Raw genomic sequence first — 124084 nt, 5'->3', positions numbered from 1 at the left:
GTTACAGGAAGATATCAATTATATTGCCTAATACAAATTTCATCCTCATTTTTCTTAGGGCGTGTAAACCCTTGATTCTGTCACACAGTATCTGATATAGATATTTAGGATCTCATCTTAAGTCTCATTTTGTCTGCAGTCTGAACAGACATTCCTGTCTTTCATGCCATGCATTTTGTATGAGGACCTTTCTTAGTTTTTCCAAGTCCTCCTCATCCCTCTGCTTGGGGGGGAAACTTCCTTTTAAGGAAATCTATGTGGTTTCTAGTAATATGACTCAGTCAGGGGAAGGAATAGATATTTGAGGATGGATCTGCCACTAGAGGGAAAACTGGGAATAGACTATAATTCAGCTTTTACCTGCCTGAGGAGCAGCAGAATCACTCATTTTTAAATCACTTCTTCAAACTTATTTTATAGACTTGATTTTATATGATGGCTTTTATTTTCTAATTTTTTACTATTCATTTTACCATATTCTTGTATCTGATGGTGCCTTCAGGTTTTTACTTGTTGAAATATTTTTTATGAGTTTTTTGTTTGCTTTTATTTGATTATTACAGATCTTTGTAGACTTTGCTTTTACAAAGTACTATACAAAAAAACTGTAGCCTCTTATTAGCAGTAGTAGTATAGACTAATCTTTTCCCCCCAGATTTGTCATTACTCTGTATGTGGGTAGTGTCTAGTACATAGGAAAATCCCACCGTGGAAGCTCTTCACTGGTGTGGGATGGGTTTCTTCACGGCACCCACCCGCCATGTTGAGCTCTCCCTGTTCAGTTTCCAGTAGCCAGAGAAGGAAAAGTCCCCAGACATCCCATCAATGCTGAACTGATGCTCCATATCTAAATAACAGAAGTTATGGTAGATACAGCTACAGTAACCTGCATCAGTTTCGTAACATATTCATGGTCAATCTGTTGATACAATTACACATCTTAGACCGAGTTCCCAGGGCGGGTCTTATCCTGTCTGGGAGTAAAAGCTAAGTTGTATTTCCACAGAACAGCCTGCTGACTGAGCGAGGAGCTGCGTCAAGTTACCACAGATAGACAGAATATTACCGGTACACAGGCGAGTTGGACTTCAAAATAAAAGCACAGGGCAGCACGGTGGCTCAGTGGTTAATCTGCAATTAAATTTGATCTACTTTGCATATTTGTTTATTTATTTATTTGTTCACTGATGGTTTTTTTTGTAATTAAATTCTTAATTTAAAGGCACTCATATATCCCAGAGTTCCCCCTACCATTGAATAGGTGGGGTGGGTCACCCTGTTCTGAGGAGCTGCCAACCCTCGATCAGATTTATTAGTGTTGAAATGATCAGTTCCCAGTCAAAACAGTGCAGAAACTAACCACTGTCTCACAGCTAGTGTTGCCAATAGAACCTCCTTGGTTGCCAAGAGCTGTGGGGCTCCAATATGGCCGGCAGAGGGCGCGTTACGTCACCTGAAAGCCCTCTATTGGTCTTCAAATACATGTAGCTTTGCAACAGATGTTGGTCAATAAGGATTTTATTTTGAAAATTGTGACCGGACGTTTACATGGTTTATTGGGAGCATGATGGCGGTTGTGAACCGAGGCGAGGCTGCTTCACCAATCGCCATTCTGCCCGCTGTGGACAGCCAATACTAACTACATCCCAGACACTACAACATCTGGATATCTGCATCTGGAGACGGAAATCCTCAGTCTGGTTCGAGAGAGAGGAGGGATGCTCGGCATTACAGAAATGACCAACGGGTAAGTTAGCAAGTTATTTTTTTTTTTATTTTCCTCAGAGTTGGGAAGCTGACAGTTTTTCGCATGAAAAACCGCAGCCCCGGTACGTTCCGTTCTCTCTATGGAGAGAACCGTACGAGAAACCCATTACAAATCTGACGGTTTAATGTTTTCTTGCTAATAGCTAAACTTGCATACATCATAGAACATGACTTGTGACTTTTTTAGGAAATATTAGTATCCACTGGTAAATTCGGCATATACGTGATCTACCAAGCAGCACTTTCTTTCACTAAAATCTCAACTTTTAGAATTGGCTCACACTGTTCGCTACCGCCCTCCACTCTGATTTTGGTGGAAGACCGTGGGAATGACGGGCGAACCATTTCGAGAAGTTTAAATGTTATTTAAACATGTGCTGCTTGCTGTGTTGGACGCATGCCGAAGTGAAGAGGACCCTAACGAGTCGTAAAAAGTCCTCAGTCTGTCCTCCCAGTTTGTCGATCAGCAAGGCAGCACTAAACTGACAGATTTTCGGAATGGAGTTTGGCATGAAAAGCGTTGGCTTGTAACGTTAATGAACGATTTCCTCGTTTGTCTGTGTTGTTGTCTCGGAGCTCAGAAAGCAGCAATGCGTGATTTACATTATTGTTGTGACAAAGTAACAAACTCCATATGAAGGGCTGTTATGGAATGGAGTAATGTTAGTTAAATAAGGATGCAGAGTCACAAAGTTATGCAACGAGAACAGACAATGAATGAAGTACAGGATACCACTAACAGCTTAGGTCTAGAGAAAAACACTAATTTTGTGCAAATAAGAACTTACACAGCATCAGAAGACAATGTGAAACTTTAATGAAATCACCCTCAAAATGTCCACTTACTGCAGCATTATATGGATCATATTTTATGAGAAGAATTGAATAAGCAACAGTCCAGTCCAAACTTCCAAGGACTAATGAGTTGTCAGTGGGGGCAGGAAGTTACTTGAATATATAATGAGAGTTAATAGTTGACTGAGCTCCATGCTCTTTTCCACCAACACTCTGCTTCACATATGGTATCACACATTTATGCTGGTAGCTGCCCAGTAAAACCACAGTCCTCCACTGTTGGCCATTGGGAGCTGCACAAAACCACAGTCTACTCTTAGACACTGAGTGGTTCCACTGGAGCAGCTGGGGGTTAAGTGGAACATATAGTACATAGCAGCCCGGCTGGTCTGGGGATTCAAACTGGCAACCCTGCAGCCAGAAGCCTGTTTGTCTAACCTCCAGGCCAAAGGGGCATTGTAGTGATTGAAGCAGTGGAGAGGCATGGGGTTATAGTGGGGTTGTACTGGGGACCATTTGTGCCTTCAGACACGTCACAACAAGGCAAGTTGTAGCTTGTGCAGAGCGATGCTCATTGTCAGCATACTCTTGTTTCCATTGCTAATTGGCAGTATTGTCTGAAAACCGCTTACTGACTTTACTACCATGACGTCCATGTACCATTTATCCACATACCAAGATGAGGGTATATGGATACTGATAAACAGCAATACAGCTATGTTTAAAAGTTCAAACACTTTCAGAATTGTCGAGGACAGCCTAATTGAAACTTGTGAACACGTACATGTCTCTCCCAGAGCTAGAAACCAGAGAAGCAGGACTCTAAATCTGTGGTTATACAGATGTGCAGCCTTATGAATAGTTTACCTGTTGACAATGAGTAGGGGACTGACTTTGTGGGCTCATTAAATATTTGTCTGAACTTTTATATCCAATTAGCATTTATATTCCATCAGTGATGTCAGCTGTAAACCAGAAAATGGAAAAAAAAAGGAAAATTATCCTGGGTGCGGTCAAGTATCACTTAGAATTGTATTCTTGTCAGGGTGGAAAAGCCTCTAAAGCAGCGTTATTCAGTGGGTAGGGCTGCGTGATACGGACACAATTAATATCACAATAATCATAAGATGTTATTTTGATATTGATATACAACAATATATATCACATTGAACTGCATGGTAACATAAAATATGATACAAAACCTGTCGTTTTCATATAATATTCCCTAATTTGATCTCATTTTGTGAGAGATTTTTTTGTATTTGCTTTTATTATTAATTTAGACAGCAGAATTGTGTGACATGATAACTCTGCATCATTATTTAATCACGATATGATTGTACTGAAAGACAATAAACAATCATATTGGATTATTACCTAGCTGTAGCACTGGGATACATTCAGCTTTTAAGTGAAGAATTCATTTGCAGAAAGGATTATTGAACAATTACATGAATAAATAAAATATGCAAAGAAAATCAAATTACAGCTGACACTGACTGGCTGATATCCGATATTTAATAAAAGGCCAATATCAGCCAGATACATTGGTCTAACCCAAGTTCAAACTCTGCTGTTCTGTAGCTGACCCTGACCTCTGACCTTTGACCTCCCTGTGGAGGGGGCAAGAGACAAGAGTTTCCCTACAGAGAGTAATAGAGGTTCAGTCTACAAGTCCCTTATGAATAGGTATCATCCTCTTTTGTCAATAGGCTTTAATCACAGCAGGCAGTAGACATCTGAAATATAATCCTGCTTTTCCAGTCTCTAGTTGTTCCCTTGAGCTCCATCCCACTGGACCTGCTTCCTGCCATAATTATTGTGTGTGTGTGTGTGTGTGTGTGTGTGTGTGTGTGTGTGTGTGTGCTGCTTATGAGCTGTTAGACTTTTGAGGCTATCAGCACAGAAATCACTGTTCTTGTCAGGAAGGAAACTGCTTTTTATAGCTAATGGTGCTAACTAGGCCACAGACACACACACACCTACACACACACACACATGCACACGTTCTGTAAAAATACTGTAGGTGTATCAGCAGATATAATAATATGATCTTGCTTTAGTGAGGCTTTGGCCTGGTAACAGCAATGTGTGAGAGTTTTCTAGAGACAGACGTCCCACACAAAAGGCTGATGGAAAAGAAACTGATAGAGGAGTGATGACCTGCGGTGCTCTCCCAGACATTTTGATGTGTAGATCCAATGACAATTAAAGAAAAGCAGTCCACACTCAAAACAGTGGAGACTATAAAATACATGCAGGGGACAAAATCTTATATTCTGCACTGATGAAGGAATCAAAAATAAAACATGGAAATACAGTCAACCATGACATTGTGTACAGAACAACTGGAGATGCAAACTGTCATTTAACAAGTTAAAGTTGTAAGTTATATATTCGGTGACTTATGTCATACTGCCGTGCAATAGAGAACCCTGATGCCAGTACGAATCATAATTCAGAATAGACAGTGGGAAATATATTGTTTAGTCCTAAGGGAGCTCGGCCCATTGTTTAGGCTGCAGCCTTCAGCCAGAATGTCTGGGAGGATTTCAGTTTTCCAAACTTTAAACATCTTTACCTGCTAAAACCCAGTAGTTAGGGACGGAAACTGGGCGGCCTGAGAGAGGAAATGAGGTTGGATGATGATAATGATTATGATGATGAAGATGATGAGTAGCCTGCCTTCCATCCCAGAAACTTTGGGGTTTTTGAGGGCCCATACCAATATTTTTGGATTGAAGTTGCTGATGGACAATATTTTCTTTTGCTGATATTCACTATCTTTAAATTTGACCATTTTCATAAACAATCATGTGTTTCTTCAGAATTTTCTGCTTGTCAGGGTGGAAAAGCCTCTGAAACAGCATTCGGACCATCATGGGACACTAAAAACCAGACTAATGAAATTCTTTTAGGTGGGTTAGCAGCTCCTTGAGGCAGGGTGAGGCAGGTTTCACTGCAGGTTTTACTGCAGGTTTTACAGACAGAGTTTAAAAAAAAAAAAGAGGAGCCTCCATCATATCAGAGGTGGATGACACTGACTGGCAAATATCTGATTTTAATAAAAGACCAAAATCGGTCTCATATATAGGAAAGCTAATATATCACTCTAACCCTACACGCACACATGCAAAACAGATATGAAGGATGGACAGATTTAACAGAAAAACAGCCTAAAGGAAGGTTTAAAGCAGGAAAGTGGATGCCCCTCCAGTCTCCAGAGACCGAGCTCCTCCCTGACCAGGAATGTCCACCCAAACACACAACCACACTGGACAGTAGCTGCTGCTCTCTAAACCGTTTCCTGACCGTTCATTACCGAGGGACCGCTATTCAGAGCTGGTGTTTTTCCCCACCAGGGTGAATGCTACTGTGTGTTCAGTGTGCTCAGTTTATGTGAAGCTCTCAGCAGTTAATTATGGCCTGGGATGAATCTGGTTTGTATAAAGCACTCTGGACCCTGCAACCTGGCACGGAGTGCACGTCTTTTAATGGCCTGAGGATCACTGCATTCCCAGCGCATTACATTTTTATCTGTGTCCACACTGTGTTGATACAACTAGAGCTTTAGAGGGATGGCCCAGTCTCCATGCTGAGGAATTGTCCTTGTTTGGGATTGTACTGAACTTATATGATGTGGGATCTGTACTGTTTGTGTACTGACAGAATGCATGTGATGTATGGACAGCTATGACATGCCATATGTTGTAGTGCTAATTGTGAGATGTACCCAAACAATAAGTGACTCATAATATGGCAATATAGTGTTGAATTGTGGACTTTAAACACGAGGGACCAGTTTCTACAGTAGTTTGAGTTGTATTTGGGTTTCAGTGGAGAGTTTTAGTGTCCCATGATGGTCTAAAAGCTGTTTCAGAGGCTTTTCCGCCCTGACAAGAAGAAAATTCTGGGGAAAACATTGAATATTTGTAATTTCATGTCTCTTTTTTTTGGCATGACAATGGTCAAATTTAAACATATTGAATATTGGCGTAAAATATCGGCTTGGCAGCTTCAATCCAGAAATATCAGCATCTGTATCGGCCTTCAAAAACCCGTATCGGTTGAAGCCCAGTGTGTGGTTTCTCTCCTGAGGTGTTGCCAAATATGGCTTTGTAGCCTGTGCACTGTGGAAAAGTTCTTCTCAGTCAGCAGAGTGAAAATCACATGTAATATGATGTTTTTCTGTTTCCATGTAGCGTTTCTGCAGGGTTGGTTGTGATGGTGGCGATCAGAAAAATAGAGTCAGTGTTTCTGCTTCAGTGTCTCTCTGTGCTGGTACAGTACAGAAACAAGTCTGTCTGCCCGTCACAGAGGGAAGTACAAAGCAACAGGATGTGCAATGGCCTTCCTCTGCCCACAGCTGTTCCTCCATGGAAGTGTAGTGTGTGTGTGTGTGTGTGTGTGTGTGTGTGTGTGTGTGTATACATGCATGGTTACTTTGAAACTCTGTATAGTGCTATATGTACTCCCATTTCAAGCCTATCAATGACATAATGCACATATTAAAAACATATTGCACATCATGCATATCATATTGCACACCTTCTTAATGCTATAATCCATACTTTTTCAAAATCTCATCCATGCATTCCTACTCCATATGCTCTAGTGTGGAAGTATGAATTGAGTATGTTTACATTTGCGCTATTCTTATTTATATTCTATTTTTTTTTGCTGTATCCTTACTATTTTGCTGCTGCAACGGCCCAATTTCATTAAAGTCTCATCTACTCTTATTTATCTTACTTCAGCTGTTAAAATAAGGTAACGCTACAAAATGGTTGCAAAACAGCTTTTTTTAGTGCAGTGAGACAGACAGGCAGGCCCATGATAATGGCTGACTTTCCATACAAACACTATAATGTGTGGTCAGTGTGGCGGGGTTAACCCTCCACCTCCCTCTACCTCCTTACTCCTTCCTACACCTCCATACAACTCCTTCCATCCTAATGCCAGCCTGGGAGTAAACAGCCTGAGCCACAAACACACACACACACACACACACACACAGGACTAGAACTTGGTGTTTTGGCTTTACATACACTCGTCTATCACAAACACACATTGGCACATAGGCACAAGTGGACACAAACATTCACACTCTCACACCACACACACACGCACACACACACACACACACACACACACCACAGCACACAGGAAGTGATGTGGCCATGCAGACAGAGATAGCAGCAGTAGGAGTGTTTGCAGTGACAGCAAAGGGACTGGAGTCACACCAGTAACTGCCTCGCTACAGTTTGACCCAACGGTTTGGTGAGCTGGGTTTATATTATTTCTGTTAGTATTGCTGCTGTTGTAACTGGCTGTATTGTGGCATCAGCTGTAGGGCCTTTTCATGGCAGCAGCTAGGCTCCTGCACTGGCTCCTTGTCAGATATACAATCCACTGTAACAGATTGATGTTTGTTAAGACTTGCATGGTCTTGCACCTCAGTATGTTTCTGAACTAAATAGGTCCCATAGGTTCTCTGATCAAGGGTGATCATATTTTTGTTATTGGCACAACTAGACTGTGGAACTAGGTTTAAAAAAAAAAAAAAAAGATTGAAGGCACAGTTTTACTCTTTTACTCTTTTTGTTATGTGCTTGGTCTTTTTTGTCTGCTGAACTTGTTTCTTGTTCTGATATGTTTTTATTTTAAACTTGGGAAGCACTTTGTCACAAGGTGTTTTGTGTTTAAAGTAATACTGTGTGACATTTTCCTATAGATGAATGTACATTTTGCCACTCACTATTACCGGTTGATACAGCACAATAGTGATTGAACCTATGCCCAGTTCATGAAAGATTTACATTTGCTGTTCTAAATGTTGGGTAGCACTTTCCTGGGAAAAATCCTCTGGCGCACAGGAAGTGATGCGGTTTATGTTTTCGGTTTGTTTGTAAAAAAATAGAAGAAGAACTGGGTAGTTATCATGAGCAGTGATAGCCACCATGGCTGAACAGATAAAGAAAAGAGCGCCACCTACAGAAACTCAAGCTTCATCAACAGAAAATTCAAGCTCCGCCCACACTGTTTGATTGACAGGTGATCTCTGGGAAGTGCAGTGCAGAAACACCACAGCAATGAGCGCTTAGCACCAAAGATGAAGACAAAATCAAAAACAAATGAGGATCTCACAGATTATCACTTTACAGAAATACTCTTGACTTGACTATACTCCACCTATTAGATTGTGGAGGTATTTTTTCTTTTTGGATGATTTCCACTCAACATGATGACCTTTTGCTGCCTGACAGTGTAGCTGACATTAGGACTGAAGCTTAATCTCTATGATACTGTTGGGTAAATAGATCTGGTCTGGACTGTGGCTCAGTATTAGGGCAGCTGTCTCACATGAAACAAGGACGCAAATCATACTGAACAGCTCAGTAATTCATGTGAGGTCTTTTTGTATGTTTATAGATACTTCCTCTTTTATATTTTGAGAGAGAGCTTCCTGTGAAGTAGATCAAATGAAACTTAAATTATTCCTGTGGGAAAACTTGGGCCATTGCAGCAGCAAAATAGGATACTTCAAATTAAAGTAGAAGATAAATAAGAATAGAGCAAATGAGGGTTAAGACAACACAACTCTAACACTAGAATGTGTTAAGCAGAAGTAATGAATGTTGACTTCCTTGTGAATCACATTGTTTTGAAAATGTTGGGGAAGTATTTCCAGGTATCCAAGAAACAGCAATTCAACAACCAAATATTCATTATGCGCCCTAAATTTCAAACCATTTACAATTAATGCAGGGTGTTTGCAATGACTGAGTTGCAGACTGCAGTTGACAGACTAGCTGTTGTACCTGTGTTGTCCACAAAGTGGCAGTGTATTCATGTGGCATAGAAGTTGGTACTGGATTGAGTAGGATCAGTGGGAAATGTTTTCTGCTCGGTTTCAGTTGGATGGAAGTGTGTGTGCGTGTGTGTGCATGCACATATGCGCCCTTTTGAGTGTTTACAACCAGACAGATCTCTCTGCCTCAGCTGCTCAGCACATTCCTGCATTCTGCACTGAAAAATAAACACAAATAGCAATCTGATGAGATCAGACAGACATATCATTTTGTAATATGGGTTTCAGCGGAGAGTTTTAGTGTCCCATAATTTTCTAAATGCTGTTTCAGATGCTTTTCCACCCTGACAAGAACAAAATAATGTGGGAAAAGTTGAATCATTTAAAAGTTTGTGAAAACTTTTGGCATGAAAATGGTCACATTTAAAGACATCAACACAAAACTTTGGCTATTGGAAACTTCAGTCCCAAACTTGGTATCGGCCTTCAGCAACCCACATTGGTTGAACCCTAGTGCTATCATCGCACACATTGCACAAACTCACAGTGTAATATAGATCAGCGTCAGGGGTTAATCACTTTCAATCCTCTCAATTCAATACATAAGGTAAAACACACATTGTGATACAGGCCTAGCCTTCATTCTCAGTCATTTCAGTCTAGATTTGAACTGTTGTATGACAAAGGATTTCCATTTTTTGAATTTTGAGAGAAATGTACATCCTGAATGGATTGAATTGAAATTGAGTTGAGCTCAAAGGGGGTAAAGATGCTTCGGGAGTCTACAAATCAAAGCTGTTATGAAGAAGCAGCCTTGCATGAGACATGAAAAATCTAAAACTCTCTCTCTCATTCTTGTCATGACAAGAAATATTGGCCTGTCTAGGAATATATTTCATGCCTCTGCTGCTGTTGTGAAAGCTGTGTGAATCACTGTGTCCCTGTGGCAGGTGCTCCGCAGTATAAGTTGAAGTGTGTTTGAACAAGAATTTGGTGTTGAAGTTGTAGTTCAGCATTCGTGTGTGTGTGTGTGTGTGTGTGTGTGTGTTAGTCAAACTGATGTGGAATGCTGAACAGGTTAAGGCAAGCAATTGAAGATGAAGATGAACGGTGTGTGTGTGTGTACTCAGAGCAGAATGAACTGTTCATCAGGCATGTATAATATGCCTGATTAATATGAGACACACACACATACATGCATACAAATTATTTATTCAGACATTTTTTTAACTTTATTATGGTAATTTTTTTTTGTTTGCATTAATCAAGTTGAAACAAGACAGAAATAAGCCAAATTGTTCAGCTCTGTTCACATCTGTTTCTTCTTCAGCTGCTTGTTGACTTTGTTTGTCTCCAGTCTTCTAACCAATCCCGCGTGTCTGCTTTGATGACATCACAGGTTCTCATCTTTTATCATTTAGGTCTGGAAGAGACAAGTGTGCATCTGCTGTGTTGTATGTGTGTGTGTGGGGGGGTGTGGTGGTGTGTGTGTGTGTGTGTGTGTGTGTGTGTGGGGGGGGGGGTGGGGGGTGGGGGGACTGGATTCTTCAGAAGTCCCTTTCTCAGTAAAACACAGTGCGGATCTCTTGTTCCCACGAAACATTGTGAAGCAATGCATTATTCATATATTCACATTTTGCTGTTTCTCAGTAGCTTGTTGTGGGGCTATTGGTGGTGGAGAGGGAGACTGGAGACGCTGTCTTTCAAGTTTAAAATGCACTGAATAGGCATGTGTGTATTTCTGGTATTTCTGCGTGTGTATATACATATATTGCAAAGTCATGTGATATGGGCTTTTTTTCAGTTGCACATGCAATCAGTGACTGAAGTAGTGAGTGGGCTGTCTGACAGTAGTGAATCAACGCAGAACCAGTTAATTTGCTTCACCTTTGTAAAAATGACAGTGAAATGGACTAGAGCTAAAAGGACTAGAGCTAAATGGACTAGAGCTAAATGGACTAGGGCTACAGGGACTAGAGCTAAATGGACTAGGCTAAATGGACTAGGGCTACAGGGACTAGGGCTACAGGGACTAGAGCTAAATGGACTAGGCTAAATGGACTAGGGTTTATGGGACTAGGACTAAATGGACTAGGGCTACAGGGACTAGAGCTAAATGGACTAGAGCTAAATGGACTAGGGCTACAGGGACTAGAGCTAAATGGACTAGGCTAAATGGACTAGGGTTTATGGGACTAGGACTAAATGGACTAGGGCTACAGGGACTAGAGCTAAATGGACTAGAGCTAAATGGACTAGGGTTTATGGGACTAGGACTAAATGGACTAGGGCTACAGGGACTAGAGCTAAATGGACTAGGCTAAATGGACTAGGGTTTATGGGACTAGGACTAAATGGACTAGGGCTACAGGGACTAGAGCTAAATGGACTAGGCTAAATGGACTAGGGTTTATGGGACTAGGACTAAATGGACTAGGGCTACAGGGACTAGAGCTAAATGGACTAGGGCTACAGGGATCTTAAATTGAAAGAATAAATGTGGCCCCGTTCCGGTGTCAGTGTAGCACTGTGTTTACTGTGTTTAACAGATTGTTCTAATGGCTGCATGACCTTGGTGCCTGACCATGTGGAAATAAAAAAATGTATCCAAACATTGTTATCATATGTTATTGTGTGCTTGATGCCTCCAGTAGGGCATGAAAAAAGTTTTCACTGAAGCAGAACTCCAATGCATTATGATTATCATATATTAGAAGCATGTTTAGTATTTTTTCATAGGTGCAGTGGTACTTGGCTGATCACTGATGGCCTGTTTAGAACATCTAACAGCCAATTTATGATTGGTGGCTGACTGATCGGTACATCTGTACTCCTTTAGCTCTATATCTTTATCTCTATCTATCTATATCTCTTTCTGGAAAAGGGGGAAAAGCCTTTCTCCTTCTCTTTCTATCACTCTCTTTCTCACACTTGTTTGTGCTCTCACTTTTCTTTCTCATGCTGTCTTTGTAAACAGCAAAGGAATGAGCCAGAGAGAAGTAGGTGGTAAATAGAGACAGAGAGGGGGAGGTAAAGGACAAAAAGGGCAATGTATTGCTTCTCTCTCTCTTTCTCTCTGAGGCATTCTCTCTCTACCTGCCTGGGGAGAGGGAGGAGGAGGAGCGAGATGCAGCTGATAGGTGTGCTGACTGTGAAACCACACCTTTGCGTGTGTGTGTGTGTATGTGTGTGTGTCCTTCCTCTGGGGTGTGTGCCCTGGAGGTGTATTAGAGTGAGAGAGAGAGAGAGAGAGAGAGAGAGAGAGATAGTCAAAGAGAGGCACTCGACTAAACTTTCATTTGGATCGAACGTTCACAGACAGACTCTCTTTGGATTATTTCTGCTACTGTGCACTGAGTTCTTTCAGCAGAGAGGAGGAAGGAAGGAAGGAAGGGAGGGAGGGAGGGAGGTAAAGAAGGAGAGAGGAGAAGGAGAGATGAACTCTCTGAGGCTGAAGGAGTTGTCAAACTCAGACCTGTACAGACGAAGACAGGAGAGACCAGACAGCTATGGAAGTCTGGCTAGGGACAGCCTCAGGTAAGTCTGTCTCTATGACTCTACCTCTCTCTCTCTCTACCTCTCTCTCTCTCTCTCTGGAGATATACATTAGTCTTATTTTGTCAATTTGTACCAGACATGTAGAGCAAAAAGGGTTCTATATAGTACCAGAAAATACCAGAAAAACCTTTTTAGAAAGGTTCTCTGTTGCACTGTGCTCAAATGGTTCTACCTTTACAACCTTTATGGCGCTGTAAAGAAACATTTAAGAATGTATAAAATGTTCCAAATCAACAGCATTAAAATAACTTGAACTGCACTTGGTTCTTTATTGTGATTTGCCAGTTTTTAATGCCTGTCAGAGGGGCCAGCATGTCCATGTGCTGATGTGTCTAAGAGCCTGTAGGATTTTCATTAGGTCCTTGTTGAAATGCCTGTGGTAGTAACCTTTATAGACCAGCTGATGGCCTGGAAGTTACTGATCCTGCTGTCGCTAGTTTTCACTGTTTGCACTAGAAAGTTGATTTGTTTTTCCAATTTCATATTTCTCCACAATTCAAATTGCTTGAAGTGTTTAGCTAGGTGGTAGATGATTCATTTCAAGTTCCCTGGTTTCCTGATAAGGTGAGATTTTGCATATTGTTTGCTGGACTTCTTTGTTGAAAGTGGGCTTAATCCTTTGTTGAGGATGGAACATTAATGCAGTATGCCTCGCTAAGTTGTTAAGTTGTAATAGTGGGCTATTATTGGTGATTTTATTGTATTTTTCATTGTTACATTTTCAGGTTTTCAGGCTATTCAAGACTTGAAAATGTGGCGACTGTTGCTTTATGTGTTTTTGTTTGTTAGTGTTCAGCTGCAGCTGTAGCCGGTCACCATTGTTGGCTGTCTTTGCTTTGTAGCAATCGGGACCGCTTGTTAGCCAAGGCGCTAACAGCTGGTAACCATGGAACTAGCACTAAGCTAGGTTTCATTTGTGTATTTTAACAAATCACAGGAGGGTTGTTTGAGTCATTACAGAACCATTATCCTAACCAAAGAACGCTCCTTTCTCTGGGTGTAGTGTAGAGACAAGGAGAGATAAGGAGAGATGTGGTGGAGTATTTGCTCAGCAAATATTTCAGCAGTTGATGCTGAATTTCTCTCCGTCGCATGGCCTGCGGCAATAGAATTGTACAAGATGTACAGTGTTTTGCAATATGGCTTTCACAACACGTAACATCATTGAGTTTTGGAGTGTCTTTTCCTGCCTTTCCCAAACTCATACAAACACACTGTCCTGTGTGTGTGTGTGTGTGTGTGCGTGTGTGAGAGATCCTGCAGTGATTACAGGGCTGTGTAATGTGAGGAATGCAGACAAAGAGAGGGAGCTCTCTCTTTAGAGGTGACCCCGACCAAACCAGAGAAACTGTCGCAGAGTGGAGGATACACACTGCTCCCTCCCCTTCCTCTCTCTCTCTCTCACACACACACACACACACACACACACACACACACATACCTTTCCCTCATCAACTCTAATTCTCTCATCAGTGAAATGCATGTTCTCCCACACTGGGCTGTCCAGCGCTGGAAAGAATACCACAGTATCCTACTAAAATACAAGTAGTGTTACTCTGCTGACATTTTACTGACTAAGTAAAAAGTAGCTCATGTACAATTTTCTCAGAGTAAAAGTTACAGAGTTACTTTAAAAAAACACATATTGTTACATATGACCTTTCCCAAGCAATGCTAAAAGAATCAGACGGCAAATGTCAAACCAGGTTCTTTGATTCAGTGCACTCTGTAACAGATGAAATTCAAAATGTAGTGACGTACTTCAGTCAAAACATACTTAAAGCCACACTCAGCAACTTTGCCTGTTGGCGACCCCAAATGGCAGTGAGTGGTAACTGATTTTAGATTAGAATAGATGCACTTTATTAATCCCCCTTGGGGGAAATTGAAATAGTTATACTGTACACAAAGAAGAGGAATACAGAGGACAGCAATAAATGCTACATGCACACTGAAGCTGCTTCTTACAGTGGATGACCATCATATTGCAACATAGATTGCACCCTCTTCCTGGTCCACTGCTCTATGAAGACCTGCAGGGTTTTAATCAGTTTGCAGATCCTGTCCCTGTCCCCTCGGTTGTGATACAGCTCCCGCAAAAGACAACAGCTTAAAACAAAACACTAGCTAATATACTCTACCAGGTATTTATAGTGGGGGACTATCTCTACCTGCTTCCCTTTGAAAGAAAAAAAGGTCTTTCTTTAGATTTAGGTTGATGAGACAGGTGTATTTTTACATACAACTCTTGCCTAATGAGCTTTAAGTAAAAGTTAAATTACTGACTTCATAAAAATCATACAAAACACAGAACAGCTACTCAATTACAGCAATAAGAGTAATTATAATGTGTTACCCATATAGGTCTCTGTGGTCTGGTGGGTCCAGTAGTGATCAGTGGGACTAGACCTCTGATAGCCGTCACATCCTCCAGCAGCAGGAAGTGGAACATGAGGTCAGGGCGTTTGTAAAGGGCGAAGGGGGCGTAGGGAACAAAAAGAGCAAAACAAAGGAAATGTTAGTCATGAATTATGTTTGCACACTCATTTAGTCATTTAAGTGTGCGTTGCATGTGTGCGCGTGTGCGTGTGTTAGTGCGTACACACTCCCTGCCTTTCCAAAGGAAAGATGTTTTGGCCCAAGCAGCCCTCATGTCTGTGTTGCCATGGTTGCTGTTGACACAGTGTGTGTGTGTGTCTGTATGTGTGTGTGTGGGTGTGGGCGAGCGGGGTGTGTTTGGTTCGTTTGCTCGGCCCGAGTCTGGTTGTCTAGCACCGGCTGAGAGTTAACATCGGGGTTATTGCTTGTGTCTCCTCTGTTTACTCTGAAAAATACAAATGAGGCCTGCATGCAAAGAATGATTGCATTTTACTAAGATCTGATTTAACGATCCCAAGTGCATTTTCAAATGTTTTCAACCAGTTTAATTGCTACTACATCTTCTAATCTGATTTAACTATTCCCTCTGCTATTTAAGCATGTTGAAACCTGGCTTTGATTTTAGAGGAAAAATTAGGGTAAGACTGGATGGACTTGGTTTGTCTTTGAGGTAATAGAGATGTCCACTCCCATCCCAGATCAGTCTTTAACAGTCCTTAACTGTGAGTGTACATAACACTCAAATACTGTCTTCTCTAGCGAAAAAGTCACTGCAAAAAGCCTATAATATTCCTATATTTCATTATCGTCTTATCCTTTCCTCAATAATGAGTTTATGACCTTATGGTACATAATGGTGTTGTATTACCTATAGTATCAATGTGATCATAATAATCCTATAATATTGCCAGTGGAACTGATAGTTTTTCTGTGACTTTTGTTTAGGATTCTTGTATGATTTGTTAGAGGATTACCATGTTTTTTTTCCATTAGTGTGAGAATAGTGGGATTTGAAATTCTTGCTGATCTGAAAACTTGAAACTTATTCAAATTGGCACAGCTAAAAAAAAATGGTTGTGTTTTGGAATAAGCACCAATCGTCTGTGTGTAGCTGTAAATTTGTCCATATTAATAGTGATTTCTATTGTTTGTTTCATGCATGCCTGGCATTGCTTGTAGCAGCTTGATGTTTTCAAGTTAAAGTACAATGCCGCTATTGTCTCCTGCAAATTATGCAACTCTGATATACTTCAGGTGTTTTTCTGGTTTTTATTTACTTGACCTATAAGAGTTTAGATGGCAGTTCAAGAGCAGAATAAGCATCACAGGACCATAAAACCCATTGCAAACCCACTGTATATTTTTCATAAACATTTTGTTGTGAAAATCAGCCAGTTTTTCTCAAATGCTGAAATGCAGTTTTATATGAAGCGTGTCTTCTTGCGACAGTCTCAGATGTACAGTATATAGTCTTCTATAGTAGTGTTACATGATGTGAGACATCTGTATATATGTTTATAATCAACCAACACACCACCAAAAGAACAACTCTCCAAGCACTTCTTCCATACACGGTACTGGAATGACCACAAGAGAGTTGAAGTCGAAGCTTTACTTTGGCACTCAGCTGACTGACAACGCATAACTCTGTCTCCCCTCACATGTCAGTGCTGGTGCAAAGCTGTTAAACATCTCCTAATCACAAACTAAACTAGAAGGGCACTCGGAGAGCGCAGGCCTCCGCCAAGGTTCGTGCTATTATTGCTTGTTCGTGAGTCGGATCCGGATCCGCTCCAAAATTTAATGGGTTCTTCCTTGGCCCATGCTACACCCTTCCACGAAGTTTAATGAAAATCGGGCCAGTAGTTTTTCCCTAATCCTGCTAACAGACAAACAAACAGACAAACAAACGGCACCGAAATCATAACCTCCTTGGCGGAGGTAATAATAAATGCTGCATGCTTGGGTTGATTGCTCATGCACTTAGATGCTGTCCAACATGATTTCGCCATATCTCAACATTAGCCCTATCTGAGGGTTTGCTCTTTTGTCAGTAAATCATCTCGGAGCCTGTCTCTTCAGTGTGCTGGTTCAAATACTGGATAGCAGTGTGAGTCAGTAGGTGGACTACTCTGGAGATGGCTTAGGACATACTCAAACCCAATAGGCCATTTGCTTTGTCCGACTCAGGACGAGTTGTTTGCTGCATTTACTCTTTGGTTCGACTATGTTTCACATGGCAAAATTTCCAGCAAGCTATAATTTATCAACAAAAGCCACATGGCAGCAGTTGTTTCCTTCATTGGTCAGACGTTTGGTTCAGGAAAGGACTTAAACCCATAATGTACAGTGCTCCCTGTAGCTGGGTGGTTCTCCCTCTAAACTAAGCTCCAGGGTTGGTTTGGAAACGGACCGAGAAACTTCCCTCTCAATATCATCTCAGTCCAACTGCTGTGTTCTCATGTGGACCAACTAAGTGAACTGAGGGGGAAAACCACTTCAGGGTTGGAAACGACTGCTCTACAGCAACTAGGTGTGAACATGCCCTGAGGGTAGAGCAGTTGTATGGAGCCGAATAGTCTCTGCACAAATCCTTCTCTGTCCTGAGGCAGGCCTATGCAATATTAAGAGATGGAATGTTAAACGATGGAATCACTAAAGGTCTCAAAAGCAGCAGCATTTAGATTGGCATCAGAGGAAAGCCAAAAACAACAGAGAAAATATTCTGATTCTGAACCGCTGATTATAATTTGTATATCATCAGTGTCTGGCAGAACCTTGTTCTTCCAAATTGCCAACTTCATAGGAATTGAGGAAATCTAGTTGATTCTTCCTCTTTTGGCCCCGATTTTTACATTTATTAATACATACTCAATGGTGTGGGTAGTCCCCAAGGTCATGAAAGGTTAACGTCAGCTATCTATGATATAAAAAAGAAGATAAGTTTAGTAGAGTATATGCAGTTTCATTAACAATTTGCCTTCTGTAAAAGATCTAATGGCTTTGGCTCCCATAGAACAAGTGTGTTCATTGGTATGTTATACTTCCTACTTCTTTTTCCAAGTCTTTGGTATGTGTGACCTGACCTCTGACCTCACTAGTGACCTTTAATGACCCCATGAGGAAGTCCCACCATCCTATCCAGCAAAGGGAACACACCACAGACACTCTGTCGACTGCTGACAGCTGTGGCCATTTTTACGCTAAGATTGACATTCATGTTGGCACTCACATTCTCTCTCTCTCTCTCTCTCTCTCTCTCTCTCTCTCTCCCTTCTCTCTCTCTCTCTTGCTCTCTCTCAGTGTGTGTTGGGCATTGGAAACCTCAGCTTTCTTTGCCAAAATCTCTTTGTCACTATGGCAACCAGCAGTCTGTCCCCTGTTTTCGCTCTGAACTGTTTGGATATTTTCAATCAGCTCTGTGCCATCTTATGGTTCTTTACACTTTACTGTTTTAATACATTTAAAGGGGCATTAAGAAATATATAAACTCTGTTGACCTCTGTAGGCCACCAGCAGGAATTGCAACAACATTAATAGAATGTCTCCTCCTACACAAGTCTCTGGCACAGCCAACAGCCCAACCCCTCCTGTCCCTTTGAATTATAGTGACTTGTATTTGACTATATAGTAATACGTGGGGCAGTAAAAATCTTACATTTTTCCCCTTAAAATGTATTTTGTGTGGGGTTTGAATGACACTGAAGCTCTTCTGGGTTTTTTTTAAATTTTATTTTGTTTGGTAATTATTAACAGGCTTTGTCAATACAAGCTGTTAATAAATGACACAGTCAAGCAGCCTATTACAGTTCATCTTTTATTGTGTGATTATATTAGGGAAGGAAGTGAAAATCATAAATCATAAAGGTACAGCCCTAGCCAACGTAACACTACAACTACATCTAGAACAAACATTTTCCCTAGACTGTAAAGCCCAGTTAAAACTGTGATTTTTACCATCTTTAAGTTGTCCCAGACAAATTTTCACATCGTGGACAAATTCTTTCAAGCGGGCAGCCTCCTTTGGCCTCCAGCTCTGCTGCAAGTCAAGTCAAGTTTATTTCTACAGCCCTTCATCACAAGCATGTCTCAAAGGACTTGACAGAGAATGACCCTAGATCTAACTAATCAACAGTCAACCACAGAACAAAATGATTTAATACAATAAGCAACAAAATGAAACACAAGGAAACAAAACAAAGCACAACACACAAAATAGCATGTTGAAAAGAGACAACAGGCCTATCTAACCCACCTATAGCTGAGCCTTAGACCCTCAGTGAAGACAAGGAAAAACTCCCAAGAAAACCTTATAAGGAAAATAAATTAAAGAAGCCTTGGGTGGGCCGAGTCAAAGAGGGATCCCACACCGGGACGGCTGAGCGTGCAGTAGGTGCCGGAACAAACAATGAAATGGACAATAATATGGAAAACTCAATGAGATAAGAAAAAAATAAGACAAAGAGGAACATGATCAGGCAGAAAGATGGGACCTCAGTCGGCTGGGGTCACTGCCAGGTAAAATCACTGCGTGCGACAGCTGTCTGAAAGAGAGGAAAGATAAACACACACACACTCAGCCGTACTAAGCACGCCCTACACATTCGAAGCAGACATGTTCAGCCACATACACAGTCATACAGACAGCAGACAGGCAGTGAGTGTAATGATGCAGACAGACCACCATATTGAAGGGTGATTTTGGTGTATGTGTTTAGATCTTTGCTCTCTTTCAGGTAGGGTTTCCCTCCATAGTTTGATGTAAGTCTTGTATGAACAAAACAAATTGGCTCCTGGGTCACAGTGGAGTCTGGACATCAGGGAACTGAGTAGTTCCTGAGCAGGGAGTCGAGCTCTGGGTGGAACACTCTGGAATATGGCAATCAGCAGACTATAATCAGGAGGAAAGGCTTGTGTGTGTTTCCTGTTTAGCTCCCGCCCTCTGCCCATTGTCCCCCTGTCACTCAACACTTGTTCTCAGTAGATGAGATTCCCTATAGACTGCCAGCTAAGGAGCGGTGACGGGTGTGCAGATATTGTTCAGTGTTGGGTCACCAGAAAGCTCTGAGAGCTTTAGGTGGAGCCCGGCGACAGGGTTTGACTCATTATGTCAGCCATTTTAGAATCCAGGGCCTGCCTTGTTAGAGATAGAATTGAAATGTGAGGGTATTTGGAGTGAGAAAGTCCTTCCCCAGTGTGATGCTGCAGTGCAAAAAACATCTTAACACTTCATTACCTCCGTCAAGGAGGTTATGTTTTCGGTGCCGTTTGTTTGTTTGTCTGTTAGCAGGATTACGGAAAAACTGGCCCGATTTTCATGAAACTTCGTGGAAGGGTGTAGCATGGGCCAAGGAAGAACCCATTAAATTTTGGAGCGGATCCGGATCCGACTCACGAACAAGCAATAATAGCACGAACCTTGGCGGAGGTCTGCGCTCTCCGAGTGCCCTTCTAGTTTAGTTTGTTTCCAGGGCAAATCAGCTTGTATCAAGAATTTTCTTAACTAACATTTTCTTGATACTAGTGGAGTGATCTCCCTTATTTTGAGCTATACTTGATTCTGAAATCTACATTGGAAAACACGTTGAATTATCTCACACCCATTGGCAGTATTTAGATTAGGATTAGGATTTTGATTAGGATTTTGTGGGGAAAAAAAGTCTAAGAGTTTGTGACCTAATATGAGACTAAATGATTGTTAATGTGGCCTTTTTTTGCAGTGTGGCAGGAGATAGAGTTGGCCCCTACCCTGTATACACACACACGCGCACGCACACACACACACACAGACACACACACACACACACACACACACACACACGTAAACACACAGGCACAGCAGCTGCCAGCACCTAGTTTGGAGTTGAGGCTCTGCTGGGCGTCTATTTGTGGAATGATGGAGTCATGTAGAAGACTGTTACACTGAAGGACTGGGAGATATATTCCAACCTGGCACACACACACACACACACACACACACGCACACACACACACAGCACTAGAACACTGTGTTTTGGTCTCTATATAGACTTGAACACTCGTCTCTCCTATCTCACTTCTAAAGCATATGAAAGATCAACATTGCAGGATGAACTCAGCAGCTAGGTAACTACGTTCTCCAAGGCAGCATCAGACATGTTTTTCTCACAGAAGTGTATTTCCGGATCTGGCTTGATCTCGCTGCTTTTGATGGTTTGGGAAGCGGTCATTAATTTAAGAGGCTGGCTGAGTTCAGGCACATAAACAGCTATCATTTACCCGGATGGGACGCAGCTTCATGGGTTTATAGTAATCGCTAGGGTTAGACCCATGTGGGATTTTGAAGGGCGATACGGATATTTTTGTATTGATGCTGCAGATAGCTATAGATTTTTAATGATGATATTCAGTTTCTTTAAATTTGACCGTTTTCAGGGCGTCCTGGAGGCTCAGTTGGCGACGGCGCTTTCCATGTACACACAACAAGTTGGAATCCAGCCTGGGACCTTTATCACTTCATCTCCCTCTCTCTCTCCACCAGTCTTTCCTGTCTCTCTCTACTGCCAAATAAAAGCAAAATTGACATTCTTTTTTTAAATTTTTTTTAATGAATTTTTAATTACAATTGAATGTGTTTCCCCTAGGATTTTATTCTTGCCAGGGTGGAAAAGCTTCTGAAACAGCATTTAGACCTTGGACACTAAAGACACTAAAACTCTCCATTAAAACCCAGGACAATGCTACTACTATTACTACTAATAACACTAACACTAATAATACTACTACTAATAATAATAATAACAATAAAAGTAACATATTCATACATACTTGTGTGGAATCCGTTCAAAATGTCACATTAGAATCAGTTCAGGTTAAGGACTTCCCATAGACAACCAGTGTCATATTGACAATAAATATGTAATCATACAAACTGCATCATATCCATCATATCAGAGGTGGACGACACTGACTGGACGATAGCTGATTTTTAATAAAAGTCCAATATTGGCTCCCGTATATCAGTCTAACCCCAGTAACCCGCTGTTTGACTTGTTCCTCCACTTTGTTTATTCAACGATGTCGGACATGAAGGGATGAGATTGCTCCATTGAGATAAACATTTATTATTTGCTCTGTTTCCATTGTACTGATGTCTCACTGTTTAGCTCCTCTTCTCTCCAGTGCAACATTCCCAGTTTGCGCAATACTGAGTTGGAGCCACGCTGTTATATCTCCCAGAAAGCTGAGAGCTCCAGCTGTTTCACATACACACACACACGCTCACACACACACACACTCGTATATGCAGATTGGTGTGATGGCCAAGTTCTAGATCTCCGGGAATCACAACATCAAGTTAAAAGGAAAAACCTTACAAGTTCTCGTAAGGGTTGTGTGTGTGTGTGTGTGTGTGTGTGTGTGTGTGTGTGTGTGTGTGTGTGTGTGTGTGTGTGTGTGTGTGTGTGTGTGTGTGTGTGTGTGTGTGTGTGTGTGTGTGTCATGGCACAGTGACCTCTGTCTGGACAGGCGTCAGGGTGGGCTCTTTAATTTCAGTAACCCACCCAAGAATAGACAGCGAGTGTGACAGGAGGGGAGATGGAGTGTGTGTGTGTGTGAGAGACGAGAGAGAGAGTGGATAATGTGAGTGCGAGAGGAAGGGGGAGTGTGTGTGTGAGGGAGAGGGTGTGTGTGTGTGAGAGAGAGAGAGAGGCAGAGAGTGTACACCCAGTGAAGTCAGATCAGTGTTTCGCTCTCCTGCTTGCTGTTTGGATTACAGCTCCCCGTCCCATACTGGAATCCCACTCTCAGTTCTGGGCAGACTGGCTGGAAATCACTGGAAATCACTGGAAAATAACTGGAAATCACCAACTAGATGACACATTAGACTGGAACAGAGGATTTTTTTGGTGGACGGTGACTATCTGAGTATTTGGACAGCAGCTATTTTAAGACAGGTGGTAGTTGGGGCTTTCGCAGTTCATTTGGACCATCGTGGATTAGCATGGAGATGAACGGTCGCGCCCTGCCTCCGTCAATACCTGAGAACGGGGAGGCCCCGGACTTTCCTCACGGGGAGATGAACGGGTGCCACCGGTTTCCCCGGGGTGGGGACGGGGGGGAGGCCGAGGTGCCCGTCTCCAAGTCCCAGAGGCGGAAGAGCGACGTCAAAGTCTATAAGGAGTTCTGTGATTTTTACGCCCGCTTGTAAGTACACAGATCAGAGGAATGGAGCATCGTGGTTAGTTTTAGAGCAGTATACAGGTTTGATATAAAATTATATTATCAGCCAGTCAGTGTCATCCTGCACCAACATTGATGGAGCTGGGGGTTCCTCCTTGACCACAGCTAGTGAATACCTTTTATTATTTTTATATCGGATGACCAGAGAAATCATTGAGGATTTTACTCCATAGCTTCAGTCTGTAAAACCTGCAGTGAAACCAGGTTTTTCCTGAATCCTTGGAGTTTCAATGCCTTATAATCACAGATAATAATAATACACTTTGGTAACTGACATAGCAAACTAACTAATGACACTGCAGGAAAAAATGGTGTGTGTGTGTGTTAGATAGAAAGATAGAATGTACTCCACACCACTGACTTAGACTGAACTCGCTTTGATTGAGATCAAATGCAGACAAAGTAGATCAGGCTTTCTCTCGAGGCGAAGTCAGACGTTTGGCCCATTCAAAGGCTTTTCAACGCCGACGTCCTCTTGGTCTGTATTCTCTGGGCTTACTGTAGTGTTACAGAATGTGAAGAATTCTGTCTATTCCAGTAGCTGGGGCTTACCAGCCAGTTTGATTTGCTTAAGCTGTCCTTGGTGCCATGTTTATGCAGGGATAGCTCCTATAGCCCGGCAGGAGGGAGGACACAGGGAGGGCTATTTTAGTTTGTTATGCAAAGTAGAATATGCCAACTGGCATGCCAAGTATGTGTACATGAGAGACAGGAAGGCTAAATATACATACCTCCGATCGATCTGGCTCCTGGCTGAGCGATCACGTGATCAAATGTTGAATGTATCATGACAACATTGTTCGCCTCAAGCGCAGATTTTGCATTTTACGTGTTGGGATATGGGTGATATAGTGGCTCCGAAGTGTCAAATGAAATTTTTGGCTCACCTACCAAGGGCTGGCAAACTAAAAACAAAAATACCTGCCAAGAATAGTTTTTAGCCTTCATTTTTCATAGAAATATGTCACCCTACCCGTTCTCAATGCTATTTTGTGTACAGAATCAGGTGCTGCTTGAGTAAAGTTTCTAACGCAACTACAATATAATGTAACCAGGCAGGCAACAGAGAAACAGAAGTTTAGACGCTACCAGTGTGTGTAGAGCAGCGTAACAGGCAGCCAATCAGCAGCCTGTTTGACACACTGCCATTGTTTTTCTTTAGTTTGATTGGCTCCCAATCAGAGAGAGTGCACAATGACCAGCTGGGACAAGGTTTGAGAGCAGGCCCAAAGCTATAACTGAGCCATTCAAATGAAATTGTTAAGGGTCAGTGTAGCTAGTGACCCTTTTATCTGCCATAGACAAATTTTACCAGCATTTGGCGCTTCACAGGTGTTAATTTTATTGTATAATTGAAAGTCTTCTGAGTTGTAGAAAACACAACTGTACTGTGTTAACATGTTTGTCCAAGTTTAGATTGGAGTCAAAAATGTCAGTTGTAAGAAATCAAAAGACATCAGGCTTTGAATATTCAGAAAAGAGTCATGTAAAGTGGCCAACTTTATGGTCAGCATAAGAGTGGAAACTAATGTTCGGTTTGCGAATTGCGAAAGACAGCGTATAAATTAATCTTTTTGATGGATTATTAGACTGCATGTAAATATAGTCAATGACTGCAGAGGTTTGCAGAACCCAGAGAGTAGAGGAAGAGAGGAGAAAGTAGAAGAGATGCAAAAGAGAAGAGTTGAAGACGACGGACGAGAGGAGGAAGGATGGAGGGAACAGAAGGTATTCGTAACAGAAGTGAGGGTCTGCAGTGCTGACAACCGGCCTCCATTTATAGTCACAGACCAGTGTGGTGGGATGGACGGGGTGGGAGGAGGGTCATACCTGCACTTCTCAGAAACCTGTCCTCCAGCCTACTTATGCCACTTGTTCATTTTGCTCAATTCATAAGCCTGATGTTTGGTTACAGTACTTGTTTTTGAAGGTATTTTTTGGGGGGTGTTTTGTGCTTTTGCGAATTGCTTGCAGGACATGCAAATGATAAAAAGGTTTTGTCTCCGGCTCACAGAGGGTGACAGGGGCAGATAGGAGGGTGGAAATGCCTAAGGGATGTATCACTTCCTCCCACAAATCCTTGAGACAGGGCAGGGCTGTCAGTGTGTGTGATATCAGGCCAGACTGGGTATATAGAACAATATGCATTTGATAAGAATAGGGCCTGAATAGTGGATCCAGATGGAAGCTGTGCATTGATCCTACATCTTGGTTCCATGTGGTCAGTGTGTTTGAAAGGGTCATCGTGGCCAACTACGCTTTTTTTTGTCGTGCAGATTCTTAAAAGATATGCAAAACTGAGATGTGAACTGGAAGAATTAGGAAGAATTAGGCCTGAAAGAATGAGCAGTGATGAGGAGAGAGTGGAGGAGAGAGAGATGAGGAGGAGTCTCGGTAGTTCATGTTCATTCCCGAGGTGATGTAACCAAGTTAGTATGGGCGGATGGCATCGCTCCAAGAAGACCTTACATGGTCTGTGGTGTGTGTGTGTGTGTGTGTGTGTGTGTGTGTGTGTGTGTGTGTGTGTCATAGTTGCCTGGACACACTTTGGTATTCTGACCTTTTAAACAAAGCAGACAAACCAGGATACCTTCCACCCTTCCATTTCTTTCCTCTCTCTCTCTCTCTCTCGCTCTCTCTCCCTCTCTCTCTCTCTCTCTCTCTCCCTCTCTCTCTCTCTCTCTAACCACCTGGCATTTTGGTCATTTCATTCAGTAAATCATTTACGTCTCATTTGCCACTTACTGTGAACGTTTCACAAGTTGTAGTTATTAAGTTCCATCAATCAGCTTTTCATTTGGGCAACTGGAGTGTCTCATTCAAGAATTTATTGGATTGGGTTCATGAATAAACTTTGGTTTGGCAGATTTGAAGTTCTTTAACTGGTAAACACTCTACACTAAACAGAGAAGGTGCAAATTTCCATTCGCGCTCACAAGAAACTCTTCTGTCCATGCACATAAAGCTCTTTATTGGATTTCCAGTACTTTACCAAATTGTTGTCACTCTCATGGCAGGTATGTAAATGTAAGACTTATAGGCCCACTGTGTGCTCATGTTTTTACGAACCCATGTCCTTTTTTGAACTCAATTTCTACTATACTGCACACAGACATAGACAGTGTTTACCACATGAATTCATTAATTTCACATTCAATATCTTTCTTTTTCCATGCCAAAAATGTATTCAGTGTTTCCACTAGGATTATATTCTTATTTATTCTTGTTTATTCTTTTTGCATTTAGACAATGGGACACTAAAACTCTCCATGGAAACCCAAGCTACTACTAATCCTACTACTAATAATAATAATTCATTCATATTTGTGTATAATCAAAATGTCACGTTAGAATCAGTTCAGGTTAAGGTCTTCTCATAGTCGACCAGTGCAGTATTGATCAATTCTACTATAAATATGTAATCAAACAAACTGCATCATATCATCATATGAGACACTGACTGGACCGTATATGATTTTTAATAAAAAGTGGTTCCATATATTGTTCTAGCCCTACTTCTCACTACTGTGATTTGTTCACAAGTTCTTGTTGAAAGAGTTATTGGACTACAGTGTTCTTTGGCAGGTTGTCATAGGATATTGGCCCATATGCACATACACACACACACACACACACACACACACACAGCTGATACAGAGGTAGTAATTCAGCGCAGATGGGTGGAAACTCCAGCCTGTTTCTCAAAAGACAACATCTAGGTTTCCCACCTCTCTCAACCCAACGCCCTGATAAGCCGAGCCAAAGTGAATTGCCGTGGGAACCAAAAATCCTGATATTGTGTGTGTGTGTGTGTGTGTGTGTGTGTGTGTGTGTGTGTGTGTGTGTGTGTGTGTGTGTGATAATCACCTCTCACCTCACATTTTCCACACCCTATCGTGAATACATCTTCCAGCTGTTTTCTTGACAAGGGAAAACATGTGATAGACGTTAAAATATTGGTGTTAGGTGTGTCATGGCATGACTCTGGTTAATGTCTTGCCCAAAAGCTTCCACAGTGTATGCATTGGGATTCATTGACATTGGAAATAAAGATAAATTCCTAAAAGTATATACAATCAAATTCATAAAAAAATAAAAAATAAAACCAGATATACTTGAAATTTGCTGGAAGAAATCAAAATAACTTACTGACTTGGCAATTGAAAAAGGTTGTCATAAAAATGCATGGCATGAAAGACATGAATGTTGAATGAGATTGAAGATGAGATCCTAAGTATCTTCCTATCAGAGATGTTGTGTTGTTGTGTGAGTTGTTTTATTGTAATTGTTTCTGATTCATTCTGTTCCGTTTAAGTATATCTGTAAATATAGTATCCATGTAGAAGCCTCGTTTCTGTTCTGTACATTTTGTATAAATTCTTATTACCATCCATGAGCGCTTTGGCAACACAAGTATACTGCTCACGCTAATAAAGACACTAATTCTGAACACGACATTCTCTCTCTCCTCAGCAACATGGCCAATGCTCTGGCCAATGCCATGTGCGAGCGCTGTAAGAGCGGCTTCGCCCCGGCTGAGAAGATTGTGAACAGCAATGGAGAACTTTACCATGAGCAGTGCTTCGTCTGCGCCCAGTGCTTCCAGCAGTTCCCCGAGGGACTCTTCTACGAGGTACCACTCTCTTCTTCTACACTACCTCAGTCTGTCTGTCTGTCCATGTCCTGTCTGTCTGGTTACTTGCTTGCTATCACCATCTACTGTGGTGACATGAAGTGACATTAACTTTCATGTTTTAAGGGCAGTTAGAGCACTTATTAATGTTGGACTGAATACAAATAACCAGCATTCCCCTTGAACAGGGAATTTAAACACTTGGTCCTGTTGAGGTAAATAAAGAGAGGCTGCCTTAATGCATTATCGGACTATTAGAGGCCTGGTTCCAGTAAGTTGTTGCCGATCAACAGCCAGCGGCCCAGACACAAAGCCAGGCGCCTCTCCAGCAGGCCCCTGGGAACCTGACGCTCTTCTGTCCGTCGGTGTATCAAAGGCAAGGTGCCTCTATAGCTCTGATCAAAGCTAGAACACACACCATACACACACACGGATCAAAGCCAAGTGAAGTGAGACGGGGAAATCTCTCATGCATCACTGGCTATGTTTCCAGTAGCCTGGCTATTGGCCATACACAGGTCAAAGTCTCATTTAGGTTATGCTGTTTACATGAACCTTTGATACACTGTGATTGGCTTACTTTTAATAAAGGAGAAAGAAATGATGATCCCAATCTGTGTGATCTTCTTGACGTCTAAATGACCCGATGTTACAGGCCATGATGTTACAGGCTCTTAGTTGCTTCTGGAAATGCACTCACCCCAGAAATGTACTGATGATGTCAGCAGGGAATACCCAACAAATGCGGATGGAAGTTGAGAGTCAGGACTGGTGGGAGAGGGTGGTTATACTGGACTTCACAGATGTAGAATGGAAAGAAAACGTTCACATCACAGGCCTCATTTGTCAAGTTGCGGGACATTACGGAGCTCATAATGAAACTCAGTGTGAGTCTGAGTTTGTGCAGACAGCAAAAAACAAAAATGAAAGGAGTATGGTGGCATTTCCATGACAAAACTCATAAGTGAGAACTTGCAAGCAAGAGAACTGATTACAGATTAAGAAGAAGACGAAGAAGAGACGGGTAGAAGCAGGCATTTTTCTTCTTTATTGTAAACAGTGGGTCTGCTGCTAGAAAGGCGCAGCCATGTCTTCTGCTTCAGAGGGTAACAGACAGCCAATCACAACACAGTTTTGGACAAGGGTGGGGACTTTACAGTCAGTAATGAAATTTATGGACACAATGGCCCAGTACTGACCCCGCCCCCAACTGTCAAAACTAAATTAAATGTGAGCACAGATAAAATGCTTGTTAAAAGGCTATAGTGGCTCCTATAAAGGAGTAAGATAGTTAATATGGGAGTAAGCAAGGCATCTTAACCAGGTTTCTCATAACTGGAGTATGATCTTAACCAGGTTATTCTAACCCAGTTATGACGTTTACATGTGTCAACACAAAACCAGCATACTGGAGTAATCGAGTTAAGAAGGGAATTCTCCCTGCATGTAGTGATTAAAGATGATAACTGGTCTGTAGGAATATATATGTTGACTCTTTGGACATTATTATTGCATTTGAGGGTATGGAATGTACTGTATTGTACTGTTATTAATTGTGTAAAATTTGTTCTAATCCTATTGACTTCTTCTGCAGTTTGAAGGCAGGAAGTACTGTGAGCATGACTTCCAGATGCTGTTCGCTCCCTGCTGCCACCAGTGTGGTGAGTACAGGAACTGCAGGACATGAATACCCTGTTGATACTATACTATTATACTATACTATACTATACTATACTATCACCCTCAACACAAACCAAGATCCAAAGTTTGTACTTCTGACATAGGCCATTTTTCTCTTGACAAGCCTTTGAGAAGACCTCATATTTCACACTGAACCAAAGACATCATTTTGTGTTTTGTTCCCATATTAAGTCTCAGATTTCACACATGTTCTCCTCAAGAAATGATATGAAATAAATATATTGGCACATAATATCATCAGCAGCTTAAAAATATCACAGATATCAGTATCGGCCTTCAAAAGCCCATACAGGTTGAACCCTATGATTCACCATATCCATCTGAACGATGAGTTTGCATGTGACAGTTTGGTCATAAACTGCTGTCCCTCTCCCAGGTGAGTTCATCATTGGCCGTGTGATCAAGGCCATGAACAACAGTTGGCATCCAGACTGCTTCTGCTGTGATATCTGCCAGGCCGTGCTGGCCGACGTGGGATTTGTTAAGAATGCTGGCAGGTCAGACTTTTTTCCATGTTGACTAACCAACCAACCTAATTCTACTGGTGATTATTGCCAAATGGTAGCAATTAGTTTGTTCTACTAGGCAGGAAAACATTTCATTGTGTGCTTGTAAATATCATTGATTATGAATGTTTCAACCTCCATTTTGAGAAATTCGCATTTTCACCGCCAGATACCGACGTTTCCATAACAACTACAATACACTTAGCCTATAGCTAGCTGAAGACCTAGACCTAGACCTCCTCCTAGTGTCCTACTGCAAGGATGATGAAAAGGATTAGCTGAGGTGAAAATCATTAACAAATCTGGACATGGAGAGCAGCATAGGTTGCCATGCTATATTATATGCTGTGTAGAGTCTAGATAACGAACAAACTAGCCCGGCTTGTCGGGTCAAGCCAAAAATAACTTCAGAACTTGCAGTCCCGTACAAAACATTCACCGCAGTAACTGAGCTGTGGCTTAATAAGTTAAGGAACTTGTAGTCCACTTCTGGGACCTCAGACCTTTGACTTTTTCACATTTTTCTTAAATTTCAAAATGCAGATGAATTTCGTTTAGCCATTTCTCTTGCCTGGTACATTCTGGGACCGATTCACTGAGCCACATAGGAACCAGCTATTTAGAAATCTCTATGCTACAAATGAATGGCCACACTACTTCCTGAACCTTTGGTGATGTTAGGAATCTTAGAGCGTGTGGTTGTGGTTTCTGGAGGATACTCTTTACTGGTCATCTCCCTTTTGCGCACTCGTTGACAATCTATGCATACTGTATATCTTACAGTTTCTCTGTATATCTCTATATCTTATCAAGTAACTCTCTTCTCCATCTGTCTCTCTCTCTCTGTCATCATTTCTTTCTCTTGTCTCTCCGTCTCTCCCTCCCATCAGGCACCTGTGCCGTCCATGCCATAACCGAGAGAAGGCTCGAGGCCTCGGCAAGTACATCTGTCAGAAGTGTCACGCCATCATCGAGGAGCAGCCTCTGCTGTTCAAGAACGACCCCTACCACCCCGACCACTTCAACTGCAACAACTGCGGGTACAAACACACTCACTCACACACACACACACACACACACACACACAAACAAAGTAGGTCAGCTAAGGTAAAGATAAAACCGATCAGATGTGATTATCAAGTATAATAGTACAACATAATGCAAAACATGCAAAAGTAGAATAAATCCAACACATCGTACACAATCGTAACAACACATGCAACGCCTTCATCGCAATGCCATGCGTCTGTGGCTATTGGCAAGTTTCCAAGCAAAACACACACACACACACACACATGCACACACACATACACACATACAAATGCGCACGCACAAACACTGTGCAATAGCAAAACGAAGTATTGCAGCATGGAACCTTGAAAGAATGGAACAACACACACCCATGCAAACGCACACACACACACGCACACACACACACACACACACACACACACACACACACACACACACACCAGTCATGATCTGACTCAGTTTTGTCTCATGACTGGTCATATGATAAGTGTGAAATAAGGGTGTGGTCAGTAATTCCATTCTAACCACAACTTCAACCCTGCTCAGCATTTACCTGCTTTACGCTCTATCCACTGGTATTGTAATGAGTGTTGTAAAACACAGCAGAACACAAAGTAGAATAAGTGGAGTATGCTGTTATGATTTTAACAATAGCCATCGTTTTGTGTCTGCTGAGAGAGCTACTAGTAGTCTCTGTCATGAGATCTCTCTTGATCCTCTCACCCCCACTTACATTTTATTATTTTACAATATCTACCCAAAACTGCTGTTCAATAAAACTCTTGTTACTCCAGTTTTTGTACCATTTACCATGGCGAATACCATGCAAACACTGTTTTTCTTTTTTCTTCTCTGCACTTGGGCCCATGAAGGTTAAATTTAACTTGAAACTTGTTTATGTCCATTAACTGTTCCACGCTTTGAAAAATCCCTATGGAATTTCTACTCTTAATGTGTGTCTCCTGAGTCCATATCCTTTCCAGTAGTAGTTATGTTTCTGTCTGTCTCTCTCTCTCTAGTAAGGAGCTGACTGCTGATGCCAGGGAGCTGAAGGGGGAGCTCTACTGCCTGCCCTGCCATGACAAGATGGGTGTCCCGATCTGCGGGGCCTGCAGGAGACCCATCGAGGGCCGTGTGGTCAACGCCATGGGCAAGCAGTGGCATGTGGAGGTACGATGTTATACTGTACACCTTTTGGAATAAATGTATTATTTATTACCTTAAGCTGGGGAGACACCACATGACTGAAAAGACTGGACATCACACTCTTAATGGCTGGCATTCACAGATTATTTAATTATCTGTTCAATTTTGATACCAAATCGTGGCTAAAGGTGGCCTAGAAGTCGTGTAGTGTGTCCCCAGCTTACTATCATTTACAGTGCTTTGTTATCATGACTGATAAACATATACAAATGTAATGTAGCCTATGTGTCATTCTTGGAGTAAAGAGCTATAATAATTTAGCATGATTTTTTTTTAAAGAATTTCCTGCTGGAAGGCAAGCGACGTGAAATCATATATATTTGAGAAGCTAAAAAAAACTCTTTTCATATTTTAAAGAGTGTGTGTCTGGATGTGGCCATTGTTGTGTTATATCTGCAGTTATTTTCTGTTCATTTTATTCCAATGATCCACTTAGTGTGTATGTAATATTTGCGTCTCATCCTGTCGCCAGCCTCATCTCCACAGCTATGTTCAGTCGACTCTATCTCCCAGTCATCATTTCTCCATTGATATCTGCACTCTTTCTCCTTCCTGTTTCCTCCCCAGCATCATTCCACCTGTCTTCTCTAATTTCTCCTCGTCTTTCTTGTGTGTCTTTACTCTTCTGTGGCCATTTTCCTGTCCCCCCCCCCCCCCCCCCCCCCACAGCATCATGTGTGCGCTGTGTGCGAGCGCCCATTTCAGGGCCACCCGTACTTTGAGCGAGGTGGTCATGCCTACTGTGAGAGACACTTTGACATGGTGAGGGGTCAAGGCTCAGCCTGACCCTGACTGCTGCCCCAAGTCCCCCCCATTCCCGCCTGGCTACAGTCTGCTGGCCCTCCATGATAGGGTTACACCGATATATTCGCTTGCCGATTGGTCTTTTATTAAAGATCGGATACTGGCTGGTCGTTGTTGTCCTCCTGTGATGCGATGGAGGAGCTAGCGAATACAGTATGTTTTAACTATTATTATTATATCAGATGTTTTAGTGTCCCATGATGGTCTAAATGCTGTTTCAGAGGCTTTTCCACCCTGACAAGAATACAATTCTGGGGGGAAACACTAAATACTTGGAATCTTTTGGAATTTCTTGGGCATCAAAATTGTCAAATTTCAAGGCTTTGAATATCGGCACAAAATATCGGCTAGCAACAGCTTCCATCAAAAGTATCAGTATTGGTATCGGCCTTCAAAAACCCATATCGGTCTAACCCTACTCCATGGTACTCATGTTATCCTGCACAGACAGACACATGAGCTCCCCAGTACCAGAAATGATGTATTTGTGAAGGCTCTAAAAAACATTTCTGGGCCTTATCAGTTTATCCTCTATTTGAGTCATAGGAATGTCTCTGCAGAATCACATTTTCACATACATCACATACTCATTTTTTCCCATATCATAATATAAATACCTCACGTGTCTGTTTGGAGAGGATGAGTACACCCTCCAGGGCTCGCGATTCTGTCCAGCTTCCCTACTCGGTGTATCCAGTTCAGACACTAATAGCACAGAGCTGGACTGAACTGAACTGATCTGGTTTTGGTCTGACCTGAGAGTGTCTAAACCGGACTGTGCCGCTGTAGCGCGGTCTGGATCTGATCACAGACTGACCGTGATGGCTGTGCTAACCATTTGTGCTTGGCCTTGGGTTTGTTTGCAGCATTTTGTGTGTGCTAAGTGTGAGAAACCGTTCCTGGGACACCGTCACTACGAACGCAAGGGCCTGGCCTACTGCGAAACCCACTACAACCAGGTAACACTCAACTACTGCATGACTGACAGGTCCAACGTCTCTGACAGGTAATGTAGTAAGCTTGTAAAACGCACCAAAACACAAGGCAGTGAAAGTAAGTGAAGTATGCTGCTGTCATGCTAGTTTTAACTTCTACCCATCACTGCTGTTAGGTGTCTTTTTCTTACTTGAAATGCAATTTTACCTGTTAAGTGAGTTTCATTACTCTTTGGCCCATGAAACCCATTGTATAGTTTCCAAAACTTTCAGAGTACCAATGAGAAAATCAGGCATTTTTGTAGTTCATTGCTGCAAAACATAGTTGACATGGACATGGACGGTTTTGAAAGATCCCTGTGTAATTTGACAGGTAATATAGTAGGGCTCTGAGGCTGATCTAGGATGAATAGTAGCTTTCAGATTATGGTGAATGGGAGGGTAAGGCTGTTCTGATATCTTGGTTCAGCACTACACTCTTGGGGTCCAGAGAGCTATCAGACATGAGTAGAATAAAAATCATACTGATCTTATGGTTGATATTTTTTCACATGCTGTATTATTTTGAATCCTCAATAAGTACCTAATAAAGCTAACAGAAGTATTATTTCTATGACTTGTATGAGACTGAATGAGTCTGCTCTGGACAGCTCTGAATCTGAACTGATCTGGATCTGAAAGACCACGGTGTATAGCCGGTGCAATGACTCCACCTAGTGTTGGAATTTGACATGCACATGGTCCTGATGCTGTGTAGATTCTTTCAGAGAAATAGTAAAAAGCCTTTGTAGCCTGTACTTGTTTGCATGGCCCCTGAACGCAGCATGTTAAGACTGCCAGTACTGCATTATGTTTTACAACTCATAAAAGGTCTGACCTCATTGCTAACAACCTTCTCCGTCTCTCTTCCACACACACAGCTGTTTGGAGATGTTTGCTACCACTGCAACCGTGTGATTGAAGGCGATGGTGAGATAGCTTGTCATGAATTCAAATATATGTTAATTTCATAGTGTTTTATGGATTTAAAGTTGAAATAGCTGCCATCTCATGGTGAGTTTAAGCTGATAATGAAGGATCTTGTGACAGAGTCAATACTTAGGTGCTGTTGCTTTCTTTAGTCAACATTGAAATGGGGTTTGACCCCGTGAACCTGTTGGTTTGATATCGGACTCTTTTGGAACATTGTGACTTTTTGTATTATATGCAACTTTTCTGTTTGTCTTGATGCTGCCTTTTTGGTCAGTTCTTCCATGAAAATGAGAATCTGAATCTCAGTGGGACTAACCTGGTTAAATAAAACAAAATAAAATGAACACGTGTTAGTGACATAATGGTAATCTGGGACGTTGCTTAATCTGACTGTTTCTTCCATGTATTTCAGTGGTGTCTGCCCTAAACAAGGCCTGGTGTGTCAACTGCTTTGCCTGCTCTACCTGCAACACCAAGCTCACCCTCAAGTAAGTAATGCAAGACTCTGAGGAGCATCAAATAAGATCTTTCTGTGGAATTGGATAAATCCCCAAAATTATTGATGTCAATAACCTTGATGTCAATATATTCATTGAAATTTTAGTATTTCTTTGATATTGCGCATTCTATCTCGGAAGAGAACTTTAGGACTAAGTGTAAATTGGTCAAGTTCTTCCTGCTCTCTCCGTCATTTTTCTCTCATACATCTATCCTGCATCTGCGACTGTCTGCTTATCTACTGCACATCTGACTGTCTGATTTTTATTTCACCCTTCTCGCTGCGCTTTCTCTCATAACCCTGTGTCTCTATTGGCTTGTTTCTCCACCTCCGCTCCCTTTCGTCTTCCCTCTCGTCTGCATCTCTTTCTCCGCATTCCCTCATCTCACCCTCCGCCTTCCTTTCTGTTTCCCTCCTTGTCTGTCTACATCTCCTCCCTCTCTCCTCCCACCATGCTCCCGCCATCCCGCCCCCCCTGCTCTGTCAGGGACAAGTTTGTGGAGGTGGATCTGAAGCCGGTGTGTAAGCACTGCTACGAACGGCTGCCGGACGACATGAAGCGCCGGCTGGCCAGGCGCGAGCGCGACTTGAAGGAGAAGAAGAAGAAAATATTGATACCCATGTGTCTGTAATCCTCTCTTCCTCCTTTCTCCTCGCTTCCACTGTCCTTCCTTTGGTTAGTTTCCATCTTCCTTCTTTTCTGATTTCTGCTCTTTTGCCGTTTCATTGCCGTCCGTCCGTCCATTCATTGCTGGTGATATATTTCATGTTTCAACCATGCTCCATACCATTTGATTTATTTGTCATATCACATTTATACCTCACCATGTTAGTTTGTAGACCAAAGCCACACATCGGAAGCAGAGATTAGGCAGGTAAATATACAGTAGAGTTTTCTGGAGGCATTTGAATGACCTAAAGCGGGTGTTACATCACCGCTGTTGCGCATGTTTACCGGAAATGTTTTAGCACATGACCATTTCTGAGCCAGACGCACTAGTAGGGATTTGGCCTGTTACTGTTGGTTACCTCTAGTATACTCTGTATGTAGACAGGCTGGTGTTTCTTCACATCAGTCAGCCGCATGGTGAAGGGAGGGCTTTGTTTCCCCGGCCTCTCGCTCCGTCTGGGTGTGCGGGGTAAAGCCCTAATCGCTTCCGGCAGGGAGCTGCGGAGGTCCCACTGGGTGCCACACGTGCGCTGGCCCGCTGATCCACTAGCAGCTTTAATCTGCTTTGGGATGGAATGCTGTCCAGGAGCAGCTGGGGGGGGGGTGGGGGATGGGGGGGGTGGGGGTGGGGGGTTGAGGTTCGGGGAGCTGGCCTGTGTTAGTGGAGTGAAAGGTGTTTTATACAGAAAACAGAGGACTAACTTACTACGGTGGTAACTTACTAAGGTCATATGCAGGGGAGCGGTGGGGTGTCACCAAAATATTGTACTCAAGTAGAAAGAAAGAAGCGTGTTTAAAATCCATCACAATAAAATATACTCACTGACTTAAAAAAAATCCACTGTTCCATATGATCTTTCCCATGCACTGCAAGATATTGCACATTGTTACAGACTATGTTGAGCATTACAACAATAAAAATGTAAGCTATGAGGATAGGGTGTATACTGGTAGTTATTTGCCCACTGACTGGAGGTTAGAGTTCACCCACCTTTTCATTTAACGACACATCACCAGTGCTAGTGCATGTTGCACGGGTGGCAGACCTTGACCTGCAGTTTGCTGTTCCTCTCCTCTCCACAGGAACAAGTTTGTGGAGTTTGACATGAAGCCAGTGTGCAAGAAGTGCTACGAGAAATTCCCCCTGGAGCTGAAGAAGAGGCTGAAGAAGCTGTCCGAGACTGTGGCACGGAAGTAAAACACGCAGCGGAGCGGACGGAGAGTCAGTTCATGAGCCTGAAACGGACCCACAGACAGACAGACAGTCAGTCGGTCGGTCAGTCGGTCAACAGCCGTCACGTTGCTCGCTGCTCAACATTAACCTGTCCAGTGCCTTTTTGCCGAAATACTGTATATCTCTCAGACGCTTGCCTTATTTCACCGCCGTGCTTATTGAAGCCGAACACACATTGTGATGGTCCTGTATTTCAAGAAATATAAGATTTAAAGAAAGCAAAAAGATGGGAATGATATGGCTGTTCAGTCGTTTACCAACTCTTCTGTCATTTTGATGCCAAACAATCAGTCCGCTGCCTGAGTTATGTTACTGATGCTCTTATGTAATAGAGCAAAGCCAAAGAAAGCTGACAAATATGCAATAAAAATGATAGATCTTATTGAATGTGTATGTAATATCACCCGTATGCCCTGTGTTACGACCATTTTGTTTTGCTTTGATGTAATATTCACTTTTGTTTGCTTTAATATTCTACAAAGTCCGTTTATATTCAGCTTTATGACGTGTACTGAATTATTTTTTGCGTAGGGCTTTTGTTGACGATATATCTTCTCTTCTGCTACAGTAATGGAATCAACCAAGTCTTGGCAGCATGGTGGGTTGTCTTGCTATGTGCCATCCATTGTATGTGTGAAACAAGCCCTGTGCAAACTGGTACTCATGTTATAACGTAATGTCTTGTGGCATGTGCAGAGGGCGGATGTGGGAGTGCTGTTAGATGGGGGAACATGTGTCTCCCCGGTTTGTAATCCAAGCAAAGCAATCCTCTTAGGGAGGTGTGCTGACTTCCTCTGGGCTCAGACCCTCTTAGGAACGAAACCCAGTTCATTTCCGCCCTGGAACCATTTCACTTGAGTAGTATTTGACCGCAGAAAGCTTATGTTTTACGTAGTAGTTTAATAGAACGACACATTCCACTGTTGTATGGAATCGCAGAGCCTGTGTGGCTCTTCTGAGTTAACTGTGCCACTACACTTCTCATATACTGTAACTTCACCATGCTTGACGAAAGGAAGTACTTATTCATGTAAACACACCAAAATGCATGTTTTAGGCTTGAATGGAAAGTTGTTTTTTTTTCACCGTATCTAATAAAATTCAGTAGATTTCTCTGAAGAAATACGTATCTGTTGATGCCACCACTCTGCATGTGTCAATGTCCTTCATTTAACACGTCTTGTGTCTTCATTTAAGTAACATGACACCACCAGCAGGTTTAGGATTCAGAAGCATCAATTCACTAAGCCTGAAGATATGGCAAATTCCAGCGCTTTAATATAATTTGCCACCGAAATTTAACTGACAAGATATTATTTGGTCAGTGTGATAAATGATTAGACATAGTTCACCAGACTATCAGCTTAGAGGGAACACTGGTCCTGAATACTCTCCTTTTTATTTTTAATTTCTTATATATTTTTTTATACTTTTTCTAAAGATATGGCTTACAAATAGTTTTCTGACAATTTTGGCTTGATCTTTGCTCTCTGTTCTAATGATAGAAACTGTTTGGACTTAGCCTACTTAAACTTCACACACTAACAAGGTGCGTGGGGTGGACAGGTAACACTGGTAAAGAGGGAATTCCAGCAACACTTACAGTACTTCAAACTGAGATTTATTAGTAAAACCAATAAATAAATGTTTTTATTGTTTGTTCTTGTTTGAAGTGCCTTAAAGCAATATTCCACTTAGTTTTAACATGGGGGTTATTCGGCACTTGACTGCCATGAAAACCAGAATATAAACTACTCACCAAGATCAGATGCAGCTGGACGAGTTTGTAGAGTTCAGATTGTTACTTCCCATTCAGTTGAATGAGCCATGAAAATAGACTGAAAACTGACATTTAACACGTTTGTGAACAGATTCAACAACAGATTCTGCTGCTGTGATTTTCAATTGACTGTTGGTCCAGTGTTTTAGAACATAATTTCGTTAAATAGCATTTTTATTGATAGAAGAAATGGCAAACTTATCTGTATTATATAATGCTGTATTATATCATTTCATTCCAAATAATAATTCATGTTTTTCTCTTGTGGCTGCAAGGTTTGCACTTCACCCATGTCAAACAAACTGATTTGTTTGTGTGAACGGAAAAGTCGCTGGGCCGCATTGTACTGCACTGTTTGCACACTAATTAGTCAGACACAGCAAACAGCACAATACTGTGTGTGTGTGTGTGTGTGTGTTCTTCGCCCCAAAAAATAGTCTAACCTCCAGTTGACAAGGTAACTCTGCAGGAACCTGGCTGCCCTTCATTAGTGGCTTTTCTTTCATTCGTTTCTACAGAAATGGAACATTTCTAACATTAAAACCTCAACGTTTACCATTTTTGCTGCAGTTTTGACAGAATTTGGATCTTTTTCAGTGGATTTTGATAGCACGGTTTGGCTTGTGGGGCCCTTTGGAGGTGAATTTAAAAGCACCAACCAACCTGGACGTGAGAAGTCCACATGCTGCAGGTGGACGTTTGGTTTTATTGAAGGGAAATAAAACTTCAGCATCTGTCAACAGGATACCCTGCTCCTGCTGCTGTGTGGCTCCGGCCACCGAAACTCACTTTACCCACATTTCAATGGAGTTCACCACCTGTTTCAATCTATTTGAGGCAACATCAGAATTTGCACTGCTACTCTCCGAATGATGTGAACTAAATGATAATGGAGTCTTTTCACTTAAGTTTATATGTGTGAAAATGGAGCTGTTTTACTGATCATTGTTCCCTTATGAATAAGCCTTCCATGCTCAGAAGATTCGTAAAGCTCCTGACCCCAAAAGAGGAAGCAGAAGAAACAGGAGAAGATGGAGTCGTCTTACAACAATGACTTCAACATTTGACTTTTCCTGAATTACTTCAAACCATGAACCTGAGCACATTGACACTTGTGCTCTCCCCCCCACACACACACATACACACAAACTTACAAACTTTTGTAAATGTGCACACACACCTGTAAATGTGCACATTTATCATTTTCCAACATTTTCCCTTACACACCCTTACCCTACACTCTAACACCCGTTTACAACCCACCCACACACACACCCTGCCCTCCTTTACCTTCCTCAATAGAAGATAGTGGCACTGCAGTCAACATTGTATGCAGAGCATTTAAGACAGCTGGACAGAGACAGTGCTGTAGAGAAGATATAAAAGCTGTGTTGGAGCTATAGTTGTCTTTATGTTTTTAATGTATGCATTGTTTGTGTGGTTCTGCAAGGTAAATGCTGTTGTCAAACTCAGAAATGGAAGTGGCGCTGCTACACTACTCTACATTTACCTCATCCTGGAGTCACATCATGACCTTAATTGGAAAAAGTCAAAAATAAGTTAGTCAACAATACATTTTTATATGCTATATAAATATATATATATTTCCTATAATTCCTATATTCATCTACATTGTACCTTATTTTATCCTGTACTATTGAAATATGCCTTGGCAACACTCAATACTGTGTGGTTTCTGCCAATAACGCTTTTTCTGAATCTGAATCTAATGCTGCTCCAATGTTGCATTCCAAGTCCTCAATTACTTTTTAGTCCAGTCCTAGTTTCACTCTAACCACAAACATTGTTCCAGCTAAAAAGCTGGTCTGTCAGTGTTAGTATTACATGTTATTCATGGTACCAAGGACCTCTGCTATCCATTAAGAAGTGTCCTGTAACTGCCAGTATAGGTTGGTAATTCAACATCACAATCTTGTTTTAACATCCTGAGATTTGTCCCTCGTACGGCGCCATACTCGTAAAACAAGAAGTCTTTCCAGTACAACCGAAGATCGTCTATATTGCCGAAGATACGATCCTCAATAGTACGCAAACGTGAGAGCAGGCTCTGGTTTACTTGGGTTTTTTGGACCAGACATCTTCACACCGCCCCTTCTTCAAAATAAAAGTGCGTCAGTTGTGCGTCAAGACTGAATTCTCAATTGTCATTGGATAAGGAGTCTTGGTTGTCTCACACAAGCCACTCACAGTACGTTATTCAAGAACGCTTGGACCCACGTGACCAACACTGCCATTTGATGTTATGAGACTGCGCACTGTCACCATGGCAGAGCCACAGAGCAACTGACGAGCCGATACTAACGTCAGTTTGTAAATTTTAGTAAATTTCTTGTATTCTATGCAACTACCGTTTATAAATTTTAGAAACACTCGCATTTTGAAGCTATGCGGCGAAGTAAGGCCGAAGTGGATCGCTACATTTCCTCAGTGCAGAGTTCGTCTCCTTCACTCAAAGAGGTAAGTTGAGACGGCGGCTAACGTTAGCCTGCTGCCATCATGTCAGACCAGCATGTGTCAGCCGGTGTGAATGAGGGAACCTGAACACTATGACCAGATGACCCGTTAGATTTAGTTAAGCCGATATGTGTAACGTTGGCTTGAATCTTGCGCTCTGTGAAACCCCTGTTCATCATCCAGGCTGGCTATGCTAACATTAGCTAGCCGGCATGATGACACTTCGTCGTGTCCTCCCCCTATGCTGGGAAAATGCGCGGCAGCGACATGTTAAGGCAGCGCCAGCGTATTTTAGCCGTGCTAGCAGGCTAACACCCACACTGCTAGTTAGCTTAGCCAACTTCCAAAGCTAACGCTGGTTTTACACATTTGAATTTGAACGTTATCCCAGAGATGGAAGTGGAACGTTGTTCCACTCTGGGCTAAGTTATCCTAGCCTAGGTACGTCCGGTTCACTTGTATAGAGAGAACGTCACGCAGACTCCATTCAACAATCTGGTAGTTTAATGTTAACTTGTTTTTCAGCAAACGTTCACACCTGGTAGAATATGACTTTACACGTTTTCTGAATTGTTAGAATCTACTGGTAAGTTCGGCATCCATTGGTTCCAACAAGACGCTCTTTATTGCAAATAAATTCAAATTTTATAATTTGTTCACACTGCCGCCACCACGGTGGAACTATTTAGTTGGAAGAAGACTGTGGGAATAAGCGGTCTGTCGTTTCTAAAAGTTGAAATTCTGTAGACATAAGTGCCGCTTGGTGTATGGGAAGTATGCAGAATTGAAGAGTGGCTTCTAAGGGTTCATAAAAGGTCTTAATTCATGTTGTACCAGTTATGTATTAGACGATAAGTAAGGCAGCATTAACTTGGCCAAAGTTTGAAAGTTTTGGTGTGCTGTACTGTTCTCTTCATACAAGACTGTGCTGGTGGTGTGTTAATATTTTGGGCACATCAACACACCAGGACTGTGGGATCATTTGTATTGGTGCTAACATTATCCTTACCCAGTCAGTAAATCGTCTCATTAACTAATCGCATCCAACGTTTAGCAACATTATACTGTCAGATCCTCCTGATGAGCATCTGCCATTATCGAAATTAATGTTGGTCAGCCAGTCCAAAGCTTAAAATGTCTAAAAAGGTAGAAGCACTCTCTGGTTAATCACCCTGTACTGTCAATATTCTCTTTCCACAGAAGCCAATCAAAGGATTTTTATTTGCTAAACTGTACTTTGAAGCAAAGGAGTATGAACTTGCAAAAAGGTAAGTTCAGGAGCTTCCACATCGTCGACATAAAATTTTGCTTCTCAGAACATCTCCATTATATTAACAGTACTCATGCACAACATGCTTTGTATCCTGCTCTTTCTAGACATGTATCAGAATATCTCAAAGTCCAGGAGAGGGATCCCAAAGCACACAAATTCCTTGGCCAGCTCTATGAGAGAGAGGGGGAAATCAACAAGGCAGTAGGATGTTATAAGGTAGGAAGTGAATGTGGCTTCTGAAAGAGATGGAAACGAAAGCCTTTGTACCTGAAAGAGTGCATGGTATGGTGAGGTTGGGTTTTTCAAGACATCAAGGAGAAGATAGGGAAATCTGTGAGTCTTATTTAAAGTAAAGTCAAATGAAATGTGGGGATGTGCCCTGATGAAGGCCAAGAAGGCTGAATCACATCAGTGTTTTTGTTTACCCACACTTGATTTGACTTTTCTTTGACATTACACTCTGTCATGGACTTCTCCCATCTTACAAGGGAGTGCGTTGTAGCTGTGCCAAAAGCCCGTCTTCGCCATACTACCATTGTTTCAGCTACAGTGGCTTTCTTTTCTACCTTTTTCATTTTTTGGATTCCCTGTCAAAGAGCACCATTTCTGCATCCCTGCTTAGACACATTACGTCACACATACAGATCATACAAGGCTCTTGTCTTTTGATCACCTGTCTGGAGGTTGACAGCAGTGTCTCTCTGTGTGTGTGTGTGTGTAGCGGTCGGTGGACTTGAACCCAGCCCAGAGGGACCTGGTGCTGAAGGTGGCTGAGTTGCTGGTCAGTAAGGAGGAAAGTGACAGCAGGGCAGACTTCTGGGTGGAGAAGGCTGCCAAGCTGCTGCCTGGAAACCCAGCGGTCTTCAACCTTAAGGTCAGACTGACTCCTTTGGAATCTCCATTGTTAAGACCCCTGTTTTCTCATGCCTCTTTCTTGACTTTTGCCCCCAAAACCAAAATGGGATATAGTTTTGGATAATTCAACTTCAATCTGATATTTAGACGGGGTGATAACAAAACTAACAACTTATTTTTGTATATGTAACTAATATTATTACTTCAATTTAAATAGTAATTTGTAATAATGTTTCTGTAATACATTGCCACCCAACACTGTAGACTAGCCAGCGTGGTGCTTATCAGGGTTCAAGAGTGTTTACATACCGCATGTGTACACTTACCCCCACACCCCCCACCTCATAACAACACATGCTACTTTACCATGTGTTGAACCAACAGCTGCCTGGATCACAGCCCACCCTGTCCCTCCCACTATCTCTGTCTCCACAGTCCATTTGATTCTCCGGCTCTCATTGGCTTTATCTGTTGTACATAACTTCAGTTTTCTCCTCTGTTCATCTCTCACTAGCTGGGTTCCCAACCAAGAATTTTAATGCAAATTACAGTGTATTGAATTATATAAGCTAGATGGAAACATAAAATATTGATAATATGTTCTCAATATTGCAAAAGTTGTTATGCCTGCTTAAGGAGGAAGTGTTTTTTGTTGATTTAAGAAAGTATGTCGTTTGTTGAATAAATAATGACGTAAGTTTGTTCAATCTCATTGCAAAACAGTTAAAAAATGACTTTGGGTATTCTGCAAGCAGGGGTTTTCCTGGCTCAAAAAGAGGCTTAGGTGGTGCCTCAACATGGCCAATCAGGCTTTGTCATTGTGGCCAGTTGAACACCAAAATCCCTTCTATTCCAATTTTACGCTTTTATAGACACCCGTTTTCGGCATAGACTTGCATAACACTGTCCTAGTTGAGGCATTCTTCAGCTTTAGAAATCCAATTTTATTAATATTTCTATGGTTAATAGGACAACAGGCAACAGATGCGTAAGTTTGTCAGTATTAATTAATCACTCCATTTGTTCCTAACAGGGATCTTTATAAGTGGCTGCAATCTCATACTTTGATTCCATGAAAAATTATTGTTATTGCCTTCACAATTTCAAGCATTTACTATGTTATGACAAGATTAGTCCAATTTTTTATTATGATTAATAGGCCTACAACTTTTAAAATTGAATCAGATCTTATTATGCTATGATAAATCAGACTTGTAGAAAATCCTTTTTACAAATTTTTTTCTTTTTCTTTTGACCCATTTGGGAAACAATGAATGCATAATAGAAATTCTTCAGCGTCTAATTATTTACTCAGGTGTACTGGGACACATGTAGCCTATATGGAGCAGTGAAAAGTGACTCCTCAATGTCGTTGTGATAAACAGAAATACAGAAAGTAATGGAATCAATTATTTTCAGGAAACCTTGTGCCCGATGTGCGCAAGTAAGATCGTAACCTTGCTCATCCAAAGAGCTAAGCTGATGGCGTAGCTGCTGTTGTGTTTTGGTCAGTGTGTTTTCTCCTGACTGTGTAGTGGGAGCTTGTTACAGCAGACACAGGATGATGTCTGCCTGTAACCTTACAAATGTTATCTTGGCACTTCCAACATTACCTTGGCTTTTCACTGTCATTCACCACTCGTTTTTTCAAAGGTTGAAATAGGTTGTAAATCGTACACTTCTTGTTATCCATAACGCAATTTCTTCTACACACGCTTGACTTGGACTCACTCCACCAGCCACCTGTCGCTCCAACTGGCTTCCTCTCTTGTCAGTACTGATAGAATGGCATGTGCCCTCTGTCAGTGGATGACTTCACATCATAATTCACCCTTGCGCCCCTCTTAAATGGGCTTTTATTCAAATGCGACTTCTGATCCGATTTAAATTCAAAAATTTCCTTAGGCGGCCCGCTCAAGATTATACAATGCAGGACAAACCCTGTAAAATATTTGTCTATCGCAACCTTCCAGAAATGTCATATGTGCTGTCTTTCCCATATATAAGCTGCCCTGTCGTGCTTGTATAACCATTAGATGATACATTAGAATATTGCCATTTCATTTTCAATGACATTAGCTGACACTAAAGAACAGCTTACCCAATACTAAAAAATTCTTGAAAGACCCTTTCCATTTCTGTGGTAATTGTAATCCAGCTAAATCATATCTAAACACAATCCAGACAGGAGATGCATGTTGATGTCAGGTGGAAAGGCCATACTGACACTTCCTTGTCCATCTCTGCCCCCCCCCCCATCCAGGAGCGTTTGTTGAGTCGTCAGGGTCAGCAGGGTTGGAACCGGCTGTTTGATCTCCTCCAGGCCGAGCTGGTAGCGAGGCCGGCCGACGCCCATGTCAATGTGAAGCTGGTACAGCTATACTCTCAGGATGGCCGGCTGGATGAGGCTGTCAAACACTGTCTGGCCGCAGAGCGAAGGGGCATGCTGCGCCACAGCCTGGACTGGTACACCGTGGTGGTGCACACCCTGCAGGTCAGCATGGATTCTGTAGAAGGGCAGTAGTGTATACTTTGTAGGGATTCTCTATAAAGTTTTTGTTCTACGATCAACCTGACCAGTGTCCACCCCAGAGTCCAGTTTTGTGAACCAGTCCTGTATAAAGTTGTCTGTTGACCCCTGGCTGTCTTGTGTTTCAGGAGTACCTGGCCCAGCCCAGCGTCTCCAGCAATGAGAAGATGTGTCGACGTCTGCAGAGAGAGCTGCTATTGGCCCACTGCAGCCTGCTGAGAATCACTCTGTCTGGGAGTGGAGTGCAGCCCAGCCTTGATGCCCTTAGAAGGTAGGGTGGTAGGGTGGTAGGGTGGGTGAGTGTGGTGTTGGGGTTATGTGTAAGACTGTAACAAGGCCCCAAATTGAATCCCAAATTCCGGTTTATTTTTTTCTCATGTTTGGATTTGGATTTTCCCCCTGATTCAGTGTTTTATATTTTTATTTTTATACTTGATAATTCCCATAATCCCAATTTTGTTGTCTGTTGTAAATTGAAAGATTGAGCAAAAATCTAGGTGTGTTAACTGGGTTATCCTTACTCTGATTATGACCGTACTCTTATTAAGGCAATTGGATAAAGGTGTTTTACATGGCAATTTCAATATTCAGAGTATTGCCATCGGGTTAAGATCAAATTATTTGTGTGCATGTAAATGCACTCCTTGAGTAAATAAAAGTAGAAGTTGTGCACAGCGGTGCTGTTCTCCTGGGTGCCAACCAGTGCAGGAGGACTCTCAGTCAAATAATTAGTACTCTAGCACACACCAGAATTACTTAGATTGACACTTTTATTGATCGGCTACATAATAATTGTAGGTCATAAAAACCAGGGAGCAAGCGATGGGTTTCACATGCCGTTGCTTCGTCAGGTTCACTACAGTGACCGACATGCTCAATTTGAAAAAGCTAAAAGAAATCTAAGGTATTTACATGGCCCAATACATCAAAAGATGGAGCAGAAGTCTAGGTGTGTTAACTGAGTTATGCTTACTCTGATTATGGTAATGACATAGGCGTTTACATGACAATTTCGATAGTCAGAGTATTGCCTTAATTGGGTTAAGATCGAATTATAAGTGTTCATGTAAACAAACTTGATGTTTATTCACCATGTAGGACTGCAACGATTAGTAAGCTAACGGCTTCCCAACAAAAATTTTCTTTTAGATTTGTTTTGTGCACAGCACCCAAAACAAGTGACTTTATTCTTTTTGTCAGTTACAGGCTGCCATAGCTCAAGGGGATGAGAGGGGCGGGGGGGCTGTATGTGAGACTTGTGTTGGAGGAGATTAGTTCTATCGATGGTCGCCTATAGTGGTCGATACAGGTCATAGATTACTTGATGCCCCTTGAGTGCTGTCAAGCACTGTAAGCATGTTACTGAACTACAATGGCCATAATTCATTGCACCTATAATGCAGTGCATGGTTTTCTTAATGTTGTATGTTGTTCAATAATTTGAACAGAAGAATAAAGAACATTTTGCACAGAGCACCCCCTACCTGTCAAAGCAACCTGCCAACCTGTGGGAAACTGTATGTTTAACTTCACTTGTGTGTGTGTGTGTGTGTGTGTGTGTGTACATAGTTTTGACCAGGCTATGCAGGCGCTGAGCAGCGTGGCGGGCAGCCAGACAGACGATCTGTGTGAGGTGTTTGTGGAGCTGCGAGGTCACCTCTACCTGCATACCGCCGCCCTGCTGTTAAAGCTGGCCCAGGAACACCAACAGACCTGGAGGGCCATCATCGACCTGGCTGCACTCTGCTACCTGCTGGCATACCAGGTACTTGCACACCAACTGACACAAACATAACCAGTACCTGTTCAGTCCCACCATGACATGTAGACCTGATGAATTCATTTTATAAATTAGTGATCAGCTCTCTGGCTCCCTCGTTGGACAGCTGCCTTCATCTCTTCTATGGAGCATACAGTGACATCAAGAACCATAGCTTGGAACATATTACAGCCCTCCAGGATTTCACAGAGCAGAATTGATTTATAGAAAATGATTGTTATCACACAGTGCTGTAATTTTTGTACAGGGGTGAGGTAGTTTTTGCAGGTATCATCTATGTCTTCTATCATTAATGTGTCCTCAGTGCTTCTCGATTAAAAATGTAGGGATTCAGCTTTAACGTCACATAGCGAGAAATGTGCAATTCATTGTCTTCCCCTTTTTATACTTTTTGCTAGTATCATCTATGTAGAATAAGTTCTGTCATTGAAATCATCAAGGTTCCTGGCATTCTCAGTGCTTACTTATGAATTGATATTGTCAGACAGCAAATACAATTTCAGCCAATAAGCAGGAGTTTTGGATAAAATTGCTTTGTAACGATATCATTCTAGGAATTAAAAACGGAATCAGTAGTAGAGGCATTAAAAAAAATCCCATGATCATTCAATTTTACAGCTTGTTAAATTGTATATGTATTGTTTTGTCCTTCCACCAGGTCCCCAGACCAAAGGCTAAGGTGACCAAAGGAGACCAGTCGGCCCCCCAGCTGCTAGAGCTGTTGGCCAACGACCGGCAGAGCCAGGCCGGCCACATGCTGCTCAACCTCAGCACCGACACACACACCTTCATCAGAGAGGTCCGTCCATGCAGTCTGAATGGACTTACTGTTGTTCTCTAGGAGTTGATAGAGGTTTGCCGATTTGACCCTAGAATCAAAATTGCACAAAGTCTTAGGTAGTTTGTCAGTGGGTTGACCGATGGGCCCATTTTTGAAGTCCAACCACCAATAGCTTTTTTTTTTTTGCCTATATTCAAAGCTATTCATAACTTTTAGACCATGGGACACTAAAACTCTATTAAAGCCCAAGACTAACAATAAAACCTTTTCATGCATACTCACAATAAATATGTAATCAAAGAAACTGCATCATGTCCATCATATCAGATATTAGATTTTTTGTAAAAGGTCAATATTGGACCCATATGTCAACAAAGTGATTATACTGGTCTAACCTTCATTTTGTGGATGTGTGTAGGTGGTGGAGGCGTTTGGGAACCGTAGCGGTCAGGGCTCTCTGTTTGAACTCCTGTTTGGACCGCGGGCCTCCACTGGAGCCTCCTTCATTGCCAATGACGACATTCGCTCCATCAACACACTGGCTCCAGAGCTCTCCCACCTGGCCAAGTGGGACAATGGTATGAAACCAATGAGTCCTAAAGTTGGCTTGCAGAGTATGGCCATTAAGCTGCTGACTGCCATTTGTTAGGTCCATGTGTTAAATGGGCATTCACATCCTGGTCTTATGCCTTCCAGGGCTGCACCATTAATGGAATTTATATTGAAAATATGATATCAACATGGACAATATTGATCAAGTGCAAAAAAACGGTAAAATCGTTATCCAGCCTCATCTTCAGCTCCATACAATACCCTGTAAAAATAGCACCTCAACATTTTTAAAAGTGCCTTATAAATGGTAATTATACTAATATTGCATTTATTAGAGGTATAGCTGTTCTAAATACCAGATACGTTTTTTTTGTTGTTGTTTGTGTTATGTGACGGCTGTATTTTTCAGCAGTTGAGTTAAAAATAGCCTAAATGGTCTTAGTTGATACTGGTAGATTAATTCTAATGATTGATTTCTAGTAGACCACTGCAAGTCTGTTTAGCAACTAGACAATGAGAGATGTTAACTCATATTTATGATACTGCAATTGAAGTTGCAGTGTTTTTCCCTCATATCCCAACCAAAGTGTGATCCTTCATTGTTGTCTTGTGCGATGGCTCTTTTTGTCTGCTTTCTATGTGAAGTCCAAACACGAGTGGTAGCCTACTAGCCACCCCCTTTTAAAAAAAAAAAAGAAAAGAAAAAAAGCGCACGATTTGTGATAAGCTGCAACCAGCTTGCCGCTTTGAGAAGGCGTGGCAGTCACGTCACATTTTTTCATTTCAATCAGTGGCCTCAGTGGCGGGGATGACAGACTGATTTTACACTAGCTACCTGTCGCAGCTAAAAACAAAAACATTAACGGCTTTTGTGCATCCTCTGCAGGCTCCATCCTGCTGCATGGAGGCGACCTGCAGCATCTGAGCTGGCTGGGGCTGCAGTGGGCCCTGCTGGCCCAGAAGCCGGCCCTGCGGGACTGGCTGAAGCAGCTCTTCCCCAGGCTCACCCTGGAAACATCCAAGCTGGACACCAACGCACCTGAGTCCATCTGCCTGCTGGACATGGAGGTAGGTGGGACCGTCTGGGCTGGTGGGTAGATAAGAGAAGATGGAAGTTTAAAGGAAAAATGCACCCACCGAAATCAGTCCTAATAGATTATTGGCAGAGGTGCGCTAATGGTATCTGTGGTGTCAGGACTGGCACGAATCCAGTTCTCAAATACTAAATTGTGCTTGGATTGACAAATGAAGCTGTCCTAATATGCGTACTCTAATGACAATGCACTTTGATGCAACATAAAAAATTTCCAGCAGGTTGAAAAATGACTGCTAAAGTGAAAATGCTGAAATGGTGCTATTTGTGAAGTTCATAGGCAAACACATATTGTTTAGAAGAGGAGCCTAGGCTATGCAGGATGAATGCCCTTCTGCTTTATTAGGCCTAACCTACCACACTGTTCTTTCTGTTACTCTATTCTGAACAAGATGGTTTTATCTGTTAAACAATTTTGAATGAGCTGTTAGAACAAGAGAAGCTATAGCTTCCAGCCTGTCTTATGTAGCCTATTTTCTATTTTTCATATTATTCATTTATTTGATTGAGAGTTGTTTTACAATGGTCAGTGCATAATTTGCTAAAACGAATAAACGCAATTCTCGCACATATACTTATTCTTGAAATGATTTTATACTAGGCCAATACTAGGTGTGTGAATGACTAAATTAAGTAGTGCTTGGATTGGTACTCGTATCAGTCCATCTACTTAATAAACAACACACTCACTACTCAGTACTTGCTTCTAAATATTGGTATTGTTGCACCTCTGATTTTCAGCCCATATGTAAACATATCTGTTTCTTGTCTTGTTCACTCCCTCCAGGTGTTTGTATGTGGTGTGGTGTTCTGCAGCCACAGTCAGCTCCAGGAGACAGCGAGGATCAGCAGTGGAGTCCAGCAGCAGCAACAACAGCAGCAGCTCTATGAGCCTCGCTGCCTCCCCCTTCCCCTCCTGCGCCTCCTGTCCACCGACAGACAGAGGGAGTGGTGGGACGCCATCTACAGCCTCATCCACAAACGAGCTGCGTGAGTCCGGGGACAACCGTTGGGATCCAGATAGAAGATGATGGCGCCTTAGTAGTCAAAAACGCCTTCAGGAATCCCATAGCAAAACTAGCGTTAGGCCAATATATGGGTTTGCTGATATTGGCCTTTAATTAAAAATCAGATGTGATGCAGTTTGATTACATATTTATTATCTCTGCCAAGGAGATTATGTTTTCGCCCTAGTTTGTCTGTCTTTCAGCAGGATATCTCAAAAACTAATGACGCTGCAGACTTTATTCCAAATCCTAAGGATATGTTTGCAGGGTCAATAAATTAATTTAAGTGATAGGAATGATGATAGGTGTAACAGTAAGTTGGAGAATTGTTGGAGGTCTGTGCCTTCTCTTTCTTTTATAAATTACTGAGTCACTAGACTTAACTATTTAACTTTACTACTCAACCTTAGTCTTCTTTTCATTGTCTGTCTGTTGTCCTGTTCTGTGGTATGAGCAGGCCGATACGGAGTCCTCCACAGTCAGTTTTGTGTTGGCAGCATTCGGCATGTGTTTTTAAGGTGCATGATTAAATATTAAATGTTACTCTGTATTTGGTGTATGTCTGTTTGCAGGCCTGGCATGTCTGCCAAACTGCGGATGATTGTGCAGCATGGACTGAATACTCTGAGAGCTGGAGAGAAACATGGTCTCCAGCCAGCACTGCCCATCCACTGGGCTCAATATCTCAGCCAGACGGTACACACACACACACACACACACACACACACACACAGACAGTGTTTTCCACAAGCTCAGTGAGCCAACCAAAGAGAAAAAGTAGCCAGCTGAGTCCAAGGAAAAAGGTTCTTTACAATGAACAAGCTTTATTTTGATGTCTTTAAATGCATTGTGACACCAAAATTGTACGGTTTTCGTTCCAGTTTAACTAGGAATTGTGGTGAGGAGCATTGAGCATTGGTATATAGTAAGAGACTCTGTCAGATTGAATGAGATGTAGCAAGATCAGAAGCTCCATTCTCCAACACTGGCACAGCACTAAACCAAAGTGAAGCCAAGTGTGGCGATAGATAGATCCATCTGATGCGTGACCAGCAATATGACAGTCAAACTCAAGAGAATATCCCGCATTAAAAACAAAAATTACCGTTACTAAGGTAGCCGGCTGGAAAAGAGTAAGTAATCCCCTATCTGGCCGGTGGTCGTGTGCACACACATGCATGCAGGCCTAGATTATTAAGTGTACAGATAGGCAGCACTTACTCAGCACCTTAGCCAGACACTGTGTAGACACACATGCCTTTACACCTGCCCCTTTCTGTCACTCACTTCACAACTGCTAAATATGATAGGGTCAAGGTCTGATATAATTGCCCGCCCCTACACACTGACAGTTTTAGTGTACGACAATTATAACTCCAATTTTCTGTGATATCAATATTAGTGTCAGCTCCAAAACAGCCATATGTCAAAGTTGTTCATCTGTTTTTTGATAGCTGTCATATTCAAATCATTAACGATTTGAACTGAAGTGATTATTGCTGTCTTTCAAAAGAGTATATACAGGGTGTATGTCATCCCTGCCCTAAACTAATGTGGCACACCTATTCTCCTTGACATTCAGCTGTGTTTGTATGTTGAATAATTCAGGGGGTTGGAGTGAACTCATACTATGACCAGAAGGAGTACATCGGCCGCAGCGTCCACTACTGGAAAGTTGCCCTTCCGCTTTTGGACAAGATCAAAAACAGGCGCAGTATCCCCGAGCCCCTTGACCCCCTCTTCATGCACTTCCCCTCCAAAGATATCCAGGTCAATACTGTTGTCAGAATTTCTTTGTTATCAGTGAAAGTTAAGACTTCAGTGGTATTCAATGTTCTTCTGTTAGTGTGCAGCCTTAGATCCTCAGGCAGTCCTAAGACTGTAGGTGACCAAGCTTTTGGTTCTGGAATGACCTGCCTGAGGAGGGTAGACTAGGGGAATCACTATCATCTTTGAAATCACCTCTTAAAACCTATTTTTTATAGATTTGCTGTCATGTCATATTTACTTTACCTTTACTACCGTTTAGACTCTCTATTGTTATCCTTTTATCTTGTGGTGTTGTCTTTTTAATTCATTTTACAACTATGATGTTTTACTTTATTTGATTGTTAAATAACTTCTAAAACGTGCTTCGCACTAGTATGTATATTGTGTGCTTCTGTAGCTCAAAGGGTAGAGCATGGCATCTGCATGCCACTGCCAGGGTTAGGGGTTTGATTCCCACAGGGGCCACCCATGCAAAACATGTGTGTTTTGGATGAAAGCATTCTCCAAATTGCAGATGTACGTTGCACCGTGTAGGCTTATGATGTACTTAAATGTGTGTGTGTGTGTGTGTGTGTGTGTGTGTGTGTCCATTTTCAGATCTCAGCAGTGAAGGGCTATGAAGAGGAAGCCATGATAGTGTTTGCTGATCTCCTTGACATCGAAGGCAAGACGGAGGAGGCCATTGCTACTCTCGAAACTATCAATAACATGTCATCCATTTGGCATCTGGCCCGGGTAGGTCAGGGGCTGGGATGGGATTCACAACACGTTCCTCTTTGAACATCTGACTTCGACAATGGCTGTCTATTTTTATCATCTTCATAGAAATGCACCAGTGCCATTTTTTTCTGTACCAACACAAGTACCAGTCTAAGTACTACTTAATAAACTGTCATTCATGCCACCTAGTATTGGCCCATTATAAAATAATTAAAGGAACAAGTGTCTTTGTTTACTATTTTAATCAATTTATGCACTGACCATTTTAACAATCCTTAATCAAATAAAAGAAAAAAATAATACTAAATGATAACAAAGAAAATAGGTAATAATAGATTATGCTATTGGTAGATGTTCCAATGCATGTAATTATTGTTGGTGGTGGTGGTTTGCTATAATGGATTTTCATGGCAGATCTACCAGCGGCTGTCTGAGGAGGCAGGCAACGGGGTTGAGGAGACCCAGGACAGGTGCATCATGTTCCTCAGGAAGTTCAGGACCTACCTGTCCAAGATCTACAATGCCAATGCAGACGATATAGAGAAGGTGAGTCCTGTTTCTCATAGCTCTAAGCCAGCTGACTTCCAAAACATCCAAAGCAAAACAAGTTGCTTATTTCACTCTTTTTAATGACAGTGACACGTGACAACCAACATGAGGTATCATGGGGGGAGATGACAGTTTACTACTCTAGAACCCTTAATAAATCTGTTTTGCACATTTGCATCCCTTACTATTCAATCAATCAATCAGACTTTATTTGTATAGCACTTTTCATACAAACAAATGTAACACAAAGTGCTTCACAGACAAACTTGATAAGACACAATAAAACTAAGGAAACTTCACAGATGAGACAACAGGACCCTCTGGGCTCAGAGAAAACATGTTCTTATTTGTTTGTAAATGTTAATGACTTCATAACTGTCAAACCATTGACTGTATTTTCTGCCGTAGCTGCCTGTGTCCATGGAGGAGGTTATGGACCTCCTGAATGAGGTGAACCAGCAGCTGGGGGAGAGCGGCGAGGCCATGGATGAGGAGGAGGAGGAGGGCCGAGGAGGACCAGCCCAGTCCAGCCCTGCTCGTCTCACTGAAACTGCCGCCACCATATCCCACATCAAGTTCTCCACTCCCTCCCCTAACAAAAGCATTGTCTCTCCTTCCAAAAGACACTTGGTAGGTTGGTTATTCAGAAGGCCAATTGACATGGTTTTATGGCTGCAGAAGTGTATTTGATTATATTTATCACAAAAATTGTTATTTCCATCATAAGTGATTGACTTTTTCCCATTTTTTTTCTCCTGTCATCCAGATTTCTCCCAAGACACCACCCCATTGGGTGGAGGACCAAAAAACCCTCCTCCAGATGCTCTGCCAGCAAGTAGAGGCCCTCAAGGTCAGGCTTAGAGTTCAAACTACTCCAAATAAAATCTTGTTTATTCTTTACGTTTGCACATTTTGGGTATACTGAACTGTATAGTTAAATCACTGTTATGTGTATTTTTAGAATCTGATAAAATGCTCTATATGGTCGTAGTAACTGGAGTTAGTTCTCACTAAGCTTTGTTTTTTAGAATGAGGTCCATGATCTGAGACACAACTCCACTGGGAACACAGGCTCTCCTCACCACAGGATGTATGGGGAGAGCTATGGGGCGGAGGGCCTACAGGAGCCCTTCACCCCAGTCCAGTCCTTCCATGGGGCCCCCCTAACAGGTCAGCATACCACATAGAACCCTATGACTGTTAGTTCTACCAAAAAATATGTAGTGCCAGATTTTGTTAAAAGATCTTATGAATGGAAATATAATTTATAAATTAACAGTTTTTATATTTTTACTTTCAGTTTCCACCACAGGTCCATCTGTATACTACAACCAATCTCCTGCTTATAACTCTCAATATCTCCTTCGCACAGCAGCAAATGTAACCCCTACCAAGGTAATTATTACTTCTAAGAGATTTTTAAAGGATATTTTTGTCAACAGGCCTTAATGTTAATGAGTGAATCTTGATTTGTTTCATTTTTTACAGGGCCCAATGTATGGCATGAACCGTATGCCACCACAGCAGCATATGTATGCCTACCAGCAGCCCACTCATACACCTCCCTTGCAGACGGCTCCAGCCTGCATCTATCCTCCTCAAGAGCAAGTCTTTGGTACCCCTCTCCGCTTTGAGTCACCAGCCACTAGCCTCCTTTCCCCATACAGTGAGGAATATTATGGACATAGCGTCACTCAACCAACCACCAACCCTCCCCTGCCCGAGCCTGGCTATTTCACCAAGCCATCTGTAGTCCCTGTTCAGCCACCAAAGAGCATTGAGGGGAAGCCCATGGACTTTGGGAAGATCTCTTTTGGCCAGCAGGCACCTGCCGAAGTCCCCAAAGTGCCTAGTTTTGGAGCAGGGACAGTTGCCCAGCCCACACCTTCAGCTGCTTTTAAATTCAACTCCAACTTCAAATCAAACGATGGAGACTTCACCTTCCCGGCCTCTCAGGCCAAGCATAGCGAGAACCTGCTTGGTCTTTTGACGTCAGACATTCCCACTAAAACAGATATAGTTCCCGAGCAGGAGCAGCCCCCCGGCCAAACGGGCATCTTTACCTTTGGCAGTAAAAATGTCACTGGCTTCTCTTTTGCTGACGCTGCACAGAGCACAGGCACTGGAGGCCTGTTTGGAAAAGTGGAGCAGCCTTTTAAATTTGGAGATGTTACCAAGCCTGCATTTGGGATGGCCAAGTCTGCAGAAGAAGAAAGGGCAGTGGAGAGTGACAATGACAGCACTCATGTGGAGGAAGATGAGGATGGCCCTCACTTTGAACCCATTGTACCCCTTCCTGATAAAGTAGATGTGAAAACAGGTGAGGAGGAGGAGGAGGAGATGTTCTGCAACAGGTCGAAGCTGTTCCGATTTGACTCGGAGACAAAAGAATGGAAGGAGCGGGGCATCGGCAATGTTAAAATCCTAAAACACAGCACTTCAGGGAAGGTCCGCCTCTTGATGAGGAGGGAACAGGTCCTTAAGATCTGTGCCAACCACTACATCACTGCTGATATGTTACTGAAACCAAATGCTGGCTCAGACAAGTCCTGGGTCTGGAATGCCATTGACTATGCAGATGAACAGCCTAGGCCGGAGCAGCTGGCCATCCGCTTCAAAACGGCAGATGAGGCATCACTTTTCAGAACCAAGTTTGAGGAAGCCCAGAAAATTGTGCCCAAGTCACCAGAGAAGCATGACCAGCAGGAGAAGAAAGAAGCAAGTCTAAAACCCTCTGAACCTCTTGCAATGTTTGGAGCCCAGTTTGCAATTAAAGAAGGGGAATGGGACTGCAGTGTGTGTGTTGTAAGAAATAAGGCCACGGCTGTGCAGTGTGTCGCTTGTCAGAGTGCCAATCCAAATTCTTCATCACAGCCAGATTCTACGGATGGTAGTGAAACCAAAGGCCTTGCTGGAGGGCCAACTTCAGCAGGTGGCTTTACCTTCAAATTTGGGACAGATTCATCAAAACCCAGTAATGAAGGCTCTACATTTACAGGATTTGGGGCTTTTGGAGCTTCTATACCATCTTCATTTACATTTGGCACAAGCACTTCAACAACACCTGCTAACACAGCAACCAGTGCATTTGGTTCTGGCTTTGGAACTCAGTTTGGCAAGAAACCAGGGCAGTGGGACTGTGACACATGTTCTGTGAGAAATGAGGCTTCTGCAAACAGTTGTGTTTCTTGTCAAGCTCTTAATCCCTCAGCTAAAACAACTGCCACCGCAGCAGCTGTACCAGCAGCAAAGCCCTCAACCTCTGCTTTTGGCTCTGGGTTTGGTGCACAGTTTAGCAAGAAGTCAGGGCAGTGGGACTGTGACACATGTTCTGTGAGAAATGAGGTCTCTGCAACAAGTTGTGTTTCGTGTCAAGCTCTTAACCCCTCAGCTAATACAACTGCCACCGCAGCAGCTGCACCAGCAGCGAAGCCCTCAACCTCTGCTTTTGCCTCTGGGTTTGGTGCCCAGTTCAGTAAGAAGCCAGGGCAGTGGGACTGTGACACATGTTCTGTGAGAAATGAGGCCTCTGCAAACAGTTGTGTTTCTTGTCAAACTCTTAACCCCTCAGCTAAAACAACTGCCACAGCAGCTGCACCAGCAGCGAAGCCCTCAAATTCTGCTTTTGGCTCTGGGTTTGGTGCCCAGTTTAGCAAGAAGCCAGGACAGTGGGACTGTGACATGTGTTGTGTAAGAAATGAAGCTGCTGCTAACAGTTGTCTCTCCTGTCAAAATCCCAACCCTGCAGCTAAATCAACAGTGGAGGCTCCAGCAGCATCAAAACAATCAACTATGTCAATTGGGTCAGGTTTTGGGGTTGCTTTTGCAAAGAAAGATGGGCAGTGGGACTGCAATACATGCCTAGTCAGAAACGATGCATCAGCCTCTAAATGTGTTTCCTGTCAGACCCCGTGCCCCAACCCCTCCTTAGGAGCCATGTTTGCCAAGAAGGATGGACAATGGGACTGTGACACTTGTCTGGTGAGGAACGATGCCTCTGCCAGTCACTGTGTGTCCTGTCAGATGCCTAACCCCAGTGCTAAAACCACAACCAGCAATGCTCCCTCAGCCTCCACCTTCAGCTTTAGCTTCGGAAGTAAGAGTTCATCGAGCGAACCTACTGAAACTGGATTTACAACAGCCCTCGGAACTGACAGTGCTTTTCAGTTTGGTCAAAACAAAGACAAAGGCTCTGCTGCTTCCTTCAAGTTTGAGGTTCCCCAATCTGAATGTAGTACCGCAAGTTCTTCAGGCTTCTCATTCTCAATGCCCATTCCAGCTGGTGGCTTCAAGTTTGGCATTCAGGACACTGCAAAAGAAACTCCTTCTACTGACACTCAAACACCTGCATCAGGGTCTGCCTCCATGTTCCTGAAAAGCATAGCTGACCAACACAGAGAGAAAGAAAATGAGTCTACACCATCAGTGGGTGAGACAGAGCAAGATCAAAATCCACTATTTACTGGAAAACCCGATACGTTCAGTTTTGCAGACTTGGCCCAGTCCTCTGGAGGCGACTACCAGTTTGGCCAGAAAGACCCCAATTTCAAAGGTTTTTCTCGGGCTGGTGAGCAGCTGTTCTTATCATTACACGCAACCCCCAACAAGGCAGATGGCTTAGCTGAACAGGAGGAAGAGGATATGTACAAGACGGAGGAGAACGATGACATCCAGTTTGAGCCAGTGGTCCAGATGCCTGAGAAGGTGGACTTGGTGACAGGGGAGGAGGATGAACAGGTTCTTTACTCCCAGCGTGTGAAGCTGTTCAGATTTGACCCCAGCACCAGTCAGTGGAAAGAGCGTGGGGTGGGAATCCTCAAATTCCTGAAAAACAGTACCAATGGCAGGCTGAGGGTGCTGATGAGAAGAGAGCAGGTTCTAAAGGTATGCGCCAACCACTGGATCACCACCACCATGAACCTTAAGCCCCTAGCAGGCTCTGACAAGGCATGGATGTGGTTGGCCAATGATTTCTCTGATGGAGATGCCAAACTGGAACAGCTAGCTGCCAAGTTCAAAACCCCAGAGCTGGCAGAGGAGTTTAAGCAGAAATTTGAGGAGTGTCAGAGGCTTCTTTTGGATATCCCACTGCAAACCCCCCACAAACTTGTTGACACGGGCAGAACAGCGCACCTCATTCAGAAAGCTGAAGAAATGAAGTCTGGTTTGAAAGACCTGAAATTTTTCCTGACAGACGAGAAAACAAAGATCAAGGATAATGATAGCCAGGCAGACATCACAGCATCCAGCAATGTTTCGGGCCTGGTAATCAAGCCTCATGCTGAGAGCACCGGCCCCACCTTGGAGTGGGACAACTATGACCTTAGAGAGGAGGCCTTAGATGATACTGCTGACACATCTGTCTATGCCTCTCCCATTGCCAGCAGTCCCATTAGAAAGAACCTTTTCCGTTTTGGGGAACCCACTGTTGGCTTCAGCTTCAGTTTCCAGCCTGGCATCAGTCCGTCCAAGTCTCCTGCTAAGCTTAACCAGAGCAGAGCCTCAGTGGGTACTGATGACGAGCAGGATGTGACTCAGGATGAGGAAAGGGATGGCCAGTACTTTGAACCTGTGGTCCCCTTGCCTGACCTGGTGGAGATTTCCACGGGGGAGGAAAACGAGCAGGTAGTCTTCAGTCACAGGGCCAAACTGTATCGCTACGATAAAGACCTGAGTCAGTGGAAGGAGAGGGGCATCGGAGACCTCAAGATCCTGCAGAATTACGACACCAAACGGGTGAGGTTGATTATGAGGAGAGACCAGGTACTCAAGATCTGTGCAAACCAATGGATCACAACAGCCATGAAGTTGGAACCTATGAAGGGTGCCGAGAAGGCCTGGGTCTGGAGTGCCTGGGACTTTGCTGAAGGGAGAGAGGGTAAAGTTGAACAATTGGCTGTGAGGTTCAAGCTGCAGGACGTAGCTAACACATTCAAAGAGGTCTTTGAAGAGGCCAAGAACGCACAAGAAAAAGGGGTACTATTGACCCCTGTAACATCTAGAGTGGTTACTCCTCAAGACGCTGTATCCACAGGATCTGCAGCAACCACAGCCACCACAGTGTGTGGGACAGAAGCCATCGCTGTTCTGGAGGAGACCACCAGGGAACGCACAGAGCTTTCCCCTGACAGTAAGACCTCTGCAGCTGGGTCACACAGCCCAGCCAACCCCTCCAAGGCAGTGGTGTCACCTCCTAAGTTTGTCTTTGGCACCGATAGCCTTCAGAAGATCTTTGGCACTCCCAAATCTTCCTCTGAGGTTGAGGATTCTGCATCCAGCTTCAAAGCCAAAGATGGTGGACGGCCTGCCCAGGCTTCATCTGCAACACCTGCATTCAGAATCCCAGAGAAAGGTAAGACTATCTCTTCAAGTAGACCACATTTGTCTGATTCTGTTGACACGATTTGTTTTCAAATGCTTGTTTTTGATTGACAACATCATGACAATGTTTTTCTCCATCAATTGATGTTTACCCCATTGTCTTGTCCCATCTGCATCTCATTAGTCCATCGTCTACTTAGGTCGTTTTCACACTTGGTAGATTTGCTTGAGTCCGAACCCGAGTTCGATTGCTCCCAGGCCCCCCGGCGTCACTGGTCTGGTTTCACACTATTATAATTCTGCCGAAACACAGTACATTTGCATAAAACATTCGTCATCACGTGAGTCCGTCAGATGCACTTTATTGGTGGAAATGCCACAAATGAAGAAAAATATGCGCTTCACGTAGGTGACCTCAACACGACAGCCTCACTACTGGCCAGACTTTACAGATTATTTTCCATCACATTGCAGCAGAAGCGCATGTGCTCATTGTTTTTATTTCCTGAATGAGTATGGACTGCGTTCCCACTGATGCAAACCGTACCACTGTTCTCGTGGAACCGTACTCAGACCACCTCGCGCTGGTGAACTCTGGTGCGGTTCCTGGGTCCGGACCCGAGTTCGAAAAAAGCTTTCTCATTACCAACTTTTGACACGAACCGTACCCAAATTCTGACTAAAAGGCCAGTGTGAAAGCGCCCTTAGTTGACCCAGCCTATGCACAGTTTTTTGACAGGACAGAAATGGTATTGAAGTCATTGCAGCACTCCTTGCAGCACTTAAGATTATGTTTCATCATACTTAACGTATACATTGAGTAACAATGCAAATAATAAATAAGCCACACTGGGTTTTAAAGGATAATTCTGGTTATTTTCAACCTGGGCCTTATTTTTCTAGTTTTTGCCATCATGAAGATTTATTGATCATGAAAATTTCATCACTTCAGTGATTCAGTTCTTCATAGCTTCAGTTCGCGGGGAGCACTGCTGTCCAACACACAAATACAGGGCCAAAGGTTGAACCAAAAAAGCGATTAAAACACGTCCTTTCAACATATCACACTGCAGTTGAACATATCTTTAAATAGGCTAGCTGCAATTGAACCCTTACCACAACATGTCAGTTATGATAGCGCATTTGATACTTTTTTTAGCGTTGCTCACACACTTCCTTATTTACTTTACTAGCTGCCGGTTTTCTGTTGCGTTCAGGTTATATTGGAAGAAGTGGAAGAACGGGCTTTCATTACTTCAGCTTAGTAGCTTTCTTGCCGTGTTTTACTCATTGTAATGGCCACATCCAAAATTTCATCATTTGTCTTTAAGAATTTAAAAGCAACCATAAAAGAACTACAGTAGAGATTTCTCGCTTTTCTTAGGTACGGGTGATTGTATTAGGAAGTGAATATAACTGATGATTTTGATATTTAATCTGGACTGCTGACTTTGGTGGATTCCCTGCTATGTTTACTACTTGTGTTGACACACTTCTTAATTATGTGATGCCAGGTTGGAGAATTCACAGAGCATCCGATATGCACTGAATGCAGCATCAGAGTACTTTTGTGGTCTAACTCATACTAGTTAAAATAACATGTTTAATATCTCAAGATATGCAAATTTCAGGCAATAGATAATCAGAAATTGGATATAGGCAGGTGCCATTGCAGTGTGAGTGTTACTGTGTTGAAAGGATGTGTTACAATCGCTAACTGAAGCTACATCAAGCTCTACAGTGAAGTGACAAAATTTTAACCAATCGTAGGGCTGGGCGATAAATCGATTTTATCAATTAATTCAAATTTATGGTTCAGGACGATGTGTAAAAATGAAAATCGAGTTTCACTCTAACCTGGGTAAATACGGCACGGAACTGCTCTCTGTCAATCAAGCCCCACCGCTTCCCTGAGCTTCCGCAGTTGACAAGAACGCCCACCGAGATTTCACCTCAGACACAAGCACAGTATCAAGACGGCAGCACACGCTTCTACAAGTGAGGAGCTCGTTTCCAAAAAAGGCAGTGTCTCCTCAGTCGTTTGGAAGCGGTTTCGTTTCGACATCGAGCGAACCACTGTCCGTTGTAAAGTTTGTCTAAAGTCTGTGGCAACTACAGGTAGCAGCGCGACAAATTTATTCCAGCATCTCCGACAGAGGCACGCAGCCGAGTGGGCACTGTGACATGCACAAGCTAGCAGCAGCCCCCAAATGCCTGCTAAAAAGCAGGTAACATTAGTGGCATCATTATTTTATTTTTAAAATTTGTTATTTGTTTACACTTTATTGAAATTCATCCTTTGCACTTTTACCCATACTAACTATTAGGAGCAGTGGGCAGCCACTGAGCAGCACTCGGGGAACAATTCCAGTTGTAAAGCCACTTCCTACATGTCTTTTTGCACAAAAGAGCCTTCAAAAGAGTTTGTTTGCTATTCTTAAACATCTTGTTTGTAGATATTGTTAAAATAAAAACAAAACTTATTTGAATAATGCCTTTGTCTTTTTTAGTTTTTAAGAAAAAGAAAATCGATTAAAATCCGGTGTAGGTGTGAAAAAATCTGAGATTTTATTTTTAGGCCATATCGCCCAGCCCTACACAATCGTCATGATAGCAAAAACCAGGAAAATAATGCCCAGGTTCAAAATAACCGGAATTGCCCTTTAATGACCATTCAAATGATGCATACCCTCAAAGAGATTGTCTGATTACATTATAAACACATTTTTACATAATTATGACGCATCTACTCACATTAGTATAGTATCTCACATTCTTATTTTAACAATTTTAGCCTTCTTGTTTGTGTGATTATAATCCCAGCCTCACAATTAGTTTCTTTTCACCCAACAACCCATTATCTTTTAGGGTTGGATTTTAGGCTTTTCAAAGATAACCCAATGGCTTTTTGGACCAGCACATCAACCACCCAATTTGAGCCCCCAGGTACTCTTATCACTGCAATGTGTGTTGTCACCTTCTCAGCTGTCACCTGGCTGGCCCTCACCACCAGAAAGACATAACCTGGCTGCACGGAGTGGAAAATACAAACCAAGAAGCTAACGTGTTGCATGTCCAGTGTGTGTTACCAAATGGAGGTGGCAATTTTGACTTGTACCAAGAGTTGTAATAATAGTCAACTTATAGCTTATAGCACGTATCTCAAAAAAGTTGAGCACGTGCTTCATCTAAAAAAGAGAAAATGGTACAAGCTATAGAATTAAAAATAAAACAAGGAACCAAAAGAAAAAAAAAAAAAAAAGATAAAAACAAATAAAAAGAAAACAAAATAAATAAATCATTACAGGAAAGCCAGTGTATGAAAATTTGTTTAAAGCAGAGATTTAAAAAACTATATAGATTTAGCCCAAGTACCTCAAGCAGGTCCAGTTCCACAAAGTAGGCACCCAGATGGCGGATGCCTGATCATCTTAAGTCTTGAGTCTAGATTGAGGGACAGTCAAAAGTGCCTTGCTAGAGGATCTCAAGCTATGGTCAAAATTGTGGTGTGGGGATTTGGTAATGCAGTGATGACAACTGCAGTGATGTTTGCTAACCTTGAATGGGCAATTGACCTGTGAATTGATAGAGGAAAGATAAAACTATGTTCTGGATAGCAACAAGGGGCACATTGGCCACAGCCAATGTTCTCCTCCCTCTTTTGAAAGCTGAGCTGAGGAGATTCCACTGAGAGCATTCCCTCTGAGAGGAATGCACTGTGCAAACGTCACATACGCCATTTTTAGTGCAGGATGTGTAGCAACAGCATGAAATGCAATTCCCTGTCCAATCTGGTCCTCACCAGTGATTTATACCTCAGTGAAACGAAATTGGGGTTCAAGCTCGGGTACAATGCTCCTCTGTTGCAAATGGAAAATGTGGGTTGTCAGTGGACTGCAGTCTATCAATTGGATTACAAAGCACCAGGAAATCTGAATTCTGAATTAAATATTCTCTTAATGCATATTACCTTACAGACTATGTATTTGAATTAATACTTGATTGCGTGATTGAGGTTTTTCGGTGAACATCCTAAGTAGTTTCGCAGTAATTTACACTAGGAGAAATGCATGCCATTCGTTTGTGCAATGCATGATGTGTTTTTTTTTTTTGTGTGGAACTAACACCTTTGGATATACAGGGAACTCCATTGGTATAAAGAAAGCAACTTCATTTCTGCTATTCTGCCTTCTTTAAGCAGTCCCTTCCCAGCCTGACTGTTTTTAATCCACATGTCTGTGTTGTAGCGCCCCCCCAGGCAGAAGAAGGCAGTGCATGCTCGGACTCGGACTCTGAGGTGGAGGTTGTGTATGTCAGGGAGCCCACCGCCGAACAGGCTGCTTTAGCCAGGAAACTGCTGCTGCCCCTGACCTTCTTCTGCTACCAGAATGAACCCGGCTACACCAGCGATGACCAAACTGACGGTGAGACCAGAAAGATGAGAAACAACCCTCTAGTTTCCCTCTTCTGTTTTTAAGATAAGATGAAGTTTAAATGAACCCATGGGGAAATTGTATTGTTGGATTGGAGCAAGTTGTCACTGGCTAGCACAATTTGGCCCTGTCATGGTAACTGGAATCCATACTAACTAGCCTATCCCTTTAGAATTGTTCTTAGCTGAAAAATGGTAAACATAGCAGCAAGGAATTTTCCAGGGTGTCTGCAGGTCCTGAAGAAGTCTTAAAATATAATTAATTCTATTGTCTAAGCTCAAGGCCTTAAGGTCTTGAATAAAGCTGAATGTAGAATTTTAAGTAACTTCAGTTTCAGAGGTCTTGAAAAATTTGCCCTTTCTGTTTTGTTTTGTTTGTTTTTTTTCATTGAGAAATCAGCCCAATCACACAGATCCATATTCTGATAAGTCTATAGTTGTTTTCATTTTCATGTTTATTTAATTTCATTCATTCTCACTGGCATCAACAAGGTCTTACAAATTGTTTAATTTACCTGAGGTCAGCTTTTCTGGTGCCCGAGATAGAAACCATGCAATCAACATATCTTCCTTAATCAAAGCAATGTCATTTAGGCAAAGAAGACAAGTTGAATTTGATGTGAATTTTCAGATGAGGACTTTGAGTCAGCGGTGAAAGCCTTGAATGGAAAGCTCTACCCTGATCTTCCTGAGAGAAAGGCTGCAGCATGTGGTGATGGTACGTCACACACTGCTATTCCATTATAACAAATACCTCAGCGTCTCCCTTATCCTTTGACAGTTACCATATTGGTTTGATTTATTTCCTTGATATTTTGAGATCTGTATTGTTGTGTGTGTGTGTGTGTGTGCGTGTACCTAGAGATAGAGATAGATATAGACGCATCCTCTCTCTATGTATAGATAGATTTTTGTTGCTCCTCTGGCCCGTCACTCTCTTGCTTTCTCCCCTCTCACTCTTATCCCCCCCTTCCTCCCACTCTCTCCTTTTCTCTCTATTCCCTTGTCTTTTTCTCTCCTTTCTCTTCTTTTCTCTTCAACCATATTGCTTGTGAAACTGCTTCTACCCCGTTTATTGATCAGGTTAATTAAAAGTAGCACTCAGCTCAGCTACCAGTCATTCCCTACCCCTAACCTTGTGTGTCCTCCATCCAGCCTCAACCCTCCAGGCAGAGGCAGCTTCAGAGCCAGACTGCCAGGTGGTCTGGGAGAAGAAGCCCACGCCGGAGGAGGAAGAGAAGGCCAAAAGCCTCCAGCTTCCCCCCACCTTCTTCTGTGGCCTGGGCACCGGCGACAGCGACCCGGACCGCGACAAGTCTGAAGACTTTGACACGGAAGTCCGCAAAGCACAGCAGGACTTGGTATGCAGTTTGCGTTATGGACACAAGACTTTGAAATCTAAAATGGGGTTCCCATTAGGGTTCGACCAAAATGGCTTTTAAAGGCTGATACCAGTTTTTGGATTGAAGCTGCAGTTAAACATTATTTTGTGCTAATATTCAGTATCTTGAAATTTGACAATTTTCATGCCAAAAAAGTACAAGTATTCAGTGTTTCACCCGGAACTGCATTCCTGTCGGAGTGGAAAAGCCTCTGAAATGGGATATTCATGCATACTTGGAATCTGATCAAAATATTGCACTAGAATCCGTTCCGATTAAAGGCTTCACATATGCAACCAGTTTGATATTGAGCATTTCTACAATAAATATGTAGTCAAACACACTGCATCATATCCATCATATCAGAGGTGGACAACACTGACTGGCTGACATCCCATTTTTAATAAATGACCAATATCGGCAAACTGATATTTTGGTCTAACTCTAGTTCCCACAAAGCATCTTATCATTTTAGCCATTGTAAATCACTGGAAAATCTGCTGCTTGTGCTCAAACACTTAATGAACACCCATTGAACACGCTTGTTTACCTAAATTGTATTCTATCCGGAATTTCACAAATGCTATCTTTTATGACGCAACTGCAAAGTTTCCATACATGTTGAGGAAATAAATGCAACAAATCTCCCAGCAGCCACTGCTGACACCATTGTCGAGGTCCAAATGTGTGCAATTAATTGCTAAAAAATAGTAATATTGTGAGACATCTGAAAAACATTGTTGTGGTGTGGGTGCCCAATTCTGTAATGTTATAACTAAAGTGAACTTGAAAGTAAAATTTAGGGCACTGTGACACAGTAAACTGTCTTGATTTTAGCCATAGCCTCTACTCCAAAACATGCTGAGATATAGTTTGAAGTGTCAGCTCAGTTAACCTGAACAACAGTTGTTTCTTGGCTTTATTAGTTAGCTAACTGGCTAGCACGCTAATTTAACAAAGCAGCTAATTTTAACTACTAGCCGCCACTATATACAAAGCCAGACATGTAACGTTAACTATTGTGCAAGTCACGTGTTTACAAGAAGACCAGATACGGTTATGGTATCTGATATCGGATATGGTTAGCTAGCTAACAAGCTCACACTAGATACAATAGATCAGATGTGTCAGTGGTGAATTGACAAGCCTCAATCCAAAAACAGCACAGAAATTAACCATTTCTTTTTCATACTGTTGAGATGGCCAGGTCACAAGTTTCGATATGCAATCAGCTGTTCTCAGCTGCTGTTGCCAAGAGCTGAGGACCTCCAACATGGCTGCCAGAGGGCACCTGAAACCTTCTATACTGTCAAATTGATAAAATGGAATTGATTCCTTGACTGTTTCAGGATGCCCAGTTAAACATAGCAGTGGAAGCTTCCAGCAGCCCTGCCGAGGCACCAGAAGAGCTGACCTCAGGCCAGGCATCCAGCACCACGGAAGTTGCAGGCAGCGCCTCCACGCCAGAGGACCAGACCTCAGACCAGCCATCAGAGGCCCAGAATGAAGCTCCTAGCAGCAGCTCTCCCATTGACCTGTCAACCAAGAAGAGCCCTGAGCCTGATTCCAGTAACACTACTGCTGCTGCAGCTGCTACTACAACTACTAGTCAAGGTATACACTACCTCCTGTCCCTTATTACACAAGGAAGACCATTCTCTGCCTCCTTGACGGGCTATCCCTTCTGTGTGGGGGAACACGGGGTATTTTAAATTCGAGATACAAGCTCAAACGTCCCAGCAATTTTCTTGCCTGCCTTACAACCAAATTATCTACAAATCAACTGCATTTCTGAGGCACTACTGCCTCTGTTAGTTAAATATACAGTAATTCATTGATTGGCCATGTCCAGATCAGTAAGTTGGATCTTAATCTGTTCTGTTGTTTTTTCAGGCTAGCTTTGCCTGAGTGCTACGCACAAGTCTGAAAGAATATGGAAAGTCAATTTCATAATTTCCAGGCATAAAAAAGTTTGGGAATTGCAAGACATCTCATGTCTTCACATGGATGGAAACGTACTGTTGCTCAGGCCTGATACACGGCACCACTGCCATTTAACACATTTTGATATTAGTTGTAGTGAAGAAGAACTTTCAGGTTGCCTGAATGAGTTGAATTGTCCCTCTACTGTCAGCATGCATTATATTGAGCACTCAAGAAAATCTTCAATTTCAGTCATGAAATTACAGTCTGGGTCTTTGGAAGAAGTGTTTGGGTTTTCTTTTTTTTTCTTTTTTTATTAATGTAGGAATCCCGTGCACAATAATGAAGTATAACATGAATTGCGTACAATTCACTATTTAACAATAACTTTGGCTTCATGTTCCTTTCCCTACAGACGCATCCTTTGGCTTCAACTCATTTGGAGGCTTCTCCTTCGCTGACCTGGCCAGTACCACAGGAGAATTTGCTTTTGGACAGAAAGGTCGGCTTTGTCTCCTTGACTGATAGAAATAATGAAATGCTCTTACATCCTCGTTTTTGTCAAGTCCAGGTGACTTAGCATGTCCCAAGCAAGGCAGTAGCATTATTTTTAATTACATTTCTTATGTCATATTTTCCCCTCTTCTGTAGACTCTAACTTCTCGTGGGCAAATGCCGGAGCAACAGTGTTTGGACCCGCAGTGTGCCCAACACCAAAGAACAATGGAGAGGAGGAGGGAAGTGATGAAGAGGAGGCTAATAATGTGGATATTCACTTTGAGCCAATAGTGTCACTACCAGAGGTAACTTACTTGTACAGTCGTGATTTTAATAAAATGGGAAAATAAGCCATTAAAAAATAATAATAAATTAGTTATCCAGTTGCATATTACAAGAATTTACATGAGTACATGTTGTGAATAGATTTAACTCCAAATTACCTGAAGTGGGAACGTTGAAACAATTAGTCTTTTTAACACTATTGTTAATGGAAACACTAGTCTGTTAAACTAAATATAACCTACATGCAGAGTTACCAATAATACAACATGATATTTCCCTGGTGCATCAATATAGATAACATTTCTATTCATAGATTTTATATATCTGTAAATTATATTTTGTATTTATTACACTTAAATGATAAAAAAAATGACGTAAGCCTATTACAGCCAACCTAGCATGATGGGTCCTTCACATGTTAAAACAAAGGTTGATGTCCGTGCAAGATACAGAGAAGAGTTTTGTCTTGATTGTCCATGTAAGCGTAGTAAAGTTTGACGATGTCCCGATTAGCTCCGTTAGACACTAACAGAGCTGCATCATTTAAACTATCCTCAAGAGCCGCCATTGTTGTTTGTTGAAATTCTGCGGCGCGTTCCTTTCTCTGTCATCAACTAACCCGCCCCGTAGTGCTGATTGGCCACTCATATTCTGAGCAGAGCTGAAACCCAGTCCAGTTGCTCGGGGCCAGACGGGCTGGTTTGTCTAGAATGTCTAGAAACAGGCGTCAGCTATGCCTCCTTAGGTGAACTTCTATTTTTAGACTTGTCATTTCAACAGTTTCATATCTATCATTTAAACGTCACTGAGACTAAGCGTAGTTCCCATCCCTTTAAAGATGTATCACAAGCTTAAATTTTCCAGATTGATGTGCTCCAGGGTTCTAAGAACCCTCTAAGAGGGTTCTTTCCCTCTGAAGTTTGGAGGACACCCTCATTGGGTCCAGTGTCATGTATGCAGCCAAACTTTTTGTCAGAACTATGAATTCCTTGTGGGTGTGTCCCTCCCACTATCATCTCCTGTGCAATAAAATAAACCAAATCAAAGGTAGAAGGATACCATTCTCCTTCTGGGAGAGTAAAATATCTCATCGTAACATCTTAACATGGCATCTGCCATCTTTTGTCTGATGATGTTGCTGCTACTCATTTGTATTTCATAGCAGCTTGAGTCCAAACATGGCCAAATAGTGAACCTGGACATGGAGCACTTTCTGAGACATTCTAAGTAGATTTTGACAATGAAATCAAACTTTTGATTGTCTGTTTTTACACATTATACTGTATTTGTTTTGGATATGCTGAAGGGGGAAGGCATGTTATCAGATCATGCTCAACTGAGAGAGCTACAGGATCACACCACTCATCTTCTCTGGCTAACTGTCTTTCAGGTGGAGACCAAGTCAGGCGAGGAGGACGAGGAAATCCTGTTTAAGGAGCGCACCAAGCTTTACCGCTGGGATCGGGACCTCGGCCAGTGGAAGGAGCGTGGCGTTGGTGACATCAAAATCCTCTACCACCCAGTCAAACGCTTCTACCGCATCCTGATGAGGAGGGAGCAGGTGCTGAGGGTTTGTGCCAACCACACCATCTCTGAGGCCATGGAGCTCAAACCCATGAACACTTCAGCCAACGCACTGGTCTGGACCGCCACTGACTACGCAGGTACACATGGCATGCACACTGTCCCTACAAAAAGTGAATTCATGCACACACAGGATCACGTCTGCATTTGTTTATTTTTGGTCGATGTTTCAGTCTTAAGACCTTTCTCAAAACCTCCATCAGTTGGAATCATTTTTTCTATGGACTAGAGACTTCAGGGGGACTAATTCTCTGCACTGCAAAAGAGAACCCAGTGGTTGTTTGTGTGTTTTGTTTTTTTGCATGCACAAGGTCAAACAAATAGTCAGCTTTTTTAATAGTAGTGGATACTATTTAGTGTTCAACAGAAGGCTGATGATATTTTTTGTGTTGAAGCTGCTGACAGACAATATTTTGTGCTGACATTTAATATTTTTAAATATTCACATTAATATGACTGATAGCAAATTTTTAATAAAAGTCCCCATATACTGATCTGAACCGAATGCTTTTTGCTTTCCACTTGCTGACTGTTTAATGATCCTCTCTCCATATCTTTCCAGAGGGCGAGGGCAAAGTGGAGCAGCTGGCAGCTAAGTTCAAAACCTCCGAGCTAGCCGAGGCCTTCAGGAAGACCTTCTGCGAGTGTCAGAGCCACATGGGCCAATCCGGCGACGATGCCTCCATCTCCTCACCACAGATGTCCAGAGCCCAAGAGCACTCCAGAGAATCAAACCCCCGGGTGTTCCTCACCGTCGCAGCCGACGGCGAAACGCTGGGCACCGTCACCATAGAGCTGTTCTCCCATATCGTCCCCAAGACGGCGGAGAACTTCCGGGTCCTCTGCACCGGCGAGAAAGGCTTCGGGCTGCGGAACTCCATCTTCCACAGGGTCATACCAGACTTCATGTGTCAGGTGAGGAGAGGTGCACTTTATTGTCAAGATTAGATGACAGGTTCACAGATGTAAATGATTAAAATGTCAAACTTGTACAGAGCTAAATTGTTATAGAACCATACAGTTAACTTTATTCAAATGTTAATACAAATTACATGTAGGTAATTTGAGTCATAATGAAACTTCATTTCAGCAATTCAATTTGCATTTGATTGTTAATGTTCTGTCCTAGTATGCAAATTCTGACCAATTTAAAATGGAATGTGAAATGGCCTTTTTGTTTCTAAAACACATGTCCCAGAGTGACATTAGATTAATTGCTTATAGTCACCATGCCAATATTTGACCTCCTTAAGTTTAAAGGAACAATTGGTAATATGGATTCTTTAGTAACATCTAATGGCAGCCATAGGAGCTACAACAACGTGCGTCCTCCTCCACAAGTCTCAGCCAAAGCCCCCCAGCTCCGCCCCCACCTCTCTCACTCCTCCTGTACCCGTGAGCTACAGTGGCCTGAAACTGACAGAAAGTATGAACTGGTGTTTTCACAACAGACAGCACCTAGCCAAGTAGCGTTACAGTCCAGAAATGTCAAGTGAAGAGGAAACATATCCCATTGCAAACTGTTATAAACTAGTGCAGTGCCCGTTCGCCCTCGCTTGTTTATTCAAAGTTTATTAATATTGAACGTGTCGCATGTCCAAATTGCACCAAATCCGACACTGCACTTCCTTGGGTCCCCAGCAATACACCCGCCAAGTGTGAAGTCAATCGGACGAACGGTTCTCGAGATATGCGACGGACACACACACACACAGACAGAGATTCCTTGCTTTATAGTATGATGTTTAGATCATCCCACAGAGTTACAGAACTATTATACAGCAAGTCAAGTAAAAGATGGAACCAGTAGCTGCCGATGCTATCGGCAACCCAGAGGTCTAGCAGCTCAAGCTGTAGCTAACGCTAACCAACTTTACCAATACCCTTTAGCTGCTCACTAGCAACAGGTTGTTTGTGAGCAAATTGCTTGACAGATAATTACTTATGCGCAGCGAAGCTGTGGCGAGCTAACGTTTACTTTGTTGCATCGACACAAAATGTTAGCTAACTAGCTTCTGTGTCTAATGTTGGGTCCATCATAGGTTGTAATGTAACAAATGTCAGGCCAACTCCGCATCGCTCTGCCAATACATGATGATAATTTTGTGCAAGTTTGTTCCTTTAACAGTTTTCATTTTAAAACGATACCACAAAAATGTATTGAATTTAAATAATAAAACAACCTAAAATAACATTAAATAAGATTGAGTTGTTACGGTCACGGTGAGAACAAGGGTGGTGCGATTACTGGGACTAGGAAAGGTGGAACAAAAATACAACCAATGACACTTACCATAATTCTTGATGTATTTTACGTCAAAAATTTCACCCAATTCTAAGCCGATTTTGAAGCCAGGAGCAGCAATTTGAGGTTTTGGTCATACAATGTTTATTTAACATATCACAAACCCTGATTTTCAATATTCATTCACACCAATTTACAGCCCAAATGCCTTACAACCACACAGAAAGCTTGAAAATTGCATCTTTCAATGGAACAGACATTTAAATGTTGTGCAGAATGAACTGTAAAACCTCATACATAGCTTAAATCTTTTGGCTCTGTTTTCTGTTTTTTAGGCCTTAGTCACAACTGGAAGTTGCGCTTTTGTACTTTACATATTGTATGATCATGACATCGCTGTTGGCTGCAATCTGCAGTTTTCCTGTGATTGTTTTTGAGAACATCTGTGGAAAGTGTTCCTGGAATTGTACTCTGAAGCATCTGTGGAGTCTCTGATTTGGCCAGCAGAGGACTTTCACACCAAGCAAGGCACCCTAAAAGCATGTTTCTAACCCAGATCTTCACCTAAATCAGTGTTGGGGATTGTATTTCACAGGTACACTTTTTCACATTGACTCTTCCCAGGTCCAACCCAACTTTTTTTCTCATTGTAGGAGCCTTACACTTAGCCTGCACCAGGCAGCACAGAGGCGTTAACCCTGAAACAACTTTGCTGTTCTTGTTTTTTTTTCCATCTGCCATTGATAATACGTTTGAAGAGCGTAAACTGAAACTACAGAAACTGTTATCAATGGACATATTTTGCCATGGTGCAGTTTTGCTTTTGCATGTGAGCAGCGAAATGGTGCCAATGAATAGAGACGGTTATTACGCAAAATCATCTGGCGCATGATTTAAGGTGGTTAAATGCAAGGAAAACGTAATCTGTGTGTAATTAAACAAGTGAATTTAATGCCATCTGATGATCGTAAATATCACATGAAACGATTCAAAGTAAAGGTTCTGTTAAATTGGTATTGTTTCTCAAATTGGACACCATGGGACTTTATCAGTAGCAGAACTCCATGCAACACCAGTCACAAGTACTCTCTGGTGTTTCAGGGCGGTGACATCACCAACCAGGACGGCACAGGAGGCAAGTCCATCTACGGTGGCAAGTTTGAGGATGAGAACTTTGATGTGCGCCACACGGGCCCAGGCCTGCTGTCCATGGCCAACCGCGGGCGCGACACCAACAACTCGCAGTTCTTCATCACGTTGAAGAAGGCCGAGCACCTGGACTTCAAACATGTGGCCTTCGGCTGGGTCCGGGACGGCATGGATGTGGTGCGACAGATGGGCGAGCTAGGCAACAAGACTGGCAAGCCCAGCAAGAACATTGTCATCACGGACTGTGGACAGCTCTAGCTTTTCAAACTTTAAGCTCATGGCTTACAGCTGGGATAGGGTTCTAAAGGACTGTTCAGACTAAAAAGACCATTTCAATAATGATCGGTTCCCTGTGCAGTGCATGGCTTTCTGCCAAAACTGAATTCATAGACATTAAGCATCTGAGAATTAAACACTGATTATAGGATCACTGGTCAAGGGACTGGAGCGTATAAACCTGACCTCAGGGTGGCCTGTTCTAGGTTCCTTAGAAGGGGAATTCTTATTTTGCTATCCTTTTTACAAGGCCTCAAGCAGTGCACTTCATAGGGAATATGATGTAGTATATGGGAGGAGGCATTTGGAGCAAATCCAATCTACTCTTGCTCTATTGCACTTACATCTTTAACCCTCTCCTCCCAAGGAATGCTCATGGTTTCCTCAAACTGTTTATTTTGTGTGTATAATTGTACATGGACTACTTTTTTTTAAATGTCTTTTTTTGTGTTTTGTCTTGCATGTGTTCCAATTGAACGTGCTGGTCTTCTTCATAAGCTCCACTTGAGTAGGTTTTTCCTTTTTGAATAAGTCTTAAACAATTGTAATTGAAAGGAGAGGTTGTTTATTGAAAGCACCTATTAGTTTGTAACCATATTCCTGCCTTCTCTCCGAATGCTGCCTCTGTGTACTTTTACTGTGGATGTCATTTTCCCCAGTGATTTTTCTTCGTGTACATGGATTTCACAAATAATTGGAGTTTATACTTGCCCACATAAACTCTTTAAGAGTCATCTTAATATAGCCTTGTCCAATGGAGGGAGGGTGGATAGATAATGTTGTTGCATCTGGTTTGGGCTTTGAAACCCTCTATTATAGTAAATTGAGATTATCACAGTTGAAATTGAAATGGTGCTTATTGTACCAAAATAATATGCTGGTAAAGGAGAAATAAAGTTGCTTTATAAGTAATGGATGGCTGTTGTGGTTTCATAGGGTTAAGGCCCAGACTCAAAACAAGCAATCTATCAATGTCATTTGATGGTGGTAAGTTTGGAAATGTGGGGAATTGTTTTGGGGTAAAATTATGTATTTGCAAATAGCACTAAAAATGAGAACGAGACCATATTTTCAAAGTGCTCTGAACATCAGGAGTGGAGCTACATTTAACTGGAGGAATTTGGAAGTTGTGAGCATGCCAGGGAGGGAAGTGAAATTTGGGTGAGTGATTCAACTTTAACCCAAGCTGGGACCTTTGGTACCTGTTGCATCCAAAAGAGAATTTTAGTGATGTTGTTTGCCCAATAGTAGAAGCACTGCCAGTATTTCTACCTCTGAATGACAACAAAAGTAACTGCATGGTTTAGTTTAACAATCAAATTCTAGTTATTAATCACAAAACTGGATGAATGTGGCAAATTATTTATTTGGTTCTTAATTATTACAGCCAAATTGTAAAGACTGACAATATTCAATGTTAATCACACGTTTGAGGTTGATAGCATGTACTTTTGACTTTGGCACTTTTAACATAATTTACATAACACCATTGGAAAAACAAAATCCATGCAATATTTCTACTCATTGAATGGCCTAACCCAGAGCTCCTCTCACCACTGCTTTGTTGGTCCATGTTGTCACTGATGCTGCCACTGTAAGAGAATATGACCCATAGTTAACTGATCCAAATATCAAATTTCAATATTGCTGGGCTTGAGGAGGAAACAAATGTGTTCATACATTTGTTGCTTCATTTGACAAGTTGAAGCATGTTGGCGGATTGCATTTCTCTGGAAATATTCCATGCAATGTATGCGCTTCACTGTACAAGTTGTCTGAACCTATAATACAATTAATTTCTCTGTTAGTTGATATTACTAGTAGGGTGGGCATCACTAGGATGAGCTATTCCTGGAACCAAAGGAGTATGATATTCATCCAATCACAGATGAACGGATATAGGTTTGTGAGAGTACAGTGATGATATGGACACACCCCTACCCCTACCTCTTCGGCACCCCGCTCCTGAACATGCATACATATACACTACATGCATACCTGGACTGAAGTGTTATCCAGATCTTGTTGAAGAGGACAGATGTAGATGACTCCAGATCTGACAAAAGCCTGCTCTCTCAAGTACTTCTACAAGAGTCTGGGCATCTGACAACTTCCAAGGCTCTACTATTTCCACCAACTGATTTTAAGACGTCAAACCCTCCTCCATCCCTCAGTTTTGAAAACTGCCCTGTGAGACTTTCTTCAAACTCCGCAGAATCTCCATCCCTGTGTGAAGCAGATATAAGAAGATACAACAAGAGAGTTCTGTAAATTACACTTCTACACTTAGGCATTGCTATCAGACCCTTCAGAAATGTATAAATAGAGTACTAGATACATGGAAACACAATGCAGGCCATGCCCAGGGTTTCTGTTAGACATTTTTTTTGCCTCCAATGTAGCCGGTAAGATTTCAGGATTCCGGACGAGTACAACATTTACCAGACAAATCTTTTAAATAATACATTTAAGTACCAATAAACAATACAAACCAAAAGTAGGCTAATGATCCAACAAACACATTTTTTTGACAGTCAACATAAGGAAACTATGTCTTAATGATTGTAAGTCTGGATGAGGTATAGAAAAATGTCAGTCCGTTCATTCGATTCACTCATTCATTCAAACTCGACTCGACACTGCCATGTCGAGTCGAGTTTATATCGAAGTATCGAATGCTCCAGATGCTGCTCGTCTCGGACAGCCTGCAGATACTGTGTCTGCCAGTGGCGTGCACAGACTCTCTAAGGGGCAGGGGCAAAAAATGAAAAAGGGGCACCTCTTCTGCACACCAATTCTGGTTTTGGGAAGCATAAGCACACACAAACCTTAAGCAAGTGTGTGTCTATCGGTGGCATGGACATGTTCTGAGAAGGCACTTTTTCATTTTTTCTTTGCTAGTGTTGTTACTAATCTTAGGGGCCAATGGCTTTATATACTCTTAATAAATCAACACGATGACAAATGTATTTCTTTGGAGTTTCTCTGTACTCATTTACTGAACTACATTACACTACATTTGATGAACAAAACAAACCCTCCCTCCTTTTTATTTATGATTCTTAACTAAATTGTCATCAGGAATAATAAGACAATGCTTGTAAATGTTTACCATTTATTTAGAAAGATTCCACAGGTTTGAATTTGGGGAAAACAAAAAAATAGGGGGGAAACCAGTTTTATCTCTCAAAAATGTATTCTACTTTCCTGTATCAGACTGGATTCACAGCAAAATCCTCCTATTGACTTACAGTCAATTGACTGCCCTGCTCCACATTGGAGAGATGGGGCTCTGTTTTTGGGGAGAAAAGGAAGAATCTGAATTCATCTGATTGAAAGATGTAAAATGAATGCTATAATTGTGTTACAGCGTCTATGGCTACACTTTCATTACTTCAAACAGAATACAAAAAAAGTTGCAGTTTACTGAGAGATTTCTTAGGAAGACCAGAATGGAGAGAATTACAAAAATCAAGTCTGCTGGTAATAAAAGCATGCATTAGTCTTTCTGTATCACTTTGATAGAGAAACGACTGAACCTTTGCTGTTTGTTAGAGGAAAGCTGTTTGGGTGACATAGATGATGTGGGCTTCAAAATTTAAATAAGGATCTAAAAACACACCTAGGAACCCGCCACTAACGTACAGCATGTCTCACTGCACACCAATAGAGGGCGCGGTGGTCTGCTGGAATGGGCTGGTTCAGGCCCATGGATTGACGTCATCAGCACGTAAAGGGACTGTCTCGAGGCCCGAACAGTCTTTTCTTCTACCGTCCCGTTAGGTTGGGAGGCCTGCAGTTTGTCGCTGATACCATTAACAACGAAACGACAAAATGATCATCTACAAGTGCATCATCACCGGTACGGATTCATGTTTTGTGTCGACTTTCATGTTTGTGTGGTAGCATTGTGGTTGTGGTGGTTGTTTTTTTCTTGTTATTTTAGAGTTGCCAGGGCTAACTCGTGTTAGAGTGTTCAATAGAGGCCCTGCTAATTAATATAGCCACAGAAGAAGCCATGAGCTAACTAACTAAATGGCTGTGAAATGGTGACATAAACCTAATTTGACTTTCTACCTAGCGTTGGCCGCCCTGCCAACTAACCACGACGAGCCCAGCTACCTTTTTAGCTTTATTGTTGGTTAAAATGCATGTCGGGAAAGCCCGCTAACCATGCGGTACCAATATGCTAAACACCGCACCATGTTAGGGTGCCGGCAGAAGCGGGATAATTTGATACGGGAAGTTGGTCTGGGGGTAAAAATATAACGTTAGTCATGATGGAGTAACGTTAGGAACCACTTAGCATCAGAGTTATAATGGTGTTAGGTCGCATGCCCAGCTCGCTACTTCAGGTTTTCGGCAAGTTAACAAAACCATTCCGGTAGCTTCCGCCGGTTGAGTCACAGTGAAGAAACTAAACATGCCGTCCATCACTTTTGCTTCCGCAGGTGACGAAATGTTCTCGGACATTTACAAAATCAAAGAATCTCCAAACGGGATCATCATCGAAGTCGAAGGAAAGGTGCGTCAACGGTACAGGTAGATGGGATCTGTGTGTAGCGTCAGACTAGGGAGTTCCCATCTGTTTGGCCTCAGGCTAGGCTAGGCTAAGCTAAGCTAGTACGGAGAGACCGTCATACCAGACTCAACTCAAAAATCTGCTAATTCAGCTGCCTTGCTTATCGGCAAAACAACATATCCGGTAGTACAAATTTTAAGACTTATGAAACGTTAGGATCCAGTTTTCATTTCGGCATACATCCAACACACAAACAAGACTACTGAACATTAGATTTGAACTTTTTGACTTGGTTCGCCTGATATTCCCACAATCTTGTTCCACCAAAACACCGCGGAGGGCGGTAGTGAGAACATGTTAACCACATAGAAAAGTCTAGATTTCATTGAAATGGAGTTCTGCTTTGTGCATCGGATGTATGCCGAATTTACCAGAAGACCCTAACAATTCGTAAAATCTCCTAAATTGTGTTGTACCAGATAAGTACATGTAGCGATGAGCAAGGCATCATTAAACTGACAGAATTTGAAATGAGTTTGGTATGGTATCAGTGCTACACTAAGCTGAGGCAGCTGAGCAATTTGAACCCCTGGCCAACTCCATCCTGGCTGTGGTGGTCATGGACAGCAGGGGTACAATGTAAAAATGTATTGTATTCATATGTATTATATTCATATCCAGTGAGCATTTTTTGTTTTGATAAGGTAAAATATTCATTGTAGTGCTGACCCTACCACCACATTCTAGTGAATGCAGATGGCCTTCAGCTGACAGCTATACTGATTTGAAGTGTAATTGTATAGGTAATTTAGTGAATGACAATTTAAAGACCAATGAAAATAGCAATAACATTTACTATCTGCTGATTTAACATTTTGTAACAGAATTATAGCCAAGAACATCACAATCAAAACAAAGTCCTAGTTGAGGCATAGTCTAGATCAAGGGCAGTCACTACTGTCCAAGAGCTAAACTCTGAACAGATGGAGTCTTCTCCTCAGACCAGTTTCAGTGACGGCACAGTTTGTAACCAAACTGTTATCCAGGGTTAATGTCCATCACCTCTGCAATGTGGAAAAATTAGTTATTCTGCTTTATTTCAGTCCACAGTGGCTGGTAAATTTCAATTTGGCACTTTCACTTTATGGCTTTTTGGGCATTAATTGTATGGGATTCGAGTGGGAACAGATGCAGTACCAGTAGTGCTCACTTTGTTTCTAACCCCTCTCCCTGTTCATCCTCTTTGGTTTACTCAATCTATCCTCACATCTCCTTTACAATCTTTTCCTGTCGTTCTGTCCCTCACCTCGGCTCTCCCTCACCATCCCTTCACCCACCTACTCTCTCTCCTCTTGTCCTTTCTCTCCGACCCACCCGGTCACCTCGGGACAACCGCTTTCTTCTCTCTATGCTTTTATGATTTTCCTCCCCTGTCCCTCCATCCCTGCTTGGTGTGGCCAGATGACCAGCCGTAAGGACGACATCGATGGTTCATTGATCGGGGCCAACGCCTCAGCCGAGGAGCAGTCGGAGGCCTGCGAGGGCAGTACGGTCAGCGGCGTGGACATCGTCCTCAACCACAAGCTGCAGGAGACCGGCTTCACAAAGGAGACGTACAGGCCCTACATCAAGGAATACATGAAAGCGTGAGTATCGATGATGATGGGTGGGTGCGAGACAAAATGGACTCACATGGTATCTGCCGGACCTTCAGAAGTATGGAAAGCATCTAAATTTAAGGCCTTTAAAAGCATTACAGTATCTGGTTGGTAGAGGTCTTATTTTTTTCACCATGCAATGACAGGTTTCCTTGCGCTGCCTGTCCACTCTTAGAACAGGGTTAGTAGTACAGTATCCAAATTTTTTTTTACCAATCTGCAATCTTGTTAAACGCAGTTTGACTTAATGTCCCTTAATCATTTTCCTGGTGTCCTTTTTCTTTCCGTGCCCATTTATAGTTTCACAACATGCCTATGTTCAAACAGAAATAGGCTGGTTTTAGTTATTTAGGTCATCAAATTGGTCTTAAATCGAATTCCAGATAGCATTTTAGTAATTCAGCTTCCTTGACCCCATGGACGCCCTGTGCTCAGGAAACAGCCTAGCTCCAGCTAAGTGTGTGTGTGGTATGCTGGACGGTAGAAGAAAATGGCAAATGCTAATGGGAGTGTGTGTCTGTCTGTGCAGGATCAAGGCCAAGCTGGCTGAGACCAACCCAGATAGAGTGCAGCCCTTCATGAACGACGCCCCGGAAGAGATTAAGACCATCATGGGAAAGATCAAGGAACTCCAGGTAGCTACACAGAAACAACGCATTTGGTACACAACCACACACCTCTTCTCAAGTTGTGCTAATGGCTGCAATGGAAACCGTGCAGACTCTGGGTCTTGGTGTCTTTGAGGAGTATTTACCAACCTGCTTCAGTTGTAAAGAGCCACTGAAGCATGGCAGTTGTTACTGCCACTGATTCCAAGCATTCCCCACAATGCTGCCACGCCCAAACTCTGTGCCGTCATCGAGTGAGTCAGATGAGTTCCTCGAATGAGTCGTCGCATCATTTTGTAGTATACTGTCTTGTATGTCGGTGTCATGAGGAGTGTATGTCCAACTGCTCACAGCTCTGGTTGTGTAGCAGCGCCTAGTAACATGGCGGTGATTAAGTCTAGTCGTGCTTACTCATGTAGACCTTTTCTGGTGTTGAATTCATTTTGAGCGTTTTCCATAATTTAAACAAGAAGTTCTCACCTCTGTCATGACGCTGCCCCGGCCACGCCCATCTCACTGTGGTGACTCACTGCCTGAGTTATCGGTCTATTGCAAAACATGAAACTAGACTTCTAGGCTCGGACTTCACATCGATCAGAACGGCCTACTGCTGATCTCAACCGCAGTCAGCAGAAAATCCTGAGCTGTATTACAATACTCATCATTCTCTGTCCCAGGTTTACTGTATAGGAGTTCAGTTTGTCTAAATGAGGCTGGATTTACACTGCCCACCTGTCTTTTATTAGTTACAGAGTGTCACACAGACCTGTTTTTCAGTACGCTTTTTAAAGCCAGATTTCAGTTATTCATTCAGTTATGCATTCAAAATATCAGGGCCTCATTTCTGAAAATTGCTGAAATGTCTGTTGACTTGGTTTCATAATAGCTGATTAATCTAACTGCCTAAATTACAGGACAAATGAAACGCACAAAACAATTATATATGCTTAGAATCATCGGACACTAAATTATTGAAACGCCGCCTGTGGAGAGCTTACAGCTAACTGTTGTCTCAGAAGCATATTTCTTGGGTTTAATGTTGGTTTTGATTGGTTTTTCTGTTGCTTGAGATACTTGCCCTCAAGCAAAAAGTAATAACTAGCCTCAGATTTAGGAGTGCTGATTTTTGTCACAAGAGTTATTCAGATGTTACCGCAGCATTGCTGTTGGGGCGACAGCACCGCCATGCGACTGAGGAGGGCAAGAGATCAGTAGGTCTGCATCAGCCAAGGGACACACGACACATGACTGGTTTTACTTCATGTTATTGAATGTTTCTTTTGAATATATATTTTATCCCCTTCCCTTATCCAGAAGCTACGTGCTCCATTTGCAGTGAGCGGTTGCCGACGGCACCCGTTTTGTGTTTTTGTCTCCTCTTTTTTTTTTCACGGTTCCCTCGGCACCCAAAGACTTCTTAAAAATATATAATTTTATAATTCGGCTTTCCCCTCTCCCAGGGCTCACCACACCCATCCATTTTATACAGAGGTCATTGGTGGGAAAATACATAGGTCTAATGCAGAAATGAAATATAGAAGATGAAAATAACTTGGATAATGTAAAAACATAGCCTAATGCAGGTGACACAGTGGAGTTGTTTTATTTTTTTCCCCTTCTCAAGACTGTTCTATGATCCGACGGAGGCAGTCGTTACCTGTGATCATTTTAACAGCGTCTTAAGAACGGGATCTGCACTGCTGACTTAATCTGCCCAGAGGGACTCTGTGGGATTTTCCTTTGTTTTCTTTAACCCGCTGTCTTTCTCTCCCTGCAGTTTTATACGGGGGAGTCCATGAACCCCGATGGCATGGTGGGCCTGCTGGACTATCGCGAGGACGGTATCACGCCATACATGATCTTCTTCAAAGACGGTCTTGTGATCGAGAAATGTGTAAGTACTCTGCTCAAGTCTCCAAAAGCACACCTCGCACCCGGCTGTTCAAAATGTTCCATAGCTTTCTTTGCGTCGGTCGAGATGAAAATTGGCGTACTCGCCCTCTTGACTTCAGCTCATAGATATGAAATGCCAGTCTTTGTTCACTTGCTCACCGTAGTTTTGATGCCAGGTAAATGAATGTTAACTTGTACCTCCCTCTTCTCCTCTAGTAACAACCTGGAATCACATCTGCTTTTCAACTGGCTGCTGCTTCTGAATGGACCCAAGAGCACAGACTGAAACCTGAACACTCTTCTGCATCATGCCTGAATGGGAGCATTCCTGTACAATCCATTGTATATTCACATTATGGCCCTGAACATCAGTTCGAGGCTGCCTGAAAGTGTTGAGTCAAATATGATTGATCACTGAAAGCAGTTTTTAAATTAGCTTTTGTTTTCTTTGCCATGTTTTATCTTGTCCCAAGGGTGGCCCAGTTTAAGGGATTATTCCCCAAGAACAAAACAAAGTGAAGGAAAGTGAAAGAACACTCTCTTTCCAGAATGCGGTTCTGCTCTTCACATTTCTGTCAACAACGCTCCAGGAAAATGATTTCTATCTTCCTATCAGGACACTGTTTTAGCAATGATCCATCAATGGGTTGACTCTCTCAGACCTCTTTTTGTGTGGTTTATGGTTGCATTAAATATGATTCCATCTACCTTGAAAAGACAGTGTAGGATTCTGGTTTAAATTGTGAAAATAAAACCCGGTAACATCATCTCCAGTTTTGCAGTTATTCTGTGAGTACTCTGTTTTACTCCAAAGCGTACACTTTATACACTTCTTAAAGGGAAATACTATTCAGTTTGGTGTTGGTATACTGACGTGTAAAGCTGCGGATACTTGTAATCTGATGTACCAGTCAATGTATAGCCAGCTCCACTGACAATGGAGCCCTGAACTCGATCTGTCCCGGACCTGAAAATACCCTGATTCCACAAAACTATCCTATTGTCACCATCTCCACCTTTGTCCAGGGCCTTTCTACCCCCCTGATGGTATCCACTGCACCCATCCCACTGTAACATCAGACACATTGTCATTTACCAAGTAAATACTGAGAGCAGTTGCCATAGTTACACTACAAGAGATGATTTCTACAATAAGTGGATTGCGATATCAAGTAATTTTGGTCTTAACGCAATTCCTTTGCTTCTGAATATCAGTTCTGCGGTTGAAATTCACTGACATTTCCCTCAGTTTAGGTGAGGATGTCTATTCTGTGGAGTACATAAAAAAAAAAAAAAATGACACTGCACAGAACATATTGACAATATTATTTTAATACTTGCTGTACAATTCATTTGTGCCAAAGTGTTCAACCTTCCCAACAGATCTCTTGACTGTCGACTGCAGCAGCTCTTCAGCATTAAATCCTACACAGAAATGCACTGCCACCACAATTAAATGTGGTTTGAAGTGCCAATCACGTTACCATTCCCCCTATAAAGTAAGACTAAACGAAAAAGTTGTCAGCATAATCTGACTCCACTAGCATAATAAACACATAGCTGCTGCCCATCCAGCCACAACAGAAGGTCCAGATACAATGCTGCATTCATGTCATGTGGGAAAGACGGTAGATACAAACTTCCTACTGCTCACCTCAGCTTTCAGATTGTAAAGACTACTTGGGAACTAAAACAGGAACTTAAATGCATCATATAAAGTACAGTGTGTTCAATGGTATTCAGGTTTTTCCTTGTTGATGACATCAATATTCAGGAAGTCACCAAAAACCCAAGTTCATTACCACACTAGTGAACAGTATTTTTTCACCTATCTACTCTTTCCCATATGACGCGAGTGCAGCATCAGCACCCAGGTTCAGAGGGCCTTGTTGAGGCTAGTCGGTCTTCATCTCCTCCTCTTCGTCAGCAGACTGGTAGTGGCGATACTCTGGCTTCAGCTCCCAGGTGCTCTTGTGGGCTCCACGGGTGTTGTACACCCCTATTTCCCTCATGATCTCCTTCAGGTAGGTCTGGAGCGAGAGGAGGGACATGTAAATACAGGGAGTCTCAAAAACAAATTTAAAAAGCACCCTATTTTGCTGTTCTCCCATATGTACAGGGTGTCCAAAAAGTCTGGAATCGTACGAATAAGTTTTTCTTGTTGGACACACTAGCTGTCAGGATGGATGAGTGGTTTAACTAGAAAGGCCAATGGAGAAAGGAGCAACAAACCCTCAACTGAAGGGGGTGAATATAGTTAGAATTACTATTCCAATGCATGATTTTGAAAGTTGGTCTGAGAAAAGGCAGGGAGGAACATTTGGAAAGCTGAGACATTTTCATTCTACAATTCAAAAACAGCCGTCAGGTGCCGGGGTCTCCGCTCTCCGAACGGAGCCGTGAGGTTCAATCCAAGTCGTGACGAGCAGTTTTCATACTCGTTTGTTTTCCCTGAGATTCCACACCCTGCTTTATCATGGCACACCCAGGCAGCTTTTTTTTCCATATTTTCTCTGTGTCTTTCCTTTCTGTACAGCGGCCATGCAAAATTTAGACCTGAACCGCAGCATTGGAAGGCGTTCTGGAAACGACACAGCAGAGCATTCAACAGGCGTGTGTGTGGAAGCTCCTGCTCTCCACCGGCCACTAGGGGTCTCTGTTGAGCCAGTATTGGGGCTTGCCACCGTACCTGCTGAATAACAACAGGGCGCTGTGTTGGGGAGACTTTCGACAATGGGCATTTCGGTTACTTCAGTTCACTTTATTTGAGCGATCGCCAAGTGCTTCGGGAGAGAGATGATGCAGCGGAGTGTATTGCGGCGTTTAACTCCTACTCAGCCAAATGGTTATGCAATCAGATGCAATCAGAGGGAGAGGAGGACCTCGAGGTCTCATCAGCACCTACACACTGCTGTTCTCTGCTAGTTGGAACCGATCCACTGCACTGTATCGATCCATCCGCTTTGTGTGTGTGTGTGTGTGTGTGTGTGTGTGTGTACGCGTGCGTGTGGTGCACCCAAATTTGAGCCACAAAAGATGAGAGTGTGAATAAGCCGGAACGTCATGCTGTGGGCGATTTGTTCAAATTTAACAAAGCAAGGTGGATAGTGGGCAGGTATATTGTTTTGTTTTTTTGTTCCCCTGTGTGTGTGTGTGTGTGTATTCCTGCTCACCACAGGTTGTTTGGTGATGTCCACCAAGTCCTTGATGTTGTAATACTGGTGTCTCTCGAAGGCAGAGAACAGCATGTCCAACACGACCTGCCGCTCAGCCCGCACCATCTTCCCGTCCTGCTTCTTCTTCTTCTCATACTCCACCTGCATGTGCACACCAGGGTTAGACCACCTCTGTTTGATTCTGGGTTTCAGTGGAGAGTTTTAGTGTCCCATGATGGTCTAAATGCTGCTTCGGAGGCTTTTCCACCCTGACAAGACCTTCAACCTTACCATCAAAAACCTATATCAGTCAAACTAGTGCACAGAGCTCAATACACCAACAGACTTCTATTCCAAAACACAATACATGCATTAAAAAAACACCTGTACCTGAAATTCATCAATCAATATTGCCAAAATATTGACAATTTAGTCTGTAAAAGTGTGTTTGTCTTGCCAAACAACTTTAAACTGTGCTAGAATTGGTATTGTACTATCCATCACTGTAACAGTAAATATTTCTTTTCCTCAAATGGGGGACATCACATTTTGGAATGAAACTAGTTGCACACAAAGCCATGCCAAGCTCTCAGTGACAGCCATGCACACACACATCCACCCACACACCCACCCACACACACAGACAGCCTTCCCGTTATGAGATCTTACATTGACGACGTGGTTGGCTACAGGTTTAAAGATGGTAGTGACGGCTTTCTCCAGCTGCTGTGACAGACGCTGAGGCTTGGTGGACTCCTCGATCTGCAGTCTGACACACACACACACACACACACACACACACACACACACACACACACACACAGAGTTTAAATACAATCTATTCTCTTTGTGCATTGTCTGATCTAACTTCATCTCCGCAGACAGACGGTTTTGTTGGCATGCAAGCAGCTGTCAGCACACCAAGGTTAAACTAAACTAACAAGGAACAGCAGCTGCTCCGTTCAAAGCTATTCCACTTTTTATTTACTCTTTGTTGGCTTTCATTTCATCTTTATTTGACTAGGCAGATCAAATTTGAACAAATTCTTAGAATGATGGCCTGGCCACACTGGGAAGGTTACAGGCCTTGGGATGACTATTAAACAAGAGGCACTTGAGTTGCCTACTGTCCCACTATAATCACCATGATATATTAAACATAATCAGTTATGCTAATGAGGCCATCAATGAAGCTCAGCAATACATTAATCAAGAAAATCAGTTTTTCCTCATTAATATGCAAATTTATACTAAATTATATCAGATCATCTACTCTATGGTGGGGGAACCTCTGGTGTAAATATGAAGTTTCTATCATGTATTGTATGTATTGACCAGAATGTGTCACAAACACACACGCACACGCACAGACGTCACCATGACGACATAATGATCATGCATACCAGGTGCCATGGTGGAGGGACGTAAAAATGGAAGATGAGCAAACTCAAGTGAAAAGAGAAGGCTTGCATTGTGAATTCTAAGATGAAACCGGATTGGACAGGTGTTACGTATGCACTCTTCTACACAAACACTACCATCCAGTCATGTCTAAAGAGAATCTGAGCACAGAAACCTGAAAAGACTCGAGTGCTGAACCGTTCCACTTCATCCAGCACCAGAAAAGTATTTAGGAGGGATTACTGCTGTGTGCCTGTAATGTCAATGACCGCTGACAGTTGATACAGAAATGGTGCATGTACAATGCAAACTGTCTTGTGTGTTTGCCTGGGGTTGTATCGTAGCATTTCATCTGCCACAGAGCGCACAGTGGATGCAGTTGCTATAGCGATACCATCCTTCAACTCTGGCTGCTATCATGGATTCAGATGGAGAGGAGACAATGTCAGAAACCAGTTAAAAGGCAGAGTGCATGTAAGTGCTTAGTGTATACCGCAGACTGTAAAAAAAAAAAGATACACTTCACTGTAAACGTGTATACACATTACACACACACTACAGCGGAATTAATTCGGCACATTAGAATAGATTTTGTCCCTAATTATGTACAAAACTAAAATAAAAGCAAATTTAACAGAGAGAATGAGTGACACCTTGACTGTTTCTCTGGTGGACGTTAGCATCGCTGCTACAGAGGAAGCTGCTTTGTGTATTTGGTATTTCCACTCATTTGGCAGCTTGTCATTTATTAATCACTCCTAAACATTTATGAATCATTCATCAGTAGTCAGTCAGCCCCTTCACTGTAGTGGAAATGTCTACTGTGGTGGCACTTGCCCCTCCAGCACACTTTGCACACCCAGTATGTACGCTGCAATCCTGCACGTTGCCTTTTCTCATACTCATACATTTCTCATACATAATCATCGCTGTCGGGTGAAAACCTTCTATCTCCACAATGTCAGTTTGTCAGGAACTAAGAAAAAGAGCCTTGTTTTAAGCTTGAAAGAGTTTCATAAGCCTGGATCAACCCAAAGAAGACCATGTAATCCTTCAATTGAAGTTAAAACATGAAAATCACCAAAACTGCAGATACAAGGTTTTCACATGACAACAGTGATATACACACACATACAAGTTAGTAGGTTCTGTTTCTACTGATACCACTGCTGCTACTTATGCTACCAGTGCTGGAATCCATACTTTCCACATTTCATTCATATTTTCACTCATACATGTCACTGTTGGAATTGTCAGTTGAGTTTGTTTATACATCCCCCATGTGCTCTATTCTTATTCATATCCTGTGTTTTGCTGAATCCTGTTACTGCGACCCAACTTCCCCATAGGGATCATTAAAGTTTCATCTCATCTAATCTAAAGTAGCTCAAAGGCCTGTCTAGTGCACTCAGCCACTCCAAACTGCTGCCTTTCCAAGCTGAACCACTGGAAAGTTCACTCACTTCTTCAGCTTCATGTAGTTGTCATTGACAGCCGGTCTGCATTCAGCTCTCTGCACCACCATCCCCTCCAGGCTGATCTCATCTGAAACAAAAACCATGATTCACACACACACACACACACACACACACACACACACACACACACACACACACACACACACACAGATAGATATGCATACACACAGAGAGAGGAATACACATGCACATATACACCATAGACCATAAAAAATGAGGCATACACACGTGCACTCTTCTGAAACAATGTCAAACTTTTCATGGTGATATAAAATTCAATTGAATGAATGCAAAGAGGGGGGCAAATAGGGCTATTATTTAATCCTCTTCAGAAACCGTTCTGTTCAGCTCTAAAAATTCATATGGTCCTGAATATCAAATCAGAAAAAAAACAGATTGACCAAGTCAGTACAGATAGCGGCAGAAATAAACTCCACAAGCCATTCACAACCTGCCAGTCCTCAACCCAGCAGCTTGACATTTTCACACATTTCTGATTCACCTTGTATGGAGCCATTTCTTTTGTTCTATTTTTTTTTTTTTTTTTTCATATTGTGCTCTAGTTGTTTATTGATGTTTGGTAAATTTCAACTGTCCAAACCACAACCTTTTTTTCTGAACCATTTCTATGCCTCTTCTCTTCATCCCCGATAGTCAATGTGAATTGCATTCATTGCTTTTTTGGATTCTGGCAATTTTTTTAATTGATTGTCCAGGAAACAGTGGAGTCCATTTGGTGAGCGTTGGCGTTTTGTTGGTGACAGCTTGGTTTCATTCTGCATTGTTGGATGATCCGGCTGGGTTTGTATCTGGCCACATAAAATAACATGTCTGAGAACCGAGAAGTCACTCCATCTCGCATCTATCAATTATCAAAAACATTATCTGAAAGCGCTGAGAGAGAAGCTCAAAGGGCAAACAGACACGGAGAGAGAGCAGATCTCCGTCCGAGCCCTCGAGGAGCTGGAGAAGTCAACAAATGGGTGACAATGCATTGATAATGATGGACTGACAGAGCCCAGATGGCCAGTGGAAGTGGGAGAGAGGCTTTTCTAATTTCCCAAAAGACAACAGTTGAGAATTCTCAGGTATGTAATCTTGCACAGAGCAGGTAAGCAATGAAAATGAGATAGGGGCGAGAACAGTAAATCCTCTATGTATTTTACCAGAACACTTGTCTGCCCAGACGGGGTGCAAACATTAGTAAGGTGCATCACTAACTCCCTGTGTGAGTTGTGTGTTTGAGTGAGTAAAATCAAAGATGGAAATAAATAAATAAAAAAATGTAGTAAAACCACACACACAAACACAAAGTCGAATAGAAAAAACACTTTGAAGCAGGTTATAGATCTCACTAATGCAGGTCTTAAAGCAAAAAAACATTCTGAGCATTCTGAAATGTTCCTGACTGATTTTTATATTTTTTTGGGGTGGGGGGGCAGTCAGCACACTGCACCATCGCACCATTTATTTCTCTATTTCTCTATAAAACTAGTCCAATAACAAGAACGAAAACAATTGACACATTTCTGTGCTGAATGAATGAATATTCAACACAGCATTATTAATCTATAAACCTAGTGCAATAAGGATAACTGTGGAGCCTCCCAGGGGTCACCTGGTGCAAAAAAAAATGATGCGGAAATCAGTGGGCACGGTTTCCTTACAATTTACTCCTAAACCATGCCCACGGATTAGTAAACCATGCGCACAGATTTGTAATATCTACTTTGACAACATCAAAGAGGGACTTTTAGGCCTATATACAGTGAGCCAGAGCCATTACACACAGCTTGGCATACATATAGTGAGCTGTAATAGCCATTAGGCACCTAGACCATATGTGAACCACCATTGATTAATCACACCAGTAGGTCTAATTTATGATCCGATGTGTGTTTTGGTGACAATATGAAACCTATTTACTCCCTATAAATCATGCTTGTAGAAAAAACATGTTAATTAAATTGTATATGCAACTCTGTGGGCCGCTGTGGTGTCCCTGTTTGACGTTATCAATATACATATTACAAATCCGTGTGCACGGTCTACTAATCCGCGGGCACGGTTTAGGATTCCGTGCGCACTGATTCCTAATTGGAGGGCACGGTTTACTAAAAACCGTGCGCATGGAGCCGTGCGCGGTTTACCAATCGGTGCCCATATGGATTTCCACATCAATTATTTTTTTCTTACCAGGTGACCCCTGGGGGGCTCTGTAGAGAACAGCCAAAGCAATGCCACATTTTGATGCTGAATGACGATTGTAAATTGTGAAAGACAGATCACGTTCAGGTCTGTCATTGCTGCTGGAGCGGCAGCTGTAACTGTCGCTCCCGGTGTGGTCAGATATCGGAGTGCGCGCATAGCGGCGTTGTGTCTGGGATTTACCTCATGTGGAAAGAGCACTTTCTTTCTGCTGGTTGAGCACACAGTGCAGAACAAACACCCGGTTCCCTTAATTTGTCGCACCAAGTGTCAAACGGTTTTCCCGTCTCACCCGTTTATTCAATCCATGGCCTACCTATCGCCGTTTGTTTTTTACTCCTGTTTTTTACTCCTGTCTAAAACGTCCATATGCCGGAAATCCGGCACCTGGCTGGAGGTCTTTAAACCCTGCTAATGTCCATCTTTGCCTTTTCCACAAATGGATGCAATTATGTGCAATTATTGGCTGATGAGTGCAGAGCACTTGCCAGCAACTCGACTAAAACACCCACGCACAAAAAAAATGTGCGCAAACGTATGCGCGCGCACGCACGCACACACACACACACACACTTACAGTCCTACCCTATCATCCTTGCCATGCAGTAGCTATAGGCTACGGTCAACCAGGGTCGCGGCCACGAGGGAGCGAGGACCGTCTCCCTCCTGCCACTCAAGGCTTCATGCTTCCTCTCTCCGGGATCCAGAGGGATCGGCCTACGTAGGAGAGAAAGGCCCTGCTGCACATGGAGAGAGGCAGAGAGAGAGGCAGGAGGCCAGAATGGAATGTGCACTGACCATAGAGAGTGTAGCTCCAGGCTTCTGTGCGGAGGAGGAAAAGTTCAATGATTGAAAGAGATTTAACATCACTTTATTGCAAAAAAAAAAAAAAACACACACACAAAAAAAAATAGTGGACAATTTAATTTCTTTAATTTCCAGTATTCCTACATTATCCTATTCTCTTAGGGCATCATTATTTATGAAAATGAAGAACCGGCTCCAAAAGACATACAACCAATTCCCCAATCTGTTCTCTAATATGCCATCAAGAGAAAAAAAACGATATTAAAAAAAGATATTCCACGGACAACGAATTGGAGGTTGATTGAAGATTCAAGCCGTATCTGTTCAAGCCAAATATTTGTTCACGACAGATGAGCTTTATTCCAATGCAGTGCTGTTAAGTCAAAAAGAGACAATCCACCCATATCCCCATTCCCATAAAATCACACAGTGACAGCACCTAGGGTGACTTTATGGCAATATGGGCATACTTCTCCTCTAACAACTCTATTCTGTTTCATTTTTATCCTTTCATGATGTAACATCTCTAGACATAAAATAGACTAGCAGAGTAAGGAAGTAAAGAAGCTGCTCGAAGAGTGCCAGAGAGTAATAGAGGGAGAGCTCGTGGGTATCTTCAGGTTTCAGAAAGCCAAATGTAAGACTTTCTAATGCTATGGAAAGAAATTAAGACCAATTTAAAAACCAAAAGAAAAAAGTTTATTGCACTACAAACACTGTTCTGTACGAATCTAAGAGTGGACATGCAGCGCAAAGAAACCTGTCATTGCATGGCAAAAAAAATAAGACCTCAACTAACTGTACCGAAGACATTTTAAGGCTTCGTAAGACCTTAAATTTAGATAAATCTTCAGAATTTCAGTTGATAAAGAGAAAGGGCCAAATGAAGACGATAGAGCAGGAGAGAGAGATGCGAGGGTGAGGAGGTCTTGCGTCCGCCCCCTCATCCTCCATCTGCTCCGAGGCCCTTTCCTCAAAGCTCTGACCTCCCTAATGTTAAACACAATAAACAGCTCACCGCCCACCCTGCCCACCCTGCCTCCATCCACCATCACCGCCTCTCGATCGCTCTCCCTCTTCATCTACATTTCAACATATTCCGACGAGGTAGGATTTGGCTGTAGTTCTTCACCTTCCCCCCTTTATAGTCCTCTTGTTAATTCAATTTCCCACTAAGCTACAGTTTTTATTAGTGTCAGGCCTTTCACTCCATTCAATGTCTACAAAAAGGACCTTTTCTATAAACCTGACCTTCAACCTCTTGCATAAGCCCCTTCTGTTACCGTCCCTCAGACTGTTGATATGACGCTGGCTCTTCTCATTGTCAGCTCACTCTCCAGCAAGACTTTTATGATTAACTTTTAATGATTTCACTGCTTCTGAAAAATTACATGATGATACATGAAACAGCCTCATTGCTGAATTTCAAAATATTAGAGTGTTTTCATTTAAAGCAGCATGTGTCTCATCCAGCCCATAATTGTGGCCACATCGTAGATTTAGTTTTAGCCCTTGGAATAAATATACTGAGGACATTTTTGTCTCTGATCGTCACTATATTGTGCCCCTCCTCATGAGTATCTACCTTAACATGGTGAGGATGTTTGAGTTCTTTTACAATCTCAAAGGCTATGCTGTCTGGCGTTTATGCTCCTGACGGGTTCAACCATGGTGGACCGGCGGAGGGGGAGGAGACAGACAAAATGATACTCATCCTTACCCTCCACTTGGAAGTTGGGCTTGGGGCTAACAACCCCATCCTGTACTATAGAAGAAGTCCAAAGTGCCATAAAAACCATGAAAACCGGCAAAGCGGCAGGCATAGACTCCATCTATGCTGAGATGCTAAAAGCTGACCTTAGTATTCCGTAGTATCTGGGATAAAGAAACCATCCCCAAAAGACTGGACCACAGGCCTGATTGTTCAGATCACAACCTCCAGAAATGCAAGAGCTGGTACAAAATTACACTCCTTTCCATCCCCAGCCTAGTTTCCTGCAGAGTCCTATTGGACTGAATAGAGACAGCTGTTGATCCCTCACTGCAGCAACAACAGGCTGGGTTCAGGAAAGGAAGAGGATTAATACATCAGATATTTGCACTGTGTAACATCTTTGAACCGTGCCTGGAATGGGATGTACCTCTCTACATTAACTACATCGATTTCAAGAAGGCTTTTGACAGTGTACATCGTGAGATCCTATGGAAGATCTTACTATCTTATGGAGTCCCTCCTAAGATGGTCACAATTATAGGAAAGTTCTCTGAACGTTTCGAGTGAAGAGTCATCCTCCTTGTAAAGTCCGTTCTAAGACAAGGCTGCATTCATTCCCCCATCCTCTTCCTGACTACCATCAACTGGATCATGCACCAAACAACAGCTGACAAACCCAGAGGCATCCAATGGACCCCTTTTTTCCAACTTGAAGATCTAGTTTTTTCTGATGACCTACCTGCCTCATCCTCAACACATCTGCATGAGAAGACTGAGCGACTTAACAAATACACACAACAAACAGGCTTCAACATAAGCACCACCAAACCCCACATGGTGTGCATTAATGCCACCTCCTCTGCACCAATCACCATAAATGGTGAACCACTTGAGGTTGTTGAGGACTTTGTGTATGCGGGAAGCCTAATCAGTCATGATAATGGAGCACAAAAGGACGAAAAAGCAACGACTGGGGAAAGTGTGCGGTGCCATGGGCAACTCTGCGAGGTCTGGCATAGCCTCAGGTCCGAGATATGACTGTACAATAACCTTGTCAAGTCTGTCCTACTGTACGGCTCTGAGTGCTGGTGAATTGTCACTAAAGGGGAGATTTACACAATGGCTGCCTCAAGAAGATCTGCCTCATATTCTGGTCAAAACATCATGAAGAACATTGTTCTTATGCTGAGCCAAAGTAGATTGGAAAACAAGATCATGAAAACTGAATAATATGGGACCTTTAGATCTCTATTTCAAGTTGTCAAAAAAGTGTTCACTCTTGCTTCTTTAATGGTCTATTTTTTTCTGGTAACATTTTTGCTAAGTTTTCCCATTAATGATCTGTCAAATTTCTTCAATAAACTTTCCTCATCAGCCTTACATGCTACAGCTCCCCAAAAAGGAGATCCAAATCTTTCGTTAGTGTATCTCCTTGGATAAATGAAAGCATCCGTTGTCTAAAAAGGGACTGTAGAAGAGCTGAACGAAAGTGGAAGAGCACTAAGCTTGTGGTCCATCCAGTTTATTACTGTCCTATAAATCAAAAAAATTAAAGATGCAAGAGCACAATATGTTTCTGAGCAAATCTCTACCCATCAGCATAATCCTAGGTTTTAATTTAGCTCTTGACTGTCAACAGCTCTCTGTCCTTTGATTGTGTTCCAGACTATTTTTAGACAACTAGCATTCAAGCCTCTTGCAAAAAAAATAAAATAATCCTTCATCTCTTTAATCCTGTAAGGTTACATCAAGCAAGTTCTACAAGTGTTGGACAATAAAACTTATTGTCTCTTTCAATATCAGGAACACTGCAAATATTAGATCTTCCTTAGGTTTAAAGACTAAAGGTGAGCGGGCTTTTGGATCTGAGGCTGCCAGAGTCAGTATCATCTTTGTAATCTCTTCTTAAAACAAACTTTTATCGTAAAGCCTAATCTGTGGCTTTTATTCATTTTGTCCATGTTGCTTTGTTTGTTATTATTCCTGTGGATAACTGGTCAAACATAGACGGCGTGTCGTCATGTCACATCCAGATAATTCCACTGCAGCTAATATGGAAATTAATAGCAGAAAATGTGATCTAAAACAACAAAGGTAAACGTCAGGTTTTGGTGTCAGTCCCTCAGAATCAAGACGTTTAACAATCATACAGGGAGAAATCCATGGTAGAAGAGGAAGAGATACCAATTTCTCCACCGACAGCAGCCTCAATAGATCAGAATGCAATGCAGCCATAAGACATGTTGTGTTTTGAGGAAGGGACACAACACTCTTTTCTCGACTGGAAAAACTCTCGCTCCACCATCGCTACTGCTCTCTCCACCAAAACCATCAGCTGAATGCAACAAGTTCTTCCCTTCTCTGGGGGGTGTTGAAAGACATTCTGGGAAATGTAGGAAATCACTGTTGCTAATCCAAACAACCCCATTTGAATCCTTGCATATGACCGCCATGTATGTGAATACACACACACACACACACACAGTATTGACAGAGTCTTGTCTGTACATGATTACAACTGGAAGGGATAGGAGAGGGGGGACAAACTCACTGATTGAATCTCCAAATATAATTTTCCATTAGAGCTCATCTCAACCAAGCCCAGAGGGAGGCTTCATTAAGGCAATTTAATGATTTCATTCATTAAGGTGGAAATTATTTTCCAATGCCTATGACTCTGTTTGGCCCACTGGCTGTGATGTTAACATGGGTTAGCACCTATGTTACCAACCACATGCTACAACTAGGTTTCGAGCCGGTATGGGTTTTAGAAGGCTGATACTGATAAAAAATAGGAATGGATTCAGTGTTTCTTACAGAATTTTATTTCGTTTCAGGGTGGAAAAGCCTCTGAATCAGCATTTAGACCATGGGACACTAAAACTCTCCAATGACACCCAGGATGAAACCAATAAAACAGGTTAAGGTCTTCTCATAGGCAGCCAGTGTAGCGTTGATCAATTCTACAATAAATCAGTCAAACTGCATCATATCAGAGGTGGATGACACTGACCGGACCAGATCAGATTTTTAATAAAAACCCAATATTGCCCCGATATATCAGACTAACTTTAGCCCCAACACACACACACACACACTACATAAATAGGCTTGCATGATGAAGAAAGAGAGATTGACAGCTCTCCGCTCATACAAGACTCTATTTTAAGTGGTTGCCATGCCAGCTTCACAGCAGTCAGTGACTCCATGTTACACCACAAGCTCCAAGAGCAGCTCCATGAATAATTCAACACCTTTAAGAGGAAAGGAGAGTCCTTGCAGGCAGCATTTGGGGAAATTTAATCCAATCGTCCCGGCTGTGAGTTTCATAAGGAGACGCAACAGCTGTAACTGAAACAGACTCTCGCGTTGAGTTTGTAGATAATGATCGTCCTTGATGAAGCGGTTTTAATGATCGAGAGGCAGAAAGCAGGTCAAACCTCCCACAATCCTCTCTGCCGTATCGCGGCCTCGTTTGCAATTCTAATGGAGTGCTGTTGATGATGATACCACTAATCACGTTATGATTAGAAAATCGCTGCAGAGACAGAGAGAGCTGTCACTCTGGGATCTTTAACCAGATAAACACACACAGGAAGGAAGGAAGGGAAAGGCACACACACACACACACATAGGGTTCAGAATCCCTGCCAGTACCCCACCGCAATTATTGCTGTCAGTGCATTTGAATGGAGTGATACTGTTTAAATGAATGCTTAACTTCCTCTGTGCACTGCACTTCCATTTAACTCCACGTTGCAACTGGCTGATAACCTGTTGCACAAATGCAACACACCTGTGGCTCACTTTTTATCTGAAGGTGAACAGGCGGTCCACAAAGTCTCTTTCATTTATTTTGATTTTATTTATTCATTGACTGACGGACAGAGAGCAGGGAAGACTTGTCCTACATGCTGTAATCTTCCACATGCTGTCTTTTCTCAAATCACATATATACTATATATATATATAGTATATTTGTCATTCTCCACCTTTTCATAATGATCTGATCTCCTCTACTTCACCATCCCAGGACACTGCTGCTCTTGCCTACTGTGTTCAGCACAGCCAAGTCATCCTGCGTCTGTTCTCCCACCATACTGAATGCAATGAAACACCTAACTTTAATAAGCAGTACTCTGTGAAGGGGCAGAGGGAGACACAAACACCACTGCAAAGCAAACACACCGCGTCTGCTGTCCCGCAATGACAAATGCTGCCAGCTTCCAGGTATTTTGTCAATGCCAGACTCCTGTACAGGCACTGTTAAATTATGCATATTGATTGGCATTGCCTCCCCGTAGGCGTAAAAAAAAACCACATCTACAGTACACAACAAACCGTCTGGACTGGGATATTTCTGTAGCAGAAATGTGCTGGACAGAATTGAGCGTAAACAGACAGTTGTGAGTGGACAGGGTTGTCTTCCCAAGTGTTTGTGGATTTGTCTGTGTGTGTGTGTGTGTGTGTGTGTGTGTGTGTGTGTGTGTGTGTGTGTGATATCATTAGAGGTTAAATCAATATTCCACCTAGTTTTAACACGGGGGTTATTTGGCATTAGACCGCAATAAAAATCAGAATATAAACTACTCACCAAGATCGGATGTAGCTGGACGAGGTTGTAGCGTTCTGATTTTTACTTCCCATTCATTTGAATGAGCCACGAAAATAGACTGAAAACTGACATTTAACACATTGGTGAACAGATTCAACAACAGATCCTGCTGCTGTGATTTTCAACTGACTGTTGGTCCAACGTTTTACAACATAATTTTGCCAAATAGCATTTTTATTAATAGAAGAGAACATAGCGGAGGGATACCATTTTGGAGAGAGAGTTCCTGTTTGGGAGACCGGATCTACTTTCCTTTTTAAATACTAATTTTAGTGTAAACCAAGAATAGAAATGCAAAATGGCGACGGACCAATGACAGCTTTGTTGTCTTAAAAGCGGGATCTGTTGTTGAATCTGTTCACAAACGTGTTAAATGAAGACAGAGACATTAAAAATTATAATGATGGCAAAATGATAGATAGTGGTGGTTACTTAGGACACACGAAATAACCCCAACTAGTAAGTGACGAGCATTATCTAAAGCAAGAACACTGGAACTATTTCAGGTGAAGAACCACGTATTCATCCACTGTGCAGTGATTTAAAACCCAGGGTCCACCACCCTCACTTACTATTCCTTCCTCTCAAGCAGGACATCACTTTTTGTAAAATGTGGTGTAAATAAATGTGGAAAATGACGTTAATGCCTTTAACTACGTTGCACGCTAATATTGAACAACACTTGAGAGAACAATAGAAACATGGAAAATAGTCCCTGGTAGTTCAAAACTATCACTCAACATAGTGTTAGCATGGAGCACCGAGGCTAAAGATCTACCGGGGACACATGGATCATTTTGGTGTCTTATCACTATCACTTTGGATTCTCATCACTTATGGGGCAAGTTGACCATTGGGACAATCTGCCAAAAACTGCTTTAAGTATCCTGCTCAAGGACACAGGTATGGCCACAGGGAATCGAACCCCCTTCGCCCTCTGGTTGGGTGACAACCTCACTAACCAGTAGACCATCCTGCTGCACCATCTGATTCCAGCAGGGCCCTTTTCCTCATGTCTTGACATGCATTAGTGCATTTTTACACAAGAGCAGTTGCACTGGGCGAGACACAATCATGCACACATGCGCGCACACACACACACACACACACACACACATGCGTGCACACACACACACACACACACACACACACACACACACACACACACACACACCGACCCCAGGCTACAGCACAGATAGTAGGCATCCAGACCCAATTACCAGCCTAGTGCAATCCCCCTGTGGGAAGACAGAGGGCGAAGCACCGGCCAATTCAAAAACCATTCCCTCACAACCAGCCAACCATTGACTATAATTGGTCCATTTCCTCGGCAAGAACCCGAAAACCTGCCCAAAAGACTTGCACACACACACACACACAATCCATGCAACATGTGCACAGACAGACAACCGGTTTTTGTGTTCAAATGACATGGAGGTCTTGGCCATCTGCTTGTTACCTCGGTAGAGAGGAAACAGGCTATTTACATAAACGCATTCCCTGTTGCTGCCGTTTACATAAGTACAGGGTAACTGCCCACTTCTCCCTGTCTCCCCTCCCTGTCATATCCAGAGATGAGATGCGGACAAAAGAAAAAAAAAAAAAAAAAGCATGACAGTAAGCCCCAGAATTAGCCTGGATTAAACAGGCATTCCTATTCAAACTGAGACTCCAATTCACATCTAATTCTGTGCGGTAAACAGATGGGTTTGGCTGCAAAAGGAGTTTCACATTCAGACTCACACTAGCTGAGACACTTTCACACCACCAAGATTACAGAAGCAACCCCCCTCCATCTGGAGACTGGGGGGTGGTGTGTGTGCGTGCGTGTGTGTGTGCGTGTGTGAGTGTGTGTGCGTGCACGCTGAAGCTCAACTCAATACCTTTTTCATCAAAGCTAATTAGGGAAAGAGAGCAAGAAAGAGAAAGAAAGAGAGAGAGAGAGAGAGCGCGCACCTGGAGTCCATGCTATTCTGGTGTTTGCTCTCTCATTCCCTCTCTCTCCTCCCTCCATGTGACGGCGTCCGCCCACCCCCTCCTGAGAGAAAGAGAGAGAGAGAGAGAGAGACAGAGAGCAAGAGAGAGAGAGAGAGAGACAGAGAGAGAGAGAGAGGGGGGAGGGACAGACAGAGAGAAGCACAGAGAGCCAGTTTGTTTTCAGCTCCCAGTGCTCTCTGTAGCTCGTCTGCTAGACAGCACTCACCCATCCACCACTATCACACACTCTCTCCAACACACTTGCTCTCACTGTGCGACAGCTGACAGCACCTTTTCATTTTCTGGACAGCACCAAAGACTCTCACGCACCCGGCACCACATACACAAGTGAAAAAAAACAAAAAAGGTTTTCTTTGTGCTGCACACACACAGAGACACACGCGCGAACACACACACACACTCCGGCTTGGAGGAGGCTGGGTTGTAGCAGGAGAGGGCGATCGGAGAATGGAATGGAACCTCAGAAGGATGGAAAGTGAACTGAGGCACATCAACCCGGACTTGCTGCAGCCCAGCAAGAGCTTCAAGAAGCCCTCGTCGGGCACCATCACCCTGAACGTGGGGGGCTTCCTGTACGCTGCGCACCGGACCACCCTCGTCAAGCACCAGGGCTCCTTCCTAGAAGAGCTGGCCAATGGCAAGAAGCCCGTGCAGCACACCGACTCCATGGGCAACCCCTTCATCGACAGAGACGGTCCGGTTTTCCGCCACGTGCTCAACTACCTCCGGACCGGAGACCTCCAGCTGCCCGACGACTTCCGGGAGGCGGGGCTCCTCAGGAGGGAGGCAGAGTTTTACCGGCTGAGCGAACTGGTAGAGGCCGTGCTGGAGTGGGAAGGCCAGAGGGCGGCCCAGCGGGAGCCCGCCTTTCTGGAGGTGACGGACAGCCACGAGAGGTCGCAGGGCCTCAAGGTGTACTGCAGCGACCCCGCCTTCATCGACAAGGTCAAGGGCCGGCTGGTGCAGATCTCCAAGAGCCGGCTAGACGGCTTCCCGGAGGAGTTCGAGGTGTCGTCCAACGTGATCCAGTTCCGGCACTTCATCAAGTCGGAGCCGGGCTCGCGGCTCGTCCTGAAGGAGGACAGCACCTTCCTGTGCACGCTTGACTGTCTGAAGCTGGAGACAGTGATGCTAGCGCTGCGGGGAGGCTTCAAGCTCATCACCAGCCTGGACAGCAGCAAGGGCTCCGTGGTGGCGGCCGAGGCCCTGCACTTCGTCAAGTAGGACGGAGGGGAAGAGGGGGGTGAGGAGAGAGGAGGAGAGGGGAGACAGGGAGGGGTGGGGGGAGGAGAGAGCAGTGCCTGATTCCAAATCCAATCCGATATCGCTAACCGTAAGGTACTGGCTTGAAGAGCTTGTAATGTGTGCCGAGCTGTAATGTATTATGGGTAGGGGAAGGAGGACAGGTGGATTGGACTGTCTCGCAGGACACTATTCACGTCTTTACTGCACAATGTTGGCTTACAAACCCAGGATTTTGATAAGTTTGGGCTATTCTACAGCTATTATCAACAGACTGGTATTTTGGCATTAATCTTTTGCACCATTTTGTACACTAGTATCTATAGAACTCAGAATGATCCAGATCAACTTAGCATATGCAGTATCTAAATTGTATCTGAATAGGTATCAACCAGAAAGTACCACAAAAAGTACCATATTGTCAAATGGGAGACAAGCCAACAGCAGCAATAGATAAAACCTAGGGATAAAATTAAGATTCTGACTTAACACACACAGCTTTACCAGTGGATTTGTCCCTGCACAAGAACTGCTTCTACTGCTTTGTCAATCCTGGCTGCAAAAGCCTCCACAACCAGCCGTGATGTGCACCATTGTGCCAGTGAGCTTTTACTACAGTGTGCGTGTGTGTGTGTGCGTGTGTGTGTGTCATGTTGCTGTACACGGTGTACATTGTGTTTAGTTGGTGTATTAGCTACTTGGATTTCCGTGACTAATGCCTCTCTCTGGAGCCTGAAGAGAAAGCCACAGCGCGTGTTACAGGCGTAGTGGACGGACTGATAGAGCGACAACCAAATCAGACAGGAACAATACAAACCGCTTCTCAGATCACGCCCGATTGTCCCATAAGTTCAGTGTGAGTGTGAGGAACCATGATCAATGTAAGGGCTTTGAATCTAGCATGATGCATGTGCACTAAATGAACCACTGTGTGTTTGTTAGTGCTGTGAGCCTCTGTGAAGTAAGTGCCACAACAATGCCTATTACTTTTCAATGTGAATATTTTACAAATAAAAGTGACACTGGAACTCATGGCGGAGAATGTTTTGAAATTTATCTGCAAAAGTCTATGTGGGTGTTTCACATGTGAGTTAAAAAAAATGGGCTGAATGTCTTAATCATGTCTATATATTCTATATCTATCAAATATCGTTTAGAACACTAATTGTTTGTATGAACTCTTGAGAATCTACTTGGCATCAATGGCATAAAACATGAGAAAGCCTCAGTAAGCTCTGTTAAGTCTTGGTAATATACTGGAATCAAAGCTGGTTTGCTTGCCTCCAAAAGCTTAAGCCTCACTTCTTCATCACCCACTAATGTTTCTTAGATAAAAACCATTAAATCCCGACCCAGCTGCTAACTTCTGTATGAGACCGCTATCACTAAGCAGGCAGGGAGCCGGTATCTTTCCAGAATCTTCTGATAGAAACAGCTGGGAGAGACATGTTGGACTGGCTCACACTGTAATCGCATTGGCTTTGGTCAGGAAACAGATGGTTTTATTTGCAATAAATGACTAAATTTACACTTCTCTATATGTGTTAAATACCATTATTTATGAGCAGAACATTCTATAGGGTAAAAAGTCAGGAATCAGAGGGATAACAGTAACACCATATATATTGCTTTTTGTTACACACACTGGTTTAAGGCACCAGGGTTTTTCTGAATGAAGCCCTGGGTTTGAATCCCACCTAAGACATGAGGGTTTGATTTTGGCTTAGTTGGTGGTTTCCATGTGATTCCAGTCTCTTCAGATACCCTGTAGTAACAAACAGCCCCCTGGATAGATAGACTCCAGCCTTCCCACCATCTGCTAAAAGAGAATGAGTGATAAGTTGTACTGGCATGTCGCCTCCACACTGCAACAGTCCCGGCTCCAGAAACTCCTTAGGGAGCCCTCTCCTACCCGCCCAGTTCTAGTCGAGACGCTTGGTATTTTAAAAGTGGGCCAGTCAGTGAGACAAATCCTGCCCTCTTCCCTAAAGGAGGACCTCTTTTCATCTCTCTGCATTGCTCTCACATGTGTGTCATCAACACCACAGTTAGGTAATGAGCAGTGTGATAAATTACTATTTCGATTTCAGGAATAATATTAGTTACCAATAAAAAAACAAGTTATTTTTGTTATCATCCCCTCCAAATATCAGACTTAAGTTGAATTATCCAAAAACTATTATTATTCCCCTCTCCTGATTTGTTTTCATCATAATTACTTGATGCAAGAATGCCCTGAGCTACACCTCTATGAACTAGTTTAGATGAGAGGATGGCAGTGAAGTTGACTTTCTCTGGGTGGAAGTATTCCCACTAATTTGATTTATCCAGTAAAAGGAAAACAAGAGCATCAGACAGCAACAGTTTGGTTTCCTGATCATTCACAGTAGAGGAAACTGAGTTATCCCAATCTTTGACTGGAAAAAAGGAAGAGTAATCAAAAATAATATACTATAATATAATAAGTGATGTAATGAATTACTGCTCCCGGGGAGTAATGAGTAAAATAATCATATTACTTTTGAAATGAGTAATGAGTAATACAATACTTTGAGTGCCGAGCCCAACACTGATCAATGTACACCGCCACCGTTCACCATGTCAGCAAAGCCAACAATAGGTTGTTCTGTGTTTTCCTTCCAAAAGACTACTAATTAATACTAATTAATGCTCTCTTCATACTCCAGCAGTGACATGATAAGAAAGTGTTCGCTAACCAGAAATAAATAACAAGAGATCAGATGTCTGATGTTTCAGTATAAAGTGCTATTTCCTCTTCCCATTTTAATTGCTTTGCAGCTCTCTTTCAAGTTTACTACTAATCATCAATCCCAATATAGTTATTAGACAATGCAGCACGGTGGATTGCTGCAGAATAGAAACTTTATGTAGGGTTAGAAAGATGATATAGGGCCAATATTGGCCTTGAACTAAAAATCAGATCAGTGGACCAGTCAGTGTCGTCCACCTCTGATATGATGCAGTTTGATTGAATACGTAGGCTATTTATTGTAGAATTGCTCAGTGCTACACTGGTTGTCTATGGGAAGACCTCAACCTGAACAGATTGGAATGAGACGTTTTGATTAGACTCAACACAAGTAAGCATGACTATGTTTTATCATTATAAATATTATTATCATCCTGGGTTTCAAAAGGAGCGTTTTAGTGTCACATGATCTAAATGCTGTTTCAGAGGCTTTTCCACTCTGCCAAGAATACAATTCTGGGGAACCTGAATCCTTTTAAATGTTTGGAATGGCCAAATTTAATTATATTGCAAATTGGCAGCTTCACTCCAAAAACATTATCAGTATCAGGCTTCAAAAACCCATATCAGTGCAAGCTTATGTAACCTTACGTATAAAGCAGCACTAGGCAATATTTTCATGTAAAATTACACCTGCCTTATCAGTCTAAATCACAAAGTAGGGCTGCAACAGAGAAGAATGTCCCATCCCCACATTCACCCTATTTGAGTTGTGTTGGGTGTGGTCACTTCTACAAACTGTATTTACTAAACAAACTAAACAGCAGTGAATGAGCGCTCCGTCCAGAGAAAGCTGGACTCTCCAACGTTCCATCTTTTGCCTCTGGTTCCTTTGGTATAAGTTGGTATAAAGTGATCATGGATGGGTAAAAGTGGGTAAACATGAGCGTGCTGTGTGCAGTTTACTGACCACACTTCACGATTTCAAGTCTTTCAAACAGTTACCTCTCGCTGCCATCTGGAAGCGTCAAGTTGACGGGCAAAGTTGCCTAGTGCAGCTTTAAGTTGCCAGGCTTAACCACATGGAGAGCAACAATTGGCTAGCTCTGCACGTTATGTATCTCTCGCTGTAGCTCTATCTGTATTCCCCCTCCCTGCCGACTGAAACCATCTGCTATAGCAGGCGCTGTCGTCGACCCGTTACCCTCACAACCACCACCACCGCCCCCGCCCCCATCATGATTCATACACCCACACGCACTCCTGACATCAGGAGGGCAAAGCTCATCTTCAGCCCACTCCTCACAAACAAAAAAACACAGACAACATACAACACACACACGCATGCACACCTTGTGCAATCAAAAAACGCACACACCTGAGGGGGTGGGGATAAACTCACTGAACCTCTGCTGTTCAGAAAACACACACACACACACACAAAGGAGACGCCTTGTGCTGATAGTTTGCTGTCAGCGACATCAAACCCAAGGCCTTTTTAATTGCAGATCAGCTCCATGCATTTTTGATGATGAGGACTGCTTTACTTATTAGTCGTTCGCTCTGAGTGATGCAAGGGATAATGGGGGAGGGAGGGAGCAGGAGGTACAGGTAACATATGGTAACATATTTCATTTTGCAAAAAGCAGTCAGAAAAGCTCAGATTGGTCTTACTCTCTTCACCTGTTGCCAGGCAAATTCAACTCCTACATCGCACACTTGCAAGCTGCTCACTCTCTCTGCCTCTCGCACACCCCTCCTTAATATGTTGCCATGGTCGTGTACCGCTGCCGCTCGCCCAGCGGATGACTAACATACCTCAGATTTCTCTCCTCTAACTCCAGAATGAGAAGACGTGGCAGAGGGGGAGGAGGGAGAAGATGATGAAGAGGAGAGGGAGGGGGAGGAGAGCCGGAGAGGTCGGGGCCCTTCCACTCTCGGCTCAGACAAAAGAGGCAGGAGCCATAATTATACAGCCACAGAGCGAGAGGGACGCGACACATAGATACAGACAGAGAGAGACACGGGGGCACAGTGAAACAGTGAGTGTAGAGACTTGTTTTCGACATTTAGATTTATTTTTTAAAGGCCAATGCCAATATTTTTGGATTCAAGCTGGTAATAACAGATATTTTGTGCCAGTATCTTTGAATTTGACCATTTCCATACCAAAACAATCTGAAAAGGATTCAGTGTTTCCCCCAGAATTTTGCTCGTCAGGGTGGAAAAGCCTCTGAAACATCCAAAACCAGCCTGATTTATCGGCATAATGATGTACTGGTCTAACTCTGGTGTGTACCCACGTGTGTGTTGGCGTGCACGAGTCTCTACACATGCACAAGCCCATTTAAATCTACATCTAGAGACGAACTGTGCCGGCCTGCTGAGCTTCTGGATGTCAAACTCAGAAATGGGCTGTTAGAGTAAATTGGACTCCTCCTCATTTGAAACACAGTGGTGAAGGGAGAAAAAAAAAAAAAAACAGCACAAGCTGCCCTGTAGGCCTTCAAATCCCATCTCTGACTTTAATGCAAAAATGATTAAATATTAGCGGTAACACTATGCTATGAAAGCTATTAGAGGCTTGGTCACGAGTAGAAGAAATATGCATGAAAATATAAGAGAAATGGCAAATGTCCACAGCTTTTCACCACTCTCTATAGCAGTTGTTGTCTAGTTGACAGTGCTTTGTGTCGACTGCATTCATCTCCCCATGGTACAGATTTGAACGAGAAAAACATTCTCTCATTTGGACATTTCCCCAGATCGTTTGCTTATTATTTCAGGAATCTCTGTGCCTCTATTATAAGTATTAAGGACCCATAGGAATTGATACACAATCAAACAAGAAGCCAAAAACAAAAACACTGCCTGTAAAGTAAACTGGTCTCTATTTATAGAATAGAATGCAATGGAAATTTGTGACATGTGACATGTCTCATAGCTGAAAGAGAAAATATGATTTACCAGAGCTTATTGCCATCACAGTTTCGCTTCATACAATAATCTAGAAAACATTCTCCATTGTGCTTCACTAGAACCTCTCCAGTCTCTGATGAAGGCTGATGGCACAGTCTCCAGTAAGAATGTATTGGAGACAGAGCACAATGTCTCAGCCCTCTATCATTATTCTGGATGTCACGTGTCTCTTTTGTGGAAGCACAGCAGGGCTTGGACAAACCTCCGTTTCAAGGAGCAAAACAGAAATGAGAGTGCGGATGACGTTTCTCTAGCTGAACAATAGCTGGCTCTCTCTCCGTTTTCACCTTGGTCCATGACGACCAAGCATCTCCGAGAAGACACGGACAACTCGTCCCCTTTAACATCACGATCAAAATGACTGAAAGGCAAAACCGATTCTAGAAACCTGATGCAGAGCAGTCCTAGGCTGTTTGCCCACACACACCAGTCTTCCATCGATAAATTCAGGCTTGTGTGATCTGGTAAAGCACAGCAGGTTTTTCCTTTAATGAAGGGAAGGGTGTAAAGCCGGAGTGTGTTGCTGCCGAGAGAGGAGGTGGAGATTGGCAACAAACCAGCCGTCTGGCCTTTCTGAATAGACAATCAGGCTCTCTGGGTGCTGGAAAAACCTCCAGACATCTCCAGTGTTTCAGTGATGCTAAGTGACAGGTGCTGCTGGTCTCCGTGTGTAGAAACTGTGAGTAACACTCTATCCTCAACAGCTATCATCAAGGAGCTCTTGAGCAAGGCACTTTACCCCACATTGCTCCAGTAGAGGCCAACAGTAGAAGACTGTGGTTGTACTGGGCAGCTCCCAGTGTGAATGTGTGGAACTGTATAAATGAGAAGCAGGGTTTGGCTGGAAAAGAGAATGGAGCTCAGTCTACTTTCCCTGGATAAATAAAAGTTGAAACAAAGATCATGATAGCATGATAAACCCATTAAAAACACCTGGTAAAATGTCAAAAATCTCGACAAATTAGCCATTTGAAATCAATTCCCACTACGCCGATATTTTGAGACATGGGATTTTTCCATGCCATTTCTGACAGTGCTGTGAGAGCGGAGAGCGCTGCAACATGACAGAGCTGACAGCTCCAACCAGCTCTGACGGTAAATATGCCTAAGAGGCCGGATCTCTCCGACAGCAGGAACTCTGAAGCCTGCCCCTGGGTAAATGTAGCAGAACAAAGTCTCGGCCTTCACTCTCTGAACACAATACCAAGACGGCTCCTTGACGTCAGCCATGAAAATAGCCTGAGCTCAAGCTCATCAGTGAACAGCTCGCAGTGCGGCGAGAGGAACTGCTGAATGCCGGAGATGAATGCCAACGACTCCCTTTCACAGCGTGGGCCTACTGAATCCTTGTGAATGAAGTTTGATAGTCCTGGAAACATGTGTTAGCGTCCTCTGACTACAAAGTCTGGTTTTACAGTGAAAGTCATGCTTTTCAAGAGGCATCCAGTCAAGAGATATTCCTCTTTAAACTCTCAGCGATTCATGAGCCACGGTTTTGGAATGAGCCCACAAAGCTGAGCCAGCCACACTCCTTCAATAAAACACCTACGACAGTCTGCCCAGGATCCATCACACTGCCTGCACAGTTCTAAAGGTTTTGTGCATGATGCTACTACCCACTAGGGATTTCAAACAATAACACTATTGTGAGGACGACAGAAGTTTAAATACAATCTCATGAAATCAAAGTCAAATGAGCCCCCGACACCCGTGAACAGCACGTATGGCCTTTATGAAATCAACAGCGTAGTTATGACTAGGGTTAGAGCAATATATCGGTTTGGTGGATCCTTTATTAAGAACAGGATCTGGTCCAGTCAGTGTCGTCTACCTCTAATATGATGGATATGATGCAGCAATATGTATTGTAGAATCAATACTACACTGGTTGTCTATGGGAAGCCCTTAAACTGAACAGATTGTAATGTGACATGAATATGTTGTTGTTACTATCATTATTATCCTGAGTTTCAATGGAGAGTTTTAGTGTCCCTTAGTCTAAAAGGTGCTTCAGATGCTTTTCCACCATGGCAAGAATAAAATGCTGGAGGAAACACTGAATCATTTTTTGTAATTTTCTGGGCATGAAAATTGTCAAATGTTTGGCTTTAGAGCAAATCATTCCACCGAAACTGCTACCTTGCACTTAATAGAGCAAATTAAATCAAGGCTCGATAAAGGAGGAGTAATTGGTACTGTATTTTTAGATCTGCGTAAAGCATTCGATACAGTCAATCAAGATGTTTTAATATCGAAACTCTCTAAATTTAACTTTTCATCTAGAGCACTGGCATGGATGTCTTCATATTTATCTAATAGGATGCAATGTGTTAAAGTTTGTGACGCACTGTCCAGTAACATGAAGTGCACAATGGGTGTTCCACAAGGGTCAGTGTTAGGTCCCCTATTATTTAGCCTATATATTAATGATCTCCCTCAACAGTGTCATGATGTAGAACTGCAACTGTATGCAGGTGACACTGTTGTTTACACACATGCAAAAACAGCTGAGTTAGCAGCTGCCAAGCTAACAATTGCGTTGGATAGGATCACACATTGGCTTGATCAATCATGTCTGAGTCTAAATATAAACAAGACAAAAGGTATGTTTTTCTCTAAAACCATGGTACAACCTCCTAACGCGGATATTCTCATCAAAGGTGAAAGGATTGACATAGTCACTGATTTTAAATATCTTGGCATGATACTGGATCCAAATTTGAACTTTAAGAAACATGTTAAAAAAATGGTTAAAACCATAAAGTACAACATAGCAAATTTTAGACATATTAGAAACTGTCTCTCTCTGGACGCAGCCAAGATATTTATGCATACTATGATTCTTTCCTATATGTCTTATTGCATCCTTATACAAACAAACTCTAAAAACTGGACAAAAAGCCAGTGCATTTCCATCACTGTAGGGTACTGGAGAAATACAATTTACTGAGCTTTGAGAATTTTAGATTATTTTCAAATTTGTGCCTGGTTTATAAAATTTTAAATGGTTTGGCCCCTCCTCCACTACGTGACTTTGTGTATACTCGCTCAGTGGATTCTATTAGATCCTGAATATCCAGAATATCCTCTATACGAGATTGTACCATACCATTTCGCCGCACTGCATTTGGGCAATCAGCTTTCTCTGTAAAAGCCACAAATCAGTGGAACACCCTGCCTGGCGATGTGAGGAGCTGCAGCTCTATCAGCACTTTCAAAACCAACTTAAAAAGTCTGTTAAAAGCTGCTCAGTTCTGTACTCACTGACTTTGATATTCTATCTTATGGTCTTCATGACTTTTTTTTTTGACAAGCATACATTTGTGATGTGCTTTTGTGTGTAGTTTTGTATTTCGTGTCTTGTGTGTTCTTTTTTGTATAACTTTGTATGTTGTTTTTACTCTGTACTGTTTGTTATTGTGCTGTTTCTTTGCTTTGACCTGCCAAGGGACTACAGATGCGAATTAGCTTGCAGCTATAATCTGGTACGGTGCATCAAATGGTGACATTTATGTTTGAACTGTACATTGTCCCTTTTAAATAAAAAAATAAAAAAAATAAAAAAAATACTGAATATCGCCACAAAACATCAGCTTTGATCCAAAAACTATCAATATCAGCCTACAAAAACCAATATGGGTCAAACCCTGGTTCTGACAGTTGGGCTGACTAGGCTTGGCTTCATCTCTATGCCTCATCTCTATTCACACAGAAGAAAACCAATGTGACACCTTACTGCATGTTAATGCCCACAATAATTCATCTGCTGGAGCGTGGTGTGATATTAACATCACGATGTGGACCAAACGTAGTCCTCGTTAGCCATACTGTGCATAGCTGATTTCTACCCAGGCTGAAACACACACACACACACACACACACGTAATCTCACCTCAGATGGATCGCTTCTATCATCACCACCACTCAAAAATATCACTTTTCAGGTGTTTAACGCTTTTCTACCTGAATTAAATACAATTTCCCTCCGTGAGAAAAAGAACCATCCTCTCACAGTTTGTCTCCAGTAACATCACAGTTCAGGTGATATCTAACTCAATTTTCTACTTCTATTTAAAAAGGTGCTTTATTGGCAGAAATATTAAAAGTACTTATTGCCAAAGCAAAAGCAACCAATATAACCAGATTCAGTTAGCAGCCATGACAATGTGACACTAACAACAAATGGTTATCAAATCATTCAATCAATAGACAAATTTATCAAAGGACATAATGATCTGCTACACCCCCACTCCCCCCCATTGTCAACATCCCTACTGTATGAAATTGTGACAGCTTAATACATATTTTGCTTCAAGTCTTGCACACTATTTGTTTTCCTCCTTGGATATGTTGTAGTTTTTCATTCAGAGGGAGGTTTTCAAAAATTACAACACATGATATTGAATTCAGGAAGACCAGGTTAAATTTAGGAAGTTTCTTTTCATTATTTTCCTCTTTCTGTGACTCACCTCAAGGGTTTTTGCCTTCAAGAAAACCGGGAACGAGAGCAGAGAGCTATAAGCTTTGACCCTGAGCAATTTCACCTGATGATTTGGCGTGAAAAGCTCTCGGCATTCAGAGAGAAAAATAGAGAGAAGAGCACTGTGCTCCATTAGTGCAGTACATTACATCTGGGTGTCTGAACAGGACCACACACACTCAGCTTATCTGGCATAACAATAGGGTTCAGGTTGTTGGAGGGTATCTGCAGGCCCTTAAAAAGTCTGAAAACACCTTAAATTATATAATTTTAAGGCCTTAGAAAACATTAAAATGTCTTAAATACATACCATCACCATTTTTTAAGTTTCATTTTGATACAAAGATGAAATTCAATAGTTGTACTGACAGATTTTTTAATATTCAGTAATATCTAGTCAAAGCAGAGATGGAAGGTAAGGCAAATTAAATAAGGCAATTGCCATGAAGATGGTTTCACCAGAAGATATGACCGGCAGTAGTGTCAGTTTTATTTTCTCAAGTTGTATTACATTACTTGCACTTAACAGTAAGTTTGACCCACATGTATGTTGACCCTTATAGAACAGGGTTAATATATGCAAAACATAAACAAGTTTTCATCATTCATCCAGAATTTTCAAAGGCTATGTTCGATTAGAAACAGCCTGTTTTTTCTAGCCTTCTTTTCTTTATTGTGGTTGTTAAATTGGTCTTAAAGCTGAAATCTGGGATTTCCCCAATTTCCCGGCTTTGTCTCTCCCTCTGGCGGCGAAAAGTATCTGAAACAATGTTTGGACTACAACCAAACAACCATGGAAGCATTATATTATCAAAGAAGGTGTAGCAAGCAGTGTTGTTTGGCAATAACATCGCTTATTATGGTGTAAATATTGCAGCCGCTAACATATCAGTTAGTTTGGCCAAAAATGATTTTCAGTGTAAGCTCTTTAGGGTCGGCTAGTATGCTAACTAGCTAGCGGCATTCGGACACCCCGGAGTAGAAGTGGATGAGGCAGGTTGAGGGAAAAGTGGGCACAACAAAAAGTACATTACAGCACTCCATCACAAAATAGCTCCTGGAATGCACTGACCATCACAAAATGATGATATCTACCAGTGTAAGAATATCCACAGGTGGATTTTCCCTTTAAAAAGTCTTAAATTTGGCTTTCTGAAAACTGCAGACACTTTGCTCTGTGACTCACCTTTAGTGTTTTTACCTGCAGGAAATCCAGGAACACAGGCAGGGATGAGAGCTTTGAGTAATTTCAATGGATAAATTGTTGTGAAAAGCTCCCATAGAGGCAGCTAGAGGAAGGATGGGCTGCAACAGAACAGTACATTACATCTGGCTTTCTGTTCTCCTCTGCCAGCTTCTGTGGCAACTATGCCTGTTGCTTAGCAACCTCTTAATCAATACCTGGTCCTCGCTGGAACGAAGCAGAACAACGAGAGTAAAAATAATGGAGGAACATTTAGCTAGCAGCGTTATATTACAAAAGCCGTGTCAACGCACCATTCATGCGTGCGTCAAATCACTGGCGGTCACCATTAGCAGCACCTAGCACTTGTTAGCTCAGTGAATGCATGTACAAGAGAGTTAGAGAAAAGCATTATACAGGCTGTCAGAAATGTCTGGATCACAAGGATGAGCCAGCGTGTGGCTGGCTGGATTACACATTTCCTAACACATATGGAGGAGGGTTTTCTGATTTGAATCAGCTCCATTTTGCTTTCTGGGGCTCCCTGAAGGAAAAAGTTTATTCTGTGAAAATCCAAAACCAGCAGAGAATTACCAACACCTGCAAACTAATGTTGATCTGGATATTTGGTTAGATATCAAGAAACATGGGACTCTGTCTGTACTGTAGTTAGTAGTGTAGTAGTATTGTAGTAGTAATGTACTAGTAGTAGTAGTGTAGTAGTAGTATTGTAGTAGTAATGTACTAGTAGTAGTAGTGTAGTAGTAGCAAAGTATTACTGTAATAGACCCATAGTAGTAGCAGTAGTACTAGTAGTGTAGAAGAATGGAATAGTACTGGCTATGGGATGCGGCCCAGTAGCAGATTTTGTCCTTGAGACAATCAGTAGTCTTTAACTGCAGCTGTGCTGTTTCCACAGTTATCAGAACAAGACAATGAGTTTTAGAAGATACTGTATGTAACTTGTCTCCTTAGAATGAAGTAATAACCTTGAAGCAGAGTACTAACCAACGAGATGTGCTGCTAAGGCTTGACTAATTACCTATGAATAGAAAGAGTATATAAGCTGTACTATTTTGTTTCCTCTTCTGTGACTTACTGACTGCTACCTGCTGTCTATGTAAGCTCACTATCTCGCAAGAATAAAGATACATAGCAAGGCCAAACAAACAGGGTGAAGACAAAGTTTTCTTCCACAGTAGCAGCAGCAGCAGCAGTAGTAGTAGTAGTAGTAGTAGTATAGTAACAGTAGTAGTAGCAGCAGTAGTAGTAGTAGTAGTAGTAGTAGTAGTAGTATAGTAACAGTAGTAGTAGCAGCAGTAGTAGTAGTAGTAGTAGTAGTAGTATAGTAACAGTAGTAGTAGCAGCAGTAGTAGTAGCAGTATAAACAGTAGTAGTAGCAGCAGCAGTAGTAATGTAGCAATATTGTACTGTATGCCATCATGTTGAGTTCATTGTGTGAAGGACAGTGATTTCTCTGTGACTCAGATGAAGGGAGAACTACAGTATGTCAGTCTACAGGAGACAGACCATCCTGCTGTAGATGCTGTTAACTCCTAAACCACCATGTAGGCACATTTATTTTTCATGCAAGTTTCAGTTTTTTCTCTTCACTTCATTTTTATATAAATTGTTATTTTCTTGATATTAAAGATTATCACAGCTGCTATGTCAAATCCTCACCAACTCTAGGTGATTTTCAAGTGTTTATTTCATTTGAAGGTTTTCGCAGTCCTTTGGATTGAACAAGAATCAACTGAGTGTTTAAAATAATGCAACAGCCCACTGCCACGTCTGTCAGATGGACCTTGATTTTAAATAAATGCGCTCTATTAAAGCATTCATTTCTCTAAACTTGATTTTTGATGTCCAAAATGATCTTCTTATACCTTTAATACTAGAGATAAAGTAAGGGGAAGATTAAGGGGAGATTTTTTTAAAGGAATATAGGGTAATATGATAAATGAACAAAAGTCTGCATTCAACATTTAATAGCACATACTGTATGTGTAACTATGGGACAGAAAAGAAGATGTTGAGGCCTGTGCTTTTTATTCCGTCTGATGATCTAGACACAAACCAAGTAATGACATGAAGAAGATGTATTTTGTGGAAAAGAAAAAAGGTAAAATCAGGAGATTGACAGCTGAGAACTCGTCCTATAAACACATCTGATTAAATTTCCTCAATATGGTAAATCTCATTTTTTCAAACGTCAGACCTGCTTCATCCCGGTTCTCAAGAATCAGTGAAATGTGAGTGGGTGAGAGGTGTGTGTGTGTTTGACAGGGAAAAAAAAAAGTGTGTGAGGATGAGAGTGCAAGTGCAGATCAAGCGAGTTCAGGTATGCGAGTGCAGGTGAGTGAGCGAGAGCCTGCGTGTGTGTGTGTGTGTGTGTGTGTGTGTGTGTGTGTATATGGGAGTGTGTGGGCAAACGGTGTCATACAGTACATCTTCCTGTGGGCGAGTGTGGGAGGAGCTGAACGACTGTCAGGTAAATAGTAACTAAGTACCCACTGCATCTCCGAGGACATTATCTGACTTTTTATTTCAGCATATTTATCCGGCGCACTTTCACGGTCGAGCCAACCAACTGGACCGCTGACACCTTTAAGATAAGAGAGGTTTGATGCCGCGTAAATGCCACGCTTCCACACACACAAACACAAAGACATTATACCAATCATCTGCTCTGACATTTGATATTCAAGTGCATTAACAGCCAATACTTTGATATTTTCAGTAAGTAAGTAATTTGTTTGTTCCTATTTTTACAATTTATGTACAACATGTGAGCTGGCAACAATGTTTTGTAAGGTTTAACTGGTTTTGGGTGGTGAGAGAACACTTACATGATAGAAAAAAAAGCTTACGAAAGAGACACAGACAGAAAGAAATCCATTATCGCATGTAGGAGGTATTAATGCACATGTAAGAGTGGGTGCAGCGAAAGTACATGAGGGTGGTAAGAGAATAAGCCTTGTGGCCGCAGAGTGCGCCCTGATCAACAGAAAGCTTCGATTTGAAATTTCTCATCATGTTATTTGGCACAGTTTGGTGGAGGGAGGCTAAAAACGATAGAGGGGATGTAGTTGATGTGCAACAGTTGCTGGGAAAACGTCAATGTTGCCATGACAGTAGCCTGCAGTGAATCAAATCACCATTTGAGCATTCCTGATTAAATGGTGCGTGGTGAGACATTAGCATAGTGATATGGACTAAACATAGCTTTGGTCATACTGCAGTTGATTTCTATCCCTGTGGTGGAAACCAAGCTGACACACAAACAGATGTTAAAGGTCCCATATTCTACACTTTCCAGTGTTTTATTTCACGTCTTGAGGTCCATTCAAAGCCAAAGCCATCAAAGTGATTATGTCCCTTTTACTGAAGCTACCTCTTGAATTTCTATCCCTTCCACCTGTGCAGCTCATCCCAGTTGTGGTGCTGGAGTAACTGTTTAATAAGAAATTATTCCTGTTTCTTTTAGCTGCTTCTCATCAATTAAATCAACGTACTTTTTCCATTGTATTTCATTTCATTGTATTCAGACAGAGAAAAAACACAGCAAATCCAGGTGTAAATGCACTCAAGATGCACTGAAGATCTAATCATCCAAACCAGTTCAAAGAAGCATTTGGCCACTTTAACAACAAAGTGTAATTGCAAAGCATCTATAATCCACATTAACAACTATGGAAATTAACACATAGATCCAACCAGGAACGGCATGCAAATCACTTTAACATGTAGCTCCAAATCAGATTTATTTTTCCTTCACCAAATGCAGACTGTGCCTTCATTTTTGAATAGCGCAAAAGCAACGTTTAACGATAACACTGGATAACACAGCACACTGTACGTTTCAGCCATGCATTCAGCTCATCTGGTAGAGGTGCAGGAGTAGCTGTTTAATAAGAAATTATTCAAATGTTGTTTTTTTTTTGTTATTCACAGCAAGGTTTTCATTCATAGCAAGGTTGCCATGAATGAAATGAATGTAAAAGATATCAAAGTAGAGGCTGTTACTACACTTGAATATCAAATGTCAGCTTGGCTAGTCTGCTGAGACTGGTCAAGCAACTACAAATAATGGAACGACTGAATTTTGTCAAAGACAGTAATATCTACACTACATACATGATACATAAGTATCACAAACACATATAAGACGATGTTATAACTGTTTAGTTATATTATTACTGCATATACATTAATAGGCGCTAGCAAATCCTCATCTGATAATGTTATATCGACAAAAGACAGTGAAAGCTCATAGTAATGTTAGCAATAGACCTACATTAGTACTTTTAACCTGCTAACTGAGCTACCATAAAACTTACAAAACCAAGATAAACAGACAAATTTGCCGTTATTCCAATTAGCTGTGAAACATTTCACAGATGTTTGACTACCAACAAATTCCCTTTTGACTTTCAAAAGTTGGCTAACTTGTAACTCAATTTAGGCACTGGCCAAACATGATAATAAAGTTAATCAATGTAGACTATGGCCAATAAACAATAGGGAGACCTAGCAGCCAATAAGAAAAAGAGCCACATCTGCATCGCTCAGTCCGTTCTCATCTTGGAGAGTCATATTCTAGTTTAGCACGCTTGCCTTCCTGAGTTTGTTTTTCCTTGGATTTTCGGTTGATGACGTGAGTTTCTGTAGGTGGCGCTCTTTTCTTTCTCTGTTCAAACATGCTTGGTGTGAACCCTTAAGACTACCTCCAAACTATCATCTTTCTATCAACGGTTTTACAGAAAGCAGTCTTGAATCCACTCATCCTTAATAGTCCAAACTAAATTCCAAGCAGCTTTCACAGCACGGCACGTTGCACTTGACCTTTTCAGCAGGAGACATTGACAAATGTTCGGTTTTAATCCTTTTTTGCTTGACATTTGTCATTATCATCGTTACAAATTATTTGCAGTATCCCCCGAGGCATCAATTTTGAACCTTGTCCTTTTCTTTCTAAACATGTTCCCGCATCATTCAAACACACAACATCCGCTTTCATTTTTATGCCAGCAACACTCAGCTATTTGCATCCTGCCGAGCCTTTAACCAGCACGATGAGAAGCAGTCATTTCACCCTTACTTGAGCACTGGCTCCCTGGGAGCCTCACAATTGATTCTGAGGTTTTACTGACTTGTACGGCCCCTGGCTATATCACATACACTTTCCATCAAATTAAGTTTAGACTGAATCCTAACAGTGATTCTGCATTTTCCATTTTGCCCCCTGGGCTTTGAGAAGAGTGGATAAGGCTATAAATCAGTGTTGTTTTTTATGGCCATTTGAAAAACTCTCCTGCTTCTCTTATTGACTTTATGGGGGCAGTTTTACCTTATATAACTTTAGTATATTTGTGATGTTTTTGTTTTTTCATCCCTTCTTAATCTATTGTATTTTATTCCATTCTACTGATCTTTTCCATTCTACTTTGTTTAATTTGATCTTACTTGCTGATATTTTTTTTTTCTACAAATCCCCTCCTCTTATGTTTTTGAAGAGCTAATTAAATAAAACTTGTTATTATTGACTTTTATCGGTCTGGTACATGCATGCCATCAAGCAGAATCATCCCAAAGAAAGCAATCGCCTAATCTAATTCCCCTGGCACGCTCATGTAGACACCCACCATACGGTTACAGTTATTTTTATGCTCAGGGTCTGATGCAAATCCCTGCAAATCCCTCTGGCTCAGAAAGCGGTATGACACACCATGCCTTGAGGCAAAATTCCACCGCAAAACAGAAGTCAGTCAAGTTATTCCCGTGAAGTTTACAGTACAATCAACGGGTGAATGTTAACTTTCTTCCGAAGCTAGAAAAGCAGAGAGGTTAGAAGAACTAAGACTTTAATCTGCGATGCCAAGTCATCTGGGGATGGAGTTCCTCCACTGACAGTAAATGGAGACGGGCTCTGGGGGCCCATGTTTGTTTGAGCTTTTACACTCAAACAGGAGCAAATACAGAGAAGACGGCTGGAGCAGCTAGTTTGGAGACTGACCTGTGTTGCTCTGGGTGAAGACGGCCAGGGTCTGCCCACCCACTGTGTGCATGGTGAAGGGGTGATCCTTCGGGACCTGCAGCGATGCAGCCTTCTCCCCCAGAGAGCTCAGGCTGGTCAGCTCCTCCTTCAGGCTGAAACACACCTGAGGAATATAGCAGCCCTTTAAACAACCTGCGCTTTACTTCATTTGTCAAGATATGGTGAAATGAGATTAGATAAGATGAAACTTTATTGATCCCCGTGAGGAAACTGGGTCGTTGCAGCAGCCAAACGGTGATAAGATACATAAGAAGAAAAACAGAATATAACATAACAAATGGGGTGGAATTTAACATAAAAGCAACATTTTTCAACACTAGAATGTGTTAAGTAGAAATGTATGAATAATAAGTATGAAAAAATATGAATTACAGCATTAGGAGGATGTGCAAAATAAGAGCTGAAGAACATACTGACAGGAAAAAAAATTGAAAATATATTAAAAAATATGGAATGTATGCAGTATGAAATGAGCGAAAAATTCTTAAATTCTTATGCTGAATCAAATGTAAAAGGGCTTGAAAGATCTTCACCATTAGAAGTGTGCAAGGAGAATGTCACTCCCACTAACCCACAGACTTTAACTTGAAGCCTACTGTACAAAGTATCTGTGCAGTAAGTGAAGCAGGCTCACCTCTGCTTTGCCTTGTTTCCTGTCAAGACAGACAGGATAGAAAATATTCATCATTTTCATGATAATCATATGGAAGTTTCAAGCATGTTCCCACAATGCTACAGTGCCATGTATTAAAACTGGAGGCTTTTCAATTTAACACTTCAATAAGAAGATTGAATAAGGTATATGCATACTTTACAATTGTGAGCTTCCCAACTTCTCCCTTTTCTGTGGCTTTGTCCCATTGCTGAGATAAATACTTGGGAACCTGATGGAGATAAAACCACAAAAGTGGTTAGGTAAACTTGTGGGATATTATCATAGAACAGGTAGTTTTTACACACACACACCTTAGCCCCTACATGTTCCGTTCTCTCATATGGAGAGAGCGTCAAGACAATCTCTATTCAAAAATCTGACAGTTTAATTGAAATAAGCTCTTGAGCTTTATTGTGTTTTACTTGATGATTTTTTCTAAAATGTACGTGCATTTATTTTCTGGCTGAATCCTTTTCATGTAATTGTTTTTAAGATACATCGAATAAATTAAATCAATCAATCCAATCAATGCTGCCTTTCTTATCGCAAAAAAAAAAACACCTGGTAGAGCTTTTACGAATCATTTGGGGCAAATCCTCACTTCGGCACATAACAGCTAGCCTATATCTAATACACCACGCAGCACTTATTTCAATAAAATGTCAACTTTTAGAGTTCGTTCGGCTGTTAGCCTATTCACTCCATCTTCTTCCACCAAAACACACCGTGGAGAGTGGAGGCGAACAGCCTGAACCGTTTCTAAAAGTTGATTTTACTGTACTGAAGGGCTGCTTGATAGTTTATATGTAGCCTATGCCGAATTTATCAGACGACCGTTAAGATTTAAAAACTCTGAAGCCATATTGTACCAGGTGTGTGCGTTTGCCGATAAGCAACATTACCATCAAACTGCCAGATTGTTGAATGGATTGACGTTACGAATCGGGAAATAAGGTTAATTTGGGCGAACCTTTACAAGCCATACACCTTGACTTTGTTTGATTCCGGTTAGATTAATCTCCGCTTTCTCGGACATATTTGTGAATGTTGTCAGAGCTGTGAAAGTCCGCAAGTTTCCCTCTCCACCTGTAAAGTAGACCAGACTGACGCTTTCCCTGCTTTACATCTCCAGTTACCAGCATCAAGCTAGACAGAATACAAATCTGTACTTCCTGTGTTAACTTTCAAAATAAAAGCCCTCAATAACGTGCATGTGTTGCAACGTTTTCGTGTATTACATAAATACCACAGTGAAAATGAAGAATATGTTTAAGGAGAAGTTTGAAATATAGTCAAATACAATTGATTTTATCTCTTCAAAAAGTCGTTTTCTATACCTCAATATTCATTATTCTTTTTTTTAAATGACAACTGTTGCGCTTTTATTTTGAAGACCAAACCGCCAGGCAATCTCTGGAAGTTTGGTCTGGAAGATATTTTTTTCTTTAATTTTCAGATTTTTATGAACGATAATGCGGAAGAGGATTAGATCCACGTGAAACATTTGAGTTCTGAGATTAATCTCATGTGAAAAAAAAATTCACACGTGGCGCTACCACAAGATAAAATGTAGGATAACATTGGAATTAAGTACAAAAAGCACTAACTTCATACATTTATGCAAGGAGAGAACATAGGAAAGATAAAACAGGAACAATGAGACAAACATAAATAAGGAGGAAAATTGAAATCATTTCAAAAGATTATAAAAAATACTTGTCCAAGTGACTTAAAAACAAAGTGAACATAGAATGAGGAAGCTCATTCAGTATGGAAATCTTTAAATGTTAATGAAAATTGGAAAATGAAAATGCAGTCCCACAATTTCCACATTTTCCACTCATTTTCCACTTGTTAATGCATTATTTTTACCAAAATTACCATTTAAATGCAATAATCCAATTTCTGTATGCACATTCGGAGGCAATATTAAAATTGTAGGCTATTGAAAAGGCATTTGACATTTCATTTTCAAAGACATGCCCCGTTTTATGGTTAAGAGAGACTGGCAGCATCACCATGTGGATCTACAGCTAACCTGCAATCTTTCTCATGCTGTTGCCAATAGTTCCTCTACTACCTAATTAAATAAGTAATTGAAAAAAAAAAAAAAAAGTATCTCCTCCTGCAGCATATGAACCTGGAAAAATGAATGTGGGCTCAGCAATTAATGTTCATGATATGCTGCTGTCATGTGAACATTTCAAATTGTAGTCTTTTTTCACTTTTTTCATATTTATATTTCATGTGCCCATGTATGTTTCATGACCCTCGAGCTCATTAAACCCATTATTATTGGAAAAATACTTGGGGATACTTGGGGATACTTGGGATTGAAAAATAAGAATTACTGAAGTTGACATTTAGGAGATAAGAACTATGATTTGAAAGTCTATCATGTATCACAACTTTTCTGCCAAATAGACCTTTTTCTCACAGAGGAAGATGGCAGTAAATTTCCACAAGAGGGCAGCACATTTTCTTCCACTGTATCACAGCAGGTGACTGACAAATGAAATCCATCAGGCAGGTAAATGAAAGTCTTTGCCTGTGTGATCTTTTCCACAGTGGCTTCTGTGAGCTTGATGTGGGGCACATGGTGATGCTGGCAGAGCGTCTACACAGCGGTGGTTTCACCCACAGCTGGAGGTCCAGGGAGGCTCATTCTAATTGGCTACAGGAATAAATAGATACTTTACCAGATATGTGGTTTATACATGAGTAATGACAGTTTTGACCTGGACCCAAAACAACCTTTATGCCCCATTAATGTGTGAGTTTCAGATTAGACATATTTCTTAGTTGCAGCACACTTACCAAATCCTGGGATGTCAACAAGTGTGTGCAAGAGTTATAAGGCAAGAGTGTTGAACATGGTAATACTGACATGGTGATACACTAGGCAATTATTAGAACCGTGTAGATGAGCAACACTATCGCTAACAGGCAGCAAAGTGAGACATCATATTCAGATCCTGGCAGCAGTGGGCCTATGCTGCTATCAGATTGAAACAACAATTTTGGAACTCTTGATCACTCTCACCCAGCAGAGTTACTGGAAAAGCTGCCCAGTGTATTGATGACTGCCTCAAAGGAAAAGGTCACCCCAAAATTACATGAAAATTCGGTCATTATTTACCCGAAGTTTGTAGGATCAGCAAACACAGTGTGAGTTAGTTCAGTTTGTAGTTCTATCTCAGTCTTCTTACAAACTATTGAAGTTATCTTTTTGCAGCTCAAAAAACACATAAAATGTCCATCAAATTTCTACGTATTTTGTAGCCAAACGATTGCACATGGGTCCAAAAGTCCAAAATTCCAATATTTACCTCTTACTTACCTCTATCTCTCATTACCTCATTATCTCTATATTTTCCTCACTGACAATGCTCTGGTCACCCTACAGTGTTCTGGTGCAGTGCGATCAGAGCATTGCCAGTGAGGAAAATATAGGAGATAGTCTATACTGAACTGTTCAGAGACTTCATTACAGCTCTACCCGCTTTGAGCACAAGCTTCTCCAGATTGCTGTGGTTTTTGAAGTTGGGATGAGGCCTTTTCCTTCTGTAGTCTCTCTCCGTTAGCGGAACGTCTGATTCATCCTGAGGAGATGAAATATAATCATGCTGGCTGTGTTTTATGCTCAGGACAAGTGGACACTAGTATAGACAACTTTACTGCAGGCTCATCAGATCTTTGTCACCTATCAGAGAAAAAGAGTTGTATTGACAGTGA

General features: G+C 42.2%; 5 protein-coding genes across 8 annotated transcripts; 4 read left to right on the top strand and 1 right to left on the bottom strand.

Moving 5' to 3' along the window:
* Positions 1–1580: 1580 nt before the first annotated feature.
* lims2 (LIM and senescent cell antigen-like domains 2) lies at positions 1581–38870 on the top strand. 4 transcript variants are annotated; one of them, XM_078285974.1, is made up of 11 exons: positions 23107–23494; positions 28004–28163; positions 29758–29824; positions 30241–30361; positions 31261–31410; positions 32422–32572; positions 34279–34371; positions 35268–35316; positions 35732–35807; positions 36306–36440; positions 37572–38870. In XM_078285974.1, exons 1-11 carry the CDS (start codon positions 23292–23294, stop codon positions 37684–37686), a joined length of 1320 nt encoding a protein of 439 aa, XP_078142100.1. In that variant the 5' UTR covers positions 23107–23291; the 3' UTR covers positions 37687–38870. The 4 variants fall into 4 exon arrangements, with proteins under 4 accessions (XP_078142099.1, XP_078142098.1, XP_078142100.1 ...); XM_078285973.1 differs by lacking the exons at positions 23107–23494; positions 36306–36440 and adding an exon at positions 1581–1747; XM_078285972.1 differs by lacking the exons at positions 23107–23494; positions 36306–36440 and adding an exon at positions 12642–12910.
* Positions 38871–41786: 2916 nt separating this feature from the next.
* ranbp2 (RAN binding protein 2) lies at positions 41787–75894 on the top strand. Its single transcript, XM_071895814.2, has 29 exons — positions 41787–41980; positions 43178–43245; positions 43355–43466; positions 43972–44124; positions 46369–46599; positions 46764–46906; positions 48205–48400; positions 49074–49214; positions 49615–49774; positions 50635–50816; positions 51629–51831; positions 52421–52544; positions 53457–53618; positions 54216–54353; positions 54753–54884; positions 55296–55517; positions 55654–55737; positions 55916–56057; positions 56188–56282; positions 56376–61239; positions 65456–65632; positions 66272–66358; positions 66796–67001; positions 68372–68636; positions 69361–69447; positions 69597–69748; positions 71119–71392; positions 71875–72227; positions 74659–75894. Exons 1-29 carry the CDS (start codon positions 41909–41911, stop codon positions 74962–74964), a joined length of 9531 nt encoding a protein of 3176 aa, XP_071751915.2. The 5' UTR covers positions 41787–41908; the 3' UTR covers positions 74965–75894.
* Positions 75895–78713: 2819 nt separating this feature from the next.
* On the top strand, positions 78714–84430 carry tpt1 (tumor protein, translationally-controlled 1). The gene is made up of 6 exons (XM_071895809.2): positions 78714–78844; positions 79434–79507; positions 80966–81150; positions 81692–81797; positions 83548–83664; positions 83880–84430. Exons 1-6 carry the CDS (start codon positions 78817–78819, stop codon positions 83880–83882), a joined length of 513 nt encoding a protein of 170 aa, XP_071751910.1. The 5' UTR covers positions 78714–78816; the 3' UTR covers positions 83883–84430.
* Positions 84431–85051: 621 nt separating this feature from the next.
* On the bottom strand, positions 85052–121385 carry gtf2f2b (general transcription factor IIF, polypeptide 2b). Its single transcript, XM_071895813.2, has 8 exons — positions 121320–121385; positions 120505–120578; positions 120329–120347; positions 119653–119797; positions 89683–89764; positions 87488–87587; positions 86837–86980; positions 85052–85693 (listed from the first exon to the last, which is right to left on the bottom strand). Exons 1-8 carry the CDS (start codon positions 121383–121385, stop codon positions 85559–85561), a joined length of 765 nt encoding a protein of 254 aa, XP_071751914.2. The 3' UTR covers positions 85052–85558.
* On the top strand, positions 101487–102263 carry kctd4 (potassium channel tetramerization domain containing 4). Its single transcript, XM_071895812.1, has one exon. The coding sequence runs from the start codon at positions 101487–101489 to the stop codon at positions 102261–102263; it is 777 nt and encodes a 258-aa protein (XP_071751913.1).
* Positions 121386–124084: the final 2699 nt, after the last annotated feature.

This window comes from Centroberyx gerrardi, chromosome 10 (genome assembly GCF_048128805.1).
Source record: "Centroberyx gerrardi isolate f3 chromosome 10, fCenGer3.hap1.cur.20231027, whole genome shotgun sequence".
Classification (NCBI taxonomy): domain Eukaryota; kingdom Metazoa; phylum Chordata; class Actinopteri; order Beryciformes; family Berycidae; genus Centroberyx; species Centroberyx gerrardi.
This window is presented reverse-complemented; position numbering and strand designations above follow the sequence as displayed.

Excerpts from the sequence above, each read along its gene's own strand:
- lims2 (XM_078285974.1), top strand. The coding sequence starts at position 23,292 with ATGGAGATGAACGGTCGCGCCCTGCCTCCGTCAATACCTGAGAACGGG. Across the intron at positions 23,495-28,003 it reads TGTGATTTTTACGCCCGCTT|CAACATGGCCAATGCTCTGG; the intron begins GTAAGTACACAG and ends CTCTCTCCTCAG. Across the intron at positions 29,825-30,240 it reads TCCCTGCTGCCACCAGTGTG|GTGAGTTCATCATTGGCCGT; the intron begins GTGAGTACAGGA and ends TCCCTCTCCCAG.
- ranbp2 (XM_071895814.2), top strand. The coding sequence starts at position 41,909 with ATGCGGCGAAGTAAGGCCGAAGTGGATCGCTACATTTCCTCAGTGCAG. Across the intron at positions 52,545-53,456 it reads CTCAATATCTCAGCCAGACG|GGGGTTGGAGTGAACTCATA; the intron begins GTACACACACAC and ends TGAATAATTCAG. Across the intron at positions 54,354-54,752 it reads CCATTTGGCATCTGGCCCGG|ATCTACCAGCGGCTGTCTGA; the intron begins GTAGGTCAGGGG and ends TTTTCATGGCAG.
- tpt1 (XM_071895809.2), top strand. The coding sequence starts at position 78,817 with ATGATCATCTACAAGTGCATCATCACCG. Across the intron at positions 79,508-80,965 it reads TCATCGAAGTCGAAGGAAAG|ATGACCAGCCGTAAGGACGA; the intron begins GTGCGTCAACGG and ends TGGTGTGGCCAG. Across the intron at positions 81,798-83,547 it reads GAAAGATCAAGGAACTCCAG|TTTTATACGGGGGAGTCCAT; the intron begins GTAGCTACACAG and ends CTCTCCCTGCAG.
- kctd4 (XM_071895812.1), top strand. The coding sequence starts at position 101,487 with ATGGAATGGAACCTCAGAAGGATGGAAAGTGAACTGAGGCACATCAAC.
- gtf2f2b (XM_071895813.2), bottom strand. The coding sequence starts at position 121,385 with ATGTCCGAGAAAGCGGAGATTAATCTAACCGGAATCAAACAAAGTCAA. Across the intron at positions 89,765-119,652 it reads CTTCACCCAGAGCAACACAG|ATGAGATCAGCCTGGAGGGG; the intron begins GTCAGTCTCCAA and ends TTTTTGTTTCAG. Across the intron at positions 86,981-87,487 it reads TAGCCAACCACGTCGTCAAT|GTGGAGTATGAGAAGAAGAA; the intron begins GTAAGATCTCAT and ends GTGCACATGCAG.